The sequence below is a fragment of the Lissotriton helveticus genome, chromosome 3_1 (assembly GCF_964261635.1).
Source record: "Lissotriton helveticus chromosome 3_1, aLisHel1.1, whole genome shotgun sequence".
Classification (NCBI taxonomy): domain Eukaryota; kingdom Metazoa; phylum Chordata; class Amphibia; order Caudata; family Salamandridae; genus Lissotriton; species Lissotriton helveticus.
Window position 1 is genome coordinate 529422697 of NC_136061.1, and position 144179 is coordinate 529566875.

Sequence of the window (144179 nt, forward strand, 5' to 3'; positions counted from 1 at the left end):
TTACATCCATGCTTTTTTAAACTACATATCTCTCTTGCCTCTTTGTGCACCTCTGCTACCTTTTGTGCACCCCACTTGCCTCTTTCTACACCTCTGTCGTTTCTTTCTGTAATGTGTAATGTAATGTAATGTGTATACTTGTAAAGCGCACTGTTGCCAGCCGGCGTCCTGGCGCTGTATACCGCTGGGGAACCCGTCCTGGCTTTCCCTGTGGGATGGTCCCTGCTGGGAATCCCCAAGGTGGAGCCAGGAATCCCCGGCGTTGATGGGGCCGTTGTGGAGATTAGGCAAGCTAATGCCCAGAGTTGCCGAGTGCGACCCCTGTTTAGAGTAGGCTCCGAGGCGATAATTATCAAGTCCGCTGACCCTGGTCCACGACCCTGCCGCGTGGGAATCGAACCCTGGGCCTGGGCCGACTTCTGCTTCCGGGTCTGTCACCTCTAACCAGTGAGCCACACCACTCCTTTGCACTGCTCTTGCTTATTTCTGCACCTCACTTGCCTCTTTCTGCACTTCTCTTGCTTCTTTCTGAACCTCTGTTGCTGCTTAAAGCAATTCTCTTAGCACTTTCTGCACTTCTCCTGCTTGTTTCTGCACCTGTTACCTGTTTCTGCACTTCACTTGCTTCTTTCTGTACCTCTCTTGCCTCTTTCACACCTTTGTTAATTCTTTCTGCGCCCCTCCTGACTCTTTCTCTTCCCTATTTGTGCAACTCTCTTGCCTCTTTCTGCTAGGCCTGGGCAGTGAACTTCACTCCGTTTGCGGAGTTTGCTGAGTTTTCTGCACTCCACAGAGCTCACGGAGTGCAGAAAAGTTTCCTTTGCGATGTGCAGTTTTTTCACCGCTCACGATCGCAAATGGTAAGTTTGTATGTATGTATGTATGTATGTATAGACGTTCTTATAAAGCGCTATCACTGTCACCCACCGGGCATCCTGGCGCTAAGACTATTTCTGACACCGAGCAAGATTTTGCCAACTTCTGATCTTACTACATTGTACTGGGGAACAGGTAGGTTTTTAGCTCCTTTTTGAAAATAGCGAGTACTTCCAGGCTCCTAAGACTCAGCGGTAAGGAGTTCCACAGTCGTGCCGCAGCAGTTCTGAAGGAGCGTCCACCCATCCGAGTTCTCCGAAACTTGGGTACCACCACCAAGTATGCCGATGTTGATTGGAGTGTTCTTACGGGAGTGTACCAAGAGAAGAGATCCTGTAAAGGGACCGGGCCATGACTGTGCAGAGCTTTAAAAACAATACACAGAGCCTTAAAATTCACCCGTTGAGGAATTGGGAGCCAGTGAAGATCCCTGAGCGCCTTAGTGGAAGAGTCCGAGCGGCGTCGCGAAAGTGCCAATTTAGCGGCACAATTCTGAATCCGCTGGAGTTTACCAAGCACGGTAGATGGAGCTCCCAGAAGCAGTGCGTTGCAATAGTCAAGACGACTGAGAATTATGCTCCGCACTACTTCTGGTCCTACCGGTGCCGGGAGCAGAGGTAGAATCTTTCTCAGGGATCCGAGTAAAGCCATGCACGTAGCCACTATCTTGTTTACTGCGGTGTCCAGTTGTAAATCGGAGCTAAACATGACCCCCAGATTCCGAACTGAGTCAGCAGGCAGATTAGAGCCCAGGAAGTCAGGAGGCCAAAAACCCTGAGGAAGGGGTCTGGAGATCCGATCCAAGGAGCAGTGTAATACCTCGGTTTTCGAGCTGTTAAATTGAAGGGAATTATTCCCTAGCCATTCTGCCATGGCCCTCATGCATTGATGGAACACCTCTTGTGACACCCCACCCTTACCCTCAAACGAGAAGATAAACTGGGTGTCGTCAGCGTAATTGGTAACTGTAATGCCAAACGACCTGATCAGTGCGATCAGAGGGCGGAGGTACAGGTTAAAGAGGATAGGGCTGATGGCCGAGCCCTGGGGAACTCCCTGTCCCACCCTCTTGATGTTAGATTGGTAGGGCGGTAGTGCAACTACCTGATGTCTTTGCCCAAGATAAGACACCAACCATTCAAGGGCCAAGCCTGACACCCCCGCCTCCGACAATCTCCTGATCAGAGTAGCATGGTTGACCGTATCGAACGCGGCCGACATGTCAAGCAGCACCAGAAAAGCTGCCTGACCCATGTCGGCCCGCATCCGAAGATCATCAAGCACAGTCACCAAAAGCTGACTCTGTCCCGTGTGCCGGTCGGAACACAAACTGAGCCACGTCCAAACAGTCGTTCTTCTCAAGAAAGTTGGATAGATGTTTTGTGGCCAGTTTCTCTAGGATCTTGATGGGAAATGGCAGGAGGGAGATGGGCCTAAAATTAGCTGGGCATGTGGGATCCAGATTTTCCTTTTTAAGCAATGGGGAAACCACCGCCAGCTTCCAGCAGTCTGGCACCCGAGCCGAGGTGAGGGACTGACAGCAAGTGAGAAACAATGGTGGAAACAGCTCTTCACGACAGAGTTTCCAGAATCTGGGTGGTAGCGGGTCAAAAGGTGACCCAGAGGACACCCCGTCAGCCATAGAACAGAAGTCCTCAAAAGATGGTAGAGGGAACGTGCTTAGCTCCACAGGATTAATGCGCTCCTTCCCATTTTCTGGCGAGGTGGAATCGTATATAATACTACCAGATGGGGGGGGAGGTTATTTAAGATGTTAGTAATTTTATCCTCAAAGGCTAGTGCTAACTGATCACAAAGAGCTTGTGAGGCCGGGATGATATTTTTGGTACAGCCGGGGTGGGCCAGTTCCTTTACGATCTTAAATAGGGCCTGGGATTTATTAACCGCTGCCAGCAAAGAATCTTCTAAAAATCTGGCTTTGGCCAGCTTGATCTGGGTCTTGTAGAATGCCAGTGCTTGCCTGAAAAGGACCCTATGCGATTCCAGGTACTGTTTCCTCCAGGTTCGCTCAGCCCGTTTGCATTGTAGCTTGAGCTACCGGAGATCTTCCGAGTACCATGGCATGGCAAGATTGGTCCTATCTTTGATTCTCCTCATCGGGGCCACAGAGTCCAGAGCAGTGGAGATTTTCTGACAGAGAGTCTCATAGCTCTCGTCCACGCTCCCTTCCAGCACAAAGACATCCGGCAGCAGAGACGGCAGAGTGGCTTGTCTGAGGAGTCTGGACCACAGCCTTCCCGTTCTCGTGGCCGCCGCACTCCCTTTCTTCAAAGGGGTGCTAGTGCACGAAAGGGAGAACTGGACCAGAGCATGGTCCGTCCAACACTGCGGCAGGACATCAAGAATTGAGGTACTACCGGCATCCGCAAAGAGTAGATCAAGTATATGACCCTTTACATGGGTTTTGGAGAGCACTAGTTGTTGTAGCTCGATGTTGAGACAGGCTTGTACCAGATCTTCATAGGCCGACTTAGTAGAACCCTCTGAACACAAGTTGAAATCCCCCAACACCATCATCTTAGTGTGGGAGTGGGAGAAATCATATACCAGGTCAATGAGCTCAGGGACGGCCGCTAGCGGGCAGGCTGGGGGTCTGTAGCATAGTAGAGCTGTAAGTAGCACACCTACCGGGTCCTTGATGGAAAAAGCCAGTGTTTCACATCCAACAATGGCCTTGACATTGTGCTGAACGAGATGTAAGGTCTGTCTGAATATTATGCCAATCCCCCCTCCTCTACCTCCCGCTCTAGGAGTATACACTATTTTAAAGCCCGGAGGGCACGCAGACCCTAGTTCCACAGAACTAGTAGATGTTGTCCACGTCTCTGTCATAAAAAGTATGTCAATGTGCAGAGACTCTATAAGTAGCGCAATCTCATCGCAGTGTTTGACGAGTGACCGCACATTCAGCAGTCCACAGGACACCGCCGCTGGGTGCTTGCTGGAGGAGTTGTCCTTTAGATTACTGGCATAACCAGAGTTGAAATTCAGAAGCTCCTCGCGGGAGTACGAGTAGAGGGGAGCACCAGCGTTTCCAGAGGCAGTCCGTCCGGCCGTCGGCGCGTCCTCTGGCGCACCTCCGGCGCTCCGCCTGCGCTCCCGCTGCACGCCCACGCTGCGCGCCTGTGTGGCAGCCATCTTAAATATCCGTAGACACTGCAGTCCTGTAATGCGAGCACTAGACCCCCCAACCAAGATGGCGCCCGCAATTCGGCACTCCCTGGCTTCCCTCACTCACCCAAGGTGGCGGCTGCAAAACACCCCAGCGCGATGTCTCCAGGAGCCCTCGGTTCCCTGAGCTGGACAGTTTCCCGCTAAATGCGGAATGAGGGGCACGATTTAAGGTGCAAGTGAGAGGGGAGGAATCACAGCAAAGCGCTTAAGGTAAAAAAGCGCCAGAGGCAACAGCGCGCACGCGCTATACAGTAGATAGGATTTTTATTTAAAAAATGCTTAAAACAACAGCAGCAATGCAGCGCTAGATACAGCAGCGCGCCGTGATCAAATACGTCTGACCACGCGAAGGAAGGTTCTGCTTTTTATGCCCTTCCAGTCACTGCAGTCCTGTAATGCGAGCACAAGACCCCCCAACCAAGATGGCGCCCGCAATTCGGCACTCCCTGGCTTCCCTCACTCACCCAAGGAGGCGACTGCAAAACACTCCAGCGCGATGTCTCCAGGAGCCCTCGGTTCCCTGAGCTGGACAGTTTCCCGCTAAATGCGGAATGAGGGGCATGATTTAAGGTGCAAGTGAGAGGGGAGGAATCACAGCAAAGCGCTTAAGGTAAAAAAGCGCCAAAGGCAACTGCGCGCACGCGCTATACAGTAGATAGGATTTTTATTTTAAAAAATGCTTAAAACAACAACAGCAATGCAGCGCTAGATACAGCAGCGCGCCGTGATCAAATAAGTATGCTGCTGCTCTTCTGAGGTGAGGTGAGGTCAGGTGAGGTAGGGAGGCTGAGGGGGATCACTCCGCTCCACCGAGTCTCAGCTCCGCTCCGACGAGACTCAGCTTAGCTCCGCTCCATTCACCGTCTCTCTAGCCCCCTCAGACGCTCTGCTCTGCTCTGCTCCGGCTGTGGTCGGTCGGCGGGTCGGCAGGCGGGCAGGGCTCCCCCAGTCCTTAGGGCCCGCTATACACTGCACGCAGTTTGTGATTGCGAACAGTAATTTCATGAACGCGAGCTGTGGCTTGGGTAGAATTTCTACCTGAGCAGCAGGAATACCAGCACAAACTGCAGTTCGCACTGCACTCCGCCACTCACAGAACTTCGCTGAGTTTTTTTGTAACTTCGCAAAGTTCTGTGTAGCAAATCTCCTCAATTATGCCCAGACCTGCTTTCTACACCTCTCTTCCCTCTTTCTGCGCCTCTGAGTTAGAGGTAATTTTAATCCCCCTGTACTACGGCCTTACAAGAGAGGTCATGCCAATCACAGAGATACCCCAACCCATAGTGTACCCTAGTGTATGTAGGTGTTTTGTCTGTATTCTACGTTTTTTTCAGCATAGCACTGGCTCTGGACCTGGTTAGTCAGAGTCAGCTATCACCAGTACCAGTCAGGAAAAAAGTTGGGGGCACAGGGTGACTTTGCAACAAGGCCTCTTTCTACACCTCTGTTGGTTCTTTCTGCGTATTTCTCGCTTCTTTCTGAACCTTTCTTCATTTTTATGGACTTCTGTTGCCTCTTTCTTCATTTCTCTTGCTTCTTTCTGCACCTTTCTTCCTCTTTCTGCACATGTCCTACATCTGCAGGCATAGTTAGAAATTAGCATTTAAAAAACCTTTGAAATTTACTGAAAAAACCCACAGGTTTCAGGGGTGTTATAGTTAGAAATTAGCATTTAAAAAACCTTTGAAATTCACTGGAAAAAACCATAGGTTTCAGGGAAGTTATAGTTAGCTGGACATTTCACTCGTACAAAACCAGAGAAATTTGGCCGTTATACTTAGTTGAGTTAACTATAACTCAAGCCCCCACAATGCACTACTGATGATGTCACATATTACATCATTTATGACATGGTTAGTGACATCACTGATGACATTATCCACATGATAATCTGATGCACCTCCTTACACCCTAATAAACCTTTGACACACCCACTCTAAAATGCAGACTACCATTTTTGAAACCATAGACACGCCAATACCAGTTACTACATACCAACTCACTGATTTCTAGGTCTACACACATCCACTCATTCAGCCATATAGTTACTCATACATGCAGTCACTCATAAATACAGCACTCTCAGATGCATTCATACACCTACATAGATACTCACGCACCTCCACTCACCCATAGAGTTACTCACACACCTAGTCAGTCATGCAAAGAATCAATCACACTCCCATTTACTCACCTATACAGTTATACACACACCACTTCACTTATTCATACAGATACTAACATATACTTACTCTCTTCTAAATCCCTGACAAAAGCATTCACTCATCCATACAGCCACTCTCACAATCACTCCCTTTCACATTTAGCATTTTACGTACTCCAACACTCACATATACTGTCATATCTAGTTACTCACACATGAACCACTGAGACATCCATTCACTCACCAACACACCCATACACACACTCACCCACCCATACAGCCCTTCACAGATGCACTCTTGAACCCATACACCCAGTGAATCACCTAGTCAAACATCTATGTACAGAGTCACACCCCCACCCACCCACAGAGACACTCAGGCACCCATACAGATACACAGATAACCAATAAATAACCCATATATACACTCATGTAGCTACTCACCAACCCATGCAGCCGCTTACACACCAACTGACAGACTAATACAGACATTTACACAGTTTAGTCACTAACTCATGCATTCAGTGAGACACGATTAATCACTCACTTATACAGTCAGTCACGCACCTACTAAATCATCCATTCAGATACTCATACACCAACACATACTTCGGTGCACCTTGGCACATATATATTAAACATATTTAAACTTTACAGAAGCACACAGTCACTGGATGATGTCATCAGTGATGTCATTTTAGATGTCATCAGTGTTGTCACAGACCATGTCATGAATGGTGTAATATGTGACGGCATCAGCAGTGCATTGCGTAGGCACGAGTTATAGTTAGCTTAACTAACTAAATCGGCCCAATTTCTCTGATTTCGTATGAGTGAAATGTCCAACTAACCTTAACGTCCTTGAAACGTATGTATATATATTCACTGGTTTCACACATGTTATAGTTAGGAATTAGCATTTAAAAAACCTTTCAAATTCACTGAAAAAACCATAGTTTTCACACACGTTATAGTTAGGAATTAGCATTTAAAAACCTTTCAAATTCACTAAAAAAACATAGGTTTCACACATGTTATAGTTAGCTGGACATTTCACTCATACAAAACCTTTGAAATTCCCCTGTTATGGTTAGTTCAGCTAACTATAACTCGCGCGACCGCAATGCACTGAGGATGACGTCACATATTACATCACTCATGACATGGTCAGTGACATCACTCATGACATCACTGATGACATCTCAAATGACATCACTCATGACATCACTGATGACATCATCCTTGTGAAAGAGTGGCAGACCTCCTCTCACCCTAATATAACCATTTATACACACATTCAAAAATGGAAACTACAATTTTCCAAAAAACTGGAGATTCCAATGCCAATTACAACAACCTATTGGGTAATTCAAACATTTACATACACATCCACTCATTCACCAACAGTTCTATATAGTCACTCATTCATTTACTCACTCATTATATGTACTCATACACCTATACATCCTGTTACACACTAATACTCATCCATATAGTTACTCACACACATATTCACACATGCAAATAAACTATCAAAAATCCAGTTACTTGATTATACTGCTATATACACACCACTACACTTACTTCTACAGAAGCGTACACATATTTACTCTCTTAAACAATCAATTATAAAAACACATACTTATTTATACAGGGACTCTTCCAAAGTCTCACTCTCACATACACTCAATTATATACATCAATACTCACAAATACTAGTTTAAAACTTATGTATTTACTCATGAATACACTATTGAGACAGTCATTCACTCACTAACCCACCCATACACACAATCATCCACCCATACAGTCTTGCACACATGTTGTCTTCAAAACACATACAAACAGTGAGTCACTCATTCATGCATCTGTGTGCTAAGTAATATCCCCACCGAACCATACAGACACTCATACTGATACTCAAAAAAACAACTAATAACCCATATACACACTCATGTAGCTACTCACCAACCCATGCAGCCACTTATACACAAAGTGAGACACAGATACAGATATTTAAATATTTAAACATTACTCGTTAATATATGCATTCACTAAGATACACTTCATAAGTCAGTTAACTAATCAATTTTACAAAAAAACTTCCATTTAGACACTTATTTACCCATTGATTCTTCCATCAATCTTTAGATATACATATATAAAAAATATTTATTTTTCAGACAGATACACATTTAGTGGATGATGTCATCAGTGATGTCATCAGTGATGTCATTTGAGATGTCATCAGTGATGTCATGAGTGATGTCACTGACCATGTCATGAGTGATATAATATGTGACGTCATCAGCAGTGCATTGCGGTTGCGCGAGTTATAGTTAGCTGAGCTAACTATAACGGGGGAATTTCAAATGCTTTGTATGAGTGAAATGTTCAGCTAACTATAACATGTGTGAAACCTATGGTTTTTTCAGTGAATATATATGTATATATTTTCACTGAAAAAACCATAGGTTTCAGGTCTGATATTGTTAGGAATTAGCATTTAAAAAACCTTAGAAATTTACTGAAAAAACTGTAGATTTTAGGGGTGTTATAGTTAGCTGGACATTTCACTCATACAAAACCATTGAAATTCCTCCGATATAGTTAGTTGTACTCACTATATGTCGCGCGCCCGCAATCCACTGCTGATGATGTCACATATTACATCATTCATGACATGGTCAGTGACATCACTGATGACATTTGTGGGACCCCCAGAGCAGGCCTAGGGGGTCAGGGTGCTTCTACCCTGCCCCCTTTTTGAGTTCTACACTTTTGTTTTTCTGCTTTCTTGTGCCTCAGTGTACCGAGGCACAAGATGGCTGCCAACAGTTTCTGTTTTGGAGTGTTGACAGACAGTGGCAGCCAATCAGCATGCAGCACTTGCACGCGAAGGTACGCATACCGTACGCGTACGGTACGCGTACGGTGCTTGCATGGTGCGCGCTTATACATATATATATATATTTTCACTTTTTATTTACTCAGGAACTACTGGAGGGGGTTACACCATTTAAGCAAAAGCGTGATCTGCGAATCAGACTCTACCATTTTGCCAAATTTCTTGGAATTCCGTTCAGCCGTTCGGGCTGTAGCCGTGTCTAAAGGTCCTATGGAAAATAACATGGGGAAAACACGTTTTGGGACCCCCCTTTTTTCTCAGCCCCCACTTGACGAATCCCCCCAAAACTTTCAGGGAAGGAGCGGGCCATCTTCTTTGAGAAATTCGAGAAGATTCATCAACCGGCGCCAAAGCTATTCCAAATAGAATGTTGTGGATTTCCTATGGAAACTAGGTCCTAACTATATCTCTATATCTACCTACTGGATACACCTATGGAAGGATACATTTTGCTAAAATTGTGCTGATTGTATTGACAACCTTATGGAATGGACTATGTTTGTTTGAATAGAAATGAAACTTACAAGATCAAATCATTCTCTTTTTTATATTAAACTGTGCAAACTACTTGGCTACATTTTGGATGTTCTCTTTACGGCTCTTTTCTCTTTAAAAAATAATGGATTACCACTGTGGCAGATGCATAATTCTTTAACAAAGGTCAGGCTTTAGACAACTATCTTCATGGGAGCACTTGCGCCCATGAATGACACTAGATTTGAGTGCCGAGGTATCACCTTGTGTGACAAAGTTTAGGTATCTCAATCCCTAGGGATCTTTTGATACTTTCTGACATCGTTGGTAGTGGGATGTTTTAGTTACCTTGAGTGGCACCACCCAAATTTTAAATAAGAAGGAGCATTGCATACTAGCATTGGCTCGTTCGGGAACTCGCTATCCCACACAAAGAATTGGTAGTGCGACTGTCTATACCCTCACTACTTTCGTGCTTTTGGTTTCTATACATGTACTACATCTGGGTGATATTTGTGCTACATTTGGGCTCTTTTGTCACTGGTGGCCATCTTGGGAGACTTATTTGTTATGAAGTTTCCTAATTTCCTCATTTACTACAGTCTCCTCAGTGGGGAATACTTTCAGTTTTTTACATCGATTCTAATCAAGAAGGCATTCAGATGTGTTACACATTTGCCATAAATTCTGAATGTTACCATGCTTGTTTCTTATTAAGCATGGGCTGAAAATTTGTTCCGTTCGCGGAATTTGCGGACTCTCCGCGATTTTGCGATCCGCGGAGCTCGCGAAATCGCGTTAAAATCCGCGAATCAGCGGGGACGAGTTTTCAGCCAAGCACTTACAGGGTTACAGCAGCAGGTGCAAAAGCTGAAGCAAATTTTTGTAACCTTTTACAAAAGGGTTACAAAGAAATTAACTTCAACTTGGGCACCTGCTGCTGTAAGCCTGTAAGTGCTTCCTGGCGCCTCGTTCCCTACTTGCAACTATTCTCTGACCCTGCTCTGACCCTTGAAGCAGGGTCAGAGAATAGTTACAAGTAGGCAATGAGGCGCCTGCCACGAAAATTAAACCTCAACAGGAAGCACTGACAGATATAAAAACAAGCATTTGCAATGCAATAGGTCTCGCATTAGGAAAGTTTGAGCTATTGGTCTTGTAAATGACATTTTTTTGCTGCTGTGGCACTGAGTGGTGCTGTGGTGGTGCTGAGTGGTGCTGTGGTGGTGCTGAGTGATGCTGTGGTGGTGCTGAGTGATGCTGTGGTGGTGCTGAGTGGTGCTGTGGTGGTGCTGAGTGATGCTGTGGTGGTGCTGAGTAATGCTGTGGTGGCACTGAGTGGTGCTGTGGTGGTGCTGTGTGATGCTGTGGTGGTGCTGAGTGATGCGGTGGTGGTGCTGAGTGGTGCTGTGGTGGTGCTGAGTGATGCTGTGGTGGTGCTGAGTGATGCTGTGGTGGTGCTGAGTGGTGCTGTGGTGGTGCTGAGTGATAATGCAGTGGTGCTGAGTGATGCTGTGGTGGTCCTGAGTGATGCTGTGGTGGCACTGAGTGATGCTGTGGTGGCGCTGAGTGGTGCTGTGGTGGTGCTGAGTGGTGCTGTGGTGATGCTGAGTGGTGCTGTGGTGGTGCTGAGTGATGCTGTGGTGGTGCTGAGTGATGCTGTGGTGGTGCTGAGTGATAATATGGTGGTGCTGAGTGATGCTGGGGTAGCGCTAATTGATGATGTGGTGATGCAGATGGCAGAAAGGCACAAAAAGCAGTCTATCAAAGGACAGAAGGGCAGAAAAACAAGGGAAAAACGAGTCTAACAGAGGGCAGAAGGGCACAAAAAACTAGTCTAACGGGCAGAAAGGCACAAAAACGAGTCTAACAGAGGGCAGAAGGGCACAAAAACAAGGGAATAACAGAGGGCAGAAGGGCACAAAAACGAGTCTAACAGAGGGCAGAAGGGCACAAAAACAAGGGAATAACAGGGTAGAAGGGCACAAAAAACGAGTCTAACAGAGGGCAGAAGGGCAGAAAAACAAGGGAAAAATGAGTCTAACAGAGGGCACAAGGGCACAAAAAACGAGTCTAACAGGGGGCAGAAGGGCAGCAAAACAAAGGGAAAAACGAGTCTAACGGAGGGCAGAAGGGCAGAAAAACAAGGGGAAACGAGTCTAACAGAGGGCAGAAGGGAACAAAAAACGAGTCTAACAGGGGGCAGAATGAATCCCGCCCTGCGTGTTTGTCCACGAAGATGCCACCTTTTTGTGCAATACCTCTACTCAACTGGAGTACTTTCTACTGTCTAATCAGTAAGTGCTCCCTCGTTGGCTAAATGTATAGGGGCAGATTTACAATAACTGGCGCATCCCCAGGGATGCGCCAGTTATTGTGCGCCGCAGCTCTGCCACCCATGGTGCGCCGCATTTACAAAAATGGCACAGATGCGTCACGCATCTGTGCCGTAAAAGCAGCGCATTGCTGGAGCTGCGTCGCGCTTGCGACGCAGATCCAGCAATGCTCTGGGGGCCCTATCTCCCCAATGCTGCGTCAAGCCTTGCGCCTTCTTCAAGCAGGCGCAAGGTTTTGACGCAGCATTGGCCTAAAAGTACTCTGAGTGAAATCTTCTAGATTTCACTCAGCCACTTTTAGGAGGCGTTCCTGCGCAGGAACGCCCTCCCCTGCGCCGGAACGCCTCCTGATGGCGCAGGGCTTTACAACGTGACGAATCTCTCAGATGCATCACGTTGTTAATACCCAGCACCATGGCGCATCTTTTGTGCTGCCGCTGCGTAACAAAAGGTCTAGGTAGAGGGTGGCAGTGGTGAACCAGAGGGTGGCAGTGATGAACCAGAGGGTGACAGTGATGAACCAGAGGGTGACAGTGATGAACCAGAGGGTGGCAGGGGTGAACCAGAGGGTGACAGTGCTGAACCAGAGGGTGGCAGTGCTGAACCAGAGGGTGGCAGGGGTGAACCAGAGGGTGGCAGGGGTGAACCAGAGGGTGGCAGTGATGAACCAGATGGTGGCAGGGGTTAATCAGAGGGTGGCAGTGGTAAACCAGAGGGTGGCATGGGTGAACCAGAGGGTGGCAGTGGTTAACCAGAGGGTGGCAGTGCTGAACCAGAGGGTGATAGTGGTTAACCAGAGGGTGGCAGTGGTGAACCAGAGGTGCTTTGATGAACCAGAGGGTGGCAGTCATCAACCAGAGGGTGGCAGTGGTGAACCAGAGGGTGACAGTGCTGAACCAGAGGGTGGCAGTGGTGAACCAGAGGGTGGCAGGGGTGAACCAGAGGGTGGCAGGGGTGAACCAGAGGGTGGCAGTGGTGAACCAGAGGGTGGCAGTGATGAACCAGAGGGTGGCAGTGGTGAACCAGAGGGTGCTGTGCCCATACACGACCGCATGGGTAACTTCACCATGCAAGCGGCCCGCGGACACGCAAAAAGCCCCGCGAACACGCACAAAACCTCGCGAACACGCAAAAAACCCGTGAACATGCAAAAAAACAAAAATCCGCACGAATTCGCAGATTTTGCGAATTGCGAATTCGATTTCGCGTGAATTCACGGAACGAGAATTCGCACATTTCGCCCATACTTATTTCTTATTAGATCACTGTAGTAAAGCTACTGCTCACCAGGGAAGTCTGCTGCTGGTATTGAAAGTGCATGTTTCAGTCTTCTGCATGTCAGAATTGTTCAATGAAATAGAAGAGGATTTGAGAAGTCACTCAAAATGTGCCCTAATTTTTCTTTCTGCAGCACTAATCATACTTTCTATGGCAAACTGAACCCCTCCCATTGTGTTTCTTTTTAAATTAAATGTTTTAAGAGTTACCACTTTATTCCAATCAAGATGGCTTCAGGTGTGCAATACAGGTGTCATAAGTAGGACTGTTAGTGCTCTAATTGTTCTTTAGAACACTCTGGGTAGCTGTAGTAGAACACAAAGTAATCAACTGACAGTCTTTGCGCTTGTTAGATGTACATGTTTTATTGAGAATGTCAGCCTTCATTCTCACATGACTGAGAAAGATAATGTGAATTTACAGAAAATATGCTCTTAGTTTAGCTTATAGATCACCTTCCAAACCTCTGTAGGAAAAGCATGAGAAAATAGTTTTCTCTCAAACATGATTCATGATATACCAGCAGAAGGCTTATTCACATGGTAAAATCACCTTAGAACACACCATAATTTCTAAAAGGAGTATGGTTCCATCAAAAAATTATTTATAATGTAACTAAAGTCTTAAAACCTTCTATTAACTGCAATGCTTTTTAATGAGGTGCTATCATGTATATTGGTCCCAAGATGGCTGTCAACACTTCTTGGCTGAAGTGCTGACAGCCAATCAGATCTTACGATGAGATGTGTGGTTAGGGTCCGCCCAGATATATAAAGTTATTTTCCCTTTAATATTTAAAAAACTACTGAACTGATTTATACCATTTAACAAAAAGAGCTCTTTCTGAACCAAGGGCTACCTTTTTGCCAGATTTGGTGTAATTCGGTTCAGCAGTTTGGGCTGTAGCTGTGTCTAAAGTTTTCCTAAGGAAAATTGCATGGGAAAAATACGTGTTGGGACCCCCTTTTTTCTTGGCCCCCCTTGATGAATCACCCCGAAGCTTTCAAGATAGGAGCTGACCAGGGCTGGCCATAAGTTTGAAAAATTTCGTGAAGATTCGTCAATCGGCGCCAAAGTTATTGGGAATAAAATGTTGCAATTTTCCTATGGTAACTAGGTCCTAATTATAACTGCCTACTGGCGACCGCCAAATTTCTAGTTTTATTATAGGGATGCAGTGGATCGCAACCCTTCCTGAACGCATGCTGGAATCGGATTAGCTGCAAACACTTCAAATCAGGAAGTGTTGGCAGCCATCTTGTCTCCACACTAAAAAAGTTGCTGCTACATGCTTTGGCATTTTACGAGGTCTTAAACCTATTTTAAAATTCTCTGACTCATCTACTAGACAGCTGAGAGTCCAGTCCACTGTTCTTTCTCGATTGGACTACGCTATCTCCCTGCTTTTGGGAGCTAATCAAGCCGAGATTACTCGGATGCAGCGCATCAAAAATGCGGCAGACAGAGCCCTAGTTGGCCTTCCCCGGTTCTGTTTCATCACTGAGACCATCCAGAGGCTCCACTGGCTCCCTATGGCTCAGCAAATTCAGTTTAAGACATTATGTCTCTTTTTTAAAATTCTGAAATTCGCCACTCCCAAAATGCTCTGTAACCTTTTGACCTCCTATGTCCCTACTCGTGCATTACGCTCTGCGGGACAACACTTGGTCAGGGTGCCTCTGGTGAAACGCTGCCGAGCGGGAGGACATTCCTTCTGCTATCTGGCAGCAAAGCTGTGGAACTAGTTACCGACACACATACGAGAATTGGAAGGCTTGCTGGATTTTAGGAAGGCAGGTAAAACTCACCTTTTCACCCTAAAATACATTTTCTGGATATTGTCTTGCTGAGCTCCATCGTAGTCAGCTGTTTGTTAGCTGCTGGAAGCGCCGGGACGCCCCTTTGCTGGGGCAGCTGAGCGCTATATAAGTCGCTTTAACATAACATAACATAACATCTTGTGACTTGGTTGAACTGAGTCACAGGAAAAAACATGAAAATAAATAAAAGGGGGCAGGGTATAAACATCCTGACCCCCTAGGCCTCTTGGAGGGGTCCCACAGGGACTCCGCAAGGCCCCCAAAACATTTTTAAACAGTTTTCCGTGGGAGTCGCTTTGGATCTACCCCCGGGTGGGACCAGTCCTGGGGGCATGTCTATAATATGTTGTATGGGGTGCAAGGGGCCTCCCTCCTAGGAGCCTTGAATCCCCAAAGACCACCACCTCCCTAGGACATATTGATTCATTTATGCGCAGGTACCCCTTGACAACCCCTGTACCCTTGCGGACCGCCTTCTCCCCAGGCCAAATGCTATATTGCTGTGGGGGAACACATGCGCACCGCCAAAACCCCGAGGACTGGTATCTGCCTGGGGCTAAATATGACAACTGCAGGCCCAGGGACCACCACCTCCCTGGGGCTAAATGAAATATTAATGTGAGGGGGCTGTGGACCCCCTCACAGCCCTGGGAACTGCCAACTCCCTGGAGCAAATTAAAGTGGGGGGCGTGCAGCCCCCTGAAGCACAGAGGACAACCACTTCCCCAGGGCTAAATCAAAAAATTGAGGTGGCCACATAGCCCCCCTTCACATGGCCCTGGAGATCCTGACCCCCTCCAGTGCCAGCTCCTGCTGCCTCCTGAGGTGCCCACCCTCAGGAAGTAGCTGTTTGCTATTGCTTTGACAAGCCATAGCAAACTCTGCTCCACTTCTAGCAAACGGAGCATTACAAATGCTCTTGCTAACTAGAAGCAGAGCAGAATTGCTATTGGACAGAGATAGCTGCTTGTTCAGCAGCTCTCTCTGTCAAAATGCAATGCCGGCTCCTGCATGATGCAGGGAGTCAGCAGGGATGACGGGGCCTTCAGGCTCCCCCTGTAGTCCCCAACATGAGAAACTGGGTGCCCTTGCAAGTAGTTTGTAAGAGTCTATTTTGTAAGCATTTATGATTGTTAAACATATATACTAAGTTACTACAAAAGGTAATGTAGTATACTAGGTGTACTATTAATGAGTAATACTACTTTTAATATATATCATGTAAGTGGATGTGTGGCTGTTTGTATCCTTGTGTTTATATATGTGTGAGTGGATGCATGGGTGTATAAAGTGGGGTGTGAGTAGCTCTGTGGGGGAGTGAGATGCTGTGTGAGTGGCTGTATTGGGAGGGAGTGGGTGTGTCAGAGACTGTATGGGTGGATGAGTGGCAGTGTGAGTGGCTCTATTGGTGCGTATGTGGGTCTGTAGTGACTATGGGTGAGTGAGTGGGTGTCTGGATGGCTGTATGAGTGCATAACTAGGTGTATAAGTGGTTGTATGGGTGAGTGAGTGGCTGTTTGAGTGGGTGTTTTGTTAAGTGAGTTAGTGTGTGAGCAGCTGTATTGTAGAGTAAGTGTCTGTGTGAATGTCTGCATGAGTGGGAACAGGGACATTTGAGTGCTTGTATGGATGTATGTATTGGTATGTAAGTGGTAGTGTGAGTGAGTGTGTGAGGGCTTGTATGGGCAAGTGAATGGCTGTGTTGAGAGGCTGGTTGGTTGTGTGAGTGGGTGTGTTAGCAACTTTTTAGGTAAATAAGTGGGTGTATGAGTAGCTGTGTTGGTGAGTGTGCAGTTATGTGACTGCCTGTATGGCTGAGTAAATGGTTGCATGAGTGGCTGTATGGGTAAGTGAATGGTTGTGTGAGTGGCTGTATGACTGAGTGAATGGGAGTGGGAGTGGCTCTATGTAGAAGGGAATGGGTGTGTAAGTACTGATATATGTCTGTGAATGAGTATGTCAGTGATTGTGTGGGTGTGTGAGTGGGCGTATGAGAGGTTGTATGGGGTGTGAGTAGGTGCATGAGTGGTTCTGTGGGTGATGTCATCAGTGATGTAACTTGAGATATTTTCAGTGATGTCCCTCACCATGTGATGAGGGATATAATATGTGAGGTCATAAGCAGTGCATTGTGGGGTGTAAGTTATAGTTAGCTCAGGAAACTATAACTGCTGAATTTCTATAGTTTTGTAGGAGTCTTAGCCTAATTATAAAGTCCCTGTAACCTTCAGTTTTTTTCAGTGAAGATATATATACATACATATATATGAATATTACTAATATAAATATTTATTGTACATTATATTCATTGTGATAATAAAGTGCATTTATGAGCATGAATGTATACGTGTATAGATACATATTTTCATATCAATACGTTTAAAATATACACAAATTAATATAATGGAAAATAAATATTTCCATGAATTATATTATACATATATGTACATATATATTTTTTCATCGTAATACATGTACAATATAAAAACTTAATATAATGTCAAATACATATTTGTATTAAAATGTTAATGAAACATATATTTAATTTAGGATTACATGTCTGTATAAGTATATATTTATATATGGTATTAATATTAGTGGTATATATTTAACCCCTTTACCGCGGCGTAGAATCCGCCGCAGTGCGGAGGTTTCCGTGCACGGGCGGGGCCTCGTCGGTCAGCGGCCGAGCGCAACAATCCGAAGGTAGTGCTCGCGACGACCGTTGGCGACGCCAGCACGCAACGGGTTAAAATACATTATATTAATATGATATATTTAACATGTACTTATTTAAACACTATTTATATTTAAAAAAGTATATCTTTGTCTATTGTTGGACGATATCAGTGTCAACAATATTTTTTTTCTAATATTTTTGACACAATATTTTTGTCAATGATATTTTTTACCATGATATTGTGTCAGTGGTCCATTGTATAGCACAAATCTAGGAATGTCGTGTTTTTCATGCAGTGTACCATGAACTCCATTGGAAAGGAAAGATTCCAAAAAGGGTAGATGTTTCCTAATATGGGTTGCGCCCGAATATGACCTAAGATGACTCATTAGGAAATAGTAATAATTTAAAAAAAAAAACATGGAGGTCTCCCAATATGCTGATAGCTGAGGTATGATATTCAGATGTTCTTTAATAATGAATAGAAAAGTTGAGTCTAATGACAAGAACAGTGAGCTTAATTTGATGCTTTTTTATTTAACTCACTTTAATGTGACCACTTAGGAAATTACTTTGGTGTTGGAGGATTCTCATTAAAAGACGTTCGTTTTTCATTGCCTTACTCAATAGTTCAAGGAATGCTTTTATTTCTCAACGAACAATAAATGTTTTAGTGTACTGCTTCTCAACATGGATTGTAGTCTGAACGCATGATTTACAAATTCCTTGTAGCTGAATAAACCAAATGGAGAATGAAGGCAGGGGTCGAATCATCTGCAGTGATTGGACAGTGACTGCAATATTCTTCTTGTCATTTCTGCAGGTGATGGGTCCATGAATTATTAGGTGACACGTGGTAATAGAGTAAAATAAGGTGTATGCGATAAAAGAAACTCCAGTGAAATTTCGATATGGTGGTATCCATTCTTAAATGTGAGATGTGTCTCATCTGTTTGAATGAGGAATGGTAACCCAACAACAGTATCTGTGAATAAAAAATCCTTCCTTTTAGTACCAATGATGAAACATTATACTATACAATGCAACACCAAATAGAGGAAAAACATATAGCTACACAAGAAGAAAGCTTAACATAGTTAGATCGCATGAAAAATGTATAAAAGGCATAATTGCACATAAATCATTATTCATACATGCTATCACAATATTGCACTCAATTTTACAAACCACGTTAGCAAAATAAACATTCTCTCTAACAATGATCCTCAAATAAAGTTTACTCTTTATTTGTGGCCAAACGTGCCACAAGTAAGAGAAACTGAAATACAAATGTGTATGTCAGATGAGCTGTAACAAAGGGTGACCGAGTCTGCATTTTTGGTCATTTCATACTTTGTAAAAAGTGGAAACAGTCACTTCAGACACTGTTCTATTTTGCTCTATAATTGTTTGCCAGCAGTGTGCTAAGCGAAATTTCAGATATATCAATATCGTGCCACGAGCTAGACACAATCTAAATAAATCCCAGCCCCTGGTATTCTTTATAAGTTAAATATTTTCTTAGCATTAGGCTAGGTTAGGCCAACTGTATTGTATCATAAGTTTCCAATCTCCATTAATCCTCTTTGATCATTCATACTGTGTCGTTCCTGAGGAGGGCTAGGTTAGACCATAGGTAGCTTAAACTGAGCCTTGCAAGTGTACTTTTCACATGAATGGGCCAGGTATTCTGGGAGATTCTATCAAGAATAATCACTTTCCCCATAGATTTTATATAAATAATTGTTTTACGATTCCTATCAATCCTTTCCCAATGCTCCTGGGCCACTGCTGTCGTATCTAATCAGAAGTGGAGCAGGTCTTTCAAAGTCCTAATCCTAACAGGTATTGGAATGTATTTATTTCCCACATCTGTTCTTTTTTAGAGCTGCACAGTTCCACTTCATATTTAGCAGCTGCTGCCACCTTGTCTGTAGATTTGTAAAATCGTAGAGATCGATCGACTTTCTAGCATATGTAATAGCGCATTGGGAGTCTGTCTTCATTTGTTTGATGCTTTGTTACGTGGGCGGACCGATTCAATGTGTAATACAACGTATCTACAGTTAATCAAAATGCCTTACACTTTCCAGGGGTTGGTTGGTAATCAAAAATGATCTTCTGGGGTAACAAGCTTTTTTCATATTCATCATATTCGTCTTCCCAACATTAATTGACAAAGATTTATCGCCACAATATTTTACAAAGCCAATTATTTAATTATTAAATAATGCTTGCAAATTTCTGTTAGGAATAGCGGCACAGCGATAGCTGCAATTAACACTATTGGTGTCTATTCATTGCACACTTTCGGCACATCGACTCCTATTCTTTCCATGTGGCAAACTATTTTGTTCAAAAATAAACTAAATAATAAAGGAGACAAAACACAGCATTGGCGCTCGCTTACAGAGCTCACCACAAACAGTTCGTGTATACTGGTACACACACCATTAATACATTGCACTGCAGGAATATTTGAGAACGTATACTGAGTGGAGGCCCAATGACAGTACAACAAGGAATCTTGGGTGTATCATTATGTATTCTTTGCAAATAATTATTATAATGCAATATCAGTACTGTAGTCATTTGCTTAGTAACCAAATGCCATGGTGTCAGTTTCTAAAAAAGCGTGTTATTTAAACTATTAATGAAGCAAGATTTCAAATTCAGTAAATAGACAAAAGACAGAAAAGTAACAAACATTGGGGCTTATTTACAAGACCCGGTACATACCTTTTTCCCATATTAAAATTGATGCATGGGTGGCGCAAGGGGCTTGTAAATAAGCCGCATTGTAACTTCTTTAAAGTGGTATTGTTTTGCACTGCAACAATTTAGAATTACATTGCAGTTTAGGGAACATTTTTATATGATTTGGGAAGATATGTTGAGACTGCAGAGAATGACTTAACTTACTTTGATGCATGAGATGGTATGTTATGCGCTATCACCCAAGAGGGTATCCTGGCCTGAGCAGACGTGAGTCTAGGCCCACCTAGGGCTTAGTGGGACTACTCGGAAAAAAAAGTTGTTCAGCTTCTGGTGGAATTTAAGGAGTGAAGAGGAAGGTCTTATGTATAAAGGCTCTTTGCTTAAGAAGCGATGTAGGACAAGGTTTAAGTGCCAGATCTGGTTTTCCATATGTGTGGAATTTAAGCAAGTATGAGCCCGGGTGAGCAGAGGTGTCTGGAAGGTATGTGAAAGCAGACCCGATGTGTGAGAAATGCTTGGCCAGTGTTATGTAGGGCCTTGAAAGTGTCGGTGAGGAGTTTGAATGGTGCTTGTTTGTGACTGGGGAGCTAGTGGAGCTCCCTTCAGTGTTGCGTGATGTGAGTGTGAGTGGGAGGTTGAGAGTGATTCTGGTCATCAAGTTCGGAATGGTTTTCAGCTTTTTTGTGAGTTTTTTGTTAATCCCATCATAGAGGGTCTTCCAATAGACCAGCTTGCTTGTGACGATGCTTGTGTGACAGGTATGCAGGTGCTGATAAGGATCCATTTAAAAATCTTCTTCTGCATCTTCATGGTTCGGAGCATGAGGCAGTGCAGTGCTTCTAAACCAGTGTTTACTTTGGATTCTGGTGCTTTAAGTCCTGCATGCGGATGAGGATAAAGGCCTGAGAATGAGTAAACCCTGAGTTGAGGAGTTATACACCCATGCACTGGTTAAACTTCAAAGCTCTGATAAGGGAAGGGTGATCGCCCGGGGCATACTCTGGCCAATCTCTTGCAACCTAACCGAGGCCTGGAATATATCTCTGAACTCCACTTAGATTGAGGCACCCAGGACACTTTTAATGAGGATGACATCTGCAAATGACTTTTATATTATAGACATCTCTATAGCTCTAGGTTGGATAATGATAATAATGCAGCACAGGAATATCTAAAGGAAAAATCAATGGTCTGGATCACATAAGCACAATGCCAGACCTTTAGCGAATTTAGTGGTGAGATTATCCAGCCGATTCACTCCCTCGATGGCTCCAATGCCTCTAGACTGGACAGCCTTACAGGCAGCTTTTACAGGACATATGAACACATCCTTGCCCTACATCTATTGGATATGTACACAGAGGCCTGCAGAGCTAGGACCCTATCGTCTTCACTGTGTGAGGCGGTGATTACCCTCTGGCTTAAACCCGGTAAGGACCCCCATCTCTGTGCCTCGTACAAGCCTCTCTCCTTATTTTTTTAGTCTTGCCCCTGAGTTCTGTATTTTCTGGAGTCTCTACAGGAGGCGTGCAGTGATTCCCAAGCAGAGCGTGTTTCCATAGTCCAGTCTGCTGGTGATGAGGCCCTGCATGATGGTCCTTCTGGTGTCTGCCTGGGAGCTGCTGGAAGTTCTTGTGGGGAATCTGAATTGTGTGAAAGCAGGAGGATGAGACTGCATTGACTTACTTCTCCATGGATAGTTTGCTATGCAGGATGATGCCGAGCTTGATGGCATGGTCTTTTGGGACTGGGGGTATGCCGAGCTCCACTGGCAACCATGTGCTGGTTCATGGCGAGGTGTTGTTCCCAAAGATGGGGACTTCCGTTCTTTCATTGTTGAGTTTGAGACAGTTGTCCTTCATCCAGCCCGCAATGTTCATCATGCAGCTGTGGAAGTTAGAATTAGTAGTGGAGGTATCTTCGGACAGTGAGAGGATGAGCTGTGTCATTGGCGTAGGAGATGATGTTGAGTCCTTGTGATCTGATGGTGGTGGCCAGGGTGGTTATGTGGGTGTTGAAGAGGATCGGGCTGAGACACAATGCTTGGGGTACTCCTCAGATCTTCTTGTGCTCTGAGGTGAAGAGTGTGAGGAGGATCCTTTGGGTACTGCTGTTGAGGTACGAGGTGATCTATTTGAGGGCATGTCCTTGAATTCCAATGTGGTGGAGTCTTTTGATCAGGATGTAGTACGAGACAGACAGGTTGAGGAGGATAAGGGCTGCTGTTTCCCGACTGTCTAGGAGGGCTCTGATGTCGTCGGTGGCTGCGATCAGGACTGCCTTGGTACTGTGGTTAGCTCAAAATCGAGATTGGGAGGGGTGCAGGAGATTGTGGTCTTCTGGGTGTTTGGTGAGTTGCTGGTTGATCTCTTTCGCAAGGACTTTTGCTGGATAGAGAGATGGTTCAGTAGTTCGTCAATTTGGCTGGGTTAGCGGATGTTATTTTCAGGAGGGGCCTCCCTTGAGCATGCTTCCACTCTTCAGGAAAGAAGGCTACAGGGATGCAAGTGTTCAGGACCTTCCTGAGTTCATCGCAGATTGTCTTGCTTCCGAGGTTAAAGATGTGGTTGGGTCTTGGGTCTGTGGGTGCTCCTGCATGCACAGAGTTCATGATCTATTGGGTGAGAAGGTGTTCATGGTTTGTGTCATGGGTGTGAGCTGGATGATGCTCTCTGCGTTAGAGGGTTGGTGTTCAATGTTTTCATAAATGACTGAGATCTTGTTGTGGAAATAGTCTGCAAGGTTGCCGCACAGTTTCTTGGAGGGAGTGATGTCATTCTCGGTGGCTGTGGGATTGGTGAACTCCTTCATGATGGCGAAGAGTTATTTGCTGTGGTTTGCACTGGGTTTGATGCGGTATGTTAGGGAATTCTTCTTGTTTTCTTCCAGGAGGAGGTGGTACTGGTCCAGAGAGGGCCTGAAGGTGGTGTGGTTTTCTGTCTTTTTGATGATTCACTACTTCTTTTCTAGTTGTCGGCAGTTGCATTTGGTGGGGTGTAGTGTCTCGGTGAACCAGCTTGCTCTGGTGAAGAGCGATATAGAGCTACATTGGGGAGGCAGGATTCACCCCACCATCAAAGCCTAGCTAAATAGTATGACATATTGCAATATGACTAGCGAGGTGTATGCCACAATGCAGCCCCCTACTGCAAGGCCAAGAGACATTTGGCAGCCTCTCCGTGGCTTCTTGATATCTCTTTAATCAGGCAATCGAAGCCAGTATGTCAGATCGCTCTCCTCTGGTGATGCCATACAGCCTACAAGCCAGAGCCCCACATCATAGACTGGAATCACTCTGTACTGCCTCTCTGTAGTCAGTGCTCACCCTGGCTGTGGTACCTCATCAGTTCATACTTGTTATACTTGCAAATGTTATTGTACTTTCCATATACATTTGCTGCATTAATCATTGCTTTGCGACATACCACTCTTTTTTTGTTTCTTTTGTTTTTGCTCTTTTGCGGAAAATTATGAATAAAGTTTTTTTTAACTTCACAGATTTTAAGTACTTCTTTGTTTTGTAAAAATTGAGTTCAACATATCATGCCAATACCTCTGGGAATGGGCCATTGGGGCTCCTTCCAGTTGATGGTTAAAGTTGCAGCTACAAATAGATTCATTATCTATGCAGGTTTTTTCTACCACATGGTTAATCCTAAAGTTTGGTAGCTGGATATCCAGAGCAACATATAACAGATTTGAAGGCTGTGAAAGAAGGTTTACCAGTTTTTATGTTAGTGTCTAGACAGTGTTACAGCATTCTTTTGGGTCACTACTGGCTTCGTTTAACAGCTATATCCACTTTGCAGCTTGTGCTGAAAACAACTAAGACAATATGATTTATAGATAAGGTCATTTGAATTCTTAGGCTGTCATTTGTTTTATATCAAAGAAATATTGCTGGTTTTCAACGTGTGCATAAATATGTTAGTGATGTGTTTTTGTGCTGTGTGTAAACGGATGTCCCTCTGTAGTGTGTCTGTTATATGTGTAGGAATGTGTGTGTATGGTGTTTTGAGTCTGTGATGTTCACATGAATGTGTGCCTGTGCTGTGTGTTTGATAGCTTCTCTTCTATGGAATCTATTTTAATCTCGGATAACATGGAGATGTAACATTTTCATGAATAGAAAAAAAAATGTCAAGCAAATATAAGAGTAGCAGTGGAGGTGCTGCAATGATATCATTAGATGTTCCTATTTGAGGGACGGTAAAAAAACGAGCACACAATTATTACTTATATACTACCTGTGGAACCTTCTGTATATCAATTATTACCTATAAACTGCCATGTGGAAGCTCTTTTTCAGATGTCACCAAATTTAATAAAAGGTAATGTTTTATTAAAAACATGCTGTATGGCTGCACTATTTGTATATATAAAATATTTGTCATCAAGAAATCAGCGTATGAGGTTTCCATCTGCCAGCTACATGGGCTTAAAGTGTTTGCATGCATTAGAAACACACAACCTTTCATGCCATGGTTGAAATTAGGCCTGGGCAGATGTTCACTGAGTTCCGCTATGCAGAAATCCATGAAGTGACCCACAAGCTCTGATGTGCTACTTGGAGTTCCGCAGGCGGCTGTATGCATTTGGTTGCACTGTTCATGCTGATTTTTAGCTCCAGGTGTTTGTCCCGTGCTGGAAAATCAGCACAGCTGCCACCATGCGCAGTGCAAGAGGCGCTGCTTCTTTGTGCCGCTCGAGCATATGTTCTACTAGAGCTGCAGCTTTCTCAACATGAGCTGTCGTGACCATACGTGACCACCTTCGTTAAGAAATCTTGCTGGGTGGTGCTCTAGCATTGGATTGTCCTCACTACCGCTCACTTAATGTTGGAGAGCATGAGTGAGGAAAAAAACACTGCTCCATGGAACTCTGCATGCTTGGCAAAGTGGTGAAAACTCCACAAACTCAGCGAATGGAGCAGAGTTCATGAAAAGAAGTAGATGAAAAGTATTTGTACAACTTCACTTCTTTATTGCCAACAAGACAGGAGCAATGATACACAACCGCATCCAGTATCCAACTGTCATCTCTCACCTTCACATTCCAGAACTCCCTAAGTTGGAAGTTCTGACAAAAGAAATCGTCATGGATACAACCCAACACATCTTCCCCCTAATCAAATGAAAACACTGGAAAACAAAATAATTACAATATTACATAACTAAAATAAATAATAGAACAGAGGAAAACAGATTAAAGAATATAACTTACTACAGAGAGATTGCTAATACACAATATAATCCTGAAACTTACTGGGTGATAAAGTAGATCTGGTGGAAGGTTCACGGATGTGAGGACCATGACATGTGCTACATGTTGCATTTGGAAATTTTGGAAACAGAGATTTTATTTTTATTCCACCATCTTCCGTCTTCCAATTGTACAGCACGTTTGTCAACCCTTACAACAAGCCTGGGATCAGAGAATTTAGATGAACCTTTAGGTAAGATTCAGGAACATTTGACTCTGATGACATCTCCTACTTTTACCTTAAGTTCTCTTGTACAAGGTTGAACAAACCTCTTTCGAACTTCAGCTCTTTTCTTATTTACATCTAGTTATTTGGCTGTCGGTAAATTAAACGCACCCTTCCAACCACTTAACAGTTTTGAAGAAGGAATGTGACCTTTAAGTAAAATAAATTGAGAAACGTCTGTGTCAGAGTTAGGAGTAGTGTGTACAGTCCACAGGAGTTTTTTAAGCTCATTTTTGCAAGTTAAATTACTAGCTTTGCATAGTTGTATATTGTCCTTAATCACCCTATTAAACCTCTCGACAAGACCATTACTCCTAGGGTGATAAAGGGAGGTTTTGGTGTGTTTTACGTCCATAAAACTTAAATATTTCTCAAATTCTGAAGAGGTAAATTGACAACCGTTGTCTGATACAGTTTCATCAGGGATGACATCCCTAGCAAAAAGGAACTCAAGAGATTCTATAATACAAGAAGTTGTGGGGATTTTAACAAATTTCAACTCTGGCCAATGGCTGTAGTAATCTATGAGAGCTATTCCATATTCAGAAACACCACTGTCAGATAATGTCAAAGGGCCAAATATGTTGATGGCCAACTTAGACCAGGGTTTGGTAGGAACATCAACAGCTTGAACAGGGCTGGGAATTGTTACTTGAGACTTGTAACTAACAGCACAATGGAAACAATCCCTAACAAAATATTCTACATGTTAGTTAAGACCCGGCCACCAGAACTGCTCACTGACTCTCCTCTTCATCGCACGCATGCCTATATGGCCCTCATGAGATAGGGTAAGTATTTTATTTCTCATGCTTGCTGGAACCACAAGTGAAGCAGATCTAGCCAAAAAATCATTGATCAAAGAAAGTTCATCAAAAACATGTTTGAATTTTCCAATGGATTCATCCAGGGAACACTCTCTACTCCAACCCTTGTTAATAGTATTAATAAGCTTCTTAATATCTGCAACGCTAGTGCCTGCTTCATCTGCTATCCCCAGCGAGTTCGGGACTACAATTACCAGCAACACCGGGTGAAGGCTCACCGCGGCATAGACCGCGACGGGAGGTGCTTAAAAACACCTGAACCCTCCCGCAGCGTGGGACGCGATATCGAGCCGCGAGGGGCTTTCACTGCTGACACTTGCCCTGTGTATTTTGTTCTTTTAGGGCATCTTATCTGTACTCTTCGCCCGCTGTGGGTGATGAACTTGCCGCTGAATGCCGAAGTAACAGCCCAGGGGGCTGCAACGCTAGTGCCTGCTTCATCTGCTATCCCCAGCGAGTTCGGGACTACAATTACAAGCAATACTGGGCTCACCGCGGCATAGACCGCGACGGGAGCTGCTTGAAAACACCTGAGCCCTCCCGCAGTGTGGGACGCGTGCGGGCGAAGCCCGGGCAAAGGGCGGGCCCTCTGTGGCCCTCAGAGGCCTGAGGGGACTGGACTGGGCCACCCTCCTGTTCACTGCCTACAAATTCTGGGACTTCATTGTGAGTAGCAGAGCTGATTTTCCAGTTGGACTAAGCAGTTCAATGAGGGTTCTATGAACTGTTATTGTAGATACTGCTGCCGTAGGGGGGACTCATTTATTGTTATTATATAGTATTTGTTTTATTCATTCCCTGGAACGGTGTTCACCATCGTTGTTAATATGTCGGCGAAGGGGGTCCCAAAAAAAGTAATCTCTAAAACTGTGACTTCAAAGGGGTTAATTGAGCATTATTTAACCCGGGCTTCTTCTGACATAGAACGTGAAATTGCTAGAGCAGAAAAGGGGTTATCATTAGATGTTCTACCCAACATGTGCCCTTTATTAGGCCTTTCTGAACCAATGCTAAAGTCACCACCAAAGGAGGTTATTGAGCTTAATATCTCTACCACTGACATTAGGAACACTGGGGACATGGGTCAGACTTCCACTAACATTATCGATAGCCCCAATTCTACCAAGGGGGACCCAATTGCTACCGTAGATGTGTCAAAACCCTCTGAGGAATGTCTTCCTAGAACACTAGGTTCTACCTCTAATGACAGTAATATTAACCCTACAGTAGCTGAACAGCTCCCAGCAATAAAAAGGAAGCGTAGGGGCGCCAAGCATAGGGGGAGGCTGGCTAAGCAAGCCAAATTGTACCACAGCCCCCCCATGGTTCCTACTATGCCTCCTAGTTCAGAGAGGATTACTCAAAGCCTGCATGTGCTTCATTCTACTACTCAATTCCCCCTTTTGGTCCAGATTGAAGATTTAGTTAGGGCCCTAATTCTGCCGCTGGTTGAAAGACTCAAGAGACTAAATGATATGGTGGGACAAATCAGGGACGCAACTGATGCCAACCATGCGGAAATCAAGGAATTGGTCCAAAATAGTTGTATTGATGTTCATATATCATCTAGTTTGCCTAAAACTAATGTTGTTAAACACCCCAATGTAAGCCAACCCGTGGTTACTAGATCTATTTACCCAAAGGAACTAGATGCAAACAACTCTAAGGGTGTGATCCCTCTACCGAACATTACTCCCGTAAAAATCATGCCCATTATCCCCAAAAAGCCAGAAACTTGTGATAAAGGGCAAAGTAACAGAATAAATACTATAATTGATTAACTCCCAGAGGCTGCCCCTTTTGTGTGCGTCCTCTCGGGGGCCCCAGAGCTAAGTCACGGGAAAATAGAGAGCCAACAAGAACTTAAGAATAAAGTTGCCTTTTGGCTTAGTAAAAACAGACCACTTCCCCCCAATATTGACGGGCGAATTCTAAATGTTAGAAGGGTTGGGTGGCTTGGACACACGACCAAGGATATACCGGGAGATTTGGTTATTGTTAATTTTAAGAGTACCAGGGTGATCCCATTTCTAAGAAGCTGGCAACCTCAAATAGGTGACGGTTGCATTGTAACATGGGAACTTTCTGATTTCTACCCTAAAACATGATCCATCCCATATGTGAGCACTAGGACTAACAGTACACCACCCCCAGGTCCTGCCAGTTTGCTTAATATTCAACCGTTGATAACTTATGGCAGATATGCTCCACTGTCCCAACTTGACGAAAATGATTGACATAGTGTTGTTAGAAATGTATCTATGCTAGGGGTTGAAAGGGGTGACATGATAGATGTGGAAGGTTTAGCGGCCTTATCACCCACTTATATCCCAGGGTCTTTTGTCGACCCTAACTTGTGTCCCCCTGTAGGTAACATATGTTCTATCACATCGGTCAATTTATCCAGCCCAACTACGATCATAAATGAACATTTGCCAGCTATGCCATACACTAAGGTTGTAGGCTGGAATATAGCGGGGCTTGAGTCTAGATTGTGTTTACCTGATTGGGTGGAATTTATAGACAAAGGCAATGTTTGGTCCTTTCAGGAAACATGGGCGGATGCACCTGTATTTCGTGCGGGGTTCCTAAATTTCTATAAACCAGCATTAAAAGGCCATAGAGGGCACCCTTTAGGTGGTGTGACAACTTGGGTCCGCCAATCTGAAGGAGTAACAGTCGAGGAAATTCCAATAGATAGCCCAGATGTATTAATTATTAGGATCCGGTCGACTAAGGGTCTTAATATTTTGCTTGTTAATATCTATGCAAGGGGCCTTCAGGGTGGGAAAGTTTCCCCGACACTAACAGTTTTGGATTACTTCCTTTTTAAAGTATCAGACGTGGGGTTTAAGATTGTGGTGGGGGATCTCAACACTTATTTTGAGCCATTGGGTAATGAGGACGGCAAACTTACTGAGACAGAAGATATGTCATGGGGAATTCCCCGGTTAGAACTGTCACCCATAAAAAAGTGGTCACAATCTGCCATGTACATTAAAGGAATGTGCCTAAACCTAGGGTTAAGGGCAGCAAATGGCAGGGTGAAATCTGACAGGATGGGTAGGCACACTTTCGACAACGGCAGACACAGTAGCCGCATTGATTACATCTTGATTGACGTGAAGCTGTGGTCTGCCGTTGTTGATATGGAAGTTATGGCCAGACCTGAAAGCGATCATGACCCGCTTGTGTTGTCCCTACTGGATCATAGTTTCCAGGGGGCCCTGTGTGAGGACTCTAATGTTGCTCAAGCTCAGGTACGTTTAAAAAAACTATTTGAGAAGGGTTAGGTGGCCTAAGGTTGCTGTTGACGAAGTAGCCAGAACAGAGATAAGACTCCTAGTTTCCCATACACTGGAAGTACTGAAGAATTGTGGGTCACAGGACATGATTAATGCCAAAATTCCAAATGTCCATAGCGAATTGTTTCAAGGGCTTAAAAAGCTGTTCACTAAGAACATATCTAATCGGGGCAGGAAAAGCACACCTAGAATTGCTACCTGGTATGACGAGAAGTGCAGGCAGACCCAAGGAGAACTGTTCTTAGCAATTAAATCAAAAGCTCACGGTTTAATCCGAACCTGTAGAGCTGCTTATAAAGAAGCACAAAAAAATTGCAAACATAAAATGGGGTGAAGAACGCTGGAAGGCCCTGACCGAGGCGTGTGGTGGCAAAAATATGCAACAATTTTGGCACCTCCTTAAATGGGGTAAATGCCTAGATGACCGACCAAGCTCCCCTTTTGTGGACCAACAGCAATGGGTAACCTTTTTTCAAAATCAGTTTAGGATGAATAATGATGCTGTGGCAGTTTTACCCCCCCCAAACTCTGATGAACCGCTCATATTTACCCACTCTGAAGTTAAGTATATTATGAAATCTATTCCGAGTGGAAAAGCTCCAGGCCCGACTGCATTCCTGCTGATCTTTTTCTGCAGGAGCAGGACCTCTGGGTGCCTTATATTACTATCTTGGCTAATGCCCTAGCATTTGGTGCGCAGGTCCCAGATTCTTGGTACGGGGCAGAAATTTTACCGATTTACAAAAAGGGCGACCGTTCTGTCCCGTTCAATTATCGGCCGATCAGCCTAATAGATGCGGTGCAAAAAATAACTGCCCGCCTAGTTTTGGGACGTATCTAGTTATGGATTACTGAACTAGACATTCTGACACCACTGCAGGCGGGATTTCGCAGCCACGTAGGCACTATTGACCAAGCATTCCGGTTTGTATTGCTTTATTGGAAGTCAGTTTTTATTGAGGGGGGAAAATTATATGCGGCCTTTGTGGATCTTAGGTCCGCTTTCGACCTTGTCCCGAGGGCAAAGCTGTGGGAATGAAATTGGGTATGCCAGTTGAACTGGTGAGGCTTTTGGTGAATCTCCATGCCCAAACATTCGCACAGGTACGCTGGGGTAAACCTGGAGAGGTGACTGATAGATTTGCAGTAGCAAAAGGTGTAAGACAAGGGTGTGTATTGGCCCCTACCCTTTTTTCGTTATTTATTAATGGGGTCACAAATTACTTCTCTAACTACCCTACAGATGCCCCAACCCTGACAGGGATAAAAATACCATTCCTCATGTTCGCGGATGATACGCTGTTAATATCGAAAATGAGACAGGGTCTACAGTCTGCCCTGTCTAGGTTTGAATTGTTTTGCTGCGAGCATGAGTTAGAGGTAAATGTATCCAAAACCAAGTTTATGGTTTTACGTGGGAAGAACTCCGTCACAGCCAGGGTAACAATGGGTAGATCCACCCTTGAACAGACCTCTCTATTTACATACCTCGGCGTAACCTTTAGTGAGAACCTTAGTTGGACCCCGCAGATTGATCTTTTAGCCCTAAAACACACTCAAATTGGTGGAGCCCTACTTAAAGAACACAAAAGCTCCTTCACAAGGCCTATGTCTCCACTTATGAAGATCTATTGCTCTAAAATGTTACCTTCAGTCTTGTATGGTGCAGAGCTATGGGGCTTCAGTAATTTAGACCCCTTAAAAGTGGCCCAAAATAAATTTCTCAGGGCGGCAGTAGGACTACCGCAATCCACACCACGTATACCCCTTCTTTACGATTTAGGGTGTCAACCAGTGGAGGATATAGCAAGATACAGACCCATAACGTTCTGGCAGCGCCTGTGGATTACGCCAGAACTCTCGCTTTATGCAAAAGCGTGTCTGGAAGTTAAGGATCTCCAGGTCTCCCATAAGATAGGCTGGTTGAGAGACCTAAGAATTACCCTATATGATATGGGGTTGGGGGAATTGTGGTCTAACCCGGACACAGCTACATTTCCCACCAAAAAAGTGTTGAGAGGCATGTTTTGGGAGAGGATTGTTAGCAAAAGGCATTCCATAATGACAGATGGTTCTCTTACGGTGTCCTTTGTGTTAGTGAAGGATGCCAGCCACCTGGAAAATTATTGGGATGTCATCACTAGGCCTATGGACCGTAAGTTATTCCATCAATTTAGAGTAGGGTCACTTCCGCTTAGGGGCCTAACCAGGTCCTGGGGCCACGATGGGTCTGGTCATTGCCCACTGTGTCTAGAGTTGGGTGAAACAGTAGATCATTTTCTTTTTGTTTGCCCTTTGTACCACGCACCAAGACAAAAGTGGTTACGCCCAGTATGTAGAACACTGGGCCCATGCTCAGCGAAAACAGCCAGTAGAATTTTAAAAACAGATACATCGACACTGGTTGTTATTGGGGTTGCAAAATTCCTGAGCTGAGCATGGATCCTACGGGCACGGTTGATCAAGTCTCTTTTGACTGCTGTGTAATCCGCTAGCTGGAACAGTAGTTTGTTGTGCCAATTAATGATATGGTCTTTTTCTGAACTGTTTTATAACTGTTTTTTTAATTATGTAATGAAGTCTTGATGCCTGTGATTTAATACTACTCTTAGCTTGTTCTTAACTGTATATTAATTTATTGTCTTAACACATTGCTCACATCTTTTTATCTGAAACTTTTTTATCTGTAATTTTGATACATTATTGGTTATGTATGTTGTGTAGCATGTCTTTTATGATGAAATATCGAATAAAGACTTCTTTGACTGACTGACTGACAATAGGGAAACCCAATCAGATGATTCTATGGGTTCTATGAAATCACTGGCACACAGTTTTTCGAATTATTTTTTAAGTCCTTCAAGTAAAGCCAATGGTACCCTACAGACATTATGTATCACAGGCTGGCTACAATCACATAATTTAATTATGTGTTTGAAACCTTTAAATATACCTAGTTCATTGTTAAAGATCTCAGGATGGGTGGATTGCCATGTTTCTTCCTTAAGTGCTTGCACCAAAACCAAATCTTTTTTCAATATGACTTGATGTGGATCATTGGTATCTAAAATGATTCCAAGATTGCTTTGAACTTTCCAATCCAAAAGACATGTATTGTCTTTAACCACGTAAACAGTACCCTGTGCACAATTGTCTTTAAAACATAAATTGGTACTGGATCTTCAAACATTTGCAAAATGTCCTCTTTTATAACATTTAGTGCAAGTTTTATTTAACGCAGGACAAAATTTAGCATAACCAAGGTGGGTAGTGCTACCGCAGCGGCAACATTACCAACGTCTGTTTGTAGGTTTAAAACTGGTGTTAGTTTTAGTATTTGTTTCAATCGTTTTTCCTTGGCGTTTGTCCTTGGAAGTGAAATTTGATTTGCTTTTAATTGCTGAAACACTTTGTGCTGGAGTACCAGAACTAGAAATCGACATTTGTTCCAAATACGATGTTGTGCTTTCAATTCTTGTAGCAATTTCTAATGCTTTTTGTAAAGACAGATCAGGCTTGTTTAAAAGAGCCTCTTGTACTTTTTTGTTATTAGTCTTCTTCATTAGCTGGTCCATAATAATTTCTTCTTCGAACATTTTATAGTTCCAAGAAACTGCCAGTATATGTAATGTGCTAATGTAAGTGGAAGCAAACTCTTCAGGAAGCTGTGCCCTTTTTTGAAATTTGTGTCTTTCTAATGTAATGTTTTTACAAGCTTTGAACCTAGTTTCAAGAGATTTAATTGCCGTAACATATTCATCTTCTATTCTGTCGCCTTCTCCTTCAATTATTAAGACTGTTACTTTTGTAGTATGTTTGAGGATGGTATCAATCTCTGAACCCAGACAGTGTCTCAGAATTGCTGCAAATATGTGTGAAAGACTCACCTTCCAGAGCATCTAGATATGCTTCTAAACTTTCTTTCCATTTCTCCCAATCTAACTCAGGAGAAGCAGGATTAGGAGAAAATGAAGGAGGAGCTGTTAAAGGTTGTTGCATGCTGATAAGAACAAGGGCTACAAAGTATCACTTACACAAAATAAATGACACCTTTTTAAGGATTTAAACTAAGGCAATGTTCTGGCAAAAATAAGGTACTGTTGTACCATTTAAGCATATATTTTGAAACCATTGCAGACTAGAAAACTTTACACGTGGTATTCAATATTTAATATGCCCATCACATAAACGATTTCTTAATGGGCCTATTTTGTTAAGAGTACTCTAATTGTTAAATGGATGCTTGTCACGCGAAAATAAACACTAGTGTGCGCTTCGCTGATTTGTTGCACTGTTATCGGTTTAAAGGTTCCAGTAATGTGATCGCTGCACTTGAGGTTGTTTCTGTGTAAACACTTGTAAATACTTGTAGACAATGATGAATTGTATTAGCGTGCGCATTGCAGAGTCAAAATATAGACACACACGATTTAAATCTGTACAGCGTGCGCGTCGCTGACTTGAAATGTAATAATTTATTGGAAAATGTTCTAATTGAAAATGGTGTCACATCGCGTAATGGCGTCAATATGTTGAAATGTTCTAAATGTTTCACTTCCAAGATGCTGTTGTCAGCTTTTGATAACACAGTTTTATGTGCACGGGCAGGTTGATCGTCGTGGTGCAGGCGCGTTGGCAAGTACACGATTGGGGTGAAATACACAAAGTACACATATCTCTGTTTAGTTTTCACTCCGCAATTCTCCGCATTACCCTCGCCGCAGTTTACGATCGTCAAACTTTGATGTTCTGCCAAAGATCAAACAGGCAGAAGTTGATCGCCCCTCCGGATCATCAGCAGAAGGTCTTAAATGAAGGAGGTAGACATGCATGGTCGTCTTGAAGGCAGATCGTGGCCAATGAAAAGAAGTAGATTAAAAGTACGTGTATAACTTCACTTCTTTATTGCCAACAAGACAGGAGCAATGATACACAAACGCAACCAGTATCCAACTGTCATCTCTCCCAATCACATTCCAGAATTCCCTAAGTTGGAAGTTCTGAGAAAAGAAATCGTCATGGATACGACCCAACAGTTCACCACCCAGGCCCAGTTGGAATGAGAGAGTTACAGAATATTGAGAATATTGAATTATGTCTTTTGCATTTTGCACACCTGTACTCCTTCATTCTTGGTTATACCTATGCTACTTGGAAGAACACATTGGAAGTTGGTGCTTGTTGCAAACCAGCAGAATGACACTGAGTTAAATGCTCGCTGATCATATGTGGTGGAACCTGATGGTCAAAAGAACTAACTATGCCCGTTGGTCTTTCTGAGGTGGATGTATAACAGTATTGCTTTTCTTCAAAACTGGCTACCTTGTGCTTCTATGATTCTTTGATTAAACAGTTGCCTCTGTCAAATTTTTCATCTAGTTTCAACCCCACCCCTCTTCCAGCTGAAATTATTTCATGCTGTTCTTTGAACCTGTGTTTGTATGGTGACTGAATTGCAGCACCCTTTTGGTACAAACATTCAATTATGTTTCTCGCGTTGTATGGTTTGTGTACTTTGTTAGGACACATGACGAGATTGTCAACTAAAAGCAGAACCACCAAATTTTTAATTAGTTAAACTGTCTGATATTAAAGAAGCAAAACATTTTTTATGTCAACCAGACAGCTAAGGGGATTATGGCTAAGCTGCAGAAATCAATGTGTAACTTGTAGGTTAACGATGTAAAAACTATGGAGATCGGGAGAGGGTGGTGTTCAAGCTGCTAGTAATTCTCAGGACTTGGCCAGAGATCTTACACTGTGAGTGGAATCTTCCCACCTATAATGGCTGGCATGCCATGTTGAAGTTACATCAAACGCGCATCAGGGGATTCACTTTCAAATCCAATGAGTTTCCACTGCGGTTTATGCTCTAGATGATATATGGTCCAAGAAACTCAATGGCATTACATCATCATAACGTTTAAACATGAAGGTCTTCTTTAATGCAGGGTATCTTCCGTAAGGCATGCTCCTGACTCATTCAACATGTAATATTGTTTTCAATGCAACACCTGTGACAATTTGTAATATTAATCATGGATTGTTTATTTTAAGGTTGTCAAAGGAGAATATATATTAATTCAGTACAACTACATTGCATTACATGAACACTTCTGCATTCAAGCATCACAATTGAACTCTCTAAGAACCGGTATTATACAGCTGTTGGCCAATCAAATTCCTGAAGAGAAGAGGATTATCACAGATGGGCATCCAAACTCCCTTGTTCAATATTGGTGCTTAAAGTTTTTGGGGGAGATTACATGAGCTCTGATAAACATTTATAGCAGCTTATATCCAGATCTCAAAAATACTTTATTTCACACAAAACACATACTAAACATTAAATTTAAAATGTAAACAACGGCAACATCATCTCTCTAATCCCACCTTAAATGTTAACTCATGGGTCTGCTTTTACAATGCCTCTATTATTTATGACACTACCCCATTGCCAAGCTTACACAACTGCTGTCCAATCACATGCCCATAATGTAGAGTTCCACCCACAGGCAGAACGTAATTATCACTCTAAATACAGCGGGCAGATTTACAAGCCCCTTGCAACACTTTTAAGCAGCCGGTGCATAACTTTTGTGATGCAGCGGCATCGTAAACAATGCACCACGTTGCAACACATTTACAATTTGACGCATCTAGGGAGATGCGTCAAGTTGTAAAGCCCTGTGTTACATTATACCTGTGTCAGGCATAATGTATGCAGCGTGGGCGTTCTGACGCAAAAAAGCTTTGTAAAAGTGATGCAATGAAATCTACAAGATTTCACTGCGTCACTTCTATGACGCCACTGCATCAAAACCTTACAAGTGACGCAGCACAATGAGTATAGGGTTTCCTGAGCATTGCTGGAGTTGCAGCATGCGTGCGACAGGCCTCCATCAATGTGTTACCTTTATGCCAACAGATGCATGACGCATCTGTCAATCCTTGCGCCACGGTGCACCGCATTGTAAATGCGACGCATCCATGGTGGCGCAAGTTTTTTTTTTGCATGACACAATTGAACTGACGCATCTCTGCTAGAATGCAGAGATGTGTCCGTTCTTGTAAATCTGCCCCAGCATTTCTAGTGATAATATAAGCTCTTGCAGGCCCTGAAACCTGTGCCTAGCCAGACCTAAAAGAGTATAGTTATTGCTCAAGTTAACTTATAACTGACATATGAGGTATTCACTGCCAGTCGTGCTTGCAAAAGGCCTAAATGTTCCAACAAAGAATGCCCCATTTACTTTCCACCCAGTCATTAAATATCTTTCAAGCTCAGCTTTTTTTCAAACAGTAAATATGCCAGTACTGTAGATGTTTCTGTTTCCATGGAAATATGTTTGTGCTCTTCTTTAAAGGTTTCGAAAATAAATTAAATATTCAAAGCACTTCTTTGGTTCATTTGCATCACTAAATTAGGTTGGTCAATATTTCATTATCTCGTTGCAGGACACTTTTTGAGTGCGAAAGCACTTCGCCAAGGAACTCGGGGGCATATTAGCAAGAAGCTCGTTAAAATTATCTCTTTTTTAGCGGCAGAAAACTTCCGCTAAAGCGGCGATAATGAACTTGATAATATGCGCTATAGAATTCCAAAAGAAGCCCAGGTTAGATGTCCTGCACATTTAACCTGGGCTTCTATGGGCTTCTATTGGAATTCTATAGCGCATAATATTAAGCCCATTATCGCCGCTTTAGCGGCAGTTTCCTGCCGCTAAAACAGCGATAATTTTAATGAGCTTCTTGCTAATATGGCCCCAGGAGACTTGACAGTCAGGCCCTCATTGCGAGTTGAGGGCTTAATTTCGATCCCTGTGTAAACACGTATTTGGACAGGCAATGGAATTACAAGTGCTGTGCTAACTATCCCATAATCACAGTTTTCCCCTGATAAATTCCGGTATATCAAACCTGACGAAATTTATTGGGGGTAAAGCCCAGGGAAAAATGAAAGCATGTAGAATTTCTTGTATTAAAAAACAATTGTGCTGGTCGTGCCCCATTTTCCTTTTAAAAACTCAGTTATGAGTTATTTATCTCTTGTGGTAAATACCTTATGAAAGGGTAATGGCATTTACCATGTATGGTAAAAACTTGCAATAAGGGTGTTAAACTAAATTTTTCCTCTTCTCTATGCTAGAAATAAGCATTCATAATAAATCTGGGCAGAGGCCCACAACACAGAGACGTTTCCCTGGGAAGGCCATGGCTTTGGCCTCCCCATCAGAATCACTGCTACCCTAGTAGTGGTTTAGAGCACTGCTTGGAAACTATGGAAAAAGGATACATTGTTTTGATTCGTGCCTCCCCATTTTGTCAAACAGTATGCCCTTGGGTAATTACTTTGTAATCATATTCTCCTGCTCTTGTTGTACTCCAAATGTAACATTCTTCAGAACTATTATAAAAGCTCTCATGAAGTGTGTGATTACAAGAAATAACTGAACTGGATATTATGTCAGTATTGATGGGAGGGTGAAGGGGGCTACTCAGCACCCAAATCCGTTGTCTATTTAACCAATGGAATGTTTATATATGGTTATAATATGTCGAGCAAGAAGTACTAATTTGCAGTCTTGGGTCTTTACCTTTACCCTAATGTTGGCTCTTGAGCAAACCATTCACTCTCTTTGTCTCTGTGCTCTAATCTGACAATATGTGAACACTTTAAATCGGGTTGGTTTTTAGTCACAAATTCATAACTCTTTAACTGTATATGCATACTTTCCCGATTAGTATCTATACAGGCAAAATGTGCTCCCAAATCTGGGTTGTGTAGGACCCCTTCCGGGCTGCACCGTCTCTCTCCTAGTCATGCAGTAAAGCAAACTTTGCTGCAGAAAGGCACCTCTTAAGAGCTCTTACAGAGCTTAAAGAAGACAGTTGTTAGGCAGCATGTGCTTCCCACTGAGGAGCTGAAATTCCCATGATGACCTTATGCCTTGCTCCTCTTGAAAGGGACAAAATGCAGAACATTTGGCGTTTTGATTTATTATAGATCCACTTCTCTCCTGACCCTAAGCAGATATTGTCTATAGCTCATTAGAACATTCAATATTGCTTTAGAAATGTCGAATGTCTGACAAAATATCGAGATTCACAATATCGACGTACAAAAATATCAGAGCAAAAATATCGAAATCAAAAATATCGGGTTCCTATACTTAACTAGATATATACACAAATATCGATTTTTTAATATCGATATACAAAAACATTGTTTACTTTTATATCGACTACATTAACATCGGAAAATAAAAATATCGCTATCTACAAAAAATAATGACATTAACTATAATATCGACAACAAAAATATCGTGCACTTCAATATCGGATTATCAGCTATATCGACTTTTTATATGCATCTGTTTGCATAATTAATTAACGTTTTATATGTTTTCACATCTAAATAAACACACAATACTTAAATTAATACTATAGACACACTATTAATTTGTCAAAAATATCCTATTGGTATAATTATATCACCTACACAGATAAAAATATTCTATACTACTTTGTATAAATTTATAATTTGTTTTTGTTTTTCACTTCTATTACAAAGTAATCACAACTGAAATTCAAATATACTAACTAACCAATCACAAACCTAATTTTTTAAATGAACCAATAGCAAAGTAATTACTACTGACACTCCCCTATATAAACAATTAAAATCTTAGCACAAACTACTTGCCAAAAGTCACTGAAGGAGATTCATCTCTATCCGAATTGCTGCACAACAACTAGAAGAACCAGACTATCAGCCTACTATCACATCTTCTAAGTAAGTAAATAAAATAGAAAGTGCATTATTTGCTAATACTACTTACTTACCTGCTAAATACCCAGTGCCCCTTTGCTATTCATACTACTTAACATGCTAAATAATTATATGAAACTATTTTTTTTAGATACAACGAGTACTGAATATTCTACTCAAAATAACTGTGAACAAACCCTAGGAATACAGATTCTAATAACTATGTAAGTAATTTCACATTGATTCATTATGTGCACATAAATCTAAACACACAGAAATAATGACTTTTTCCCCACATATTTCTTTTTTTCTGTAGATTCTACTACTGAAAACTGCACTACTAATGAACTAAGGACATCAGTACTATTTCTCCAATACATTTTACTACGTAAGTATTATGCAACTGAAATAAATGTGGAAAAACAATACAAACATTTAGAACTGTTCTAATTATGTTCTATTATATATTGTTTATTTACAGAGCAAACACAGCGAATAGATATACAGACATAATACAGAACTCCACATTCTGAATAATACAGATAATAATCACAAAGTAAGTATATTAAAGAACATAATTACCAGATAATCTATTAAAAAACATACCAACATGGTGATTATTCTAATACATATGTTCCTTTTTTATTTAAGATAACACTACAAACTACTCTCCAGAAGCTGAAGAAACAACTATACTGGCAAAGACCAACCTAAAAAAATATGTAAGTATCTTCACAATGTGAATCATGAAGATACACTTTTGTAGTAGAAATGAGCTCTAACATTGCAAATGTACCGAAACATTAATTAATAATATACTACTTTCATGTTTTTTATAACAGCTACAACAACATCACAAACAATTATCCCCAACTAAAGAAGCAAGCAGCTCCTAATTTTGCTGTAAATTCAAAAACACGTAAGTATAAACATTCCTACTTATCACTAACATAGATTATTTATCACATTTAATTTGACATTAACTATTATATATACATTTTATAGATATACAAAGTACAAAATGACCGAAGGAGCCGAATTTGTGACCAGCCAGAAAGGAAAACTATTACTATGCTACATGGGTTACACTTATACACAAGAAAAGCAATATGGCATGCAAGTTAATTGGAAATGTTGTAAATATTATTCTAACAAGTGCTATGGCAGAGCAACAACTAAAGAAGCTACAGTACTGTATACTAGGGAACACAATCATCCACCTAATGTTACTGAAATAGAAGTTAGAACAGCTTTGGAAAATATAAAAGAAGCTAGTACAGGTTCCCAAAAGCAAACAAATGTCATTTTAAAAGAAGCCATTCCTAAAATCCCAAAAACTGCCACAACTCAAATGCCAAATATCCTCTCCTTAAAAAGAACTATAGCACGAACTAAAAAAGCTACTACTTCTACAACACCATCTCCCAGAACATATCAGGATATAAATTTAACTGCTAACCAAATAATAACTTTAAATAAACAACCATTTATAGTTTACGACAACGAAAACAATGACAAAAGGCTTATAATTTTTGGTACCAGTATGAATTTAGTTAAACTGCAGCAAAGCCAATATTGAATGATGGATGGAACATTTAACATCTGTCCCAAACCATTTTTCCAATTATACACAATACATGGCCTCTACCACAACTGCAACATACCTTTGCTATATGCACTATTACCAAACAAAAATAATTCCACATATATGGAATTAATAAATATAATTAAACAAAAAACTAATGATTTTTCTCCTGAAAGTATCATTCTTGATTTTGAGCAAGCAATGCTCTCAACTATCATAAAAATCCACCACCATACCTGCATTCAAGGCTGCTATTATCATTTAAACCAGTGTTTATGGAGACACCTTCAAAAAACTACCCTAAGTGTCGAATATGCTACAAACTCATCTTTTGCTTTCCAAATTAAAAAACTCATTGCACTTGCTTATGTACCTGAAACAGATGTAGCTGAACACTACAACATTCTTATAGACAGCCCCTTCTACAAACAAAATGAAGCTAAATTAAGTCCATTTCTCGACTACTTTGAAGACACCTGGGTAGGCAGACTCCACAGATCTGGCCACAGACGAAATCCCAAATTCCTCATACCCTGGTGGAACGTTTACAGAAGTACCCTTAACGGAGATTCAAAAACTAACAATGCAGTGGAAGGTTGGCACAATGCATTTGTACAATCAACTGGCAGAACCAAACCTACTCTAGAACATTTCATTAAATGCCTACAGAAAGAACAGAGCTACCAGGAATTTAGAATGGACCAATCTGTAACTGAACTTGTCCCTAAAACATCAAAGCAAAATAAACAAATGCACAAGTACCTGGAAGAACAAGTTAAACTTTACCCTAGTACAAAAGGCATAGAATACCTAAATATCATTGCCAAAACACTACTCTAATTAATTCCCAAAATATTATAAAACACTAAAAGTATCACCTAAGTATGGAAAAATATGTAACGTGAGCTTCTAAAGTATTTAATGTATGCAATATATAGAGATATTATTATAATATATGCACACATTAAAACTAAATAACAAGTAAAAAACTATTCCATAATAAAAATAACATTACCCACCCACACAAAATAAGAAAGCAAGGACTTACCAATCATGTTGTCAATCCAATAACCTCCTTGTCCACCAAAGTAATCCAGGTAGTGCCAAATTAACCCCCAAAAAAATGTAAAAATACAACTGTTCCAAAATTAAGACATCCACGTTATCCAGAGCCATCGAATAAGCATAAAAAACCCGAAAAATTTGAAAAATAGAAAGAATCGCTCCAGCAAAACCGAAAAATGTAAAGAAGTGTTTGTAAAGCAGTGTTGAATTAAACAAACAAACACTTCCTTTAAAAAAAAACGGAACTTCCGATGTAGCGTACACCTATGACAAAAACATAGAAAACAGACATTCCCACCCACATTAATTAGCTAGTAATTAGGTACAAACATATTAAAATAGATGATTTCACTTGTAGATATACCGTAAAAGACTAAAATTCACTCTATATATAATGAGTTAACTAACTAACACTACGTGTATATACCATAAGTAATTATCTGTTTTCGAAATCTAAAACATACCTCCCTCACATTCAACAACACCAAATATAAGGTCACTAATCTCAAAACATCATTAAAATACACATAAAACATATAAAATAAACCTTACCTGAAGCGACGTGAAGTGTCTCCCAACCGCGATCAGCCCTTCTTCCAAATAACCCAAAACGACCTAACCCGGCTACAAAATAAAGCACCCAAATGCAATAAAATAGTCCCAAGTATAAAAAAATATATATATAATTCACTAAATATGCAAAAATAAACATTAAGTTTCTATTATTGTAAAGAAATATTTACTTTAATCCTACAATGATTTGATTAACAAATATGTAAATGAATGTAATAAGTACATATTATGAAAAGAATAATATTTATATTAACAATGTCTAGAAATATAACTACATTGTCAAAAATTATAATAATAGAAAAATGTGTGAAAAATATGTGACTTACATAATAAATATTTTATGTTTTGAAATAAAGTGTAAAAAATACTTTTGTTATTTCTACATTTCTTTATGAAATTACAATATGTAAGAGATAATAAATAATATTCATTTTTGTACAAAAAGTATGAAAATAATAATGCTTCTGTATAGTTGCTTATCATTGTGTTTATAAAATATGTTTATAAAACCAAATGTAATAAAAAGATTTTTGTAATGAAATAACATTTTATTTGTGAAACAAATAAAAATAATGTTTCTACAATCATGTTGAACTATTTGTATCATTATCTTACTATAATGTAACAATCTTATCAGAAATTTTGCACTGTATATTAAATGTGAGTATATGTTGGTCTCTAATAATTTAATTATTACTATACCAAATCCAGCGTACATTAAATTAAAACTGACCCTGAACCCAAAAAATACCCCTTTACCCAAAAACTGAAAACTGACCCTGAACCCTAAAAATACCCCTTTACCCAAAAACCCAAAACTGACCCTGAACCCTAAAAATACCCCTTTACCCAAAAACTGAAAACTGACCCTGAACCCTAAAAATACCCCTTTACCCAAAAACCCCAAACTGACCCTGAACCCTAAAAATACCCCTTTACCCAAAAACTGAAAACTGACCCTGAACCCTAAAAATACCCCTTTACCCAAAAACCCAAAACTGACCCTGAACCCTAAAAATACCCCTTTACCCAAAAACTGACCCTGAACCCTAAAAATACCCCTTTACCCAAAAACCCAAAACTGACCCTGAACCCAAAAAATACCCCTTAACCCAAAAAATGAAAACTGACCCTGAACCCAAAAAATACCCTTTTACCCAAAAACTAAAAACTGACCCTGATCCCAAAAAATACCCCTTTACCCAAAAACTGAAAACTGACCCTGAACCCTAAAAATACCCCTTTACCCAAAAACTGAAAACTGACCCTGAACCCAAGAAATACCCCTTTACCCAAAAACTGAAAACTGACCCTGAACCCTAAAAATACCCCTTTACCCAAAAACTGAAAACTGACCCTGAACCCAGGAAATACCCCTTTACCCAAAAACTGAAAACTGACCCTGAACCCAAGAAATACCCCTTTACCCAAAAACTGAAAACTGACCCTGAACCCTAAAAATACCCCTTTACCCAAAAACTGAAAACTGACCCTGAACCCAAAAAATACCCCTTTACCCAAAAACTGAAAACTGACCCTGAACTCTAACAATACTCTTTTACCCAAAAATAATTATTATTATGTAATTACAAAATAATTATTAATTAACAATAATAATAAAGTTAATATATTAGCACATTAGCTGTAAAGAAATAAATTTAATTATTAATAATATTTTTTCCAAAATAATTTACAATAAGTAAAAAATATATATTAAACTAAATGAAGCTAATTAATATAATTAACTAATTTATATTAATTAATTACCAATTAATTATTATTTAAAAATATGTAAAAAATTATATTAATTAATTAACTAATTAATAATAATTAATTAACAATTATTTATTATTTTAAAATATATACAAAATTATATTAATTGATTAACTAGTTAATATTAATTAATTACCAAATAATTATTATTTAATTACCAATTATTTATTATTTAAAATTATGTCCAAAATTATATTAATTAATTAACTAATTAATAATAATTAATTACCAATTATTAATTTTGTACAATTATGTACGATATTATATTAATTAATTAACTAATTAATATTCATTAATTACCAATTAATTATTATATAAAATAATGTACAACATTATATTAATTAATTAACTAATTAATATTAATTATTTACCAATTAATTATTAATAAAAAAAAATTACAAATATATAATAATTTATTAATTATTTTTAAATTACTTCCCACCCTTATCCCCTATAAACCCAATAACCCGCTCCTAAAACTATATATGTTTTTTTAAAATATTTTTATATTAAATATATTGTAATTTTTTAATATAGACCTTTTTATCAAATTTTTATTTACAATTATTATATTTTTTCCTACACTATTTATTTTTTCCATTACTACACGATATTTTGTATTGTCGATATTTTGTCATACGATATTATATTTTTCGATATTTCTACTTACTTACCTATTACGATATTTTTGTATCCAATATATTTGCTTCCCAATATTTTTTACCTTCGATATTTTAACTTCGATATTTTGTCTTTCCGATATTTTATTTTCGATATTTTGTCTGTGTACCAGAAATGTCATCTCAATATTAGCAAACATCCCAATCAAGCGCCCCACAACCAGTTAAAGTTTCAATAAAGGTTGTAGGCTTCATCAAATACATTTACAAAGTTGGCCTAACTAGTACCCTTTCTTTCTTCTGCGTGCAAAAATACTCAAGGGGGGCAATTGCCAGCTGAAATGCTCCCAGGTTAATCGGCGCTTCTTCACCCACACCTGGTTTATCTTTAAACTCTGAAATATTTCACTTGGAGACACTAGGGTGAGGAAGCAAAAGACAGATAGGCATCTATTCCTCTATCCCTACTTCCTAAACTTTGTACGACTCTTTGGCTAACTTCTCTGAAGATAAGATTGCTGCGATCTATGCTAACTTCCCTATTGCCTATAGCCAACTAGATGAATGAATGAATGCGGGTTTTGTAGAGCGCATAGTAACCCGTAAGCATCCCAGCGCTAAAACCAAGACAGCAGAATCGGTGTGGGGTGCCGGGATAGAAGAGAGGGGGGGGGGAATCAGGGGAAAGGTGAGTTTTCAGAAGTTTTCTGAAACGGAGATGATTGGGTTCACTCCTAAGTTTGAGGGGTAGGGAGTTCCACAGTTTGGCCGTGTTCACAGAGAAACGCCGGCCTCCTGTGCGTACCTTTTTGACTCTATGGACAGTGATGAGGTGTTCGTGATCCGAAAGCAGGCTCCTTGAGGCTTTGTAGGGCGTGATGAATTTTTTTAGGATGGGGGGACCCTTGTCCTGTAGCAGTTTGTGCGCCAAGCAGAAGGCTTTGAATTTAACTCTCTCTCTTTTTGGGAGCCAGTGCAGGAGTTTCAGAGCTGGCTTGGCCGAGGTTCTGGTCGGGGTGTTCGTGAGAAGCCTGGCCGCCGCGTTTTGAATTCGCTGTAGTTTGTTGAGGGTGGCTTCGGGAGCTCCCAAGTAGATGGCATTACTGTAATCCAGCCTAGAGAGGATCAGACCTTGGATAAGCAGTTTCCGGGAGGTTAGAGGGAGCAGGGGCAGAATTTTTCTAACTGATCTGAGGAGACCGAAGCAAATCCCAGCAGTTTTTTAGCTTGGGTTTTGAATGACAGGTCTTTCTCTATCCAGATCCCCAGGCTCTTGATCTCCTCTTTGGGAGCAGGGGAATCTCCCAGGCAAGTAGGCCAAAGGTTAGGGGGGAAGGTGGGCCCTTTCTGTCCGAGGACCATGATTTCTGTTTTGGACCCGTTGAGTTTGAGGGCAGATTTGTTCATCCACATGAAGATTTCAGAGAGGCAAGTGTGAGTGTTGGATGATTCCTGGTTGGGGTGGGATAGTGACACTACCAGTTGGGTGTCATCGGCATAGCTAATGATTTTTACTCTAAACGGGGTGACCACTTCCTCCAGCGGGGACATGTAGATATTAAACAATGTGGGGCTAAGGGAGGCGCCCTGTGGTACTCCGCACTGGAGGGGGATCACTGTGGAGCGGGTGTCATTCTCCCAGACCTGGAAGGAGCGGTTGGTCAGGAATTATGTAAGCCATGCTAGCGCGGTACCCTCCACCCTGATGTTCTTGAGTCGCTGGATGAGGACCTGGTGGTTGACGGTGTCAAAGGCCGCACTCAGGTCCAAGAGGATCACTGCCACTGAGCCTCCAGCATCCAGTATGCATCTGGTCTCCTCCACCACGGCTAAGAGGGCGGTGTCTGTGCCCTGGCCAGGGCGGAAGCCCGTTTGTGAATTTTTTAGGATTTTGTTGGTTTCAAGGAAATGCGAGAGTTTTCTGTTCACAATCTTTTCTGTGATTTTACTTAAACCGGGGAGGAGGGAAATAGGTCTGTAGTTGGCCATGTCTGCTGGGTCCAGAAGCGGTTTTTTAAGAAGTGCTTTGACAACGGCCGCCTTCCAGCTGGGAGGGACCGTTCCTTGGCACAGCGAGGAGTTGATAAGGTCGGTTAAAGAGGGGGCGATTATCGGTGCCACTTTTTCGAGGATACGAATGGGCACCGGGTCGCTGGGGGAGCCGCTCTTGATTGTAATAAGGGTGGTAAGGACCTCTTCTTCCGATGTCAGGCTAAAAGTGTCTAGGTAGATATCCGGGTTTCTCGGCTGCGGGCTGCAGGTTGGGGGGTGGTGCTTTTCATCTGCTGTGGGGTTTACTTGGGGTAGAGTGGCGAGGATATTGCGGATTTTTTCATCAAAGTATTTTGCCAACTTGTGGCATTTGTCCTAGTAGTTGTTTAGAGCTGGAGGGGGGTTAGGGACCTGGAGCAGTTCTTTCAGGATGATGAAGTTTCTCTGGCGGAGCTGGAGGATTTTTTTATTCTTTCATCATAGAATTGGCTTTTGGCGTTGCGCAAAGCAGTTTTATAGAATCTCATGGAGGAATGGAAAGCTTCTTTCCTTGATGTGGTCCCGTCTTTCCTCCAGGCCCGTTCTGTTTTTTTACATTCTTTCCGCAGCTCTCTCATTTCAGGTGTATACCAGGGGGCGGGATTGACTCTTTTAGCTCACTTCCAGGTGCTGGTTTTAGGGAGAATAGAGTCTAGAGAGTGGGTGAGCCAGGAGTTAAATTTGGTGTCTGCAGTTGAAGGGTCTAGAGCTGGAGGGGGGGGGAGATTTCTTGAGTTTGATGACCCATTCTTCCGGCGCGAGTTTGGCCCAGCGTCTTTCAGTGACCCTGATTTTAGAGGGTTGTGGAAGGGGAGCTTTGTAGTGCCAGGCCATGGGGACCAAGAAGTGGTCGGTCCATGGCATAGGGAGGGGGGACGAAATTCTGAGGTCGTTGATGTTAGTAAAAATAGGGTCGAGGAGGTGACCTTTCTCGTGGGTGGCCTCTGTGTTAGCTAGTCTAAGATCGAAGAAGTGAGGTCGAGGAGGAGGTCGGAGGCTGTCAGGTCCTTGGGGTCTAGGAAGTGAAGATTGAGGTCTCCTAAGATTAGGAGGTTGGAGACTGACACGGCCAAAGAGGCGTCGGCTTCAGCGAGAGAGCTAGAGAATTTGGTAGAGGGTCCCGGTGGACGATATATTAGGAGTCCGGCGAGGGAGACTGTGGGTGAAATTTGCAGGGCGAAGTGGCAGCTTTCGCAGTCTTCAATAGTGCCGATGTTTGCCCTACAAGTGACATGTTCCCTGTGTATTATAGCCAGTCCACCTCCCCTGCCGAGGGGTCTGTTCTGGGAGAGGATTTGGTAGCCTTGGGGGAGGGCATTGACAATGTCAAAGTTGGCGTTGGAAGTGAGCCATGTTTCTGTGAGAAACAGGATGTCAATAGAGAGCTCCTAAATGAGGAGATTAAGCTCTGTAGAGTGCTTTGGAAGGGACCTGCAGTTGAGTAGGCCGAGCTGTAGGTCGTGACGTTCTACCACGGTGTGGGCTGGATTGCAGAGAACGCAATTGATGAAGGGTTTCCCTGCTTCATGAATGTATTTGCAGTTTTTGTTTTTCATGGGGTTGAGGGCCAGAAGGTTTTCTTGGGTATAAGTCAGATGGTTCTGGGTAGAATTGGGCATGGTGGCTGGGCCTGGGGCCGGCTGGGCCCGGACGGGCCCAGACGGGCTTGCCTTGGGCGCCACGACAATAGACTTCAATACGCCTTCTCTGAACAGCACCCAGGGGCGTAGCTAGAGCTTGTGGCGCCCGGGGCTATCCCTCAAATTGGTGGGTGGGGGGGTGCTGGGGAAAAAGGATGGCGAGCACTTGAAACAGGTCAGAGAGACACGTAGTATCGCTGCTAATAGTTCCCTCGATCATGCAAGTTACATGCACATACATGACACGGTCCAAAGCTACACAGTTGAATACACTATATAAGGGCTACAGTATGAATTAGCTTCCAGTGTAGTAGTGTGATGTTTAAAATAAATGTCCTCTACTCAATTTGTTTGACACCAGGGTTATATTAATGTAGAGCGGCACAATTGGCCAGGCATTATCTTTGTCACTGCTTGGACCATTTTGTTTCCCAATCTTGCAGCAAAATCAAAGACTGCTGACGAGGACCTTAAGAGCAGATTTTATTTTTTATATTAAAAGCGGAGACCATGAACCACAGTAGTCACCTAATACATAGCGGAGATCTCTGTATATATTAATCAACTTAGAAACATAGACAGAGCACAACACAAAATTAAGTAAACAGCTGATTGATCCCAACCAGCGAAATTATTTTAATACAAAATTCATGGAGTAAATTCTGTTCAGCAAACAATCTTCATGATAGTTGTTCTGTGGTTACAACATTAATTCTGCTACAGTCGACACATGTTTCGTCGCCATTCGTGACTTTTTCAAGGCTGTTAACAAGATCATATAGAATATTAATTTGTTGTAATTTATCAGGGTAGATGGAGAGAATGCTGAATTTGTATTACACAATTCAATTTTAAAATTTAAAATTTAGAGTACCCCTAATGTGCTTAATCAAAAAGTTCTTCTCCCTCGTGTTAGAGTGTTCATGCAAAAGAAGTAATCAAGACGAGAAATCTTTTTACAAATTAGTATGTGACTCTACTCAGTCCAAGAAGTGAAATAATCAAGGACAGTGTGTCAAATAAAAAATTGGTAAAAAAAGAAAGTATAAACAGAGCAGAAGAAAGAAAATCACCACTTTGTTTTTCCCTCTTTAAACAGCTTCTTTAATTATGCTCTGTGACCTGACCTGCCTTTCACCCAGGCTGGTGGCTCTGGCAGTCAGCCTTGTGACATCAAACCTCAACTGTAATAAGTTATTCTAGCTGAGTTCTGATGTCATTTCTTCATCATCAGTGACTGGATGTATCACAAGTCACCAATTATAAAGAGGTTAGTAATAGGTTTGTATACAGAGATTGCAGAATGCAGTGTATTATAATGAACTATATGGCATATGGGAGAGATCAGTCTTTTCTAGTTACATAACGTGTACATCAATCAACACCACTCCAAGGATTCTTGAGTGAGGGAAGTGGGGAGTGTAACAATAAAGTTCTACATCCAGGAATTTGCACATGAAAATTACGAAATTGATACACAGTGGTGTGAATAAATGCCCAACACAACATTGCTTGTTTAAGGGTGAAAGAATTTCTGGAAGGGCCTGATATGGAAATTGATGGATGGGTGACTCCATCAGAATATGACAAATATCTCATCTATCTTATTACAAGTGCATTATAACCTGTATCACTTGTAAAATGGGAGTCGTTATATCTGTCACCTTTGTAATGGAATAACCCGTACGCCAAACTCTAAATCAGGCCTTAAATGTTGGGTTCTCTAATTTAAAAATATGAACTATTCAAATTGAGTATCAAGTTACACAAATATGCCATATCCAGCTTTTCATTTGGTAAAATTACTAAAATCACAGAATAAGCAGTGCACAAATAATGTCCAGACCAGTTGAAATGCAGCTACTGTGAAAAACATTTAAACACTCAACTCTTCCTGAGTTCCCTCCTTCCTTACAATATAAGCTGACCAGTCTCCTGGAAAGTCTTTAAAGTGGCAATCATTTGTTCAATATGTTCCTTCTTGACCTATGAAAAGGGCCATTTCAAGTGGAAGTTAGAGTTCTTGCTGAAAGGCGAATCACAAATTACATGGTGCTCTTCAGTTCCAATGTACAATAACTCTGAAAAATACGACGGTGAATAACCCTGAAGCTAGAGAATGGATATAACTTGCTCTCAAGTTGATTTTAATATTGATGGAAAAGCTTGTTAAACTCTCAATGCATTTAAAGCATCTTTCAACATTTCTAGAATATGAATGTGACATAAATGTGACATTTAAAGAATTTAATCAGTTTTTTAACATGTTTGAGATGTAAATTTGACATTTAAATTCTGTAATGTAATCTGATGGAGTGAATATATTTCACGTGTAACGACACCTTGACCATTAAGATATGGATCATTTAAAGTGATATAGTATTTTTGTTTGTACTGAATGGGAAAATGGCAGTGCCCACATATAGATACAGTGCCTGTGAAGAAGTTGTATGAGTACCGTATATGTTTTAAGCTTGTGGAAGCAACATAAATATAAATACATTGGTGCAGATTTACAAGCCCCTTGCGACAATTTTTCGCCACTGTTGCGTCACTTTTTTGATGCAGCGGCATAAAACTGCAGCCAATTTACAACGTGACGCATGTAGGGAAATGCATCACGTTGAAAAGACCTGCGTCACATTATACCTGTGTCGGGTATAATGTAAGCAGGGTGGGGGTTCCCACGCAGGAAAGCCTTTTAAAAATGACGCAGTGAAATCTACAAGATTTCACGACATCACTTCTAGGACGCCACTCCGTCAAAACCTTTCTCCTGCTTGAAGCAGGCGTAAGGAGTGACGTAATTTAGTGGGAATAGGCCTCAAATTGCACTGCTGGAGTTGTGTAGTGTTTGCAACATGACACCAGCAATGCGTGACTTTTTCCCCAACAGATGTGTCGGAATTTCTGACTCATCTGTCAATCCTTGTGCCATGGTGCGTCGTATTGTAAATACGGTGCATCCATGGTGGCGCAAGGGTTTCTCTGAGTGGCGCAGGGAAATTGACGAATCTCTACAGATGCGTCACTTTCTTGTAAATGTGCCCCATCATTTCTTGACTGTATGCTGTTTAAAAACACACAAATGTATAATTTTAATGGAGGTTGAAAATACGACAAACGTTGCAGTGTCACGAAGATGCAGAATATTTAAGTTTCAATATCTTTCAGCAAAAAACATTTTTTAAATTGGTCACACAAAACCTCTAGAAGAGACTTCTTTTGCATTAAAATATGTTTGGCAGGCATTATTTCCAGCAGACCCTACGATACGTGGGATTGTTCACCTGCAATATTTTGTATACCTTCATCAACTTTCTAAAGTTGTAAAAGTAAAAAAAATAAATCACAAAACTGACAAAAGGCAATTGTTGCAAATTTCACACATGCCTAGTTAAGATACAAGTTATTGGACATTGATAATACTTTATTCCTGACCATCTCCAAAAGATTTGGAAAATACACATGTTTACTTATGCAGTGAGTGCACTGGGAAACATCATCTTTCACCTCAATACTGTAGGATTAAAATGTTTAAAGGTAATGGAAGATTAATTCAGATTATATAGACAAAAGAGTTTGGTGTTGTGCAGGGGCGGCTCCTCCCTTTCGCTGGAGCAGTGTCACCCCACTAGTTAAAATGCCCCAAGGTGAAAAATAAAATGATAACATACATTATTACCACTTTATTTTTCATTAACTCTGCAAACTCTTGTCCAGAGCTGAGTCTCATGAAGGGGGTAAAGTCGCTGTTGATAAGGCAGAGAACAGTGCTGGACTGTGCATTTCTCTTGGGCAGGCCGTCTTGCGGTTAGGGCCAGACTTGCACACTTAAACCTCTCAACCCAGCTGTCATTGACAGCTGGGTTGAGACAGAGAACATACTCCATCCAATCCTGGCACTGCTCTCATGCTGGTTAATAGCATGAGAGCAGCGCCAGGATTGGTTAGAGGAGTTGACTGGGCCCAAGAAGAGAAGAACACTGGGTCATTGCGAGGACATGCAGCAAGGTAATTGTGTTTTATTTCATTTATTTAAAATGTAATTTATGTTTTTATGCCCCAAATAACCAACATGCATTACATTACCGTTTTTAAGTTAAACATTTTAACTTTAAAATGATAATGTAATGAATATTGGCATGAATTTAGTTTATATATATTTGCACCCATTTGCCCGCTCTCTCCTCTTCTTAGTTGGCAGCCACCAGTGGTGCTGCACTGAAAAGCAGAAAAAGTTCACCACAACATAGAAACAATAGGACATCCTCTTACTTATTTTCTCTAAGAAAGCATAGCTTAATAAATTGGATGCATAAACTGATTAGTTTAATAAAATCTAGCTTTTAAAAATATACCAACATATTAAAAGTAACCTCATATCACTAATGAAATGAATAAATAAATCGAAATAATGAGGATGAGCTGACAAAAAAGGTGATCTATCAATTATGACCATAGAGTAACAGTCAGAGTCAGCTGTTGATTGAAATAACTGTTATAATGTGGCATTTACCACACAATGCCTTGCCCACCCATCCTGTGCCATGCAATGCCTTTACCATGCATTGCCTTTACCATGTAACCGTGCAGGCCATATGACTTTACCACGCATGCCTTAACAACAAAATGGTAAGTTAAAACAGGTAAGGATATATATATATATATATATATATATTCACTGAAAAAACCATAGGTTATAGACCATATATAGTTAGGAATTAGCATTTAAAAAACCTTATTTTACTCACACAAAACCATTGAAATTCCATATATAGTTAGTTGCACTAACTATATATCGCGCACCCGCAATCCACTGCTGATGATGTCACATATTACATCATTCATGACATGGTCAGTGACATCACTGATGACATCTCAAATGACATCACTGATGACATCACTGATGACATCATTCATGTGATGATACGATGAACCTCTTCAGACTCTAATGATGAGCGTACCGAGAGCGCTATTGCCGCGAACGAAAACAACATCGTGACGTATCGCGTAGCCGCCACGCCTTGCGTCATAAGACACGTATCGCGTAGCCGCGAGATGCGTCTTATGACGCACCGCGTAAGCGCACCCGGAAGCGCATACGATCGCGCAATGTAAGCGCCCCGATGCGCTTACTATACACGTCCCGGGACGCGCCCCGGGGTGCGTAGCGTAAGCGCGTCAAACCATGTAAAATAACACTTTTCATTGGTTCAGAACTTTTTTTTTTTTCAAATTGTGTGAAACCCACCCATTTCTCTCACTATTGCTTTGTACTTGGAGAGAGCAAGAGCTGTTCTGTGTACTGTGTTTATCTCCTACTTTTCTGATCTACAGCAATGGCTGCAAGAGAGTCATCCAGCAGTGATTCAGAGGGATTTTTAGATGAGGACCCTCCTCAGCAGAAGAAAAAAACCCATTTCATCTGGAAATTTTATGACATCCCTGAAGGACAAAAAAAAGTCAACGCTCCCAAAGTAACCTGCAAAATATGTGGGAGTAGTTTATCCAGAGGCAATCCTCTGAAAAAATATAGTTTTGGAAATGCTAATTTAATCAGGCATGTGAAAAGAAGACACCCTAACAACTTTGCCAGGGAGAGTGTCAGAGAGCTGGCACGGAATGTACCCACAGATGGCGGCAGCACCTCCACTGGTGGAGCAACACCTTCTGGACCACCCCGTGGAAGAATGGTCCCTAACATTCAGCCGGTGTTTGCAGGCATCAAATTTCTCTGCACGGAGTGTGACGAACTGCTCTGCTATGGGGAGCAAAGTGTTGAACTCATTGCCCTAAAGAAACAGCAACACCGCTGCTCTGCCAGTCCCTAAATTTTCACATTTTTTTGCTCCTGTTGAGCAGTTTTGGAATCCCTGTTTTTGTTTTTCCCTTGACAAAAATCCCCAAAAAATATAAAATTGTTTAAAAAAGTCTAAAAAAATATAAAACAACAAAAACAAAAAAATATATATATAAAACAACAAAATCAAAAAAAAGTTCTTTTCAGAACTACCTCCAATTTATAAAAAAATGCTTAAAAAAAAAAAAAAAAAAAGTCTGTCATTTTTTATCTCTTGGTACGCTCCCCAGTAAGCTCCCCGGTGCGCGTACCGGGAGCTCCCCCCCCCCCGCGAAAATCGAATTTTTTTTGTATTTATTTTTTTACCCGCGGGAGCCTTTTATGGCCCCCACATCAAAACTAGGGGGTCAGGGGGGTGTACCCTGCCCCCTTTTGCTCATTTCCCCCCTTTGATTTTTGCCACCTCTTGTGTCTCAATCCTACCGAGACACAAGATGGCGGCCGCTGCGGACTGTTTCGAATGTTTACAGACACCCGAGAACCAATCAGCTTGCCGTGCGCAAGTCGCGTGGTGCGCCCGAAGCGCTCCCCGGTACGTGTACCGGGCGCGGCTCTAGATATATATCTTTTTTTAAACCTAATTTACTCAAAATTCACAGGACCACATATCTTGAGACCTAGCAAAGGCACATCGGGCAAACAATATCTACAATTTTGCCAAGTTTCGTGGAAGTCCATTCAGCCGTTCGAGCTAAAAGTGAGGCCAACCGCCCTATGTAAAATTGCATGGCAAAAACACGTTTTGGCACCCCCCTTTTTTCTCGGCCCCCCCTTGACGACCCCCCCCACATTTTCAGGGGCTGCTCACAAACAAAATGTTCCATTTTCCTGAAAATTTCAGCCAATTCCGTCCACAAACGCCAAAGTTATTAGACATAGAATTTTCAATAATCCCATAGAGAAAAAATCCTAACTATATATACCTACTGGCGACCGCCAGTAGGTAATATATTCCTTGTTCCATAAGTGCACAATAAAAGGATTTGTGCTGGACTTTCCTGGTGTGCCGTTTTCTGTGTCCTACCATTGGAAGGGGATGAGAAGCGGGTCGTAATAAAGTGTGGCGGCTGCTGCCTCCAACGGCGTCAGCATTGCAAGGTCGAGGATCGTTCTGGCAGCAACTTGGTGATATATATATATAATTTCCATAGGGCGGTTGGCCTCACTTTTAGCCCAAACGGCTGAATGGATTTGCATGAAACTTGGCAAAATTGTAGGGACTGGTAGCCCGATGTGCCTTTGCTAGGTCTCAATATATGTGCTCCAGTGGATTTTGAGAAATTAACGTTCAAAAAAATATATATATCTGTAAGAGCGCTCCGGGCAGCGCCCCGGTTCGCGTACCTGACTCGTAACGGAACTTCGCGAAGCGAAGCTGATTGGCTCTCCGGTGTCTGTCAACATTCTAAACAGTCCGGAGCGGCCGCCATCTTGTCTCTCGGTAGGATCGAGAGACAAGAGGAGGCCAAAACAAAGGGGTAAATGACCATAAGGGGGCATAGCAGATCCTCCGTGACCCCCTAGGTTTGATGTGGAGGCTTTAAAAGGGCCCTGCGGGGGAAAAAAAAAATTTGGTTTTTTTGCGTGGGGAGCGCCCGGTACGCGCACCGGGAAGCAGTCTGGGAGCGTACTATAAGGAAAAAAGAAAGACAGGGTATAAAAATTTTCACAATTTTGTTATAAATGGAAGGTAGTTCTGAAAAGAACTGTTTTTTTATTCTTTTTCTTTTTTTTAATTTTTTTATTAATTTTCTGAACAATTCTTTGATTTTTTGATATTTTTAAAAACTATTTTGTGGTTTTTTTGAGTTTTTTAGGGGAAATAACAAAAAAGCAGGGTTTGAACATGTCTCAACAGGAGCAAAAAAAAATGAAAAGGATTCATTGTTTTCTCATCTTGTTGCATTTATGATTTTCTCCAGCTCAGTTAATCAAAGTAATACTCTTCTCTCCATAACAAATAGTTCCTCCACAATATATACAAACTATTTTGAAGTGTTCAAAAGGAGCTTGAATATTGTGGATTATTACTCGGCCTTCTGGTCCGGCGAATGAGCTTTGTCCACTGGAGGTGCTGGGGATGACATTTGGGGGGTTGGCAGCAAGATCCCTTACTTGTGCTTGGGAAAGATTATTAGGATGCCATCGCTCCATGTGGCGAATCATTGTATGATTCCCAAAGCTGTATTTCTTGTTGGGGTTGCCACGAGAAAGTATATTTTTACATATCAAACAAGACACATGGGGTGCATTGACCTTCATTTGTCCAGGTGGAATTTTAAAAAATTGCCATATGTAGTGCTCTTTAATATGGCTCTGCCTTGGTGTTTCTGGCAGGAACTGCCTTACTTGCTCTTCCTCCTCCTCCTCCTTTTCGTCCTCATTATCTTCCTCTCTACCAAAGTCCAGTGTTGGAGGTGGTCCTTTTGGTGGTGGTGGTGGTGGTTGCTGAGAAGCACCAGCTGCAGCTATTACCGAAGCCATTGTCAAAAATAGGTCTTGCTCTCTGGAAGTAGAATGTAGGAATGAGGTAAAAACAAGGAGGGGTTTTCATCATTTGGGAAAAAAAATAGTTCTAAACCAATGAAAAGTGTTATTTTTAGGTCACATGACCTAGCCTAACAACATTAGGAAACCAAAAGTGAAATGAACCAATGAAAAGTGTTATTTTTAGGTCACATGACCTAGCCTAACAACATTAGGAAACCAAAAGTGAAATGAACCAATGAAAAGTGTTATTAACAAGTCACATGACCTGTTATGCTTACGTTTTTTTTGGGGGGGGAGCGCTCGGTACGCGCACCGGGAAGCGGTCTGGGGAGCGTACTATAAGGAAAAAAGAATGATAGACTATGATATTTTGAAATATTGTATGTTTATTGATTGTTCTTTTTGTTGTGTTTTTTTTGTTTTTTTATTTATGTATTTATTTTGGTTGTACTTCATGAATTAGATATAAAAATGAATATTGTCTCAAAATTTTTTAATTATTAAATAAAAATGTATTGGTCAGAATTTTCATAGTTCAATAAAACTTCCAGCATTACATCATCTGGAATCTCCTCAAACATGCATGTTTCTATGTCTTGTAAGTATTCAATAAATTGTTCATCCAAAGACTGATCCATAAAATTTTCATCTAAAAATTCTTCATTTAAAATCTCCTCAGATGTAATGTTGAAGGAAACATTGATATTTTCTTGCTCCCCTTCCATTTTTTTTCTGTAAATTGCATAAATAATAACTATATCAGAAGAGTTAGGGCACTGTTGGGTTTAAGTTCAGACAGGTAGTTTGGATTTTTTAACAGTGAATTTATCTTTGGGTAGTGTATGGTATCAGACTGGAAGTAGAAATATAAAAAAGTGTATGTGATGAAGCCTAAGTAAATTCATAATTATACAAGAGAAGCCTAAATCCATCCATAACTATAACAGAGAAGTCTATCTAAATCTATAACTATTACAGAGTGATAGTATAAAACTATCAGAAAAAGTTTTCCAAATTAACTTTAAGTGCACAATATACTTCAGTTTTCAAAATAACAACTTACCTTTCAAAAAGCAGTTTAAGTTCTCAGTGAAAATTTTCTTGAAATCTACTTCAGGAGGTGGTAGTCAAAATGGCTGTTTTTCTCTCTCTTTCTTTATATATATTCAGGTACATAACCAATCAAATGTCAGGTAAAAAAAGTAGAAAATGAAAGTAACATTTTAATTGGTTGTCAATTCCAACACTTCAGATGTGTTTTGTGAAGTAATTTACCTCAGGGTATTTAGAGAGGTCTACAGGCTAAATGGCTAAATGGAATTCCAATCAAATTTGTGAAAATGGTAGGGATTGGTATGTAGTATGAGCTAATCTATATTTGGTGAAAGTGTATCCAGTGGTTTTTCTGTGAAATACTTTCCCACCTTTTTTTGAGCGAGCGCTTCCCGGTGCGCGCCCCGGTACGCGAACCGGCAGCGTTACGGGAGTCCTCCATTTTGTGTTTCGGTAGAATTGAGATACAAGATGGAGGGCAAATAATGTTCAGAATGGGTAGAAGGGGGCACGGTAGACGTATCCTGACCCCCTAGGTTTTCTGAGGGTGGCTGAGGAGGACCATATGTGCGACAAAACCCCATTTTTATTCAAATTTCCGCGCAGTTAGCGTCCGGTGCGCGTACCGGGTAGCGCTCCGGGGAGCGTACTTTGGTGAAAATTAGTGAAAAAAGTTAGAGTAAAATAATAATTGTGAGTCATAAGATGTAGGGTAGCTCTGAAAAGAGCTTTTGGGGCCTGTGGCTGATGTAGGTACCTACAAGTAGGTACCAATGCACAGTCTTAAATTGAGGATGAAAATTCTGTTCCCCTCATCTGAGAAGTGAACTCCATCTGCTCTGTAGATATCTTGCATGTAGTAACGCAAGTTATTGTTGTAGATGGAGCCCATTCCATGGTCTCTCATGTAAGCTGAAACAGACTTATTTACATGCTTCCTCGATTTCTCAATTTGTGGACAAAATTGGTTGGACCACTTCCATTTCTGTCTTTGGCATATATTTGAATATACCAAGGTAGTTTGAGGAAATAGTGCCATCAATTGCTCAAAGGTGTCCTTTAAAAGCATTTCCAGACCTACCCCAGTCAAAGTGCCCAAGTCATTTCCTCCACAGTGCACAATTAACAGGTCAGGTTTTGGCAAATGCAAAAAGGTTTTCACCAATGGTATCAATTGGTGACATTTTAATCCTCTGTGGCCAATCCACTTGATTTCCACATTTTGTAAATTGAGGTTGTGTAAATTTCTGTTATCAGCAAACCTTTGAGCCCAGTGGATATAACTATGTCCAACAATCCAGACAGAAAACATGGTGAGAGAAGGTTCTGCTGCAGTCAGATGAAGTGTGGCAATGAAATGGCAGTTGAAAAAATAAGAGTGTATAATGAAAAAAACTGTGGAGTTTCTGTGGTAATTAATCAGTAGCAGTGATTGGTGGATTTTGATTGCTGAAAACAGAAAGTTAGGGTGCATGGATGAGTTCTTTGAAAGATGTAATTTGAATGGTCAAGAAAAAATAATTTTATGAAAGATTGCACTGGATACGCAGGTGTACTGAGAGTTCAGAGTTCAATTGAAACATTGTTGTGTGAACTTGCAAACATGAGAGGTCTTTCAGGAGGTGGTTGCTATGCAAAAAAGGCAGAAAGGGCAGAGGGGGGAAGGGTTTTGATTTGAAAAAAGTGAGGGAAGAGTTTTGATTGGGTGACATGAGAGATATGTGTGATGAATTACAGCATTTCTGTGCCATTGATGGTTGCAGGCTCTGGAGTGCATACCTTTTGCTCTGCTGAAGACAAATTGGTGTGTGTCTGAGACTGTTTTGAAACTCAAAAAGTATTTGCTAAGGTGAGAAAAGATTCATTTAATTTAAATAGAGAATAGTATGCTTTAAGGAGAAAATTATGAAGAAAGTTGTGTATTTAAAATGTTGCTTTGTGTCAAGTGTTTTAGAAATAGATTTTGTTTCTTTGAGTTACATAGCCATGTTAAAAGTGAAGCAAAAATAGTGCAAGGGTCTTACAAAAATGCTTTCATGTGTCTTAGGGCATTTTAACTCACTTCCCCATGAATATAGGAATATAATTGCTTTACAAGATGTGTTTAAAAACGTTTTTTGAAATCAATTAGGTTTCTTGATATGTACTGGTAGAGTTTCATAGGTTAATTGGGGCATATTTACAAGGCTTTTGAGTTCATTTGATGTAATTTTTCCCATTTTATTTTAAGATATTTCCTTGTGGTGCAAGGTCCTTGTAAATACGCCCCCATGTGTGCTTGGCAAATTTAGATTTTGATTCTTTGAGTCACATAGCCATGTTAAAAGTGACCCAAAAATGGTGCAAGGGCCTTAAAAAAACACTTTCATGTGTCTTAGGGCATTTTAAGTCATTTCCCCTTGAATGTAGGTATATAATTGATTTAGATGATGTGTTTAAAAACGATTTTTGAAATCAATTAGGTTTCTTGATATGTAGTGCTAGAGTTTCATAGGTTGCTTGGGGCATATTTATAAGGCCTTTGAGTCTCTCTGATGTTATTTTTCCCATTTTAATTTAAGACCTTTCCCTGTGGTGCAAGGTCCTTGTAAATACGCCCCCATCTGTGCTTGGCAAATTTAGATTTTGATTCTTTGAGTCACATAGCCATGTTAAAAATGACCCAAAAATGGTGCAAGTGCCTTAAAAAAACGCTTTCATGTGTCTTAGGGCATTTTAAGTCATTTCCCCTTGAATGTAGGTATATAATTGATTTAGATGATGTGTTTAAAAACGATTTTTGAAATCAATTAGGTTTCTTGATATGTAGTGCTAGAGTTTCATAGGTTGCTTGGGGCATATTTATAAGGCCTTTGAGTCTCTCTGATGTTATTTTTCCCATTTTAATTTAAGACCTTTCCCCGTGGTGCAAGGTCCTTGTAAATATGCCCCCATCTGTGCTTGGCAAATTTAGATTTTGATTCTTTGAGTTACTTAGCCATGTTAAAAGTGACCCAAAAATGGTGCAAGGGCCTTAAAAAACGCTTTCATGTGTCTTAGGGCATTTTAAGTCATTTCCCCTTGAATGTAGGTATATAATTGATTTAGATGATGTGTTTAAAAACGATTTTTGAAATCAATTAGGTTTCTTGATATGTACTGCTAGAGTTTCATAGGTTGCTTGGGGTATATTTAAAAGGCATTTGAGTCCCTTTGATGTTATTTTTCCCATTTTAATTAAAGACATTTCCCCGTGGTGGAAGGTCCTTGTAAATACACCCCCATGTGTGCTTGGCAAATTTAGATTTTGATTCTTTGAGTTACATAGCCATGTTCCATACAGTGCTCACCTTCTGCGTAGTCTTTGATATGCTAGACTCCATCTGCACAATGAGATACCTAAGCAAAGGAAACACAGGTGATGTGATTGTGAAATGAGGAAAAGAAATTCCACATTTTTCAATTACATCACCTGTGTTTCCTAACTTTACGAATGACATTGTGCAGATGAGGTTTAGGCCTGTCCACGGACACAGAAGAGGTCTGGCCTTTGTTCAAGAGTGAAGTGGACATGACTCACTTCATTGGTAGGCCTGCACATGTATTATCTCCTCTGTACTCTTCAACAAGCGTAAATTTCATCTGCAACCCAGAGTAGGCCTCACCTCAAACAAACCTCTGGATAGGGCACACCTTATCGTCATCCTGAATCAATCATTTAAAATGTTAGGGACAGATTTATGATAGGTGTATGCCTCCTTTGCGCCACTGTGCGTCACTTTTGTGACGCAGCGGCGGTGCAAAAGATTTGCTATGTGGCGACATATTTACAACTTGATGCATCTAGGCAAATGTGTCATGCTGTAAAGTCCCGTGCCACATGAAACCGATGCAGCAGTGATGCAAAAGATGCACCATGTTGCAAGACAGGCCTCACTTCATCTCCAACAAGATAAGAAGCTGAATCTTCTGTAAATGTCAAAATTGTTGTATACAGTGCTCAACTTCTGTGTACTCTTTGATATGCTAGACTCCATCTGCACTATGAGATACCTAAGCAAAGGAAAGACAGGTGATGTGATTGTGAAATGAGGAAAAGAAATTCCACATTTTTCAAATACATCACCTGTGTTTCCTAACTTTACGAATGACATTGTGCAGATGAGGTTTAGGCCTGTCCACGGACACAGAAGAGGTCTGGCCTTTGTTCAAGAGTGAAGTGGACATGACTCACTTCATTGGTAGGCCTGCACATGTATTATCTCCTCTGTACTCTTCAACAAGCGTAAATTTCATCTGCAACCCTGAGTAGGCCTCACCTCAAACAAACCTCTGGATAGGGCACACCTTATCGTCATCCTGAATCAATCATTTAAAATGTTAGGGACAGATTTATGATAGGTGTGTGCCTCTTTTGCGCCGCTGTGCGTCACTTTTGTGACGCAGCGGCAGTGCAAAAGATTTGCTATGTTGCGACATATTTACAACTTGATGCATCTAGGCAGATGTGTCATGCTGTAAAGTCCTGTGCCACATGAAACCAATGCAGCAGTGATGCAAAAGATGCACCATGTTGCAAGACAGGCCTCACTTCATCTCCAACAACATACCATCCGTTTAAACTGTAAACATTTAGGAATGTGTAGGGGGCATGGAGAAGCTGAATCTTCTGTAAATGTCAAAATTGTTGTATACAGTGCTCAACTTCTGTGTACTCTTTGATATGCTAGACTCCATCTGCACAACGAGATACCTAAGCAAACGAAACACAGGTGATGTGATTGTGAAATGAGGAAAAGAAATTCCACATTTTTCAATTACATCACCTGTGTTTCCTAACTTTACGAATCACATTGTGCAGATGAGGTTTAGGCCTGTTCACGGACACAGAAGAGGTCTGACCTTTGTTCAAGAGTGCAGTGGACATGACTCACTTCATTGGTAGGCCTGCACATGTATTATCTCCTCTGTATTCTTCAACAAGCGTAAATTTCATCTGCAACCCTGAGTAGGCCTCACCTCAAACAAACCTCTGGATAGGGCACACCTTATCGTCATCCTGAATCAATCATTTAAAATGTTAGGGACAGATTTATGATAGGTGTGTGCTTCTTTTGCGCCGCTGTGCGTCACTTTTGTGACGCAGCGGCGGTGCAAAAGATTTGCTATGTTGCGACATATTTACAACTTGATGCATCTAGGCAGATTTGTCATGCTGTAAAGTCCTGTGCCACATGAAACCAATGCAGCAGTGATGCAAAAGATGCACCATGTTGCAAGACAGGCCTCACTTCATCTCCAACAACATACCGACTGTTTAAACTGTAAACATTTAGGAATGTGTAGGGGGCATGGAGAAGCTGAATCTTCTGTAAATGTCAAAATTGTTGTATACAGTGCTGAACTTCTGTGTACTCTTTGATATGCTAGACTCCATCTGCACAATGAGATACCTAAGCAAAGGAAACACAGGTGATGTGATTGTGAAATTAGGAAAAGAAATTCCACATTTTTCAATTACATCACCTGTGTTTCCTAACTTTACGAATCACATTGTGCAGATGAGGTTTAGGTCTGTTCACGGACACAGAAGAGGTCTGACCTTTGTTCAAGAGTGCAGTGGACATGACTCACTTCATTGGTAGGTCTGCACATGTATTATCTCCTCTGTATTCTTCAACAAGCCTAAATTTCATCTGCAACCCTGAGTAGGCCTCACCTCAAACAAACCTCTGGATAGGCCACACCTTATCGTCATCCTGAATCAATCATTTAAAATGTTAGGGATAGATTTATGATAGCTGTGTGCCTCTTTTGCGCCGCTGTGCGTCACTTTTGTGACGTGGCGGCGGCGCAAAAGATGCGCTATGTTGCGACATATTTACAACTTGATGCATCTAGGCAGATGTGTCATGCTGTAAAGTCCTGTGCCACATGAAACCTGCGTCAGGTTTCATATAGGCGTTTTGTTGCAGGGTGGGCATTCATTTGCATGAAAGCCCTGTAAAACTAACACAGTGAAATTTAGAAGATTTCTCTGAGTCAGCTTTATAGCATTGCTGAATCAAATCCTTACGCCTGTTTGAAACAGGCATAAGGAGTGATGCACCATGCAATGTGTGGCTTGCTCCTGTGCATTGCAGTAGACATGTTGCGTTTACGACGTGATTCCTGCAATGTGCTGCTTTTGCGGCACAGATGCGTGACGCATCTGTGCTGTTTTTGCTCAATGGTGCTCCACATTGTAAATGCGGCACATCATGGGTGGCAGAGCAGCGGTGCACGTTAACTGGTGCATCCCTGGGGATGCGCCAGTTAACATAAATCTGCCCCTTTACATTTAAGTATGAGCAGGGTACACAGAGTCGGTGAGGCTTATCCAAGGTTAAGAACAGATAAGTCCTGTTCACTGAAAACTTGGACATAGACCTCACCTCCTCAGCATCGCTGGACATGGCTAAATAATAATTGCAAAATCTTACTCTTGTTAAACAATTTTAATATTATAGTCTCTGAGATTTGTCTCTTACTCTGCAACATCTCATTGTTGTTCTCTTTCTTTAAAGATAACGACAACATCAACCATGAGTGATAATGAGCAATCAGTTGATCTCGATCTTATCATTGAACTTGTCATTGAAACGTCAGTGGAAGTAGATCCCTTGGATGATTTAAATCCTGAGGATGATGAAGAACATGATGAGGATGCCGATTTGTCAGAATTGTATGACATAGGGTGGGAAGCTGACCTGCTTGAGCCTATGGAACTATAAACATTTATTTTTAAAAGTTACTGGAAATGAAAAGTAAAAATGTAAACCGTTTCATTTAAAATTAAACAAAAGTTCAAAAACAGGTTGTGTGTAGTGTCTTTAATAAAATAGTCAAATATGCTCATAAAATTAGTTCAGATTCACATATAAAACAGCACAGGTCAAATGTAGAAGCATTCCATTTCTTTGCTACTATTTGTGAATACTAAATTTGCCAATGCACTAAAAATTATTCTATGTAAAAATGACAAGTAGTGTGTTAAATTTTTGACGACTGTTATTGATTTACTGTTTGCTAATAGTGATTAATAACATTTTTAATTATATTTTACCACAGATTCAACTGCAGATCATTTCAAAAGGAGAGAATGCCATCTAAACAACGAAACCGAAAGGCTACAAAATGTCAAAGACAGCAGCTTAATAAATTCTTGCAGCAGTCCTCTACAATAAAAACTTGTCAAGTCACCAAGAAAGCTCCGGGTAAGACAACAAAATCATTCATAAGAAACATTTGTAGAAAAAAAAGTAGTACTACAGAAAATGTTTTAGTCCAGAAAAAGAGAAGCAATTTAAACGGAAAGGGAAGGCCAATCAAAAATGTTACTGCTAGAGCAGGAGATAACTCTGTGCATGGTAGTAGAAGGAAAAATCAGTTTAGGGACATTCGCAGACGAATGTTCCGCAACAGGATAATTGGCAATTTGTTAAAAAATATTAAGAAAGGTCAGCAGAAAGTGGTTTTTATAAGAGAAAAAAATAAATTGAGAAAGTTATTGATCAGGCATTTGAAATTAAGCGAAAGTTATTTATTTTGATAATCAATAGAATTAGGAAGCTAAACAAGGCAATTTATGATTTCAAAAGAAATAGTAGATGGAAGAGAACAGTTAATCGTAGTAATTTTTGTGAAGTTTTTTCAGGAGAATGGATGCATAGTTCAAGTTGTGAGGCATTTTTTAATGAGGAGAGTTATTTCCAGGATAATGATTTGGTGCATGCAGTTGACACCAGTGGTCGAGCTTATGAGGTAAAAGATGGTTGTCCAGTTGAAAAAGAAAAAATTGTGACAACAGAGGCAGAAGAGGTGTTAGGTAATGAGGTTTTAGGAAGACGTCCTAAGGGACCTGTGTACACCTGGAAGTGTAGTAGTATTTGCAGTGTGCGACAGGATTCCATCAATTTGCTTTGTGATTTTGTACGGACATTTATTAAGAAAAGTTTGAAGCAGAAAATGATGTTGTTGCAAGAATTAGATCCTTGCAGAGTGAGAGAAGTGACAGGTTTGCATGGTCATTCACTGGATTGTCTTTCCAGGAGAGTATGCCAGAGTGTTTTTCATCATTTCAGGATGCTAGCAGTGCATCATAATAAAGTGAGGAAATTAGTTAGAATGTTGTATTATGCTAAGAGTCCAGCAGGTATGCTTAAACAATTATGCACTGCTCTTTTGCATGGTTCTGAAATAGATGCGAAGAATATTTGTGAAGAAATTGAGTTTTGTTACTTTGGAAGTAAAGAGGAGAATGTTGAAATTGACCCAGAAGAAGAGGGTAATGTGGAAGATAGTGTACAGGTTTCCAGTACAGATAATGTTCAGAAGGAAATTGCCACGTTTCAGGTGAAATAGAGTGAGAGGCCTAATTTCACTTGTGTGTGTTGTCGACGTACTTATTATAAGAATCAGACTGAGTTAGTGGATTTATATGCGAAAAGTGAAAGGGAAAATAATACTGAATGGAAGGATTTCGCAACATACTTGATGGTAGAAAATTGTTTTGATTTGGGATTGGATCAACGTGTGTGTACTTATTGTTGTAACAAATTAAATCAAAACCGGATGCCTGCTAGAGCGGTTCATAATAATCTGGAATTGGTTGAGATTCCTTCTGAATTGAAGGATTTAAATACTTATGAATCTATTTTGATTCAAAGTATCCATCCCTTTCAGGCTATTGTAAGAATGGAGCCAAAGACAGGGAAATTGCCTCCATCAGATTTACAGAGAGGATTAAAGGGAAGAGTTGTTTATTTGCCTCTAGATTTGAAGAAAAACATTAATACAATTGGAGTAGAAAAGGTGGAAGAGGAACCTCTGGTTATCTTAGTTAATGGGGTTCCGACAAAGAGTAAGAAAATATGGCAAGATTTAGTGGATGTTAGGAAATTCAAAAAGGCAACATTGTATTTGAAAAAAAGCAATAAGTACTATAAGAATGTATATGTTGCAGAAGAGGAAGTAAGTGAAGAAGAGGATAGTGATTTGTGTGGTGGTCAAATTGAGAAAGTAGAACCCTCTAAAAGTGAAGAAATATATGAACATTATAGTGTTCATCCTTTGCATTCCAAGGAAGTCATGGGGAATGCTATTGAGTTGTTTCAAATGAAGCAAGCCAAAGGGAGTCCCATTAGTGTTTGGGAGGAAAGTTTGGAAGCTCGGTGTTTCCCACAGCTATTTCCAACAGGTCAAGGAGGAAGATATGATGAGCGACCTCATCAAATTCCTGCTTCTGAATACCGGACTTTACGATTGTATGCAGAAGATCCTAGGTTTCGACAATGCATTCAGTATTTGTTTCATCTCCTGTTTGAAAGCGATCTGTCTGGACTGTCATATGCAGTGAACCACATCTTGAAAAGTGGTATACAGATGCAAAACATCTCGGCAAGTGACTTTATGGATAAAGTCAATGTGCAAGACAGTATTTTGGATTCTCACCTGATTAATCTCATGGCGTGTCAGCGTGGTACTAATGAGTACTGGTACCGTCGTCATGGTGATTTAAAATGTATGCTGAGGAACTTAGGAACTCCCACATGGTTCCTCACTCTCAGCTGTGCCGAGTATGGCTGGGAAGACTTACTTGAATTTCTACGAGAGGCAAATGGAAACATTGAAAATATTGAATTCAAGACACCCGGAGAACTGTGCTCTTTGGATCCAGTGAATGTATGCAGGTACTTCTATCATAGATTTGAAGCTATGATGTCTTTCATCATGAACAAGAAAAATCCACCTCTTGGAGAGGTGTTGGATTTCTTCTGGAGAAGGGAGTACCAAGCAAGAGGTGCTCCTCATATACATATGCTGCTGTGGATCAAGGATGCACCTAAATTTGGAACAGATCCAGAAGACTTAGTGATGAGTTTCATAGAACAGTATTCTACATGTGCTGTTCCAAACTCAAAGGAAGACAAAAGCCTAAGAGAACAAGTTTTACGCTTCCAAAGCCATTGTTGTGGAAAGTACTGTAGTCATAAATTCAGAAACAAGGACAAGTTCTACACCAAAAGTCATTTCGCCTTTCCACGACCGGTGATTTCTAAAGGAAGAGTGAACAGTTTGATGTCTTCGCTGCGACATAATGTGATGAAGAAATCACCTAAAAACACATACAATTTGAAAAGGAACGAAGAGTCCAAGTACATCAACGACTACAACCCAGTGATTTTGTCCATGTGGAATGCTAACATGGATACACAGTTTGTGGCTGATAACTGTATGGCTGTGGCTCGGTATGTGACATCTTACATCACCAAAAAAGAAAAGACAGAATTGAAGGATATGTCGGAGGACATTTCCCATGAAAAGAGCCTCAGTAAGAAGTTGTACAGTTTCAGTCTGAAGATGTTGTCACATCGAGAAATCGGAGCTTACGAATGTTCTGACCGGTTGTCTTCAGCAAGTCTCTATGCCAAATCCAGGAGTATCGTTTGGGCGAGTCTTGGTCTTGCTGCAACGCGTAATCGAGTTCTGAAACCTGTGCGGGAAATTGAGTATTTGGCGGAAAAGGAGCCAAACAGTACCGATATTTTGAAGACCAACATGTTGGATACATATTATCCAAATAGAAGCAGTCACCTTGAGAATGTTTGTCTGTATGAGGTTCTACAAAATTACATATTCAAGAGGAACTTCAAAGAAGATATTGATAAAGGAGTGTATGCTGTAATTGGAAGTGAGGGATGTCTGGTCAAGCAAAGAAAATGCCACTTGGTAAACCATCGAAAATTGAGTGGCGAATCTCCTGAAAAAAAAGGGTTTTTCTATTTAGCACTTTTGCAACTTTTCTAGCCTTGGCGTGCAGAAGAGGAACTGCTTGGAGATTTCCTCTGTTACGAAGACTCTTTCAATGCCGCCAAGGAGACCATAGAATGTCCTGTTTTTCCCAAATATCTAGAAATGTTGAATGCGGAAATCGAGCAGGAAGCAACGATTGCAGCTGAGATTGCTAGAGACAGTTCTCAGGACAGTCACAGTTCTGTTTCATTGAGTCAGGATCCACTAGGAGGACCAGTTATCGAAAATGAAGCTGCCACTGCCATGATTGAAGTGGAAAGAGCCATGGCACATGCTCAGGAGGATGCGGTTAACTTAGAAGACTTGGAAAGACAACTCAACGTTGAGCAGAGGAAAATATATGACGAAGTTACCAATCAAATTGATCATGGATTAAGTCATGAGAAGAAAGAGTGCTCATGTACGTCGTTGAAGCCTGTCCGACTGTACGTGAATGGAGAAGCGGGAACTGGAAAAAGTTTCCTCATTAAAGCAATTTCATGTTATTTGCAGAAAAGGACTGAGTCATCACTGTCTTGTGTTGTCACCGCTCCAACTGGACTGGCAGCACATAACATTAAAGGTATTACTTTGCATCGTCTACTGATGCTGCCAGTGGAGCATGATAACAAATTACAATACTACAAGTTATCTGGAGATGCTTGTTGTGAAGTTTCAAGAGTCTTGAAGAAAATGAAACTTCTTATCATTGACGAAGTAAGCATGGTTTCCAATGTCATGCTTGCCTTTGTGCATTTGAGAATGCAAGAAGTTCTCAAAACAGAGTATGATGTGTTATTTGGTGGCAAACACATCATTGTTTTCGGTGATCTTCTGCAGCTGACACCAGTGAAAGGACAACCTGTGTTCAAAATACTCACGCATGAAGATACCAGGAAGTGCCTAGGGAGCATTGGCAACGTTAATATATGGTTAAACTTCAATTATGCTGAGCTGCGTGAAAATATGCGTCAGGCGAAGGATGAAGATTACAAGAATATTCTACAAGATGTTAGAATCGGAAAAGTGACCGAGAATGGGAAAGAAGCTTTACATGCACGATTACTGTCAAATTTGTATCCAGAACAAGAAGTTGTGCCTGAGAATATTTTTCAGAAAATTACTGAGAAGAAATCTGGAATATGTTTGATGCCAACTCTTGCAGAATGTGCCATCTTCAACAACAAAATGTTGCATTTAGAAAACCAAGAGATTGTGAAACTGGAAGCTATTGACAGAGTAGAGCATATGGGATCAACAATTATTTTGTCTGAGAATTTGAAATCAAAATTGGATTCATTAGAGAAGACTATATCTAAAACTGCAGGTTTTGAAAAGACTCTGAATGTGTGCTTAAATTGCCGTATAATTTTAAGAAGGAATTTACATGTTGAAAGAGGTCTGGTAAATGGATCAATGGGTAATGTTGTTGATTTTGTGAAATACAGAAATAGAGATGGAATTGAATTTTTAAAAATTAAATTTGATGGCATTGAGGAAGTACAGCTAATTGGTTGTTGCTCTGCTAGGTTTTTGCTTGTGAAAGACTTATATGTTTGCCGTAAGCAGTTTCCTGTTTGCTTGGCATATGCGGTGACAATCCATAAATCGCAAGGTTTAAGTGTAGACAGTGCATTGGTGAATATTGGCAGTTCTGTGTTCAAGGAGGGTATGGCATATGTGGCATTGTCACGAGTTAGAACTTTATCGGGATTGTACTTGATTGAGTGTGATGTCACAAACATTTGTGCGGATCTAGATTGTGTTAAGGAATACAATAGGTTAAGAAGAGAGTATGCGCCACATTTGCCTCAATATCCTTTGTTTGAGAAACGTGTGGTAGGCCGGAAACGAAGAAATGTGACCAATAGTAGGGAGGTTGTAGCAAAAAGACAAAAAGTCGATGAACCAGAAATTATAAGCAGAAACAAAAAGGATTTTGTTGAAGATGTTGTTGGTTTTCAATTTGAAAACAGTTCTGGTGTCAACTGCTATGCTAATGTAGTGGTTAATGTTTTGTTTTCTCTAGAAAATGTAAAAGAACAGATTGTGGTCAATTCAGATCAAAGATTTTGCAGTTTGTTGAATTCTGTGTTAGAGAAATGTAGCACTGATAGAACAAAAATAGAAAGTGTGTCTGAAATTCGAAATCTGTTAGACAGATGTTCAGGTCAAACACAATTCCCTCAAAATATTCAGCAAGATTGTCAGGAGTTTTTAATGTATATGCTTGATGTATTGCATGATGAAGGTGTAGATGTAGATCACCTGTTTGGGCTTTCTTATCAATGGCAGCATGACTGCGAGAACTGTAGGTTATCAAGTACTACTAGTGTAGACTCAGAATTTTTTTTATATTTAACTTTGCCAGACAGTAAATCAGTGTCCTTTAATAAGCTAGTAAAAGCAGCTGATCACAACATGGAGTGTAGCCAATGTAAGTCTGAAATGTTGTCAACATTATTTATACGAACATATGGCCAGTATGTCATTTTAATGTTCCAACGATGTAGGCCTGATGGAACAAAATTGACAACTTTAATAAAAAAATTTGTGGCTTCGCAGTTGTCAATTTCAGGAAGGACTTTTGTAACTGCAGCAATTATATATCATGACGGTCCTTCAACAACATCAGGACATTACACAGCTTATTTAAAGTCTAGAAACGGCTGGTCATTCTGCTATGATTCTGTTTTAACTTTAAAAAAAAATTGCCTTTTGACCTTAAAAATTCTTACCTGGTGTTTTTAAAACCAATATTTTAGGGAAGGAATCTCGGGATTTGCTCTGAGGAATTTCAAGAGGTTCTAATGGCTCCTACACTATTTGGCCTTGAGTATAAGTGTAGTACAGAGTCAGAAGTTATTTTTGAGTTTTAAATAGTTCCTGGAAAAAAAGAAGGTTTTCTTACAGAAAGTGGTGGGCACGGATTAGTTAAAGGACAACAGAGTATTTCCCAAAGCAAACGGTGTTCTTACCATAACACTTAACGTCATGGAAAAATAACTGCACTTTGAATGAGTTCAGAAAAACTGTTTCTTTTTATAAGCTAATTCAAGCAGCCAATCAAAACATGGAGTAGAGGTAATGTAAGTCTGCAATGCTGTCTAGATTATTTGACCAAACTTTTCGTTATAATGTCATTTTAAAATTCCAACTATATAAACCTGATGAAAGTAAGTCTTCAACTTTAATTACAAATGTTGTGGCTACACAGTCGTTGATTTTAGGAAGAACATTTGTAACTGCAGCTATTATATGACATGATGGTCCTTTGACAAGATCCGCTTATTACACAGCTTATTGAAAATGTAAAAAAGCTGCTGTTTCGTAAATGATTCCTATTTGACTACGATACAATGTTGCCTTTTTACTTACAAATATTCTTACTTTCTGTTTTCAGAAAAGAGAATTTAGGGTAGGTAACTGGCCTATAATGATTCTAGGAGTTGATATAATGTTATCTACTGTTTTAAATTGCTTTGTGATTAAAAGTGATGTAAAGAATTAAATAATTGTAGTAGTCATAGAGGTAGTGTAAGTCTGCTTCATAGTAAGCAGTATCAGTGTCATAGGAAATGTGGAACATGAGTGAGCAAGAAGGGTGAGATATTACTAGTACAGGATTGTGAAAGTGATCTTGAACGTTTTCTTTCTGAAAGTTGCGGAAATACAAAATGACGGGATTTGCTTAGAAGAATTCCAAGAGTTATAAATGGCTCTTACACGATTTGGCCTTGTGGAAAAGTGCGGTAGAGAGCGAGAAGTCATTTATTGTATGTAACATATTTGTCAAAACGATGGAGCTTTTCTTTCAGAAAGTGGCGGGCTGAAAATAATAACAGCACAACAGAGTGTAAGCTGTTCATAGGATATCCTTCGACGTCATGGAAAGTAAGTTACTTTTCAGGAGTTCTGATTTCTGATTGGTTATGTTATATGGGTTTTTTAAACACAATCATTTTGATTGTGTTTTTTTTTTCCCCGCTGTTATATGATGAATACCTTCAAGTCACTGTTTTTAGTGAAATTTGATAAATTCTGAGAACAGCAAAAATAAACCATTTAACATGTATAATTAATTCTGTACTTTTTGTATTTATGATATACATTTAGAACTGTGTAGTAGGCATGGAGTAGCTGAGGCTTCTGTAAGTGTCAAAGTTGTTGCATACAGTGCTCACATTCTACGTAGTCTTTCATATGATAGACTACATCTGCACAATGAGATACCTAAGCAAATGAAACACAGGTGATGTGATTGTGGAATGAACAAAAAAAAATGCACGTTTTTCAATTAAATTACCTGTGTTTCCTAACATTACACATCACATTGTGTAGATGAGGTTTAGGCCTGTTCCAGGAGACAGAGGAGGTCTGACATTTGTTCAAGAGTGCAGTGGACATGACTCACTTCGTTGGTAGGCCTGCACATGTATTATCTCCTCTGTACTCTTCAACAAGCCTAAATTTCATCTGCAACCCTGAGTAGGACTTACCTGAAACAAATCTGTGGATAGGCCTCACCTTATCAGCATCTAGAAACAATCATTTAAAATGTTAAGGGCAGATTTATGATGGCCGTGCGCCTCTTTTGCGCCGCTGTTCCGTCACTTTTGTGACGCAGCAGCAGTGTAAAAGATGCACCATGTTGCAAGATAGGCCTCAGTTCATCTCCAGCAAGATACCGTCAGTTTAAAATGTATATAATTAGGACTGTGTAGGCTGAAAGGCAGACAGAAGCTGAGGCTTCAGTAAGTGTCAAAGTTGTTGCATGCAGTGCTGCACTTCTGCGTACTCTTTCATATGCTGGACTACATCTGCACAATGAGATACCTAAGCAAAGGAAACACAAGTGATGTGATTGTGAAATGAGCAAAAGAAATTGCACGTTTTTCAATTACATCACCTGTGTTTCCTAATATTATGAATCACATTGTGCAGATCAAGTTTAGGCCTGTCCAGGGAAACAGAGGAGGTCTGGCCTTTGTTCAAGAGTAAAGTGGACATGACTCACTTCATTGGTAGGCATGGACATGTATTATCTCCTCTGTACTCTTCAACAACTCTAAATTTCATCTGCAACCCTGAGTAGGCCTCACCTCAAACAAACCTCTGGATAGGACACACCTTATTGGCATCCTGAAACAATCATTTAAAATGTTAGGGACAGTTTTATGATGGCTGTGCACCCCTTTTGCGCTACCGTTGCATCACTTTTGTGAGACAGCAGCAGTGCAAAAGATGCACCATGTTGCAAGATAGGCCTCACTTCATCTGCATCAAGATACTGTTAGTTTAAAATGTATATTTTTAGGACTGTGTAGGGGCATGGAGAAGCAGAGGCTTCTGTAAGTGTCAAAGTTGTTGAAAAACTGTTTGTCCTTCAATATTTTCCCTTGTCTTTTCTAATTTTTAAATACATGTTTTAATATTTTTCAAATGTTTGTTCTCTCACAGATTGAAAGTATAAAAATAACAAGTGACTAAGTTAACGACAATTATAAGGTAAATGTTTTGTACTCTTTTCGTTACATTTCTATCACATTTAACTTCTATTAGTTTCACTACTTCATTTCTTTAACCCTCACTTTCCTGCCTTTGCTACTTCCCTCATTCCTTTCTCTATTACTTACTTACTCTACTCCTTCCACTCTTTTTCTCAGTCCCTCTCTTCTCATACTTCCTCACTCTTGTTCACTCACTCCGTCTCTATTACTCTCACTGTCTCTGACTGATCACTCTTTCACTACTTGTTCATTATGCTTTCTCTCTGTAGTTCAAGCACACTAAGGGGCATATTATCAACACAGGCAATAAAATTATCGCTGCTTTTATCGGCAGAAAACTGCCGCAAAAGTGGCTTTAGCGGCAGTTTTCTTCCGCAAAAGCGGCTTTAGCGGCAGTTTTCTGCCGATAAAAGCAGTCATTATCGGCAGAAAACTGCCGCAAAAGCGGCTTTAGTGGCAGATTTCTGCCGATAAAAGCAGCAATAATTTTATCACCTATGTTGATAATATGCCCCTATGTTATTTACATTTCTTTGCTGTTTCAATCATTCCTTTTCTGTTACTTCTTCTTTTCTGCTTTCTGTTTTTTTCTCTCTGTTATTCCAATGTTTTAATCTTAATTTGATCATTCAGTCACATTCTCTAAGAAACTCTTGTTTATTATTCTTCTACTCTCCTTTTTTTCTTCCACTTCCTTATCTATTTTGTTTTTCACAATTATACCCTCTTACATCTTTTCTTCGGTAAATAGATCTATTAAACAGTATCTCTGTGTTACTCCCTATAGCTGTCTTTCTTTTAACATTACTCTCTGTTTCCTTCCCTTATACTTACTCTTCTTTTTTTTTTTTTTTTGGTTCGCTCCCGGTTCGCGTACCGATGAGCGAACCGGGAAGCGAACCAAAAGAAATAGAGGTTGCCAGAGTGCTAAACATTCTAGCAATTTTTTTATAAAGGGGAGGTAGTTCTGAAAAGAACTTTTTTTAAAATTATTTTTGTTGTTTTATATTTTTTTATTATTTTTCTGAACAATTTTTTACTTTTTTTGTATTTTTTGAACAGTTTTATATTTTTTTTGTTTTTTTGGGGGGGGGAAACAAAAACGATTCATTGTAAAGGGCTCAACAGGAGCCACAAAAAAAAAAGAATTTATTCTCTGGGGCGTTTCGGACAATCATGATTGTCGATAGCTCTGTTGATTAGAGTGATGCTACTTTCTCTGTAGCAAATCAACTGATTGCAACGCACGCACACTTTTTTGACTTCCCCGAACCTCATCTGTATATTTGGGACCGTCTCCCTCGCCTCTGGTCCCGTCACTTCCTGTACAACTGATCTTCTGGCCACAGAAGGGGGATTATCTTGCTGGTCACGTAACTGCGCAGCACTGTAGTTGATAGGGTGCCACCTCTCCATATGGCGATGCATTGTATAATTGACATAACTATATTTTTTATCTGTCCCTCTGGACAAATCTTTCTTACAGATAAGGCAAGTTACGTACCGGGCATTGACTTTTTTTTGGCCCCGGGGATATTTAAAAAATTGCCAAATATAATTTTCTTTGACATGAGACCTCCTGGGCTCCTCAGGCAAAAAATGCCTCTCTTCCTGCTGTTCCTCTTCTTCCTCTTCTTCCTCCTCTTGCTGAATGATAACTTCAGCAGGTGGTCCTCTCTTCCTTGGAGGTGGTGGAGGTGGTGGGGAAGCACCAGCTGAAGCTACTAATGAAGCCTTTGCTCAGTGATGACAAAAGGTCTTCCTCTCACAAAGATGAAAGTCAGAGTGAGGAAACAAGGAGGGGTTTTCATCATTTGGGAAAAACAATAGTTCTAAACCAATGAAAAATGTTACTTTTAGGTCACATGACCTAGTCTTACATCATTAGGAAACCAAAAGTGAAATGAACCAATGAAAAGTGTTATTAACAAGTCACATGACCTGTTGTGTTTACGTTACGCGCTTTGCGCCGCGTCCCGGATCGCTTCCGGGAAGCTGCGCTTCGCGCCTCGCTTCGCGTACCGGTTCACTTCCGGGTACGCTAACGCGGCGCGTCATATGACGTATCACGCGACAACGCGATACGTCACGCTGATGCGACGCGTCACAATGTTGTTTTCTAACGCGGCAGTTGCGCAAACGGAACGTTTACCGGTTCGCGGACCGGGTCGCGGCACCAAATTGAGCTAACGGGAAGCTACCCGGTGCGCGGACCGGTAGCGAAACAAAAATATATATATATATATATACATAAAAAAATTGTATTAAAAACATATAAAATATATTTTTTGATTTAAAGAAGAATACATTTTAAAGCTTTTGATATTTGCTATTGAAAAACCATTGAAATTCACTGAAAAAACCTTAGGTTATAGATCAAATATAGTTAGGAATTAGCATTTACAAAACCTTGAAAATTCACTGAAAAAACCATAGGTTATAGACCATATATAGTTAGGAATTAGCATTTACAAAACCTTATTTTACTCACACAAAACCATTGAAATTCCATATATAGTTAGTTGCACTAACTATATATCGCGCACCCGCAATCCACTGCTGATGATGTCACATATTACATCATTCATGACATGGTCAGTGACATCACTGATGACATCACTGATGACATCTCAAATGACATCACTGATGACATCACTGATGACAACATCCAGTGACTGTATGTTTCTGTAAAGTTAAAATATGTCTTACATATTGAAGAATGAGTGGATGTATAAGTGTCTGGATGAAGGATTTAGTAGGTGCATGACTGACTGTATGAGTGAGTGATTAAATGTGTCTCACTGAGTGCATGGGTTAGTGACTAAACTGTTTTAATTTGTGCATCATTGTGTCTGTTGTTCTGTAATCTGCTGCATGTGTTGATCATTAGCTATATGACTAACTATATGGGTTATTGATTGGTTGCCCAAGTATTTGTATAGGAGACTGAGTGTGTGTGTGGGTGGCTGGGAGGTGTATGACTCTGTGCATACATGTGTGAGCAGTTGATTCACTAGATGTATGGGTTCAAAAGTGCACGTGGAAACAGCTGTATGGGCGGTTGACTGTGTGCATGAGTGTATTGGTGAGTGAATGGATATCTCAGTGCTACATGTCAAAGTAAGTACATATGTAAAACACAGTACATGTGAGAGTTGACATATATAAATAACTGTGCATAAGAGCCAGTGAATGTGTGAGTGGCTGTATGGATCATTGTGAACTTGTATCAGGGATTGTATAAGAGAGTAAATATGTGTTAGTATATGTTTCAATAAGTAAGGTGTGTATAACTATATAGTTGAGGAAATGGAGGTGTGATTGATTCTTTGCAAGACTGACTAGGTGTGTGAGTAACTCCATGGATGAGTGAGAGTCTGTGAGTGTCTGTTTACACTGAGTGTATCTAAGGTTATATTAGAGTCTGAAGAGGTTCATCGTATCATCACATGAATGATGTCATCAGTGATGTGATCAGTAATGTCAAATGAGATGTCATCAGTGATGTCATCAGTGATGTCATTTGAGATGTCATCAGTGATGTCATCAGTGATGTCACTGACCATGTCATGAATGATGTAATATGTGACATCATCAGCAGTGGATTGCGGGTGCGCGATATATAGTTAGTGCAACTAACTATATATGGAATTTCAATGGTTTTGTGTGAGTAAAATAAGGTTTTGTAAATGCTAATTCCTAACTACATATGGTCTATAACCTATGGTTTTTTCAGTGAATATATATATATATATATATATATGACCTACTGGCGGTCGCCTGTAGGTAGTTATAGTTAGGACCTAGTTTCCATAGGAAATCCGCAACATTTCTATTTGGAATACCTTTGGCGCCGGTTGACGAATACATGCAAAATTCTCCAAGAAAATGGCATGCTCTGCTCCGCTCCTTCCCTGAAAGTTTGGGGGTGATTTGTGAAGTGGGGGCCGAGAAAAAAGGGGGGTCCCAAAACGTGTTTTCCCCATGCAATTTTCCATGGGACCTTTAGCCAGGGCTACAGCCCAAACGGCTAAATGGAATTACACCAAATTTGGCAAAAAGGTAGACCTCGGTTCCCAGATTGTGCTTTGTATTAAATGGAGTAAATCCGTTCAGTAGTTCTTGGGAAAATCAAAAGTAAAAGCATAGTGATATCTAGAGATGAAGTACTGTACGCGTACAGTAAGTGTACCAAAAACCGTACAATTACGAGCATGTGCTGCAAGCTGATTGGCTGTCAACTGTCTGTCAACGCTCGAAACCAGGAAGTGTTGGCAGCCATCTTGTGCCTCGGTAGAACCGAGACAAAAGAAAGCAGAAAAATAAACGTGAAAAACGTGAAAAGGAGCAGGGTAGAAACACCCTGACATCACCCTGCAGAGATGTGCAATGAGGCCATGCCCCTTTTTACACCTCTCTGCAACGCAGCCCCCTGGCGCGTTTGCAGAGGGAAAACTAATTCCCCTTGCATAATGGGGGGTCCCTGGGGGCCACGTAGCCCACCAGGAACCTCCAGTATGTGCCAGGGGGCTGCGTTGCAGAGAGGTGTAAAAAGGGACGTGACCTCATTACACCTCTCTGCAACACAGCTCCCTGGCGTGTTTGCAGAGAGGGAACTAATTCCCCTTGCATATTGGTGGTCCCTGGAGGCCAACTAGCCCACCAGGAACCTCCAGTATGTGCCAGGGGGCTGCCTTGCAGAGACATGTAAAGAGGCCACGTCCCTTTTGACACCTCTCTGCAACGCAGCCCCCTGGCGCATACTGGAGGTTCCTGGTGGGCTAGTTGGCACCCAGGCACCCCCAGTATTCAAGGGGAATTAGATCCCCCTCTGTAAATGTGCCAGGGGGCTGCCTTGCAGAGACGTGTAAAGAGGCCACGCCCCTTTTTACACCTCTCTGCAAAGCAGCCCCCTGAGCATACTGGAGGTTCCTGGTGGGCTAAATGGCCCCCAGGCACCCCCAGTATTCAAGGGGAATTATATCCCCCTCTGCAAACACGCCAGGGGGCTGTGTTGCAGAGAGGTGTAATGAGGTCACGCCCCTTTTTACACCTCTCAGCAACGCAGCCCACTGGCACACACTGGAGGTTCCTGGTAGGCTAGTTGGCCCCCAAGGACCCCCAGTATTCAAGGGGAATTAGTTCCCCTCTGCAAACGCACCAGGGGGCTCGTTTGCTGAGTGGTGCAATCCGTCACCTTAAGCCCCACCCCCTCCCTGCACCACGAATTTCGTTGCACGCACTGCATCCCCAAATGCAATGCAGTGCGTGCAACGAAATTCGTTTGATTTATTTAAATATTTACTTACCTGCAAACCTCCATTATCCATACATTACTAATGCCCACACTGCCCCTCCCCCTCCCCACGTCACCGCCCCGGTAGGTACTCCCCTACCGACCGCAGCTGCTGGGGGTCCCTGGGGGCCAACTAGCCCACCAGGTACCTCCAGTAAGCGCCACAGAGCTGCGTTGCAGAGTGTTGTAAATAGGGGCGTGGCCTCATTACACCTCTCTGCAAAGCAGCCCCCTGGTGCATATTGGAGGTTCCTGGGGGGCTAGTAGGCCTCCAGGGACCACCAGTATGCAAGGGGAATTAGTTCCCCCTCTGCAAACACGCCAGGGGGCTGTGTTGCAGAGATGTGTAATGAGGTCACGCCCCTTTTTACACTTCTCTGCAATGCAGCCCCCTGGCACATACTGGAGGTTTCTGGTGGGCTAGTTGGCCCCCAGGGACCCCCAGTGTGCAAGGGGAATTAGTTCCCCCTCTGCAAACGCGCCAGGGTGCTGCGTTGCAGAGAGGTGTAAAAAGGGGCATGGGCTCATTACACCTCTCTCCAATGCAGCCCCCTGGTGCATACTGGAGGTTCCTGGTGGGCTAGTTGGTCCCCAGGGACCCCCAGTATGCAAGGGGAATTAGTTCCACCTCTGCAAACGCGCCAGGGGACTACGTTGCAGAGAGCTGTAAAAAGGGACGTGGCCTCATTACACCTCTCTGCAACCCAGCCCCCTGGTGCATACTTGAGGTTCCTGGTGGGCTAATTGGCCCCCAGGGACCCCTAGTATGCAAGGGGAATTAGTTTCCCCTGTGAAAACGCGCCAGGGGGCTGCGTTGCAGAGAGGTGTAATGAGGCCAAGCCCCTTATTACACCTCTCTGCAACGCAGCCCCCTGGTGCATACTGGAGGTTCATGGTGGGTTTGTTGGTACCCAGGGACCCCCAGTGTGCAAGGGGACCTAATCCCCCAACTTAGAACGTGCTACGGGGTTCGTTTGTACCGTGGTGAAGGTAGGGGGCGGGGCTTGAGGTGATATGTCTGCAAATATGCCCTGTGGCGCATTTTAAGTTGGGGAATTAATTCCTCTTCAATCCAGAGGTCCCGTAGGGGCCAACTAGTCCAACAGATACCTCCAGTAAGCACCACGGAGCTGCGTTGCAGAGTGTTTTAAAAAGGGGGCATGCCCTTTGTACACATCTCTGCAATGCAGCTCCCTGGAGCATACTGGAGGTACCTGGTGGGCTAGTTGGCTCACAGGGGACCTCAGGATTGAAGAGGAATTGCGATTCTCCTATTATCATGCCTAGAGAATCTAGATTTCATTAAAGACACGGAGGCTCACATTATGCAATGGCTTTTAATTGCAGATCCAAGCCAGTCACATCACAATACAAAGGTTCCAATAAGAACACTGAGAAAAGGTAAGACATGACACATAGCAACCATCAGCCTCTTTTAAATCAGGTGAAAGAAGATCCAGTAGATTCCAGAAGATTCAAAGTAAAAACCAATTGAAGAAGGCAACCAGTTAGCTTCCTGGTGATGAAATATCCAAAGTAGATTAAGTAGAAGGGTTATCTGAAAGAAAGGAGACAATGAAAATTGTATCCAAAAGAACAATGCAAACTGTTTCATATCCAGATGAACAATTGAACAAAAAATTATAAACATTCAAAATACATCACATTAAGATTATAAATATCATTATGTTAATTTATACCCAATACCAAACAGGGATGGGTTGGGCGGGATAATGTGAGCCTCCGTGTCTTTAATGAAATATAGATTCTCTAGGCATGATAATAGGAGAATCGCAATTTCATTACAAGAACGGAGGCTACATTATGCATGTTGGTAGCCCTGTAAAACTACATTAGACATGTGTTCAATTGGTTTACAATAATGTCTTGCAAAGGTATTTGCGTTAGACCAGTCAGCAGTTTTAAGGATATCATCCAACTTACCTCCGGACCAAAGAGACTTACTAGCCATGGGACCTCTAAAAGAATGAGCTTGAAATTTGGAAATATCAATACCAGCTAGAGACATAGTAGACTTAAGCCATCTGGCAATGGAAGTGGAGGAAATAGCCTTATGAGGCTTAACAAAGGAAATGAGAAGTTGATTCTCATTAAGCGGACGAAGATTAGACATTGTAATATCATACGCTTTCATACATTCAACTACACAAAGTTTCGGAGAAGGATAGAAACGAGGATAGAAGATTGAATCAGACATGGTCTTGGTTCTTCTATAGACCTCAAATTTAACTCCAAATAAAGTATATGACCTATTAGAGATCTCCAGAGCTTTAACATCAGAAACTCTACGACAGGAGATAAGGCAAAGAAGAGTTGCGAGTTTAATAGAAAGAAACTTTCTGCTCAAAAATGAATTATCCGGCCAGGAAGTGAAGAGATCTAGTATCAAATTCACATCCCAGAGAGAATCATATTTCGTCCTCGGGGGTCTTTTTAGACGAATGCTCTTCATTACCCTACAAACAATCACATTTTTACCGATCGACTTGCCGTTAATAAGGACATGACCAGCAGAGATCGCCGATCTATAACAGTTGATTGATCTATAACTCAATCCTTTGTCGAAGAGTTCAGCGAGAAAATTCACTATATTTACGATAGGTGCTTGAGTGGGATCCAAATCTCTCTCCATGCACCAACGAAACCAGCATTTCCAGATATTGTTGTATCTGTAGTGAGTTCCCGGTGCCCATGACTCTCTGAGGAGAGTAGAAGCTGATGACGAAAGTCCTGAGACTTTGTTAGATCGCCTGACACTCTCCGGGCAAGAAGGTTCAAACTCCCGGGTAGGGTCATTAGGTGAGGATCTCCGTTTACGTCCGTAAGGAGATCTTTCAGGGAAGGAATGAGAAATGGAATTTCGAAGGTCAGTTCCAGAACAGTGGGGAACCATGCCTGTGATGGCCAGAAGGGAGTTATTAGGACTAGAGAGCATCGGTCCTGCCTCACTTTCTGCAAGACTCTCTGGATCATTGCGATTGGGGGAAAGGCATAAGCATTGATCCCTGACCAGGGTTTGAGAAATACGTTCACTGTATGTGCGGAGGGATCCGGCATCCAGCTGAAGTAACGCTCTAGTTGAGAGGTGAGACGGGTCGCAAATCGGTCTATTTCGAATGGACCCCAATAAGAATTTAGTGAGTCGAAGACAGCAACGTTCAGTTTCCAATCCCTGTACCTGTAGTCCGTAAGGAATCTGGAATTCCAATCAGCTGAAACGTTCGACTTCCCTGGGTAATCTTCCGCTCTGAGGGTAATTTTGTGTTCTAAACAGAACATCCAGAGTTTCCTTGCTAGGTTTGAAAGGTCGGCAGACTTCGTACCTCCCAACCGATTGATGTAGGCTACTGCCGAGACATTGTCCATTTCAGAACAACTGAACTCCCCTGTATTGAGTGCTTGAAACTCATAAGGGCGTAAAGGCCGGCAGTAAGTTTTAGAACATTTATATGCTGAGTTGACTCCTCTTGAGACCAAACACCACCCGTAATCCGGTCTAGGAAACATGCACCCCAACCATGAAGGGAAGCATCTGATTTTAAAACAAAGTCTGTTTCCGAACCGAAAATTGCTTTCCCATTCCAAGCCTCCAGGTTTTCCAACCACCAATTTAGCTCTGTTTTGCCTCCGAACCTACCGTGATTTGGTCTTCGTACCAAAGACCGGATCTCAACGCCCTTCCTTTTATTCTTTGCAAGGCTCTGTAATTCAGATGTCCCAGATGTCCCGGGAATATCGCCTGAATGGAAGAAGATAAGAGACCTAGGAGTCTTGCCAGTTCCCTTAGGGGGATGTCCTCCTGTCTCAAAACATGACGAATCTCTTTCTTGATCTTCGAGATCTTGGAAGGAGGTAAAAGTAGAACACATTTGGAAGTGTCTAGAGTGAAACCCAGAAACTCCAGAGATTTGGAGGGGGTTAGAATAGACTTCTCTTTGTTGACAATGAAACCTAGACTTTCCAGCAGATTCATAACCGTTTCCAGGTCGATGCGAATCTGAGGCAGGTCCTGGGACATTATCAAGATGTCGTTGAGGTAAATATTAAGACGAACACCCCTTTCTCTTAGGAAGGAAGCTACTGCTCTCATTAACTTGGTAAAACACCAAGGGGCGGACGAAAGCCCGAAGGGTAGAGCCTTGAACTGATAAAGATGATTTTTCCAAAGAAATTGTAGGTAAGGTTGATGTATTTCCGCCACCGGGATAGTGAAGTAGGCGTCCTTCAAATCTATTTTGACTAACCATTCTTCTTTTTGAAGAAGGTCTCTTAGGAGATGTATTCCTTCCATTTTGAAATGCCTGTAAACGAGAAATTTGTTCAGGCCCTTCAAATTTATAACCGGTCTCCAACCTTTTCCTTTTTTTCTCAACAAGAAACAAAGAGCTTACAAAGGTTAGGGAATCCAGGTGAACTTCTAATATCGCTCCTTTTTGGAGCATAGAGGATATCTCTTCCTCTACTATTTTCTCCTTCTCTACTGAGATGGGAATATCCCTCGGGAATGAGGTTTGAAACGGAGTTTGAATAAAATCTATCATAAAGCCTATTACTGTGGACAGTACCCACGGATCTTGAGTTACTTCCTCCCATTTTTTCGAAAAGAGTTTTAGTCTGCCTCCCACTTTTGGAGGGGTAGAAGGAGAAAGTAAATGAAGGGAAATTACTTGGAGGGTTTGACGAGAAAGATGATGGAGATCTTCCACCTCTTGCTCTATTTCCTCTTCCAATTATTCTGGCATGAGCCTCTTCCGAAGGGGTGTGATCTCTGGTAGGGCCTTTGGTTCTGGTTAAAACGGCCGGAGGAAAGGCCCCTTCTTCCGGCCCTTCCGAAAATATTATTGCTGAATACCCTCTTTATATTCTTTTGTGCCTTAACAAGTGCAGTAAACGTTGAGACGTACTTTCCCAAGGATCTTAACAGTTCTTCGCCAAAGAGCAACCCTTTTGGGTTAGAAGATGGCTCCTTCTCAGCCATATCTGTGAGTTTAGGATCTAGTTTAAAAAGGATGAGCTTACGCCTTTCAGCGTTAATGCTGGTATTGGCATTGCGTAGGAGAATGAGGGCTCTTTGACTCCAACCTCTTATTAGATCTGTATCCAGCTGGGTACCTTTAAGGTAACACTCCTCAGCGGAATCAAGAATTCTGCTAAGTGGACCAACCACATCCAGTAGGCGATCCTGACACCCTTTAAACGCTTTTTCAAGACCCTTTCTAGGGTCGCGACCAAGTCTAAATAGGTACTTAATTAATTCAGGATCCAAATTAGGAGCATAACATGCTTTCTCATCGATTGAGGGTCTTGAACACTCAGCCCTTAAAATATTCCTTGTCCCCCTTTCGAGAGGGAATCGAACCCATTTTTTAATAAATTTAGATACATGCTCCTGGGGAGACCATTGTGTGAAACGTGGATGCTTTAGATTTAGCGGGGAGAACATTTCCTAAGGGATTTAGAATACTATCCTTGGATGTAGAGGGGGCTTCATCCTCCTCATCAAAAATTTCAACATCCCCATCATCCAAGTCCAGAACGTATTTGTCTGGATCTAACTCATCATCATCATCAGAACCCTCCTGGAAGTCTTGAGCACTTAGTGGTAATGAGCCGCTAAGGGCATCCAAGGTATTTGGGCCGAAAGGGGCACCCGATTGATGTGTGTCATAAAAGACATCTCTATTATTTGAGGTGCGAGAACCATCTGAAAATTTTGTAGTGCTAGGACCACCAACAATATCAGAGGTGCTAGGACCTCCCGTGCTCACATGGGTCTCGGTAGCGGTGTTGTTACTTTTTTTGGTATGTTTTGCACCCACTTTCTCACCATTAAAAACATCAGACGTATCCTCTTAAAAAGGTATTAGTCTCTTATAAGGGGCGAATTGGGCAAAGGTCTCTCTAAAACAGGATTTAATTTCTTTCTGGATCATAGTCCAAAAATCCTCCCTATTAAAGTTAGGGATTGTAGCACTGTTTCCTTCTGAATCTGAGTCAGATAGGTTTTCCATATTGCCGAAGGGTTGATTAAAAATAGGGATTCTTAAGGAAAGAGATTAAACATATAGGCGCAATATTCAAATGTCTAGAGTTCTTTACGCTCCTTTTTTAATTTTTTTATAAATCTTTTCTTGTTACTAGCTCTGTTGATAACTAGGGAAATAAAACCGCAATGCTCCGACGTGCAGAAACAGCTGATTTCCAACTGTCACGGGGGTGAGGAAAGTCCCTAGGCGATACACACACGAAGTGTGAGGCTCGTCAGGGAACTTTCCTCTAATGTACGTACTGCGCGTCTTGCCTATTACCCTCAGCCGAGGTAGTCAAGGCTCCACACTAAGCGAGAGGAAAGCTCCACAAAATTCGACTAAGTGGTAAGGGGTAGCGCTTCATTTAATAGAGCCGGCGCTTCAAGGCCACGTTATGCTTCTGCTACGGAGCAGGCGCGCGGCTCACTGCGGGTCTATCGTTAACAAACATTTCGAGCTAAAACACAATACAGTTTTTGAAGTTGGGATATACGTGCCTTAAATCCGAAAGGTAGTACAAACGCGCCTTAACAGACGATCTAAATCTCCCACATAAATTCCCCCTTCAGCGTGCGAGGGGACACGAATGCGCGCTCAGGGGGAAGGACCTGGGACTGGAGTGACTCGCTAAAAGGGGTATAAGGCGACATAACTAAAGCCTAGAAAGAGAAAGGAGAGGGTAGGGTCTCCGTAAATTGCAGATCCAGGGAGGTGGGAGGATAGGAAGTGAGGTAAACCTACATAAAGATAGTCAAAAACGAATTCAACAGCAAAATGATGTGATAATTAACTCACCCTTAAATTAAACCTCCCCACAAATAAAGATCCATTACAATATTAAATGACAATAGTGTTAAAATAAGGTAGAAAGAAGTGAGCTACTTATCTGCTTGGAGCCGCATTTAAAAGAGGCTGATGGTTGCTATGTGTTATGTCTTACCTTTTCTCAGTGTTCTTATTGGAACCTTTGTATTGTGATGCGACTGGCTTGGATCTGCAATTAAAAGTCATTGCATAATGTAGCCTCCGTTCTTGTAATGAAATTAATTCCCCAATTTAAACAGCGCCACAGGGCGTGTTTGCACACATGTCACCTCAGGCCACGCCCCCTTCCTTCACTATTGAGCACAATATACCTCTAAAATCAGCGGAACTATGAATTCTGATTTACTCACCTGTCATCACGAGAGACGTCAGTGCTGCATCTTTGAGCCCAGTACAGACCCTGAAAAGTAAATCTACGCATACTTACCAGTAACTTGTATTTCCTTCCATAGGAATCTATTGTGTGGTTTTCACCAGAAAAGTTTTTAAGTGTCTATTTTTGAAACGTACAAATATTCCTGTAAAATCAGCCGTAATACGAATTCCAATTTACTCACCTGATATCAGGAGAGACCTCAGTGCTGTATCTTTCAGCCCACTACTGATCCTGAAAAGTAATTCTAATCGTAGTTACAGTAACTTGAATTTCCTTCCATAGGCTAACGTTGACTGGTTTCACTTGGAAATCCTTCTAATTGTGGAGTTTTGGAAGTTTAAAAAATTCCTAAAAAATAGGCCGAACTACGAATTCCGATTTACTCACCTGTTATCAGGAGAGACCTCAGTGCTGCATCTTTCAGCCCACTACTGATCCTGAAAAGTAATTCTAACCATACTTACAGTTACTTGAATGTCCTTCCCTAGGCTAACATTGACTGGTTTCACTTGAAAATTCTTCTAAGTGTGGAGTTTTGGAACTTTAAAAATTTCCTCTAAAATCAGCCAAACTACGAATTCCGATTTACTCACCTGTTATCAGGAGAGACCTCAGTGCTGCATCTTTCAGCCCACTACTGATCCTGAAAAGTAATTCTATTCGTAGTTACAGTAACTTGAATTTCCTTCCTTAGGCTAACATTGACAGGTTTCACTTGGAAAATCTTCTAAGTGTGGAGTTTTGGAACTTTAAAAAATTCCCCTAAAATCAGCCGAACTACGAATTCGGATTTACTCACCTGTTATCAGGAGAGGCCTCAGTGCTGCATCTTTCAGCCAACTATTGATCCTGAAAAGTAATTCTAATTGTAGTTACAGTAACTTGAATTTACTTCCATAGGATATCATTGCCTGCTATATAATATATATATATATATACAAAATATATATAAAAAAAATATATATTACATTTTCAATATTTAAAAAAAATTCAATTATATTAAAATATGTAATGTAATTTAAAAAATAAAATATCTAAAGACAAATACTTTAAAATAATGTAGTAAATCAGTATAAAAAATATAACAATACATTAAAAAATTATCATTTACAAAACCTTTGAAATTCACTGAAAAAACCATAGGTTTCAGCCACGTTATAGTTAGGAATTAGCATTTAAAATACCTTTTAAATTCACTGAAAAAAACATAGGTTTCACACATGTTATAGTTAGCTGGACATTTCACTCATACAAAACCATTCAAAGTCCCCCGTTATAGTTAGTTCAGCTAACTATAACTCGCGCGCCCGCAAGGCACTGCTGATGAAGTCACATATTACATCACTCATGACATGGTCAGTGACATCACTAATGACATCACTGATGACAGGGAGGGAGTCGAGTTTGGTAGGGACCCACTTCCGGTGTGCCGTGCTCCCCTGCCATTTTGGGTGAGGAGACGGTCTAGTTGTTTAATCCCTCGCACCAGCCCAGTGTAAAGGGGCTGGCGAGGAAGCAATTCATGCTCACAGCATGTAACTGACGTGATTTTGGAGAAGCGCGGTTGCAGGACGCTGTGCAGCTTTATTCTGTGTTTGTGTGTCTTCTGATGTGATTTTTAAAAATACTTGCTCACCAGTGTTTGTGCAACTTTGTATGCTCGCATATTTTTATACTTTTAAATTTGCGCATTTGCACTCTCACTCCCTATTTTTGGCAAACTTCCCGTATCAGGGACTTAAACCCACCAGTTCCTCCCCGGTCCACCACCAGCCATTAGCTGGCTGTTTGTGTGGAGGGAGAAGAGTCTGGTAGGGACCCACTTCTGGTGTGCCGTGCTCCCCCGCCATTTTGGGTGACGAGACGGTCTAGTTGTTTAATCCCTCACACCAGCCCAGTGAAAAGGGGCCGCTGGCGGCGGGCCGTAGGCGCACCAAAGGCAAGCCCGTCTGCGCCCGTCCGCGCCAGTTCGCCGCCAGACATGCTGCCTCCCCCGCTGGGGATAGGCATTCTTACACCCGCAATGACCTTCTTATAATCAGAAGCGCGGTGAGTAACTGCAGACAGTCTTTTTAGGATACGTTTGGGGGCCCGTTTGGCTGCTCTCAGTGCGGCTTTAGAACTGCACCTGCCCCGCCTCCTGTCCGCCACCTCTCCCACCCTAAAAGCATATAAGCATTCTAAACCTGAACTGTCGTTCCTTAGTTAAACACCATGCTGATGTCCATGACTTATTAGAGGACTCCGCCCCCAACTTTCTCTTTCTCACAGAGACATGGCTCTCGGATGCCATGACGGCAGAGCCAGTTCTTGCCCATCCCTTAGGTTATTGCATCCTTACTGTGAACAGAGAATCTAGAGGAGGGGGAATTGCAATGATTTTTAAATCTTGTTACCCCTGTACTTTTGTTAAACAGGTTATCACAGGTTGTGAATGTGCTCATTTTAAGATTACCCTGAGCCCAATTACATGATGTCTGGTCTCCTGGTATATTGGCCCCCTGCCCTTCTAGGGACGTTAGGACCGCCCTCGCAGAGACAATTAGTGCACTTGTAGTTAATACGGCTAATTTTACCGTCACTGGAGATCTGAACCTGCATTTGGATAATTGTAAAGACACAGATATGGTTAGCATTGTAGCAGATTTAGCGGCCTGCCAGCTTGATCAACTGGTGTCAGGCCCTACGCACATTGCTGGCCACCTCCTGGACCCAGTCTTCACGACCATTCCCTCACTACTAAAGCACACGCCCATCCCCATGCGGTGGTCAGATCACTATCTCGTCTCCATGTCACTCCAGAGTTTATCTCCTTCACAAAGTGAGGTTCGGTCGACCGCACTCAAACGCCCATGGTAGAAATCGAACTGGGAACGATTTGATGCTTGCCTCACGGCTACCTGCCCTAGTCTCCCGGTAGATACCAATGAGGCCTGTCGAGTATTCTCAGAGTGGGTTCGTAAGCCATTAGATAGATTAATTCCAGAGAAATAGTCCTCCAGTCGTAAATCCATATCTAGTCCTTGGTATAAAGATGAGCTAGCAGTGACCCGTAAAAACTGTAAAAGGTTGGAGCGCGTCTGGAGGCGGGATTTTGATCCCGCCGCAAAGGTCATCTACCGGACGGCAATCAAGAAATACCACAGGGCCATTCAATTGGCCCGTGCGACTTATTTCACCAAACAAATCCGTGAAAGCAACAACCCCGCAAAAAAAGTGTTTTCACTACTGTCTAGCCTTCAAACCCAGCAGACGGCGGGTCCAACTATCAAATCTAATGTGCAGTGAGGACCTGGCCACCTTTTTTATCAGTAAGGTGGATATTATTTACAGGTCCTTCCCCTTGCCTCCCAGCAACTCACACACGGTCCGAGGTTCTCCTATTGTCAACACCCTTGATCACTTCCCACCTATCCCTGCCGAACAACTGTGAATATTATGTAATAAAGTCAAGTCTGGCTCCCCTTTGGACTCGCTCAGACCGGACCAATTTAGGAAGCTGTCTCCTACCATTCTTCCAGTCATGGGTCAAGTGATAAACGGGTCGCTTGCCACAGGCACTGTGCCAAATGCCTGGAAACCAGCCATGGTGGTACCTCCCTTGATCCGGCCAAGGCAGAGAATTATCGCCCTATTTCACTACTTCCCTGGGCGGCAAAGATTACTGAGGACTATTTCAACTCCCTCCTGTCGGATCCTGTCGGATTTCCTGATGAGGAATAATCTGCTTGACCCCTCCCAGAATGGTCACAGCACGGAATCTGCCCTCCTGGCTGTGACAGAATATCTCTGGTCTGCTCTGGACACCGGCCAAACGTCGGCGCTGATCCTATTGGATCTAAGCGCCGCGTTTGACACGGTGTCCCATGCCATTCTACTGCACCGTCTGGAGGTGGCCGGCATCACAGGACCAGTTTTGGAGTGGCTTGCCTCCTTCGTCCGGGAAAGGTCATTTGTGGTGACAGTTCCCCCGTTCGCCTCGGGCACGCACCCTATCAAGCAAGGGGTGCCACAGGGTTCTTCCCTCAGTCCTCTGGTTTTTAATCTCTACGTGCAACCTCTAGCCGCGGTAGCCAAGAGCAGAGGACTGACTATGGTCTCCTATGCTGATGATACCCAGTTGGTGGTAGCACTCTCCAATATTGCCGAGCAGGACGCCCGTAGGTTTCAGGGCGACCTAGAGGCAGTCGCCGAGTGGATGACCGCCAACTGCCTCCAACTTAATGCCAGCAAGTCGGAGGTACTACTGGTGGGGAAGGACCATGGTCAGTGGAGTGACCAGTGGTGGCCGGGAAGTCTTGGCCGCGCCCCCCCTCCTAAGGAAGCTGTGAAAAATCTGGGAGTGTGGCTTGACTCTTCTCTCTGTTAACACAAAAGGCTGCCAGTACAAAATCCGGTAGCCAGGGGTTTGTAGAGGAGAAATAACTGGAGTATATCCTCTCTATGAATTATCTTTCACCAAAAAATACTCCAATAACAATATACCAGGACAGAATGTCTGGTGGTGTGTAATCTGCAACGTTAAGGAAGAGATTGTACGATTGCTCATTCAAAGTAGAAGGACCATGCTAATCATGTCATGTGTCTGCGAGGAAACAACACTACTTCCTTACCCTCACTCACCCTAGTGGTGTCATGCTTCATCATCAGGTCACCCCGACCCCTAATAATCGGGGTGGGCTCAACCACAGAGTTGGGTAGTTCTTAGAAGAGATGAAGGAAGGGGGGCTTAAAGATTAAAAGACCAGCCAGACCCCCGTTTTCCCTTTATTCTTGGGTCTGGCTGGGTCACTAAAATTCTTAGAAATGGGTCTTTATTGAATTTTTATGGTCCTAAGACCCTGGTGCCGACATGTTTCAGTCCACGTCCATCGAATGAGGCTTTTGGACTATGCTGCGGCTGAGAGTTTAGAGCTACGGACATGTGCTCGGCTTAAATACGCTAGCCCGCTGTGGCATCTGGTTTGGTCCACTGTGACAACAAATACGGCTTGTATCGCCCTAGAAAACAGACTTAACAAGATTTTAAGTGTTCGTATATAGCGCCGATCATGGCCAGGCGGATTTTAATATTATAACATCGGGAGACGAGTTCCCCGGAATGATATGCGGAATTTGTATGTCGCATCACGAGTAAAGTACAATCTAATAAAGCCGTGCCCGTTTTGTAGACAGAGATGTTTCCTTGATTCGATATGAAGAATAAATGTCAAGAATACCTATGAACTCTTGCATTCATCCTTGATACCGATTTTAAGATATTAATGGGATGGTAATATATTTTCCTGAAGAAGGTGACAATATTTGTGTGGTTCACTGAAACGCGTCGATGCTTAAGGAAAAACACATGACATCTTGAGAGATAACAGATTTTTTACGTGAAGCCTAACTGTGCTCATCATTTTCCTGTGTTTCCTTTTTTACTAATAGGAACTAAAAAAATGTCCTTGTATTCCTGTCCCGTTTTAATATGTTTTTTATGATTAAATTGTTTTATTGTATTTTGAAATATGTTTATTTGATTTGGACCATATTGGTCATTTTTAATGTCTGCCTTGTTTAATAAATTTGTGATACACATTTTCTGTCTTTTACCTTTTTGCATGGCCCCCATTGATTGCTACATATATACCTAGTGAAGTGTGTTTTGTGAGTTGTTTGGGTATTTTTACCCAGATTTATATGCCCAAGGGGATTTCTATTTCTTGACCTTTGTCAGTCCACAAAGGGCCGTAAAGGTCCAGGACTTTCCTCAGGGCTGGAAAAGAACCCCTTCTATGTGTGGGAAAGATAAAGGATGGGAAGTCTCTATCCTATCCGTGTAGCGAGGGAACAGTAGCTTCTCCTCGTGTGTGTAACAAATAAAAATTGTCTCTGCGTTGCGTTGCCAGGCTCCGTCTGTGGGGCAAAATCACAAGAGGACATAGCTATATATATCATGAATATAACTGCGAGTGTTTTTTCGAAGTGCTGCATGCCAAGTCCAGTGTAGAAGTTTGGAAACCCTGGATAACAATGGGAGATAGCCCCACTATCTGAGATTACATCTCTCATTCCATACCTTTCTATTTTTCCCATCTAAAAAGACACAATGGAACATATCTACAGACTAGAACTCATGGGTACAATTTATTTTAATAAGACACATAGCCTTTCATAATTAAAAAACAACCACCTTATGAGACAACCAGCAATCTTTTTTTCTACCTCTAGTTTCTACATGTCCCTGTAATAACTTGTGGAGTCACCCCTATTTCTTAAGATCTTGTAAGGCATTTCAACATCAAGCCAACATATCCCACAAAAAGTACGAAGGATTTTTTTCTTATAAATGTAATAAAGTACAAAACAAAATCTACTTTTCTAAGGGTACCAGTTCCCCTTTCCCCCAGTCCGATACATTGGACTACATATCCCATGATTCTTCCTTCCGGGACCGGAAGGACGATCAGACCCACCTCCCGACCATGACGCCACTTCTGGTACTCGCGCAACAGACGCACTGAGACCGGGAAGTGTATGGTGCCAAGAGAACAGATATATTCCTGATCTCATAGCGGTTCATCCTTGTATTGCCGGGGACCGAAACCGCAATAGGTGATACAGCCGGCTGAGACCTCAAATCGAGTAAGTACGTGACGGCAGCTTCTTGACCCGCAGCTATTCCCTCATAACTGACAGTCTTTGAACAAACAGCCTCCAATTTTTTAACGTGATAACTATCACTGCACCTCTCGTTTTTTTCACACCACCACTAGGACCACTTAACCGCCTATTTTGGTCCTGTGAGAATCACGAAGCCCCCATAATTTGGGTAAGTGCTAACATGATTACTAACACGCGATTTGTGTAAATGTTTGTATGTATGGCTGAGTGCATGAGATATATATTTTTCTGATTCCACTCACATAAATGTTCCCTAAACTGCAATTGAGACTATTAGTGTTGGTGATTACTGCTTGCTTCCACCGATCCTAACAACGAGCTGATGTTAGAATAATTATTTGTATATCCACCCGACAGGCATGTCACATGATGTAAGCCTGTCACAGATAACGTCCTGTATGAGTGGCACTGAGTGGTGTCTTTCTCCACGATTGTTGCATGCACACTGGACTGGGCATGCAGCACTTTGAAAAAACGCTTGTAGTTATATTCTTGATGTATATAACTATGTCCTCTTGTGATTTTTCCCCACAGACGGAGCCTGGCAACGCAAGGCAGAGACAATTTTTATTTGTTACACACACGAGGAAAAGATATTCTTCCCTCACTACACGGATAGGATAGGGACTTCCCATCCTTTATCTTCCCCACACATAGAAGGTTTTTTTTTTCCAGCCCTGAAGAAAGTCCTGGACCTTTACGGCCCTTTGTGGACTGAAACATGTCGGCACCAGGGTCTTAGGACCATACAAATCCAATAAAGACCCTTTTTTTTTATTTTAGTGACCCAGCCAGACCCAAGAATAAAGGGGCCCCCCTTCCTTCATCTCTTCTAAGCACTACCCAACACTGTGGTTAAGCCCACCCCTACTTTTAGGGGTCGGGGTGACCCGACGATGAAGCATGACACCACTAGGGTATGTGAGGGTAATTAAAAAGAAGTAGTGTTTTTTTCCTCACAGACACAAGGTCACAGAGAGCCCGTGCTGGTGGCCATTCATTCCGCTGCAGAGCCGCCCTCCTTTGGAATTCACTTCCAGCTCAGATCCGGCGCCTCAACAGCTACCTGGAGTTTAGGAAGGCCATTAAAACCTACCTGTTTCCTGCACCATAGTCTCTCCCACTGGCTCATTCGTCTTGTCAGTTGCGTTGCTGTTAGCACCGGAAAGCCCCTTCACTGGGGCAGCTGTTTTGCGCTTTATAAGTAATGTTAACATAATATAACAGTAGGTAGTTATAGTTAGAACCTATTATCCATAGAAAAACCGCAACATTCTATTTGGAATAACTATGGGGTCGATTGATGAATCTTCTTGAAATTTTCCAAACTTTTGGCCAGTTCCGCTCCTTCCCTGCAGGTTTGGGGGTGAGTGGTGAAGCGGGGGGCGAGAAAAAAGGGGGGTCCCAAAACGTGTTTTCCCCATGCAATTTCCCATAAGACCTTTAGCCATGGCTACAGCCCGAACAGCTGAATGGAATTACACCAAATTTGGCAGAAAGGTAGTCCTCAGTTCCGACTTGTGCCTTTCGCTTATCTGGTGTCAATCTGTTCAGTAGTTTTTTTGAAAATTATGGTTAAAGTCATTTATATATTTATGGGTGCGGTGTATCCGTGGATTGTGCGAGGATTGGCCTTTTAGGATAAGCGCATAGACCCGATGACGCGTTGAATTCTAATTGGCTGTCATGCGGTTGTAAACATTCGAAATCAGCAACTGTTGGCAGCCATTTTGTGCCTCGGTAGAAGCGAGGCTGAGGAAGTCAGTGAAATATGTGTGCAAAATGTGAAAAGGGGGCAGGGTAGACACATCCTGACCCCCTAAGCCTGCTCAGGGGGTCACATAAGGACCCGTAGGGCCAAAAAAGTAAGACAGTATTTTTCTTTTTTTTTTTAAAAGGTCACGGGATGCGCGTAGGATCCACGTATTTCGCCGCCAAACTTTTTTAGATACATCAAGCTTATGTGTATAGATGTTGCGTGGCTCTAAAAAGAGCCCTTGTGTTTATTGAGAGATTTTAGTACTTATAAGTAAGTACGGATGCAGAGTCGAAAGTTGATGAGGAAGACTCTGTTCCCTTCATCTGTAAAATGTACAGCATCTCTCCTATAGATGCCATGCATATTGAAACACAGATTTTTGTGGTATATGGACACCATTCTATAGTCTCAGAGAAAAGTAGAAACAGATTTATTCAAATTTTTTCCTAGCTTTCTCAATCTGTGGACAAAATAGATTGGAGTACTTCCATTTCTGCCTGTGGCATATGTTAGAATAGACAAAGGGAGTTTGGGGGAAAAGTGAAATTAAAACAGAAAATAAATGATTGGTTGTTTGATAACATTGTACACAGAAAACTAGGGTGCATGTTTCTGTTTTTTAAAAGCATGATTCTTATTGGTTATTAGAACGTGATTGAAAATACCATTACGCAGGATAAGGTAGTATATTAAGAAGTCAAGAACATTCGCTGTTTTTTTAGCAACATTGTGTGATGAACATTTGCGTTCTTCGGGAGCCAGTATTGCTTTTTTGCATGGGTAGATGCTAATTTGTATATGGAAATGCTATCTGCTCTGGATTTTGAAAGTGAGAACAGATTTTACTGCTCTGTCTTTCAAAATGCAAACCAAGTTTGCTATGGGAGGGCGGGAGTCGTGAGAGTCCCCCCTCTGTCAAAGCAAACAGCAGTATACTGGGGGTAGGCACCCCGGGACACTGCAGGAGCCGGTCGTAGTAGTTTCCAGGGCCCTCGAGGGCACCAGGCAGAGGGCCACGCCGTCTGCCTCCCGCAATACACAAATTCCCGGGGGTGGTGATTCCCAGAGCTTGAGGGGGGTAGTTGAAACCCACATACTTGTAATTCTGTGGGGGGGCTGGATGCGAAAGTGGTGCAAGGGGGTGTAAATCTGGTACACAGTCTTTTGTTTCACTTTGTTTTCCTTTCTGTCATGTAGAGGATCCAGGGTAAATATAATGGTTTCTGTACAGCCAGTAACTTGTAACCCTACCCCCAAACGGCTTTCCGCCTGTTACTATAGTAACATTTCATGGAACACTTACGTGAGCACAGAGGTTATAAGTTCACCACACTATTTTGCTAATGGCGTTGTACTTTTTATTCTTTGGAATTGGAACCGTAAGTTGTAGCTATACACTCTGGTAAAGATCTGCTGAAAAGCTAGCCTCAGAATTATACTTCAAATTATAAATATTATTTCTATTGTGGACTACTACCCCCACAAAAAAAAAAGTATGGATTTTTTTTTATTGACCTTTATTAAAACAATAAATAACTGGAAATATAACAAAATGATAACAATAAAATAAATAACTAGAACCATAACTTTAACAAAACAATATAACAAACAACATATAATATGGCGTCCAATAGAAGTATTGTAGTTAATCTGCAAAACAAAAAAGAAAATTAGTGTTTAAAATTAGATCGATGTGACTAAATGAGGTCACACATTACAAGTCAAAGTAACACTTGACGATATTTTCTATTTTTTTAATGTGTGCAGTGTGCCTGATAGATTTCACTTATCTTATAGGCATTCAAACGGTGTCTGTATAGAAGTGCCTACTGCGTCATATTTATAATACAGATAAACAGGTCTTTAAAATGATTCACAGATGAGTCAGAATAAGTTGAGAGATGAAGTCATTATGCAGGACAATATTTTTTAGGGCTTATTTACAAAACTCTTCTGCTACTTTTGTGTTACTTTTCTCATGTTGAAAGTGACGCAAAATTGGCGCAAGGGGTTTGTAAATAAGCTCTTTTGTTTCAAATGCATTTAATTGGAGGTATTGTATATCTAGGGCGCTCTGCTTACCTTGTGTAAACACTTTGGCCCACAGAGTTCACAACTTGAACTCCGCTTTGGTTGGTTACTTGCCGGATATGCAAGACTGCTTTCAAGAGGAGACCCCAATAAAGAGTACTTGCGTGGAACTGCAAGTATGCGGAAGGGCTTGCAGACTAAGAATCCGGTCAACTTTGGAAGGGAATTGTTAAAGATATTGATAGAGGCTCCTTCTACTTCATGAGAAGGCCCAAGTACCAGTGGAGCAACACCGTCAACCTTTACTGCACAGCCTAATATTTGTCCCCAATTTGGAACCCTTTAAGAGAAAAAATAAGAAGGTTGGGAGCTATGTATGCCAGAGATCCACCCTGTATCAGACTCATCCGTACAAGTGTGAATTGGACATTATCTGACACCAAAAACCCCTCTAGTACTTATATTTGTTACGTTTTAACTTCGTCGACTACCCATATTGAGAGTATTTACCTTAACGTTATCCGTTAAAAATGTGTAAATCTGTATGGCTTCAGACAACTAGTTCATGCCATATTTGAGACATCGGTGTAATCAGCTGGAACAGAAGAATATACTTTTTTCAACCTCGGCAATTTGCTGCTGATTTATGTAACATTCTGCAAACTGAAAAAAATTGTTAAAAATGCAGCTGTTGTACATACCTCCAAGAATAATTTTAATGTATATAAAAACATTTGTTCTCAATAGGATTAGGGTTGAAAAGCAATCATCAGAGGTTATATTTGGCAAGCAAAATATAAAATAGCATTGCATTATACAAATGTTAGGCCGAGATTGGTCAATCACTTCATTTACAAACTCCTGGCCTTGATCTGATAGAACCCTTTTTGGTCTTCCATGATCTAGAAAATGAGAAATAAACATCAAGAAAAATTGAAAGACACGTCTCAAATAAAAAAATCCAAAACAACATTTTCACTTTGTATCTCAAGTGCAGGCTGAAAATGTGTAACAAGCATTTAAATGAGAAACATATGGGTTTCAGAAACAAACGTCCATAAGACTAACACAATGGAGATTTACATTTTATAAAAAATATTTATAGAAGCAAGAAAAATTATAACACACATTGTTCAATTTCAACTGACATATTTGCCCAATAAAATCCGGAGGACATGTTTGTATTCGTTTTCTTGATACCAGAGTGCCCACTAATTCTACGAAAACATGAGAACAGCACAGTTATCTGTCTGCAAACACATGAAATACACAAATGCTTATCTCAAACCTGATAACTCCATTAGGTCCTTTGCAATTTTCGTAAGATAGCATATGGAGAGTAGTCAGTGGATATGGTATGTCAATGTTTGACCACCATCTGGTATAGTGCATGGGCAGGAATAAACAGCTTGTGGCGACCAGTACGTTCCATGGTTGAGATATCTGTATAATGAGATAGAACAGGGGACAAATCAAGTTTAAGGTTATTAAAAGACTTGGAGAGCATGCTAAAATACAACATATATAACAATATAGTACCAAGGCAAGATATTGTAGGTATAAGAGCTGGAAACCATGCTAAAATACAGCATTGCCGAAAACATTACTTTTGCAATGCATGGGGCACTTGACGCACTACTTCCACGAGAAAAACTACATCGCATTAAGTTGAACAGCACGTAGCACACTGCTGCGGGAATGGCCACGTGGCGCTTGGCAAATTAAAGAAATGTGGCAGGATTCAGTGATTTGCACAGAGCAAAGGATAACAAATCAAGTTTAACGTTATTAAAAAACATGGAGGGAGTGCTAAAGTACAACCTTGACTAATCGATTACATGTGTAGTGCATGGGGAGGAAGCAGCACGTGGTGCACTATTTTCAAAAATTAAAGGCGGCAGGATTAAGTGATTTGCCCAGAAACATCGCCTACCAAGGCAAGATATTTGAGATATAAGAGCTGGAAATCGTGCTAAAATACACTATTGCCGAAAATATTACTTTTGCAATGCATGGGACACGTGACGCACTGCTTACACGAAAAAAACTACATTGCATAAACTTGAACATCACGCAGCACATTGGTGCAGGAACGGGCACTTGGTACTTGCCAAATTAAAGAAACGCGGCAGGATTAAGTGATTTGCCCAGAAACAAAAGTTACGAAGTCAGCTTTAACGATATAAAAAAGCAGGAAAGCAGCCTTAAAAACAAAATTGTCAATTCGATCAAAAATGTGCATTTATGTGGTATTTAAAGATCGTTCAGATTAATAATTTAATTACTCTTAAAAAAAATGCTCACCTAAGAAGACGTGGATACAAACACTATCAATGGCTGTGACTGCGGAATAGGAAAAGTTCAAGCAAGTTGGCAGGTTATAAATGCTTTGCAGAAGGATGATTGGTTGAGCATGATGTCACTGGGTGTGAGAGCTGTGATTGGGAATGTTGTAATTGAGCATGTGCAAATAAAATGAAATACGTTAGGGGTACATAGCCAGACGGTGGGATGTATTGTGCGCATGCGTAACATTAACACGCATGCACTACACAAACATGCATGCGCAAAGTGAAGGCAACTCCTAGGGGGTACATACACAGATGGAGTTTCGGACAAGGTTGGATTGGAATTAAAAATCGGCCCGGGCACAATAAAAAAAAGTGGCCCACATTTGCATATTGCCTTTGCAAAACACTGCTTCGGCGAAGTTTTATTAAAAAAAAGGGGGTTTAAGAAAAATGCACGGATTAGCTTGCACTGGTGAAACACATCTGTATTTGCTATTGGTCATGCTCCCTGCCCCCGCTCAATAAGCATATGGTAATGGTCCAGCCCCAGTGAGAGAAAGGGAATGACACCTCTGCTCATTGATAAAAGAGAAGTAATTGAGGCTGATCTGCCTCCAGAAAGCCCACTCAGGCACCCACTAAAATCATTCGAACAACGAATTCCCATTTACTCACCTGTTATCAGGAGAGAAACCAGTGCTGCATCTTTTAGCCCAGCACTGATCCTGAAAAGTAGTTCTAAGTATACTTACAAGTAACTTGTATTTTCTTCCATAGGAATCCCCTTCCTATAAAAAAAAATATTATATTTAGATATGCGGATCAGGCTCTAGGGGATGGTGTCCAGGGCCCAATAAAAGTAAAAGGAAGGGGGACCACATAATGTAATGTAATTTTAAAAATAAAATATCTAAAAATAAATAGTTTAAAAAAATTGTAAATCAGTATAAAAATAAATAAATATAAGAATAAATATATTTGAAAATTGTCATTTACAAAACCTTTGAAATTCACTGAAGAAACCATAGGTTTTAGACATGTTATAGTTAGGAATTATAATTTAAAAAACCTTTGAAATGCACTGAAAACAACATAGGTTTCATACATGTTATAGTTAGGAATTAGCATTTAAAAAACCTCAGAAATTCACTGAAAAAAACCACAGGTTTTAGCGGTGTTATAGTTAGTTGGACATTTCACTCGTACAAACCATTTAAATTCCGCCGTTATAGTTAGTTGTACTAACTATAACTCACGTGCCCGCAATCCACTGCTGATGATGTCACATATTACATCATTCATGACATGGTCAGTGAAATCACTGATGACATCACTGATGACATCTCAAATGATATCACTGATGACATCACTGATGAGATAATCCACGTGACAATCTGATACATTTTATCATTCAGTAGTATAACTTTTTAACACTCATTATAAAATATGAAGACCCATACTTTAAAGGATTGACACACTAATACAAGTTTCTAAAAAGCCACTTAGTGATTCCTAGATCTACATATACATCTAATCACTTACCTTCAGATTCACTCATACATGGTAACAAAGATCAATACAACACTATTAAATATACGTATACACCTACATCAACATTACACACCAGCTTACATCGTATCTAGTTATTCAGGTATGCTACTCACTTATGGAAACAATTGATCATACTTATATTTACTAAGGTGCACACTTACACAAAGACCACTTTATTTATTCATGTAGATAGTAACTCATACTTAGTGTGCTATAAAATCGCTATTACAAGTATACAGTTATGCATATGACACTCATACAATCACTGAGTCTTATGTACACTTATTTATATACAAAAACTGTCACATACACTGCCTTTTCTTTTTCTAGTTTGTTGGACATGTATTATTGAGAAATATATTTACTCATCATCACACCCATAAAGAGATTCACTCACCCAAACAACTGTTTCAACATACAGTCTTAATCTCATATACCTACTAAATCAATTATTTACACATCTTTGGACAATCACACACCTCCCACCCACCCAACCACACACACATTCATTCACTACTACATACAAATAATCACTTAACTAATTAATAACTAATATACACTTTCACATAGCTAGTAACCAACTTATGTAGTACTTTACACATCAAGAGATAGAGTGATACAGTTATTCACAAATTTAAATCAGTATCTCATATATTTAGTGAGACACTTTAAATTAATTACTTAGATAGTCATTCACGCTGCTACTAAATTCTCCATTCAGACACTTATACATCAATAAATATCGAAGCAAACCACATTCACTGGATGATGTCATCAGTGATGTCATCAGTGATATCATTTGAGATGTCATCAGTGATGTCATCAGTGATGTAACTGACCATGTCATGAATGATGTAATATGTGACATCATCAGCAGTGGATTGCGGGCGCATGAGTTATAGTTAAAACAACTAACTATAACGGGGGAATTTCAATGGTTTTGTACGAGTGAAATGTCCAACTAACTATAACACCCCTGAAACCTGTGTTTTTTTCAGTGAATCAACCTCACCAATCCTTAAAAGCCGGGACCCATCTCAGTACTCGTGTGTATTGGGGTTGAGAAACCTGATTCACTCCAAATACTCCTCCGATTGCCGCAGCAGCATGAAAATACAAGCACTCCAGTTAAAAAACTATAGACCTTTTTAATGTTGGATTTAATCATCAAAACATGCCCTGTTGGGTCCTGTGAGCAAGGCCTATTGACGCCACAAAGCATTAGCTTAATTTTGCCATGTTTTGATGATTAAATCCAACATTCCCTAAATCAATTTTGGAGTTTAAATTTTCTTTAATGCTTCCATGCTGCTGCCAAGGCCTATTATCATAACTCATTTCTTCCTCTGCGTTCCTCCATGGGTCACACACCTTGTCAAATGTGCATGGTCAGCCCACAGCCCTGTATACCAGTGCTTCAGATCTCATATACCAGTTGAGATTCGATTCCCACTTTGTCACTGTTGGCATCATAGATGTCATCCAATATTGCACTGTATCTTGTTTGGCCATCATCAGGGTAATGTTGCCGAAAAGTTGCATATACCCATATACCTAACATTACCATCTGAGTAATGAATTCCAGGTCGAGCTCAACTATTGGTACAAGTTTCCTACAGACCCTTTCTCTGTATTCCCACATGCATGGACAGCCTCATATGTGTGCAGTAGTGTACCTTGTCTACTGGATCTCTGGAGACATAGGTCATCCTCCATTTGTCCCACTTTGATAGCTGTGGTGTGGTGTAATAGGTTCCATGTTGTATTTTCAGTTGTGTCTGCCTTCCTGAGGGTATCTGCTTGATTTCCTCATGCCTCATCTTCAAGCCTGCCTAGGTCCTGTTCTCATTTACCCCTTAACAGTGGGTGGGGTGGTAGGCTGTAGTCTTGCAATGTAGGGTAGATCAGGGAAATAGTATGCCTATGCAGGGGGGTGAACAAAGCAAAACCAAAGGAGATGATAGATGGAGTGTCGAACAATGCAAGCACTCACCCCCAGTCAAATGATCTGGGTTTAATCCATCATCATTCTTTAGCTCACACCACCACCCTATTTGAGACATGGCCATATGCAAATCAGTCTGACCTTGGACCTCATGGGAACAGTCCAGCCCGAACTGCCAAGCCATGTCTTCCCTAAACCGGAAACAAGCATCCTGAGACCGGTTTCTGGCTAATCAGCCGTCATCAGCCAGGCTCGCTTGAATCCAGTGGCAAAGTGAGCAAGGGACCCACTTCTGGGCATACCCTGCCAACTTAGGGCGAACAAAGCAAAACCAAAGGGGATGATGGACGGAGTGTTGAACAATGCAAGCACTCACCCCCAGTCAAGTGATCTGGGTTTAATCCATCATCATTATTTAGCTCACTCCGGCACCCCAGTTCAGACATGGCCATATGCAAATCAGTCTGACCATGTGCCTCATGGGAACAGTCTAGCCCGACCTGCCGGGGGTTGCCCAGTGCTGTCATTTCTAATGGTGTTTCTTTCTCAATGTCTCTAAACGTATCTGAATATTTTTACAGTATTTATGCCATCTGCATATATCTAAGGAACTGCCCCCCTGCAAACTCATAATGACCCCTGCAGTTCTGGGAATGGCATCAACTCTCCATTGTGTCATATATCGCTGACTGAGATACCTGGCAGAACCCATTGCCTGTGGCCATCTATTGATTGCAGTTCTTTCAGCATTTCAGTATCCCAGAGTGGCTTATCAAGTGACAGTTACCCTTCCACCTCACTGCTGTTTTTGCCCTCTGACAGATCTTCAATAATGTGGCTGGGGGGTGGTAATATATTTGCATTTCCTGCCCCGGACCACAAACATTGTTAACCCTTTGGTCCCATAACCCTTCTGTTGACTAACAGAGAGGTCTCTTGTAGAGTTGTAAATACCTAATCATTGATCACTTGCAGCTGGGACACCCAATAATATAGCCTGCGGTTTGGGAGTGCCAACCCTCCGTCGTAACACTTCCTACTGAGGCAAGAATACTATTGGTGTGGGTCCTCATCCCACAGTAGCTCCAAAGTCACTATATCAACTTCATGAAAGAATTTATCTGGAACATTGAAGGGAGTGTTTTGAAGGATGTAATGAGACTTAGGTAAGGAAATCCTTTTGTAGACTGCAGTCCTGTCCTTCATGGATGTAGGTAGCCGCTGTTGCACATCATTTTTATATATCCCTGAAGCTTCCCCTCCAGGTTTACCTTAAAAATCTGAGTTTGGTTGGTGGTTCTACAAATCCAGAGGTACTGGAATCCTTTTGGTTACCATTTTTGGGGACAATCCTATGGTACCCAATCTGCTAAGGGGTAGGCCACAGATTTAATCCATTTGATGCAAATCCCAGCTTATCTCCCAACGTCTTCCAGGATCCTGTGCACTCTTGGGACTCAACTTTCAGGGCCAGACAGTTTTAGGAGTGGGTCGACCGCCACACAGCAAATCATATCTTCCTATTCAGAGTCCTATTTTAGCACTGCAAACAACAGTGGGTATAACGGGCAACCCTAACATTCATGCCAGACTGTGCCGTTAATGCAGGATCTGCCTGTGTCTTTCAATATAGCAATTTTATCCAGGCCAGATATGTCAGTCTAAAACCCTTTTTACATAGAACCCCCATCAGATATGCCCATTCTACTGAGTCAAATGTCTTTTCCGCATAGAGAGCTAACAATATTGCTGGCTCCTTCTCCCTGTGCACCATGCACCCAAACAGGGGCCTTAATTTATGCCTCTCTCCTTAGTATGGCATAAAGCCAGATTGATCTGATGCAATAATAAAGTCCACCAAATGGAAAAATGTAATTGCAAAACCACTAAGGGTTTTTTCATCAGCTCATCATTACAAAGAGGGGATCCTGATGATGTTATTAATAATCTCTGGGACCATACCGTCTGGAGTCATGCACCATACTAAAGCCATAATGACTATCTGTGAATATAGTCAACTACAATCGATCTGAAACAAGGCACACTTGGGTAAGAGCAATCAATCAGCCACCTGTGTGGATACTACTCCTTGTAGCCAAGCAGCGCCCACTACTTCTGAAATGGTACAGACTGTATAAACAGCTTTTAAATTTCCTTCATGATCTTGTAAATGTGAGTCGTCCACAAACAATACTTAATCAGATTCAGTTAGTGGTTCATCTTTTATGTCTGGTCTCAGCTTGAGCATAGTTCTGTGAAATTTAGACAGTCATGTTTCACCTAACTATCATAATTTTTATTCTGAGGTAGGGTTTGCAAATTGGCAGGATTCAAAACAGAGAACCTCTTTAGGTATACGTTCTCGGCCGCCACTATGATTTGCTCATATTGGGTCAGACGGCTGTTCGTGGGGTGATGTGTCCTCGTTCTAGTTTTGACAGAATGAGAAACATATACAGACAAGGGATAACCCATTACTATACTTTCACACCTTTCAATGCTGGCACATATCTTTGCCACCACTTAAATGCAGGCAGGCACTATTGCAGCTATTGGATCAAACATGGCTGAGAAGAAAGCAATTGCTCTTCGAGCTCCCCCATGATTTTTTGTTAACACTAATAGAGCACAGCCTTCCCTTTCCCTGCAAAATAGTGAAAATGGTTTGTTGTAATTAGGCATTCCTGGTGCTGGGCACATGTGTCTGTGGTGGCAGTGGACAAGAGGGGGCCCTTGCCCATCTCACTGGATTTTTGTCTTTGCTTAAAAAATATTGGAAGATCGCACTGCTGTTTAGAAAGGGTTGGAGGATGGATGACGTTGAAATTATGCCCCCCCCCCAAAGAAAACATTTCTGCAGATGCCCACGGTCCGGGGGCATGGCAGAGGCTTTCTCTCAAATCTAAGAATGCAACCAGACAGTCATTGTCCAAAGACACCGGATTCGACACATTCTTGTGTGTCTGCCTTTATAAATGCTTAGCCACCAGGGAAAAGTTGGGTATCTACTGATGACTGTAGCCCACCATTTTCAAAAACATACTGACCTCTCTCTGTGTTGTTGGTGGATATTTGCTTGATCCCTGAAATTCTCTCTTGTGACACACTTATGACACCTCTCTCGATAGATATAAGACTTCTCTCAAACAGTACTGCATTTTATTCAGGGACACCTTATGTCCTTTCTCAGACAAGTGGTTTAGCAGTGCAATTGTGTCAGTTTGCGTGTTTCACAAGTATTTAACAAATTACAAGGCATAACTAAAGACTTCAACAAGGGAGTTTATCTCCGCTTTTTTGGCTTTAAAAGCCAAGAAAGCGGAGATAAAATTATCTCCCTATTACCTAGCTGTCGCTAACACCAGTTAGCGACAGCTAGTAGGAGATAGCGACCATCTTGGGCCCCACTTTGCATGTCAGTGATATTTATCACTAATGACATGCAAAGTGGGCGTGCCAAGATGTTAGCGACTGAAAACAGTCGCTAACATCGCTATCTCCTATTACCAACTTATGGAGATATTCACGCTAAGCGCGAATATCTCCAAAAGCTAACACCTGCCCTGAGCAGTTCTTAGCCATGTTATCCAATGGGAGATGGATAACATGGCTAAGAGCATTAGCTCGGTAATGCATGAATATCGCTGACTTTTCAGCGATATTCATGCAGAGGTGAGCAGAGGTTCTTTTAGGAGTGTATCCCCTTTACCCTGACTAGAGGCAAGGGTCCCTATGTGTCACAAGTACCTACCTGTGCCAACTTGAGACCCCCGAATCTAACACTAGCAAATCCAACAACCTGGAAAATTCTTTCTGTGAGGGGTAGGTTTGGAACTTCCACCAGAAGCACCAAAAAATGATACGTCATAGCCATTTACCTCAGCATCTATATATGGCCTACTTTGGTCTACCACCAAGACAGCGCCGCACCAATATTCCTCCCCCATCAGGTAATGTCAGTTAGGTTGACCGATGCTGACATTGTGAATTATATTGAACATGGAAAGTTGTTGGAAAATATGTTTTTTCTGGAAAGCATTCTGATTCAAATTCGAGACCTGGTTTGAAGAAAATCTGGGAACATTACCAGCTTGCTGTGGCAGTGGAGGCTGGGGAACCTGCATCACTGTACTTGTGGTACATACAAATTCTGAGATCTAGGCCTGGAAACGTCATGTTGCTGCATGGAATTACTGTTCTGAGGTGGTACAAACCCTGATTTTTAGCCCTGATTTGTGGCATTAAGACAACATTTTTGCTTCCAATGTACCAACCTATTATAGTAGTTGCATGGATTAGAGTCCTTCCATGTAGCCACGTCAATTCCAGCACTCGGATCAATAGGGACAACTCGACTGCTACCTTGTGACTGAAATCCACCTCCACCCTGCATCCTCGGAACTCCACATTGATACGCTGCCTGCACTGAAGGAGCATTCCCTACAAACTGTGAATTTTAAATTACTCGCTGAGCAACCTTCATTTGCACAACTATCAATTATTTCTGCCTCATTTCAATGTCATTGTTGCAATGTTTAGCATAATCCAAAATCTTGTCAACCGACTTATTTTGCCAACAAATCAAATGCTGTTGAATCCTCATACTATTGTCAGGCTTCAATCCTGTCACAAACCTGGACACTAAATGCCCCATGTCTTTTGGCTTCACTGTTTCCATTCCACTATACTGCTTAAATGTCTGGAACAATCTCTCATAGAATGCATAAATCTTCTCTTTCAGTTCCTGGGTTACCCGATCGATCTTGACCCATTCAATATCTTGGGGTAGCATCTTAGACTTCAACCATGTCATATACTGATCATACTTCCTCATCACTATAGGTGAAGGACCATTTGCTGCAGGATCTCTTGTCGGCTCTCTCTCAGGCCACTCTATAGACATTTTGAACGCTGTCCTCAAATTGACCCAGTCAATATCTTGGGGTAGCACCTTAGACTTCAACCATGTCATTAACTGATCATACTTCCTCATCACTATAGGTGAAGGACCATTAGCTTAAGGATCTCTTGTCGGCTCTCCCTGAGGCCACTCTATAGCCATTTTGAAAGCTGTCCGAAAATCACGTCGGACCACAATAGCAAGCAAAGTATTCAAATCAGTCCACAAATCCTTTGAAGTGTTCACAAACTGCTCAACTTGTTTATACCACTCCACAGGCTTCTCTCTTAAATTAGGAAATACATTTGTAAATGATGAGAGTACATGTATCTAACCTCCACTAGGTACCTCCTGTCAGGGAAAGCTTGAAGTTCCCGCTTCCCTCCAACCCAATTCCGGGAGGAGGCAGCTCACCCGTTGTTCTCTTGGGAGTCAGTCTCTTGGACCATTTAAGTTCCCACTTCTATAATTCACTCCAAATTTGGATACTGTAATTCCTGAATTTGCATCTTCATCTGTTGTATTCTATATGTCCTGATCACTAAATGTAAGACAATGGCTTTTCTATAAAGCCTTTTTCCACTCCAATCTACCTCCTATTTCTGAGCTAATTCGGCAATTTTGCCTGACCTTCTCTTACTCTTCTAGTAGCATCCTTACTCTTGAACAAAAGGTCATTCTGCTGATACGTTTCTACTGGACGGAAGACAACCAGTTGCCATCTCAACCAATTCCTACTTTTATTTTCCCACATCCCCCCGATTTACTTTTAAAGTGGACTCGGGTGTTCCCTGACTCACTTCGATACTCCCACTCTTATTCAATGTAGCATTAAGAGAGTTAAAAAACTCTTCCAGTTCCTGACCATTAAGACCAGAATGTACCTTAGGAGCTTTACATACTATCTTTACCTTAGGTGTGCTACTCTGCATATTTGAAGGTGGTTCCCATGTAAGTGAACCGAGATCTGGTAACCCTGGGGATGCCTTTAAAGGTCCAAATCCAGTCTGATGCACAGATGGGTCTGCACTTGCACCACACAGAGAACTTGTATTAATTGGACTTGAAGGATGAATTCTCCCACCCTCTGACTCATGGGTGTAACTTCTGGTGCTTGGTTTTGAACTGTGACAGCTGAGTTTTGAATCACATTTCCCACAGAATCAGGTTTATATATAGAAACCACTGGTCCAATGGTAACAGGAACTGTAAGTGCATCTGGGACTGTACAAACAGTGGAGGGTCCTAGGAATGCAAGTACCTAAATTTCCTATCATCATATTTTGATTCACTGTAGTAGTCCCCATCATGCTCTGGTGCTTCTTCACAGGAGAAATCCCTATTGTATTAGAAGTCATACTTACTGTTTCAGAAGCAGTCTAGTATTTTCACCTGCAGCATCGCTCTCGCCTCCTTCTATTGGAATCTCATTATACGGACATTAATACATCTAGAAGACTTGAAGTCACTTGTATCACTTGTATCACTATCCCTAGCTACATTTTTCTCTTTGTACTCTCTTGTTTTATCCTTCTTTCTCTTTTCTGGCCCTCTTTCCAGTTCTCCGCTTTGCAATAATGGATATAATATTACCCCTTCTATTCTTTCAGTTCTCCACCTTTTCTGCTCTGCATCCCACTCTGCATCTTCATAAGTGCACACTGCCTTTTTCACTTGCCCCTGATTGCTTTCTTTTTCTCTTGTGTGAGCCGCCCGCACTCAAGTGTTAAGCACTTCAAATTGTGTGGGTCTAGGTTGGGGTCTCATTTCATATAGAATTCACAAACTTTCAATAATTCTCAGATTAAATGTACCATAACATGGAAACATCAGTGCACCTTCTTTCTCAGTTATCTTGTGTCATTGTTAAATCCAAATACATGTCTGTAACCCTACATTCAACACCAAATAATGTCCTGCAGTGTCTTCATGGAGTGCTTCTCCCACCCAAGAGGAGTCTGAACATCTTCTCTAAACAAATCTAATACAACTTTAAAACATTTCATTTTCAAATAAAATGTATTTGTTTCAACACAAAAATCAATAGTTCACTTAAAACTCTTGCTCCAAATCATCAACCAATAACAGCACAGCACCTTGTGACGTAGACAGCCAATAAGAGTGCAGCTTGGGGAGGAGCCAAGATGGCGATCGGGACGGACGCGTAGGCTCCCGGCTCTGTGAACCTCCGAGCCCCGCACAACTATCCTGCACACCATCCTGACGTTGCGCTATACTCTGTGTTGGGGAAGAAGCGCTGCAATCGATGACGCGGCCCAGAACCGGAGAAATTTACGAGGGCAGTCAGCGGCCCTGAAGACCCTGGAGGCGGGACATAGGCTGCAGAAAATGGCCGGGTGAAAACAACGGCAGCGACCATTTGCACTGGTGCGGAGTCGATCCGTTGGTGTGCAGTGACCATCGGCCGGATTTTTGCCGCGGACGCCCTAATTGGTAAACAGCGCGACGGTGCCTCACCTCCCGAAACGTTGGCCTGGAGGACGAATATATGCCTGCGGAGCACATCAGTTAGCTGCTCCGACGCTGCCTTGGATTCGGCCCTGTTTTTGCGGGCCGCGCCCGAATTTTCAGCTAGTGCCCATCGGGGTGAGGGTGACCGATGCGTGTGACTTCTCCTTGGGTGTCTGCCGTCATTGTCTTGACGAACCGGAAAGCGGCCGTATTGAGCTGATTCGCATCTGACCGACTCGCTGTCCCCATTAGTGATGGAAGTGCCAGAGTGTTGCCTGGACGGGGTGGAGACTGCTATCCTGGCTATCGAGGTACAGCAGGGGGGAGAATATACACAGCTGAGTCGCGCCGCGATGCGGGAGAACAGGACTACACTATCCTGCGGCGATATCCTGGCTGCTATTTGTGCCTTTCGATCTGCCTGGGAGCATACCTCCTGTTTGTTGGGGAAGAAGCTGGATGGTATTGCGCTTCTGCTGGGGCGCTCACGGTCGGATTGCCCCCTGGCCCATGGGGACCGGCCCCACACTGCTGTTGAAGGATGCGCCGTGGCTGCCCCTCAGTCCAGAGGGGTAACTGTGCTGCTGGAATGTGCGGAGAATTATGATCAGTTATCCATGGGCCTGTGCTATTCTGATGGTCTCCCTTTATGACAGACGATGGCTGCTTCGCACTCTACATTGCTGCCTTCGCCCCGTGCTTGTCTACAGCAGCGTTTGTCTCCTGTGCCTGCTTCTTCTGTCCTTGTCTTCGAGTTTCCGATGTGGACTACGTGCACTGGGACTGTTTTGAGGAAGGTGACCGTAGGTACTGATGTTCTTGTTGGTGGCCAGCGACGTCCATCTTGTGTGGTCTGTGCTGCTTCTCGCCCTTGCTTGGACATTCCTTTTTTCTCCACCGGCTGAACTGAGACTTAATCGGCAGACATGCCTTAAGGAACTTGAAAGGTCTGGCCTGGGTTAAGCTGTATCCCGGTAATGTTGGCATTTAGGGGGCTGGCGGGGGTGGGGGGCGCGCGTTATCTTTGATACGTCTATTTGTGCACTATTTTGATATTTCTCCCCATCACTGCTTGATTTGCTTGATTGCTGAAGTGACTATAGGTCCTGGGGTTGAGTGCTTTTGCGGGACGGGGTGGCCGGGAGCCCGTATTGATGGCCCTCCTCCAGCTTTATAAAATATCTTCTCTTCTCTTTCTCTGACTACATTTCGGGTATTCCTTGTGGGCGACAGGCACGCTGCTAGGGGGGGGTTAGGCCGTAGCCTCTGCAGAGGTGCAGGGTGGGGGGTGGAGAGGGGGGGGTTTCTTTAGTTTTGTCCTTTTTCAGTTTCTATGGGCCTCTTTGTCTCTTCTTCTTCCGTTTCTTGTTTTCCTTAGTTTCTCTTCCTTTTGGGTCAGGGTGCTGGTTGGGTATTGCGTTTTTTCTCCATTTTTGATTCATATACTTTTTGTACTCATTATTACGGTAACTCCTTGTTCATGGGGTGGGCGTTGACTGGTGCGAAATATGATTATGTGTTACTCATCCTGATAAGTATACTCTAGCAACTATACCTCGATTATGATTAATTGGTCTGTTGATATTCTGTTGCTAGCGTCGCTCACTCCCTGTTTTCGCTTGCTTGTACGGCATCTGATCCTTCTTATTTTATCATAGTAAAATTAACCACATTGCATCCTGTAGCTCAATGGTCACGTTAAACTAAGTGCTGCTTTGAAATACTGTCGTCTTTACTACTGGGGGACTGTTGAGTTGTTTTGTTGCTTGCGGATGTGCTAATAACTGCCTCGAGGCCGGCCAGGTGGTTGTAGGCCCATATATGTACGTTGATCATGCACAATAAAGGTTTTCAAAAATAAAAAATAAAAAAGAGTGCAGCTTTACACTAACAGATCTAGCCCAGCAGGGCACTTTGAGACGGGAATATCACTCCTCACCTCAGCTCACCCTTCTTTACAATTTTCACGGATTAACTTTTTTCAGCAACATGCTTGCAACTAAATGCAATGCATTAGTAACAATTGTCTGATTTACCAAAAATCCACAGAATTGTATCATGCCAAAATAAAACATATCCAAATGAAACCTGTTCCTGCATGGACTCATCCTGACCAGTGCAGCTTCCCTCTTCAGGTACTAACCATTCTTGGTATGCTGCTCTCTGGGCTGGTTCTATCAATTTAATGCTGGTCAATAGACCTTGATAGTAGGCTGAGAGGAAAAGAGGTTAGCAACAAATTTGAATCTTAAGGTACAGTATGACCATTAGGACCACACAATAAAAGTCTGTCAGTAACTGGAAGTTAAAAGGTTTACTACAAAACTCAAAGCCAGACTAGTATAAATCAATCTAAAGAACAGGCTATAAAAGTACAGGGTTATCAAAGGAAGACCAAAGAGACATACAATATTAGTCCTCAACAGCAAGAAGCATATAAGTATTTTGATGGCATCAATGCAAAAGGTAAGGGAAAGGATTTGATAACAAGATTAATGTTTTCAATCCTTCTCCGCATACATGGGAAAGATTTGAAACATCTGTAAAATCTTACACTATACTAAGGAGAGGAGAACCCTATTGAATCAAGGAATCAAGAAAAGTGGCAGCATGAGAACCACTGCAGAAGTTCTATAGGTAAGGAGTCATGTTTGGTATAAAGCCACACAATTAAATATGACAATAGAGGTCTGTACCTCTCCAAGTCTATAGGAAATCTCACCAAACCAAAGATGACTTTACTAATTAAAATGCAGAAAGAATATTCAATAAATATGACATCATACACATCATAGTACTTTTCCATTTCCCAAGAAAGAACTTGGGGGCATATTGGGGCAAGCCCCTATCACCACAGGAACACCACTTTTTACGACGTTCCTGTGGCGATAGGGGCTTTACCTTATTTACACGGCAGCGTTAAGCAGTTTAATGTGGCTTAGCTCTGCCTTGTAATTAAGGCCCCCTTTCACGCTATGCTTACCATGAAGGGGGAGGGCAATGGGCGTTTCCGTGGTCGTTCCACCGCAACACCCATTGATTCTGATGCTGCCCCCTATTTACAAGGGAGGCCTAAATAGGAGGCAGTGCCAGAATTAAGACCAGCGAAGCCTTGGGGTGTGTGTTGGCGCCGACCCTGTTCTGCCTGTTTACAAATGGGGTGATAGAGCATCTCTGCAAAATCGCCAACATCGACGCGCCACTATTGAACAACAGCAGGGTGCCTGCGATTATGTTTGCAGATGACACCCTGCTGTTGTCCAAAACGCCAATGGGCCTGCAAAGGATCTTGGATGGATTTTTCGATTTCTGTAATAAAAAGGGGTTAGAAATAAACCCAACAAAAACGAAATTCATGATTCTAAGCCGCAAATATAAAAATTGCCCAAACCCACGTTTAGGGCATACACCTCTGGAGCGAGTTAATGTGATTTAGTATCTGGGCATAACACTTAACCACAATTTAACTTGGTTGCCGCATAAAACAAAAGCAACCACTAAACTAATCCAGAGGGCGGGTGCTATCACTAGAATCGCTAACAAATCCCCCTTTCGCCCACTGGCCCCTGCAATACAAATCTATAGGGCCCAAGCGCGGGGTGGCATTATATACGGGGCTGAACTCTGGGGCCACACACCCCTTCATTCCATTCAAGTTGCGGAGAATAATTTTATTAGGCAGCTGACAGCTCTTCCACTAAGTACACCACTACTTCCGCTGAGAATGGACTTGGCCATACGCCCAATCAGCGAAGAAGTGAGCCTCAAACCATTGACCTACTGGAGACGTCTGTGGAGCAGCCAAGATTTGAGCCACTATAGAACTGAGTTGCAAGAGCTTCTTAGATCAATTTCTGTATCTAAAATTCAATGGCTCAAGTACATTAGAGATATGTGTTTGACTCTTGGAGTCCCAGAGCTATGGAATGATCCACAAGCAACATCGCTAAGGCTTCCCAGGAAAGCACTCTCCAAACTTTTTTATGGTTTTATGCTTCAGAGAACTATTACCTCAACTCGAGAGGGTTCGCTAACTGATACATTCATCAAAACAAAGGACATCTACAGTTTTGAATATGTCCTCGATGCAATGTCCCCTGTACATGTTAGGAAAATTTATTTGCAGTGGAGATATGGCTCTCTACCCCTGAAGGCGCTCACAAAAAATTGGGATGAAAAGCAGGCATCACCTAAATGTCCTGCTTGTAATTATAAACTGGAAAACGACGTTCATGTAGTTCTATTCTGCAAAGCCTACTCCAACATCAGGAAATTTTGGCTAAAACCACATCTAAGGAACATGGGCTTTCGAAATTATGTCCCAGCCTATAGAGTCCTTAAAACTGATCTTTCACCTCCGACAGTATTTGTAATGGCTAAATTTCTAGCAGCTATGTGGAGAGTACGCGCAAGACTTTTAAGAGACTGCACTGTGTTGTGATAAAATTCTTCTTAATACATTTATGAACTAATCTGTAATATTGGGAATGAATGTGTTTTAAAAATGTATTTTTTACATGTTATGGTTTTAACCCGATTAAGTGTCGCTTCACTTTTAAAATATTGTGATGTTGTTTGTTTGTATATCTTTTATGATCGCATAGATCGAAATAAAGATTTTTGAATTTGAATTTGTAAATCAATCTAAAGAACAGGCTATAAAAGTACAGGGTTATCAAAGGAAGACCAAAGAGACATACAATATTAGTCCTCAACAGCAAGAAGCATATAAGTATTTTGATGGCATCAATGCAAAAGGTAAGGGAAAGGATTTGATAACAAGATTAATGTTTTCGATCCTTCTCCGCATACATGGGAAAGATTTGAAACATCTGTAAAATCTTACACTATACTAAGGAGAGGAGAACCCTATTGAATCAAGGAATCAAGAAAAGTGGCAGCATGAGAACCACTGCAGAAGTTCTATAGGTAAGGAGTCATGTTTGGTATAAAGCCACACAATTAAATATGACAATAGAGGTCTGTACCTCTCCAAGTCTATAGGAAATCTCACCAAACCAAAGATGACTTTACTAATTAAAATGCAGAAAGAATATTCAATAAATATGACATCATACACATCATAGTACTTTTCCATTTCCCAAGAAAGAACTTGGGGGCATATTGGGGCAAGCCCCTATCACCACAGGAACACCACTTTTTACGACGTTCCTGTGGCGATAGGGGCTTTACCTTATTTACACGGCAGCGTTAAGCAGTTTAATGTGGCTTAGCTCTGCCTTGTAATTAAGGCCCCCTTTCACGCTATGCTTACCATGAAGGGGGAGGGCAATGGGCGTTTCCGTGGTCGTTCCACCGCAACACCCATTGATTCTGATGCTGCCCCCTATTTACAAGGGAGGCCTAAATAGGAGGCAGTGCCAGAATTAAGACCAGCGAAGCCTTGTCTTACCCTGGCACAACGAGGAGAAATGTTTCATTTCCCCTCGTTTTTGCTGTTTCCAAGTGTGCTGTGTTGGGCAGCACACATGAAAACAGCAAAAGGCCAATGATTGTATATGTATAGGAAGCTCCCCCTTACTGCACATAAACAGTCATTTTTTTAAAATACCGTTTTGCAACTTCAATGTGTGCTGCATTAAGCAGCACACATAGAAGCTACAAAATGGCATTTAAAGATGTTTATGTGCAGGAAGGGGGACCTTCCTGCACATAAACACACCTGCATGCAGACACCCTTGCACTATGGTGCAAGGGTGCCTGAAATGGCGCTATGCTGCTAAGTGTAGCACCAGTGCAGGGGGAAACGCAGGGCTGCACCACATTCTTGTAAATATGGTGCACTAGGTACAGCCCTGCATTTCTGAAGTGGCGGAGTGAGGTGTTAAGCCAGGAAGGCTAACGCCTCACTCCACCACTTTTCTTGTACACATGCCCCTTGGCGCCTCAAAAGCTACTCCCATATTCTAGTATTCGCTTCCAAGACATCCTTGGACTCGTCTGAAAGTATCAACTGGTAACACCCCCTTTGTTTTTCATTAAAGGTATTTACCTTGCCAGTTCTTTCTCACATCAATATCTCTGAAATACAATGTGCTTTTTACTAGCTATTGAATGCCAATGTATGCACCCGCTGCGTAGAAAAAACATGCAAAAAAACATCTTTCACATTAGTATTAAATGTCTTGATTGGAAGCTTAAGCCCCACAATCACTCTAAGTTAAATCTTTCTGTAAGTGCATGTTCGTTTTACAACCTACATATAATCCAAAAAATAACACTGAAATCTTGTATGGGGCACAATAACTAATGCACATGTTATCAACCAAAAATCACAAAAGTCACAATTAAAAAAAAAAAAAATCACTGAACACATATATGATTTATTCTCCCTAATCCCTGGAGAATGCACTGCATTAAATGCACTTTAATGCACCATTTTACAATCTTTACAGTCTAATCCTATAGAGAGTTCATATCAGAAATCCAGATGTCTCTGAAAAGGGAAAACGTTAATATGCACACACACTGTTGGACATGGCCCTTTTTGGCAGGTTCACCCCTAAACTTTTTGCCTTTTTTGTGACCTGGTGTTGGTGATTGTATGCCTCTGGGCACTTTAGCACTGTGGACCAGTGTAAAGCGGGTGCGCTCTCTGTGTACGTGTGGTGAGTTTGGGTGTATAAAAGTAGGGGCTGTGACCCCATGAGGTTGTTCAGTTCTGGTGTGCTGATCCTGCTGGGGCGTGCTGCTGCTGCTGGGGCCCGGGGGGATGCCATGAGGGCTTGCCTCCCTGGGCCCTGCATTGCCCCTTGATTTCTAAAGGAACTTTTGCTGGGCTTACTCTTTTCTTTTAGGAAGGACCTGTTTCTGCAGCTAGCGTCTGGTGAGCACCTTTATTATTGCCCCAGAGGAGAATAAGGAGCTGGGGGCATGCAGAGGGCTGCTGCCGTGATTCTGGAGGGAATCCTGACGTGGGGATTCCCCCGAACTGCCGGGGGAAGCGGGTGTCCACCCCGCATCTTGATGCTTGTGTGCTCATTTGAAGAAGCGGGTGCCCACCCCACGTATTGGTGCCAATTCTCCTTATTAGTAGGAAGCAGGTGCCCACCCCGCGTATTTGTGCCAATTTTTAATCTTATTAGGGGGCGGGGGCCCACCCCGCATGTGGCGCTAACTGGCGGGCACCCACCTCGCATTACAGCGACACTTTGAACTTCGCCAAAGGATCATCGGCGCCAAGCCCGGTGAAAGCAAGAAGCAAGGCAGGCTGTCTGACAGTGGGCGGTGCTGCAAGACGGAAGCCCAGGGCGGCCGAGTCAGGAAGTGCAGGCGTAAAGGAGGACTGGAGCCTACCCCACCTCCTCAAGCTGAGAAATAAAGTCCCAGGTCTCAGGAGGGGGTCCGGGTGTAGTGAGGTGAGGAGAGCCTTGCCTGCGGCTGTGTAGAGCAAGCCAGGAGTCCGGAAGGAGGGTGGGCGCCTACCCGCCTCCGTCAGTGAGGAAGTTGCGGTGAGTGATAGAGGTGCCGCATTCAGAGACCCAGGCGGGAGTCCACCCCCACTGGGACATCCACAGAGGAAGTCTGGAGCCTCGCAGGCTCCACATCTGAGTTCTGGGTCCCAAGACAGGGCCTGGGTGAAGCCAAGAGAGCCAGCAAGAGGAGCAGAGAGGAGCCTTCAATGTCCCGGTGAGTGGGGCCTAATGGAAGGCAGCGTTTTAGATTAAGGAACCGCGTAGGGCTCACACAAGCATGGCCAGTGCCTTCCCCCCGCAAGAGAGACGGGAGGTGGCGGAACCATGTCCCGGTGAGTGGGCCTTCTTTTGGGCATTGTAGGAACCAAGCAAGGGTTCCCAGGGCACCGTAGTGCCAAAGCAGTTCCCCCAGCTGCCCCACCTGACAGTGGGCAACTGCAATGGTTGGGCACCATTGTAGGAAGCAAGTGAAGGTTCCCAGGGCACCGAAGTCCCAAGGCACTTCCCCAGCTGCCCCACCTGACAATGGGCAGCTGGGGACCCAGGAGGGCACAGTGAGTGCCAGTGATTTCAACAGCTGCCCAGTGTGAGAAGTTGGCCTGGCATATGCTGTCCACTATTCTAGTGAGCACCTTGCACCAGTCCAAATGACCCTTATTGATGGTAGGTTAAAGACAACCTTTATAGAAAGCTATTTTAGTGGTAGCTGTGGAGAGCAGCCTTCAGGCTAAGTCTTGGAGGAATGTAAAGCAGCTTGTTTTACCAGTCTATAATCTCGTGAATGACCAGATGAAAGGAGACCCACACCAGGTATATACATAAAATATATGTATGTATTCTAAAAACATACCACTAGTCTCTTTATGAGGCTAGAGGCAAAAGTACATTTGGTAAACTCAATAACACACAGTAAATTAGCACAATATACGTTGAGCCCTAGTGGGGTGCCAAACCATGTATCAATAAAGTGGTATAATGACCACAACTTGCATGGAGACAAGGCCTAGAGCCTCTAGAACAACTGGGGCCACCAGGAACCACCCAAGGTAGTGACACAGGGGACCCACGGGGGAAGCGTGCAGTGTCTAAACAAAGCTGCGAATCACCATTAACTTCTACGGGGAATGGACTTTTAAAGAAAAAGGACACTTAGGAGAGGACTTGGAGCAAACCCCTTTAGAACTAGGAGGTTCTAGAGTCAACAACCACGGGAGCACCTGAGTGCTCGAATTACCTCACCGAGGGAAGCCGGGAGCTAGGTGTCTTTTGGTGTTGGGTTTCGTCATAGTTTTGAATGGCGATCTGCTGCAAAGTGCTGCTGGTGTCTGAACCTAAAAGCAGACGGGCACGATAGTCAAATGTCCACCAATGTCGGGTGATTTCAGGTGAAGAAGGTGAAGCTTGACTTTTCAGTCATGAGGACCAGGAGGCGTCGATGACAATCAGGACCTGGAATCAAGCTGTCCCATGAACGAAGTTGAGTGCTGCGGTGTCGGTTTCCGGTTTGGACCCAACAAGCCTTGGAAACCGCAACCCATGCAGAAAGCAGAGATAGGCTTTGGTGCAGACCAGCAAGGTCTGAGGGACTCACTGCTTGGTAGGGAGTCTGGGCATGTCTGGAGCAACCAGGAAAACTCAAGGAAAATTAGAGTTACCTTCGAGGGGACCCACCAGTCGATGGACCAGGGATCGCGAAAGAGCCTCAAGCAGAAATACTAGAAGCGGGCTCACGGAACACTTCTGGAGTGTAGGGCCAAAATCTTCAGTGCAGATGATGCTCGGGCTTGGGCTACAAGTAAGCCAAAGCACAACTTCTGGAAAGGTCAGGAAGTCAATTCACTATCAAATGTGCACTGTGTCCAGGGGTTCCGGTCCCACGTCACTCGTGAGGGCTGCGGGTCTCAAATTTGCTGGGGGCTTGGGTCGGCCTTTGAGAGGTCTGGAAATCCTCTTCCTGGGCTGCAAATACTTTGGAGTTCGGCAGGAGCTTTAGAGATGCAGACTGGCAAATGCTTTGTTGGTGCCTGCTTGTGCAGGGGAGTCACTGCTTGACCCCAAGGGAGATTCTTCCGTCCTCTAGTCTTTAGTTGAGCACGAAGTTCCAGGAATCCATTTCAGAGTTTCATCCAGGTGTAATCTAAAGTCCTGTTGCCAGGGTTCCCTTACTTATACTAAGAAAAGGGGTTGGACATACTCTGGGGACCCACCAATGGGAGGGTCTGGAAAGAGTTGTCAAGTTTCACACCAGAGCAGGGGCTGGTAGCCCCTGCAACCGGTTTGAACTGGGCTATGCACAGGGACACCAAATGTGCCCCCAGTGAAGACTTCTAAGCACTCTCAGAGTGCACCAACCCAACCCCAATACACAAAGGCCTGTATGGGAGGTGGTTACACCTCCCTGTGACAGGAAACCTATTGTCCAGGCCTCCCCTGCCAGAGTTTTGGTCAGCAGCAGGAGGCCAGACTCGTGTCTGTGGCTGCAGCATCCATTTTGTGATGCCAGGGCTCTTTTAAACTATTACCGGCTAGACCAGTGTGTACATGTCTCTCCCTCTATAAGGGTGAAATTCTACCCCTGCCGCCAGACTGGCGGGGGGGGTTCCAAAGTGTTTGACACCAAACACGACAAGTTTCAATGCAGCCATTCCAAAGTTAGCATTTACCGCGAGGTTATAAAGCACTTAAGAGTATATGGTCTGGCTGTATCACAGAACAGCCTCAGAGAATAGGCTCCAAAAGCTGCAGAGGGGCCCAGCTCATGCATGGGCACCCTCTCACACAAAACCAAGCACTCTGCCTTCAGAATTGATAAGGCCTGCCATAGGAGTGACTGATAGGCTTGTATGTGTCAGTGATTAAAGGTAGATATAGGTGCCCTATATCTTAGTAAGGGGTACATGCACCACCTTACCCAGGCTGCAGTAGCAGTCCTGTGGTGCCATTTGGCAAGGCTTCCCAGGGGTGGCATAATACATGCTTCAGCCCCTGGTAGGCCTCTGGGGTATAAATGCCCTAAGTACCTAGTGTACCATATACTAGGTACTCACAAGGGTAATTCATTAACCAAACTGGAGTGTAACTAAAGTACATGGAATCAATTTAGAGAGGAAAGAAGATAAGCTGGGGCCCTGAATAGCAGGATCCCAGCCACACAATATCAAAAACCATCAAAACACCAACTATGCAGTGAGATTCCACCTTCCTACACCCAGCAATTAGTGGGCAGCTGAAACATTTAGGCAAGTGCCTATGTGCACTTTCTTCTGCTGCATTGGCAGCCGGCCCTGCCATTGGGACATAGGGCATTCAAGCCCTTTGAGAAGACCAGTTGGCCTGGTGGCAGTTTGGTGACATTGGTAGAGCGCCAGGCTCTACCAAATTGCGCAATGTGTCTATTACTAGGAGTGTTGCCAAAATAATGATTTAGGCCATTGTATCTCCGCTAATGTGTTTATGCGGGTTATACCTAATGCATACTGTGTTTATGCTAATGAGGTTTGGGCCTAATGTGTTTATGCCTAATGCCATGTTATGATGTTTCGGGGAGTGCCTATTTGCGTAAGTTGTTTATGCTTATGAGGTTATTGCATAAGGTGTTTATGCTTGTGAGGCCCATTGCATACTATGTTTATGCTGATAAGGTTTGGGCCTACTTTGGGTTTATGTCTAATGTGATATAATGCTTAGGTCATTAGGGTACCAGTAGTTACTGGTTGTGTTTTGCATTTACTTACCTGCATTCTGATGCTTCTGACTGTGGCCCGATTGGCCCAGTCCTGTATATAATCCCCTGTGAATATTGCCCGTGCCAGTTGGCACAGTGTAAATGTGTGATTAGGGTTCTAATGTGTTTATGATAATACAAAGGATATTTTTATATAACCTTGTGTGGAGTTTCTTTTGTGGTGCCTAGTTTGTTGGTGCTGTATGAGGGTGTTGCTCAAATGCTTTACACATTGCCTCTGGAATAAGCCTGACTGCTCGTGCCAAGCTACCAAGGGGGTGAGCAGGGGTTATCTTCAGCGTGTAACTCCCTTGCCCTGACTAGAGTAGTGGTTTCTGCCTGGCTTTGGCGCAAGCCTTAGCCAACCAGAAATCCCAACACACACACATGTGTCAAAAACACACAATAAATGCACCTTCTATACCTTTAGTTCACCAAATTTCATTAATGTTTTTGCATCACACAAGTACATAAGGCTAAAGGTAAGTATATGTATATTGCCTAGCCAAACATAAAAGGTTGGAGTCAACATTATGCTACTCCAAGTTATCAACCACTCTCCCACCCAATTGCTTGAACTTCAACGTATTGTTGGAATTCCAGTAGAATTTTGGGAATAAGAGTCCCTCTTATGGCCTATGCATAGGGGAATAGGGTGTATTCAAAGCCTACTTATTGTGCTTTTTCCTGTCTCACAGAAGTAGGATCCACCTCATAAGTAATGATTGGTGCACATGCAAGCAGGTATAAGAGTTCTAAACATGACAAGCAAGTAATCAGGACATTCACGTATGCATTTCTATTATCATACGTACCCAGAAGTTAGATAGTCATTTAGACTTTAGCAAGAGGTACGTCAGCACAACAGGTCCACCGGTGGAGGGCCACCTGCCGTCTGACGGGATTTTCCTATTGTTTTGGCTTCCCTAAGCATATATTTTGGAATGTCAGAAACAAATCACGAGGAAATGACTGGTTTCTGAAAAAATATAAATTAATGGCCATGATGCACTGGGGGTTTTCTTCCAGCCATTAGTGCCATTAATTCTGTGTCCTAGATCGCCAAGCTTTGCCTGTCCATCACAAACAGAAAAATATATGTTGGCAAGGACATCCCTAAACAGGGCGACCCTTTTGAAGTACATTGACTGATAGCTCGGAGGTTGATGGGCCGCCAAATGTTTCTGATAGCAGGCCCGCCTGACGGTCAACTGCTAGAAACCTGGTGCTTCCCACCCCTCGCTCTAGTTGGGGAAGCAAACATTTGGAGGGATCAGAGTCCCACAGATTTACGATGGGGCTCCCTCTGTGCCTATAATTCTAAATTAATTCAAATTCCATCCTGAAGCTAGGATGTAGGGAGGCTTTGAATCGCGGGGGCTCGCTCATGCACACAGTGATAGGGTAGATTCTTACACCATAGCATGAACGTCCATCATGCCGCACATCAATGAAGGACCCCATAGGTAACACATTTCCCCCTCACAAAACAATCTAATACTGATAAATTACCTTTTCATCAAATTCCATGTTTTAGTTATTACGTGTATGTGATCTTATATGACTTTTATGAATTTAAACGAAATATGGACCTGACAAAGGTGTTGAAAAAAATGCCCATCTTACTGACATCTTCCAAAAAAACCGTTGTAGAAAATAAGGGTCCAATCAACAACGCATATAAAAGTATTAGGTTTTTGTCTGCGTATTTGTAGTAAAATGTAAATATTCCTGTAGAAATAATGTATAGCATAGCAGAATCGGGAAACGTGTTTTCAGCTCTGCTGAGCAATAAATAAAAGTCATTGTTTCACATTACTCAATTAGCATCTTCTGATGTGTGCAATATTTGAGCATTTTTAGGCTATATGTCTACAATTGTGTAATTGCTCACTTGATTAGCTGGGTACTTTCAGGTTACATTTTAATTATACTGCTTTATTCCGATTCCCCTCAATAATGGTAATGGCACTGCCAAATGCACGCTGCTAATTATAGCTTTGAAAATAAAATCATATCAGTTATCTCCCTTTCTGCTGCTTACTTTTAGAAGAGGCCAGGTGCGTCGGATTTCATTCTATTTTATAGATTTAAAAATATGAAATGATCACAATCTTAAGAGAATGTGAAAACTCCCTTTAGAATATTCCAGGGTCCAGAAATATGAACGGAACTGTAAATAGATGACACCTATTCGTCTTACTTTTCCTTCAGTCTTCAAATATTTTTGAAAGGCATGCCGTCAGCACTGGATAATGATTTTAAACCTCTTTTACCCTGGAAAACAGAAAAATGGCTCAGAAAAAAAAAATCCAGCAGATTTCCGGAAGTGCATGCTCATCTTTTGCCTCACCCTTCAGATGAATGTGACCAGCAATTTTATAAATGCTTTATGAGCAAATGATTCCTCTGCAAAGTGCTTGAGGTGCAACAATAAATCTCTGCTTTCTTTCATCCCTTAGGGGGCAAGTTCACAAAAGATGAGTCCAGAAGAGTTATAATGCTTCTTTGCATTTCAGAACCTGCCCTATGCAGTTCACTCCAACGGGGTACACGTGGAATGCATTATCCAGGTGAATGCTTCTGTGCACTAGCACACTTTAGAACACTGACCTCTGCTTCAATCACGCGCCCTTCCATCTTCGAAGCCTTTATAGTGCTGTCACAAAGTAAAAATAAAATACAAAAATAGTATAAAAAATAAGTGGAATTTGTACGGTCCTTTCTGATGCACCATAACAGGAGCTACTCGCTCACGTCATTTAAAGGCTTGCATCTCGAACATGTCAGTCACCATAAGTACCCAGGAAATAATAACATTCTGCTCGCCATGCCAGTATCACCCGCTAGAAGCCCGGCATTCATCAGCCCTTGGGCACTAAGGGCAGTTCAGGGGTGGCTTGCCCATGTTTACACTGGCGCTCCGCCGTCCCTATATTACAACTTTTTCTCGTTAAAATGTTGCTTCATTGTTTCATTATCTGTCAAACCATCCAAGTCCGCTGCCCAACACGTGTGGCCTTCACAGCCATCAATCAACAACTGCTGGGCTGACGATCCCACAGCCGTGGTATCTAAGAGACCATTACCACAGCGAAAGCAGATTCTTTATGCTAAAGCACCTCCCCAAACTGCATACGTGTAAAGTTAACTACCTATGTTTTAGGCTTCAGCCTTGCAAAGCCTGGGAATTATGTAGCAGGAGCCCTTTCATGACTCCTCACTGGGCGGGGTGGGATCAGCCACCATCAGTGACCCCATTAATTCTGTTACCAGTTGAGGAAGAGTGGAATGAAAGCACGAGAAGCTGCAGGCACAGTGCATCAGACGCTAGATGCATGAGCATTGGTAGGGGCCGTCCATTTCTCCCGTTCAGAGCGCACAGGAACGCTACAGAGCGCTACGAAGCGTACACCCTGCCCCAAACTTGCTAATAGTAGCAGAAACGCGGGGAAAAGTATTTTTAATGGACTACAACCTTTTGCTAATTGACATGCTGGGAACTGAGGCGCTACGGCGCTTTGATCTTAAAATGGCGGCTGCAACTGAGGATGAGAGAAGTCCGTCTGTTCAACAGCAAGTGAAATTAACCGAGCAACTTGGGTAAGCGCGTAATCAGCTGATTTGGTGTGACTGTAAGAGCGGCTGAGCGCTGCGGTTTGAAGCAGAGACCAGACCCAACTGTTGTCTGAATCAACTAACTGTGCCTGATCCCGTCTTGGCCGCCAAGTAAGACCGAGGTGAGCATTGTTTCTTTGGCGTCGGATTGGCGCTGAAGTCCCGGTTAACTTGTTGGGCACAGCGCATGAGTGATAAAGTCCTCGCTGCCAATCTACTGCTTTGGCCAAGTTTAGCCAAATGGTTGTCGGAAACAGATTTAAATACATTGCAATGGTGTCTGCTGCCGCTTGAACTTGTCACGGTTGTCATGGTACTTGTCATGGTTAACTCCCCATTGCAGTCCAAACTCAGTGGGAAGCCCTGCCACAGCGCCCCGGCGCTCTCCAAGATGGCACTCGCCCCCCGCGGGGGAAGGGAGCCCCGGACTACCAGTGAGAGCTGCGCAGCAAGTAGTGCCAGCTACACCGTTTAGGCCTTTTACAGCTGCTTAGCAAGTAGTGCCAGCTGCTTTGTTTAGGCCTTTTCACAGCTGCGCAGCAAGTAGTGCCAGCTACACCGTTTAGGCCTTTTACAGCTGCACAGCAAGTAGTGCCAACTGCATCGTTTAGGCCGTTAACAGATGTGCAGCAAGTTGCGCTGTTTCCAGCTGCATTGTTTAGACCTTTTTCAGCTGCACGGCTATTAGTGCCAGCTGCACCTTTTAAGTTACTTTTCCGTGGGGACAGGTCTGATTAAGTTGGAGTCCTACTGCAGGGACAGCACCATTAACACTATGGTTTCAGGGCATTTGAGTCCCCCTCTGAGATGGCCAGTTGGCCAGGGAGTCTGAAAGGTTTGTAGGGCGCCAGGCCTGTACATATATGTTAGTGCTAGAAAATGCTTTTCATGTAGTATGTTTTCCGCACCCTGTTCTGAGCACCTCTACAGATGGTCTTAAGATGATGAGGCTGTTGTGCATACTTAGGCTTTGCTAGTCCCGGACGGCACATTAGTTCTGATATCCTCATCTTAATGTCTAGATTATGTGCCCCCTTTATGCCCTTTTATTTCTCATCTCCACCGCTTTCCCAGTAACACCTTCCTCTTATCCCCCCCACCCTCCTCCGCCACATTTTCCCATCATGGCCACCACTCGAGTTAAGGTTGGAACTAATTGCTACAAAATCATTTATCCTCCCAGCCTGACTAAAGCTGCAACAAAACGATTGAAGCATACCACTATTGAACGTTTCCCGGATTCCCTTTTTGTTGATCAATTTCACAATAGTCGTTTTGGGAGGCTCAAAAATGATTTCATTTTCTTCACTCACGACACCCCTTCTTGGTCCACCAGCTTATACAATTCCCTTAACGTCACTTCCTCCTCCTCTATCCCTCATGGGAAACAGCTAAAAATCTCCCCCTCTGCGCATTTCAATGGTTACCTCACTATCTCACTCTATAACAACGGTACTGTCATGATTCAAGGCAATGACACCTGTCTCTCTCTCTTTGACCACCTCTTCCCCTCCCTACTCCCCTCCTCTGTGACCGGGTTTTCCCCCAACTCTCCTTCTAGCTCCACCCATTACTCCCTCTCTCCTCCCCTGACCCCCCTACACTCCAATTGGCTGCATTCTCAAGAATCACAGGTCGGCCCTCTTCCCACCCCCTCCCCTGTGACCTCCTCTCCTATTCCTCCCCCCTCACAATATGCCCCCTCCCACTTCACTTCAGTCTCACCACTAGCCAATGCGCTCCTCGTCCAATCTGCATCATCCCAGTACTCCAATCTCTTCTCCTCCCCCATTTTCCTTCCAGTCACCCCCCTTTTTAGTCCACCTCTCCTCCAACCTTCTACCTCAGTGAACTTTCCCTACGCTCCCCTTATCCCTTCTTCCATACCTCCTGTCCACCTCCTCCTCCCCTCGTTATTCACCCAGATTTCTCCACAATCCCACTGCATCTCTCTCCTCCCTCCCACTCCTCCAGCAATGCTATGCTACTCCCTTTCCCCCCCTGGTAACCCTTTCCATTTCCCTCCCTCGGGTCCAACAGTACCACTTCCTTTCCCCAACTTCCCTTTCTCTCAACTCCCCCACTCTGCCAGATGCCCGTTCCCTCACAGCCTCCTCTCCTACCTGACATGCCCTCCACAACCACCTTACCTCTTTTCCTCCCAAACCTCCTTCATTCCCATGACTCCACACAGTCCTCCCCTCTCCCTCTTCCCTACCACTGTGTTCCGCACCCTTCCCCCCCTAAAGTTATCCTTAATTCCTCTCCTTCTTGCAACACCAACAAAGGCAACTCTCCCTTAACCTCCCATTCATTAACTCCCGCTCTCAACTTCCACCTTTCCCCACTTTTGAACCCTACACCCCAACTCACCTCCTGTCCCCCACCTCTCCCTGCCTTCCACCACCAATTCCACCCCCACCTGTTTCCATCGATCCACCCAATCTTCCGTGCTCTGCATTACTCTCACTGGAAAATAAGCTAGGTCCCCTTATCACGTCCATCTCCCAGCTTACAGCTGCAATTTCACTTCTAAGCTCTAAGATTACCCCCTCTCCTTCCCAACTTCCCACGAGATGCACCTCGCCTCCTCACCTCAATTTAGCCAAGCTCAATCAGTCGTCTGCAAACTTTGTTAACTCGCACAAGCCTTTGAATGCCGCCCTTCCTCAACCTGCATACCCTAGCAACCCTACTATCTACACTATTCCAACCATCTCTCTGTCAGAACCAAGCATCCACCTAAACCCCACATAAGCACAACATCCCGATCACCCTTCAGAGCCCAAGTGCCCCATCACCAAAACAGTCCTGACAGAGCTGCGCTGTCTGCTCTACAACTGCAGATCTGCAGTAAAACACAAACTTGAAATCTCAGATACCATCACCCACCACAATATTGACATGGTCTTCCTCACAGAGACCTGGTTCAAAGATACCTCGCATTCTATGTTTGATCTCCTATTACCTACAGGCTATTCTATACTTAGGAATAACAGACCTGACAGCACGGCGGGAGGTGTTGTAGTCATCTTTAGAAACTCCCTACAAATTAAGGCCTCTCCTATCAGCTCCTGCCACACCTTTGAATGCCTTTCTTTTGAGTTACAAGTGCATCACCGTTCACCCCTTAGATTCCATGTCATTTACCGCTGGCCTCGTAGTGGCCCTTCGTTTTTGGAGGAACTCACTGACTTCATCAGTGACCAAAACTCACAAAGTGACAATCAGACCTTCGTGGGTGACTTCAATCGACACTGGGGCTCACCGCAAGACTCTTCCGCAAACTCCCTGGCCACCTTCCTCTCTGTAAACGATCTCATCCAACACTGCACAGAATCAACACACTCTAAGGGCTCAATCCTGGACCTTGTTTTTTCTAAAGCCGGCATGCTTTCCATCACTACCCCTATTCACGTAGAGTGGTCTGACCACCTCCTCATCCCATTCTCTATTCAACTAACACACTCTATAACACTTGGGCAACCCAAGAGGGCTATCTCCTGGTTCCGTGATGTTAAAAATATTGATGTTGGTCCCCTCTGTGAATCAGCTTCGTTATCACTTCCAAGGCTAGACCCGAACCTAGATGTTGACGATCTCACCTTCCAATGCCTCACAATTCTTGCAGATGAAATCAACAACGTCGCTCCACTCAAAAGCAAAAGGTTAAGGCCCACCCCCTCAGCACCTTGGTTCAACAAATCCCTCTATGAAGAAAGGAAGCAGCTAATATTCCTGGAGAAACAATGGAGGCAAGTGCCCTCCACCGATAACTTGTCCAAGCTTCGCTCAGCAAGATCCAAGTACCACAAACACATCTTCCTTGGGAAAGCGGCGCACTTCAAAACCCTCCTTGACTCAGCCAAAAATAGACCCAAAAAACTATTCGATCTCATCAAGAGTCCTGACTGCTCTCCCCCATCCTCCAAGTTGGAGGATTCTGCAAAGAGAGCAGCGGATTTCGCTATATTCTTCGACGAAAAAGTGAAATCACTTGTGGATCAGGTCGCTCATCCTACCCCTCCAGAGGAGTGCAAATCCTTAGCCATTTCGCAAAACTTTGACCCCATATCTGAAGATGCCCTTCTCAAGTGCATCCGTGAAACAAAGTCCTCCAACCATCATCTGGACCCCATCCCCAGTGCCATTGCCATTGACTTTTATACCCTTTCCCTCTCCTACTGGACCACTCTGGTCAACCTCTCCCTCTATCCCTTCCTGTCTCCTTCAAAACTGGGCAGGTTACATATGGCGACATCTACACCCCGAAGGCCAACACTACACCTACTACTCAGCAACCCACAATAGCCTATCCCGTATTGACTACTTCCTCACGCTGGGAGAGGGCCGCCTCATAATTAGTGACATGATGATTAGACCCCGGGGTATATCAGACCACTCCCCACTGACGCTCAACTTGTCATGTTCTGAAAGCACACACAAAAGAGTATACCCAATTTACCCAGGGTATCTCAGAGTTCCACACATCCGTAAGGCCCTGAAAACAACGACTAAGTATTACTTCTCGGAAAATGCAGACTCAGTGTCACCCTCCACGACCTTATGGGAGGCCTACAAAACTGTGCTACGGGGACAGGCGATAGCAACGATAGCAGGACATAAACGCGCGCAACAACAGGAACTGATAGATTTGGAACTGCAGCTGGAAAGGGCTAATGCGGAACATATGGCGAACCCGACAGAGGAGGCGCTTCATGCGCTTCATATCTGTCAACAATTACATGACGATCACCTTCGACGACGGACAGTAGAGAATATAGAGGCGACGACACACAGAATATATGATATAGGGGACAAGGCTAGTAGGCTCTTGGCATGGCTGGATAAAAAGAACGACGGCAGCAGGGCTATACTGCAACTGAGAGACGCGGAGGGGCTGATACATTCACGCCCCACTGAAATTATAGACATCCTAGCTGACCACTTTCAAGGGGTGTACACCCCGGAAGCGGAGGTCACAGTGGAAGCGGCGATAGCTGCACTTACTAATGTGCAAACTGAGACCCTGCCGCAAGAGGCCGTAGACGACCTGGAAACTGACCTGTCGGTGGAAGAGATACGGATTGCGATTAACGCGCTGCATACGGGCAAGGCACTGGGCCCCAATGGGATCCCGATCGAATGGTTTCAGACTATGACAGACGTGCTGTGCAAGCCCTTACTAGACATGTTTGTGGAGAGTCGGGAGAGAGGTACGTTACCTCTGGATCAACGAATGGCGACCACAGTGGCCATTCCGAAACTGGGTAAATCACCCACAGAATGCACCTCGTACCGTCCGATTTCGCTTCTTAATGCCGAATCAAAAATCTTGGCGAAATTGTTGGCCAATCGACTGTTACCCCACCTCTCACACCTGATTCATCCAGACCAGTCAGGCTTCATGCCACATAGGAGCACGGCTTTGAACCTCAGGCGCGTGCACGGGGCTCTCGCTAGGGCACACACGCTAACGGACCCGGCGGCCATACTTTCCTTGGACGCCAGGATGGCGTTCGATATGGTGGAGTGGCACTACCTCTTCGCGGTCCTAGCCCATATGGGCTTTGGCCCCAGGTTCATCTCCTGGATAAGACTACTATACACGGAACCAGTCGCACACGTAGCTGCCAATGGCCACATTTCTCGAGACATCCCTCTGGCCAGAGGGACACGACAGGGATGCCCGCTCTCACCCCTACTATTCGCGTTGGTCATAGAACCATTAGCCACAGTCCTTAGGACGATGCCATTATTGAAAGGAGTACAGTGGGGAGATAATTGGGAAGATAAGGTCTCACTGTATGCAGACGATATGTTAATCTATTTGTCTGACCCGGAGGCCGGTATCCCGAGATTGCTGGCGCTATGCGATACACATGGCGTAACCTCTGGGTATACGATTAACTGGTCGAAATTGGTCATCTACGTCTTATGGGGTCCTGCCCCGACCCTACCTAATGACTGTCCGTTAACGATTGCAAATACAACGTTTAAATATCCGGGCATCCACATCACTCGAGACGCGGAGGTATTCCATGCATTAAACCTGATACCACCACTGGTTTGTTTAAAGGCAGATGTAAGACACTGGAAAGCCCTCCCTCTAACACTGTTGGGAAGAGCGGCATTGTTTAAAATGATGGCGCTACCTCGTCTCCTATATATATTGGAAAACACCCCGGATGTGGTGCCGCCTTCCTATTTCCGAAAAGTGACTGCGGCAATGAAAGGCCTGCTATGGGGAGAGCGCCCAGCCAGGGTGGCACACGCAAAACTTAATTGAGGATGGTATGACGGGGGAATAGCACTGCCAAACATACAACTATATTACTGGGCATCGCAGCTTAAGGTGATAAATCAGTGGATCCATGCCCCGCAAAACGACTTGGCATACCTGGCGGACAGAGCACAATTAGGTACACACAGCCTCCTAGCCCCGCTGTACAACCAGGGTCTCACGGCGAAGCTAATTGGCCCAACCAGACACACGGTGCAGCTCTGGCATAAGGCGCAGGCACGACTCAAATGGAATGGGATTGTTACTAAACTTACACCACTATGGGACACTAAGCGACTTGGTTGCCTGAGACTCAGTAAGGGATTTACCCAATGGGATAATATTGGAATCACAACAGTTGGGGACCTATGGACCAGCAACGGGATGATCCCTTTCTCACAACTGCAGCAGCAGTATGAGATGAGCTCTAATGAAACCTATAGATACATACAAATAAGGCATGCTTTGATGACGGTGATCGAGCCGGGGTCGAAAGTCCCCGAATCTTCGCCGCTAGAAGACCGCCTGCTCACCGACTTTATGCCGACAGGTGCCACATCACTCACATATCAGAAGCTACTGAATAATCTTCCAGACCCCCTGCTTAAATTGAAGGAGAAATGGGAGACTGAATTGGGTGACTTGGACGAGACTGACTGGAATGCCGCATTGGCATCACCACGAGAAGCAGGCATTTCAGCGCGATTTAGATTGGTACAATTTAAAATACTGCATAGAGTGTATTACACCAGAACCACCCTACATAAAATGCACAGAGCGGACCACCCGAACTGCCTCAGAGGTTGTGGAGAGGAGGGGACACTGCTTCACACACTCTGGGATTGCCCGATTATCGCAACTTATTGGAGACAAATCATGCGCACCATTTCACAAACCTTAGAGATGTCACTTGCACCACATCCCCGGGTGTGCTTACTGAATGTTTGGGAAGGAAATGATCTGACGCGTCGAGGGCAGCAGTGGGTTACGATTGGGGTCATGGTGGCCAAGCGAGATAGCTCAGGGGACGAAGAAGTTATGGAGGGCTGATACACCAGAGGATGGTTGAGAGGGATTGAGAGGGAGACCGGGATACGCATGCACCTAAGTTCTGCCAGGATATAGGACAGGATGTGGTTACGGGGGGATGAGTGGGACTCGCAGCCAGCATGGGGTGCCTGACGTACATTGCCTTTGACACTTATAAATACCTGAACTTAATGAGTCTAAAGTTTTGTTGTACAAAAATAAAAATGTAAGACTACTCATATTATATACATATTATGCGAAAGCCTGACATACAATATCGACAAACGCTGCCGGACCGGAAGGTTGTCGGCTGAATAGCTGTGTAACCATGAAGGAGAACTCTCTGCCTGATTAACGATGAACCGCCGGGTCATACTAAACAAAGATGTATTTCTTGGCAATTGCAAATAAAGTCTTACTGTTAAAAAAAACCCAAAAAAAACAACATCAAAAAAACTGGGCAGGTCACCCCGCTTCTTAAAAACCAACTGCTGATACGTCTGACCTCAACAACTTCCGCCCCATCACTAACTTACCCTTTCTTGCGAAGATTACAGAAAGATGTGTAGTGAAACAACTCTCTCGTCATATCAAGGACAATGATCTTCTTGACTGACAATTTCCAGTCTGGCTTCATTCAAAACTGCGGCACTGAAACAACCCTACTGCAAGTGGTTGATGACGCGCTGAGGATCTTCGACTCAGGGGGGTCCTGTCTTCTAATTCTCTCTGACCTTTCTGCAGCCTTTGACACTGTCAATCACAAAACCCTCCTCAACATTCTTAAACAGAGAATGGGCATGGAGGGCACTGTGCTTAAATGGTTTGCCTCCTTCCTCTCTGATAGATCCCAAATGATCAAAATAGCGAACAGTCTTTCATCTCCTGTGGCAGTAGGTCAAGGTGTTCCTCAAGGCTCTATACTTGCACCCACATTGTTCAACCTCTATTTAGACCCACTAGGAAATCTCCTAAGTAAATCCGGGATCCACTATCATCTCTATGCTGACGACACTCAAATCTACCTCAAGGTTGCCTCCACTCACGCTCTCTCTATCCTAAGCCCTACTCTCGACTCCATTCATAACTGGATGTTTACTCATCAACTGATTCTGAATCCCTCCAAAACCGAATTCCTCCTCTTCTCCTCTTCAATCTCTCCTCCCCCGGTGCAATCATGGATGGATCAGTTGAATCTACTTAACACTAAACCCAGCATTGCCGACAGCGCAAAATCCCTGGGTGTCATTCTCGACAAAAAACTCAATCTAACCCCCCACATCAATTCCATTGCAAAGTCTGCTCGATACCATCTGCGCCTTCTTTGGGGAATTCGTCTCTTCTTTCTGGAACAGGACCTTATAACCCTGGTGCAATCGCTGGTCCTCTCCAGACTTGACTACTGCAATTCTCTTCTTACTGGCCTCCCCAAATCCCACCTGTCCCCCCTTAAATCTGTTTTCCATTCAGCAGCTTGTTTCATTTATGGGGCCAAAAGAAGCGACCACATCACACCAATGTTATCCACCCTCCGCTGGCTTCCAATCGAGGCTAGAGCTATCTACAAGACTGCTTGTATCACCCACAAAGCCTTGCACTCCTCCTCTCCTCGCTACCTGGCGAATAAACTGAAACTCTCTGGAGGCTCTAGACCATCACGTAATGCGGAAAATCTTATGCTTGAACCTTCCACTTTCAAGAAGGAAAGAACGATGGCACAATCCTTTTCAGGCAACACGGTGAGAATCTGGAACTCCCTTCCGCCGCAGCTCCGGACCACCACCTCCTCCCAGGTCTTCAAAACTAACCTCAAAGTTCTCCTCCTTCAAAGACACTTCCAAATGTAATCCATGCCCTCTCTATTATCTGAAGGAAGCCCTTCCATTATAGAAAAATCTACTTTACATGACTATGGAAGTGTCTTCCCAGTGTGTTCTTGTGGTTTGAGAGTCTGCCATTTATTGCAGTATTATCTTTCTACCTGTGTTTGGTACTCATGTGTAACATGCACCCGTCACTTTCTCTTGTAACACACTGTTTTCTACCTCTTACATTTGTTTATTTTCAATACCTGCACAAGTGCCACCATGGCCTACGTAACGTTTGTTCTTCTGCTTGAGTGCCCTCCATATATTGCAGTATTATACCCCTACGTTTACTTTGTACACTTTTGTAACCTGCACACGTCACTTTTTCCTCCTGTAATGCACCGTTTGCTACCTCTTGTATTTTGTTAGTTCATGATTGTCACTTTTGTAATGCACCGTTTGCTACCTCTTGTATTTTGTTGGCTCACGATTGTCATTTTCTTTTGTATTTTGCTCACTTGTAATGTTCTCATGTATCAGTTCTGTTCCTATTGTTGAGGTTCCGTGACGATTTTACTCGTGTTTTTAACATTGTCGTAAATACATAATTTTGGTATCAGTGAACCGCAAATGATCCATTTAGTATATCCTGGTGTTTTCGCTATGCTACGAGCAAGAGCACTCCTGTTATGAACACATCTCTGTTCTACCCATGGCATCCATCTTAGAACACGGAAGCCATTTTGTATTCCTTGCCCTCACATAGTCAATGGACGCGAATGACCTCTTTTCATTTAAGGACACGTAGGCTTTAGCCGGCGGTTCACCTTGCGAGGGACACGTGCACCTTAGGCCAGCAACGCTGTGGCAGCATGACTCGGCAAGAACTGCCTCCCCAGCCTGAGGCCAGTCCTGCTATACTGGTTCTTGTGTTCGTTGGCCTGATCATGATTAGGCGGCCGAAGCTGGTAACCGTGCCCATTTACGACCCACAAACATCTCTTATCCTGTCTTTCTATCTTCTGCACCTGGCTCTGCTCCTTTCCTTCTGGGCCTTTATTAGGGGGAGGTAACGAAATTTACGATGAGGCGGTCCGGGTCTTGAATGAGAAATTGACATGGGATTATGATGGAATAGTGGGAACCCCTCATTCGTAATGTTTTGACATCAGATACTGTTGACGATTCCTGTGCAACGCCAAATATTTATTGTTCAAGACACGAATGTTTAGAACTGTGGTAACATGTAAAGAATTTGCCCCGAGCAGAATATTTAGTATTTAAGGAGTAACCCTCTTTGTACAAATTGAACAGGCTCCTAGACACTGCCCCTGTGCAGTTTCTGTGACTTCTGTGTCCCTGCAGTAATAAACCTTTGGTTTTTGACGCCACCATCGAGAAGCCCGTGTTTCTGTTTATTTGTGCACCGAGACAGGTAGAACTCCGGGGTCTTCGGGTGTTATCCCTGACACCTCTGGACAGAACCAAAAAGTCCAGAACTCCAATTGGCGCCCAACGTGGGGCGACGTCATTCGGTAAATTCCAAAAGCCTGAAGAGTTCGAGGAGCTTCGTGTGAAGATTTCAGAGGGAGGCGCCCCACTTCATCGATCCCGGCATATCGCAAAAGTGGCCCGACGTTCTCTTCCACGAGGGTTCCTGTTCAGACGGCTGCAGTGGTCCGTTGCCTTGACCGTCGCCCTGTCTTGGACCCGAGGTGCAGTCCTCAGTACGGCGAGACGTGACGGGTTTCTCCTTGGTGACGTCTTCAGTGCCTCAGTTAAGTATTTTGTGAGGGTTGCTCCTGTTTGGATAATCCTTTTAGTTCTCAGTTCAGTTCAGTTCTGTAAGATTATCACTGGTTATTCTGGTTACGATAATCATTCGGTTCAGTTCAGGTATCGATACATTTATCAGTTCTGGTAGGCCTAAGTTCAAGTGCGCACCCTTTTCTTTGTATTTTGTCTGTTCTGTGTTCCGGATTATAAAATGGTAAGTCGGAAAAATTGTATGTTGTCTTGTTTTAGTTGCAACAGTGATTCCCAGTTGGAGGACTCGTGTTTGGTTCCTCCGATTGGAACTCCTCTTTATGATCTATATTGCAAATTTGGTGTGGGCCCTATCTCTTATAACGAGGTATGGATCCACTATACAGAGAAAGATGGTGTCCTTAGTTGGCCACTACATGGTAGTTTTGAACCTGAAGTTCTCGATAATCTAGAAAGAAGGTTGTTTAAGAAGAAAGCCCGGCCGGCAATGTTTGATTCTTTCCGTTATTGGCGAAAAGAATCTAAACAGAGAGAAATTAAAAAGTTGAAGAAAGAACAGAAAGAGCAAGAGTTGACTTTAGAACAGTCTGCTAAGCAGCTGCAACTCAACGAGTCTGAAAAAGCGATGGAGGTGGCCAATAGAGAGCGTAATTTAGCGATAGACAAGTGCTATCCTGCTTTGCCATCGAGTACAGCTAAGATAGTAGAGGACCCTGAAAAGGATCCCCTGTTGTCTTACTTGTTACGATCACCCCCACCGTATGCACAGGGTGCTACGGCTCCACCTATACCGAATGTTCAATTACCGGTTGCTGGACAACCTGGTGTCCCTGTTCCCGCTCCCCTGAATCAAGTTCCTGTACCTCCTGTGGTCAATATTAATGTTCCTTTGACAGCCCCTCTTCCAGGGTTGCCGGCTTCTTTACCTATGCCTGTGTCGCTCACACCTGCTAGTTCACAAGCTATTTTGCCTGCTACTCCTACTGTTCCTAATCTATCTGTTCCAACTACTACTCTATTTACTGCCTCTGCTAATATTATGACTCCACTTTCTGTTCGTCGGAGAATCACTGATTCTGTCTCTAATATTCTATCTCCCTTCTATAAAACTCTGATTAAGACTCCTACCTCTGACTCTGTGCAGAGACGTAGCCAGCTTCCCAGTACTGAAGAAAGAGGAATATTAGATTCCACTGCTCTTAGATGGGTTTCAAAAGTTGGAAGATATAATGTACAAGATGTATTAGATACATTTATGCAATGGAATGAACCGACACAACGATATGTGTTCGATGAAATGTGTTTCCTTCTACGTGAGGAATTGGAAGAGGATGACCCTGAATCAAATCTAGGAGAATTAATTAATGTTCAGAAAGAGTTTGCTGCAGGTATGATAGTCGGTCAAAATATAAAAGAAGCGATGGAACTGGTTCTAAGTTATAGGACCGACTCATCCCTTCGTTCACCAAGAGAGTTAGGGAAACGTAGTACGAAACAAAATCGTCAATACCCAATGAGAGAGGTTCCACCAATTTGGCGTGAAGCTGTGCAAGCTAATGCACCGCTTGGTATCGCAGCCGCTCCGGCCCAATTCCAGAGAGTATGGATACATATTCCATGGAAGCGAGCTGAAGTATTAGCAGTGAAACAGGCCTTGCCAGATCCGCGTAAAAATCCTGCAGGGTACTACAAAGAATTGGCTCAAACAGTTGACGCTTGTGTATTGAATCTTGCTGACATAGATCTGCTATTTGGTAATGTAGTACCACAACCAATTTGGGCTAAAATTCGTAAAGAGAATCATCCAGTTGCCCTAGGTGGTGATTGGGCAGCTATAATTGCAGCGGATGGTCAACAAGTCGGTGGTTCTAAACCTGAACCCTTAATTGCTAATTTGCCCGGTAGAATAATCGATTTAATGAAAACCTTGATGCCAGCATTGCGCGTTAACTGGGACAAATTGTCCGCGTGCAAACAGAAGAAAGACGAAAGCGTCTCCGACTTTTTCACAAGATTCGAGGAGACTTTCGTGGATCATAGTGGTCAGGATATGAGCACAGAAGGAGGCCAGAGATTATTTGTGGATACATTTGTGAACAATCTGTTGCCAGAACTTAGTGGTAAATTAAAGAATTCTGAAAGTGCGTGGGCTGTCTCTACGACTGCGCAAATACTTGCTACTGCCCAGTACTATGAAAATAGGGACAAAGAGGAGAAAGAAAAATCAGATAAAAAGACGAAAGAGTTAAAAACTAAAGTACTTTTACAGCAAGCTTATCCGCCTCGCACGAATCAGACTAATATACAGCAAGGGCCATATCAAAGAACGGATTATAATTTTCAAAGGCCACAATACCAATGGAATCAATGTGCTTATTGCAAAATGGAAGGTCATTACAAAAATGAGTGTCCTGTTCGAACGCAAAATAATACTGCGGCTGCTCAGAGAGGTCGTGGTAGTTCTATGCAAAATTCTAGAGGTCGAGGAAGAGGTGCTATGCCTCCGCAGACGAGTGATCGCCCTTCTAATTATTTCGACCAACGAAATGGACAATCTGCCCAACAGAATAGGTCTCCACAGTATCATGTTGAAGACTATTATGAAGCTAGTGAGGAAGGTCAGCAAAGTGAGTACTAGGACAGCCATGGACAAAGAGAGGGAGTAGTATCAGTTCCAGTAGATCCGAGTGGGCCTTATGTCGCAGTAGCAACATCAGGTATAGTCGAACCGTTTCTGTTGGATACTGGTGCAGCAAAAAGTTCTATCATACATGCGAAACTCCCTGGCGCACCTTTGTCTGGCTCAACAAACGTTTCAGTAGGTTTTTCGGGCGCCCCTGTTCATAACCCTGTTTCTGGTCCTTTGTCTATTTCTGTTGGACCCTGTCAATTGAAAGCACCCCTGATTTTGACGACAGGTTGTAACGAAAATCTGCTTGGTTTAGACTTGTTAAAACGCCTATATGCGACATTGTACTGTTCTCCAGAAGGAGTACAGCTTACGTTGGGTAAAAGAATAATCTCTCCGATGTACTTGTCGATGGATGCGCTCCCACCAGAGCTGCGTTCACTCCCTGATACTCTTTGGGCGACTGGTCCTAATGATGTAGGTCTATTGGAAATTCCACCCTATATAGTAACTTTGAAAGCAAATGTCAAACTTCCACGAATTCCACAATACAGAATCTCTAGTGAAGGTGAGCGTGCGCTCCTACTGATAGTGCATGATCTGATTGAGAAAGACGTTATAGAAGAAACTAGAGGTAATGTCTGTAATAGTCCTGTACTGCCTATTTTGAAACGAACTGACCCAACAAAACCTCCAGTATATAGGTTTGTAATTGATCTTAGAGAGGTTAATAAAATTGTGATTCCACAGTTTCCTGTGGTTCCAGACATTACTGCATTGTTAACGTTGATTCCTGCTACAGCAGCATGGTTTTCGGTTGTCGACTTGAAAAATGCCTTTTTCAGCATTCCGATAGCCGAAGAAAGCAGAGATATCTTCGGTTTCTCTCTAGGAGGACGAAGCTTCAGGTTTAAACGCGCTCCACAAGGCTATTGTGAAGCATTAAAAAGCCAGTTAGATTCCTTCGTACTTCCTCCTGGTTCTGCTTTAATACAATATGTTGATGATCTTCTAGTGGCTGCTGATGACAAGGAAACTTGCAAAACAGCTACGATTTCTTTATTGCATCATTTGTCAAATTTGAACCACAAGGTGTCACCTTCAAAAATGCAATACTGCTGCCAAGAAGTGACCTACCTAGGTCATCTCTTGTCAAAGGAGGGAAGGAAGTTGACCCCAGAGAGAATAAAGGCAATTACACAGATGAATGTTCCTAGCACGCAGAGAGAAGTACGTGCCTTTTTAGGTATTACCTCATATTGTAGGCAATGGATCCCAAATTTTTCTCTTTTGGCAAAACCATTGGTAGCCTTGACTGGGAAAGGTGTTCCGAGTCCGGTACCATGGTCTGCTGAATGTCAGCAGAGTTTTTCTGAATTGCGAAATGCACTGTGTTCAGCACCTGTATTGGGTACACCCGACTACAGTAAGCCATTCACGCTCTATGTCCACGAGAGAGAAGGTTGTGCATTGAGTGTTTTGACACAGAAATTTGGCGATAAACAACGCCCTTGTGCGTATTTTTCATCAACGTTAGATCCGGTAGCTAGAGCATTGCCTAGTTGCTCGAGAGCTGCAGCCGCAGCTGCAGCCTCCATTCGACAATCTGCTGGTTTAGTAATGAACAACATGCTAGTGGTTATGGTTCCTCATGCTGTGGATACACTCATGAACCGAACCAAGACGCAGCACCTTACCAGTGCTAGATTATCAGGTTATGAACTGACACTGTTAGCTAGTCATATTCAGATCAAAAGATGCAATGTATTGAATCCAGCAACATTGTTGCCGACTAGCCAAGAGTCGAGTGATTCCGAACCACACGACTGTTGTTTCAAAACTGAGGAAGAAACAAAAGGACGAATTGATCTAAAAGACACTCCGTTATCAGATCCAGATGGAACGTTGTATGTTGATGGGTCTTGCTTCAAATTAGAGAATGGTGATGTGACTGCTGCTTATGCAGTAACGACTTTGAGTACGATTGTGGAGACTGCAAGAGTGAGTCAGAATTCTGCCCAGGCTGCAGAATTGATCGCGCTAACAAGAGCGTGCGTTTTAGCTAAGGGAAAGAGAGTAAATGTGTTCACAGATAGTCAATACGCGTTCGGCGTGGCCCATAGTTTTGGCCACTTGTGGAAAGAGAGAGGTTTCATTACGTCCCATGGGACTAAGATTCAACATGGCCAGCTAGTTAATGACTTGTTGGAATCTCTAACCTTGCCGACTGAAGTTGCGATTGTGAAATGCAGTGCTCATAAAGCAATCACGGATGATGTTGGTCGTGGGAATGCTTTTGCCGATGAGACTGCAAAACAGACAGCTAGAAATATGATGAGTGGAATGTATGTTGCAACGTCTGCAAGATGGATTTCTGAGTCTGGAATGTGTGAAGACACAGTGGAAAGCGTAAAAGAAATTCAGAAAGAGGCGACTGAGGAGGAAAAGCTTGCATGGAAAGAGAGCACGGGTAAATTGGACTCGAGTGGGTGTTGGATTGACTTGTCGGAACAACAGCGTTGGCTGTTGCCTGATGCGTATGTGCTTGCAGTAGTAACGATGGCACATGGAGCAGCGCACATCAGTTCTAAAGGGATTTGTAAGATGTTGGCTCCAGTTTGGAAGAATGCTGGGATTAGTAAGTGCGCAGAGAGAGTGGTGAGGAATTGTATGGTATGCTTGATGCATAATCCTGGCAAGGGAATCCCCACACCTGCAGGTCATTTCGCTCCTCCCTCCTGCCCCTTCGAAGTGATCCAGCTAGACTTCATTCACATGGATCGTTGTAATAATCTGAAATACGTCCTAGTGGTAGTTTGTGCTTTCTCCAGATGGATCGAAGCATACCCACTGAAGGACAATACTGCTTTGTCCACTGCCAAAATCCTTCTTAAAGAGTACTTCCCCAGATTCGGAATGCCACGGATTGTATGGTCAGATAACGGAAGTGAGTTCGTAGGGAAAGTTATGCAGAGTGTGTGTGCCGGCCTAGGGATTAGACAGAAGTTTCATAGTGCGAATCATCCCCAGTCCGCGGGTTTAGTCGAGGGTTACAATGGCACCCTTAAACTGAAACTTGCTAAGATACAAGCATCCACGGGTTTGTCCTGGCCAGACGCATTGCCTTTGGCTTTGCTATCAACAAGAGCAACTGTACATTCTAGAGTAGGGCTTAGTCCATATGAAATAGTTTTTGGTCGTCCTGCAAATGTTTGGGGGGTACCTAGACCAAAAGAATTCAAGCAGCTGGAATACCCAATGCTAATTGATTACCTTTTCGACTTGACTGCTAAATTGAGTCTTATTCACCAACAGGTTTTCGATGCATTGCCAAAGCCACCGGAGAGTCCAGGCCATCAGCTGAAACCGGGTGACCAGGTGGTCATTAGAAATTTTGCAAGAACGAAAAATCTTCAACCCAGATTCATTGGCCCTTTTCAAGTCTTACTAGCAACGAGAACTGCTATTCGTGTGGCCGGAAGGAAGAACTGGATCCATACGACACACGTCAAACGTGTGCCTCTGCCACTTCCTTACGACAACTGGGTAAAGAAAGGAATCGGTGCCTCTGAAACGGAACAAGTCCCCAGGTTCATACCTTTCAGCGATGCAGAACTGATCACGGATTCACCAAATTCTGACTCTCCTCCTGAAACTGCTCTTTTGAACCCTGAACATTTGTCATCCGCACCCAACGAACATTTGCCATCTGCACCAAAAGAACATTTGTCATCTGAAAACGTGAACATTACAACGTCGGCTGAAAATACACTGTTTCCAGATCAGACAGCTCCTGCAAAACTGAGATACAACTTGCGACCTCGCAATATGGACAAATAAAGCAGGAAACTGCCTATTTTCAGATTTGAATTTTCTATACATTGCCTCCAGCCAGGAAGTTTACTATTATTTTTGTTGTTTCAAAATTTTGCCTTGCCGTCTGGGTAGCCGTAGGGTCGTGGCTGTGTGCCTAGTTGAATCTGCGGGGGTCAGACACAAGGTCGATCTTTCTGTTAGTTCTGGGAACTCCCAGGGCTGATAGAGGCATTTTCATCTACGTACACATCATCAGTGGTCGCGAACGGTCGTAGAAGATGGAGCTTCCTGAGCTGCAAAGAAAGAATGTAATTTATGTTCGCAGAAATAGACTGTACCGAATACTTCACAGCAAATGCTTTCTAATGCAATGTGCAGTTACGTTTTTAATCGTTTCGATAACGTTGGTGGGTGGAATCATCTTTGGTGTGCATTTGATTTTCATGCCGGTAACTACAGTACCTCCCCTTGATCCTACTACTTCTACGGTTTCTTCTATGCATTCTTTTCACTCATTCCCTGAACACGAACAAGCTCGACGCTCAGAATTTATTAACAATACATTTGTACAGCTCTTGCATCAACACCAACTGGTAGTTAATACTACAGACTGCTGGGTGTGCGGCTTGATACCTCACACTATGGATAAAGGCATTCCCTATCTAGTCTTGCCTTTTAGCTACAATGGATCATTTCAGGCCTTTCAGACCATTTTTTCATATGCCCTTGAGACCTATCCTCCGCGTCCACCACGGTCCACTAAATACAACTCAGCCAACAAAGCTTTAGTCCAGGGAATTATTGACATGATTAAAGACGTCAATAATACTCCATCTTACCCTAGAGATGAATTACGGGTGTATTTGAGTTGGAACTCTACAGAGTATCGCCTTAGTTTGGGAGAAAGCAAGCGTAAAAGCTCCACTTCAGTTTGGGTCGTGCCTCACCGAGGTCAGGTCTGTTTGCAAGGAAATGGGAGAAATCTGAGAGCTCAGCTAGGGAGGAGTGAGTGCGTTGAGGCTTACGTATTTCCGTCTAACTCCTCCCCTGC

The 144179-nt window shown here is 42.6% G+C and overlaps 1 long non-coding RNA gene across 1 annotated transcript; it reads left to right on the plus strand.

Moving 5' to 3' along the window:
- The first annotated feature begins 40505 nt into the window (after positions 1 to 40505).
- On the plus strand, positions 40506 to 41340 carry LOC144824651 (uncharacterized). The gene is made up of 3 exons (XR_013609038.1): positions 40506 to 40563; positions 40684 to 40760; positions 40847 to 41340. It is a non-coding gene; the product is annotated as an uncharacterized LOC144824651 (long non-coding RNA).
- The last annotated feature ends 102839 nt before the right edge of the window (positions 41341 to 144179 follow it).